Below are 144,179 nucleotides of genomic sequence, written 5' to 3'. Positions count from 1 at the left end.
AGTACAACCGTTAAAATATCAAGGGCTCAATCAAGTTTTTGCAAACAAAAAGTTACCTGTCGTCAAGGTTGCTAGGAGACAGGACAGCGGTTGGCACAAAGCAGGAATCCTCTGTGGGCCGGACTGTCTCATTTTGGTTCGGCCTCTGAATTGGGACACAGCTTTTGTCTGCCTGGTTTAAAGTGGGTAAATTTTCAGCACCAAGTAGGCAGGATTTTGTCATTAAGATCTGGCAGCCTTGGTGAAATGAAGCAGCCATGGCATCACCATGCGTCATGGAGTGAGGTAGCATATTGCATGTCTCTCCCGGCCCGACACAAAGGCCAGCAGAGAAACAGAATAAATAAATATATATATATTCAATATTAGAAAACACACACACACACACACACAAAAAAAAAACATATTTAAACAACCGCAAAGTCATTTGTTAGGCTAGAAAAAAAGAATAGCAGCTCCATTATTGAAGATTTTTGTTACTAATTGTCTCTTATTGGTGCTGGCAAACGAAGAAGAAAAGACATCAGATATAAAACTTGGAGACCAACAATAGCAAAAAACAATGGTGGGAACGTTTTGAGATGGAAGGCTTTCAAGCTGAACAAAGGACTTGGTAGTGATAGTTGCCCAGTCTCCACAGGAAGTACTTTCATATTTAGAAATTTCCTAAGGATACAATTCACGTCTAATGCCAGCAATCAGTGCCAATGAAGCAATGTGCCACGTTTTGTCATGTCGTGGTTGCAACAGTTACAGTATCTTTAACAAGTTTTTGGGTAACAGGTGTAATTTTATCACATTTTGATTCAATCAGAAAAAGTCAAGAGTTCATGACAGTTGTTGTTTCATTGCACTGTAAGAAACTGGAGAAAAGTCTAGAATAAATCATTCTTAAGCGTGATAGTGATAATGATAACCAAGCTTGTGTGCCAGCCTTTGACAGAACATGCGCACGCACGCACACACACACACAGACACACACACACACACACACACTCAGATACACACACACACACACACACACACACACACACACACAAACTCCTGATTGCATTTGAGAAGGTACACTTAAATATTGTGCGTTATGTTGTGTGATTGTGCTCCAGCTGTCAACATGACTGTGAGTGCAGGCAATTTTCGTGACAAGAATAATTACTGTCATAAAAGCATGGATACATTTGTCCTCCTAACTACGGTGGCTAATGTGTAAACAACAACCCCAGCACTATTGTGGATTCAATCAATGAGGATTTCTTTATTCAAACTGAGATATGAACTTCACACTCTCTTTTCTTCCTGCTGTATTACTGTATTTGCTCTGCTGCCGTTGGATGTTTTAAGAGTCGCCTTCAAAACATGCTTCAGATGAGAATGAGAAGAAGCAAATTTATCTTGACAACAGCCGTAGCGATGTGTATTACCACTGCATCCCACCACACGTACAACCTGTTACCTGCATTCATACGATGTCCATCTCAAACAGCAGGGATGTAATTAACATCCGAAAACAAATTGCACAGAGGGCGACGTGTGTAACTGAATGGATGTTGTGACATAAAACATTTTCATCCTGACTTTGTTGTCTCTGAACACTTCTGATATGATGCTTTTCAACCTTAATGCAGAAATACATCAAGTGAATATTGACACATTGCTGTTTTATTTCAGACGCACAAATTATCTCCAAAAGTTTTATCCTTTCAAATAAAATATATTCAAACCAATGCTTAACACATTTTACAGTCTTTAATAATCCAGTTTAAGAAATTTGAGCATCAAAGGGGACGCAACAAACAATACAGGACGACTAGTTTAGCTATAAAATATCACATTTTCTACAAAATTAAAAAAGCTACCAAAAAGCAGGATTTTGGTGTGCATTAACATTGCATACTGTAGGCTGCGTTTCAACAGTTTCACCCTTGAAAACACCATGGCAAAACAAGCTCAAGGTCCATTTAGTACCTGTTCTGGAGCTTTTGATGAAGTAAAATGATACTCATTGGCAGATGGATTTTGCCCAGATGTCACTGTATTATATATGTTTTTCAAATTTCCATTTTTCTAGTGAAAGTTAAAGACTTCTCAAGTAAACGAAATAGTTTCCAAGTCTAGGGTAGAGTTAGAAAGTTAGAAGTTTTAGAGTTTCTAAAGGTCAGGAATGATCTTTGCCACTGAATTTTCAAGCCAATGTGGACGAGAAGTACTCAGAATAAAAATATAGAAACTTGTATAAACAGCTGTACACCTCAAATCAGCTGCCACATTCAAAAACTGTATTAGAAATGATTTGATATTTAATGGGCACTGATATGAAAACCAATTTGATTCACAATGACAGCTCTGATACAGTTACATTAAGTTTTGTGTACATGCCATTAACCTACATGTTATAAATGTAATTACATCAAAACTGTTATGTAATTCAGTTGTATCAAAATTATATATTCTTCCTTTCATTTCCTTTTCATGCTAGTTTTGCTATTACACATACAATATTGAATATATGTTAATATATTTTCATATATAATGATTAGCAGGCCATATATATGGTATATACTGTCTTAATATACATACGTTATCTTAAATATACATTACAATCCTGACCTGTTTGTCAGGATTATTGTTACTGTGCACATGTAATACTGTTTTGTCTGCTCACTTTAAATCCTCTACAATATGGGCAAGCGGCACAGAAAACATACAATATTAAAAAACACCTTAAAGCTACAATTAGCATAGAGGAGTTCCTAATTACAAGTTTAAATGTAATTAGGAATGTCAGAGCATCCATTTTTCAGCCCTTTGCTGTGGTCCACCATGCCGGATATTACATGTTACACTTAAGACTTAAGTAGACTGCTTCTACTCAACAACAGCTAAGGCACATTCAGTGCTATAGGTGCTTATAAAAGACTGTAATGCTATTTTTATGGCTTGCACTTAAGCCTATATATAGGCATAAATTACATTAAATCTATTGCATCAAGCACAACGCACCTGCAGGGGTGAGTTGTGCTTGCAAGGCAATTGCATCTGCACAAATCCTTAGTCTTCCCACCCAATCAGTGGCAAATTAAGGATCCTCACAATATTAGAAACACCAGACCGAAGCACTGTGTGGTCAGCTGTGCAGCACCCAGATTATACAGCAGAGAGAAAGGTCATCTAGCAGTTATTAAGATGTCATCTACACTTTATCAGGATGGAGAACACTAAAGGCAGACGCAGGAGCTGTGTGAAAAACTGCACAATAGACACATTTTGTGAAAAGGGATGTTGATGGTCAAGGCTGCAGTGGATGAGGACAAGTTCCATTTGATGTGGGTAATAAAAAATGATGTGATAATGAAGGCTTGATTATATCATAATACTCACTCATTTGTGAGCTCTTTGATTCAGTTCACAGCCTCCGGATTATATAACACTTAAGTTTGTGTTGCCCATTAATTTTTCTATGACTGAACACGCTGAACTATTGCATCACTGTACCTTTCTCGTCTCGCTCAATCAAGGACAGTTGCCATTTCGAGATGTGAAGTTTCTCTACTGAAATGGTTCTGCTAAGAAGGATGGCAGCTGTTATTATTCTCTGTAAACCTGAGATGGTATAAAAGGAAACAGGTGCCAGAGAATTTGTCATCTGTAACATGAAGCCACGATAGAGAAGAGAGAGAGAACAATCTGCTCTGAAACTACAAAACAAAACAAAAAAAAAAAACAACACATTATTATAATAACTTCACATGAGCTCGATCTGAAATGTACACGCTTCAACACCTTAAGACACCATGAAAGCTGAATTATATTGTAGTGCGGAATGAATCCAAATCACTGCAGAGCTTCAAGCCTTTTGCCCTACAACAAGTGCTTATTGCTGCACTGTGGCTATTGCTTCCTTTTTATTGAGGAATGGCTCAAGCCCTTGAATTGACTGCAAACCCCATACAAGCTCCTGGTTAAAATGAGTTCAGAGCTCTGGGAAGTATATACAGAACATGCCATTTGCCTTTTTTTAAACTGTGGGTGTTTGTTGTTTAAGAAGGTACTAAGGAAGGAATAAGCACAGCGTTCATACTCCCTTTTAATCCTTGACATTTCCTCAAGAAGAAAAAAAAAATCTTGTTATATCAAGAACTTTTTCATGATAAAATGACATTTCCCTCTCATTATTGAGACAAACTAAAAGTAACTTTCCTTGTTAAAATGACATGCAAACTTTTTTGCAAGTTGACATAGCATAAAGTTTTCAAGACTCTTCCGATTAAAATCAAGTTTTTGAGCTTATTAACATGTCAATTTGTTGTTTCATTTGCATAATTTGAAGACTTTGTAAATGTAAAGAGGTGATAAAATGTAAATTGCAGCCATAGATTGTGATTACAAATACAGTCTAGAGGTGTTCTCATTCAAGCATGGATAGCTTGAAATACTGTAATTTTTCATTTTTATTCACCTGAACAAATTATATTTCAGTACTAACTAGTTTTTGTGAAATGTGGTGCATAAGATATAAGTGTAGGTACATTTAGACTGAGCTCAAAGCGAATGTTTGCCTCATGTTATGCGAACAAATTTGACAGCTGGATCATTTTTGAAGTCCAACTGTGTCTGCTAGAAATTACATTTATATGCTGCTTTTTTTCCCAATGATGTTGTGCTGACAAATGTAATTGCTGCTTAGACTGTTTTCACAGGCAACCTTTTTCAAGCGAATGGAGATCCACACTGACTGAGGTCTGCATCCAGACTCCTGTCTGTGCTTGGGTTTGGTTTAAGGAGTAAAAGTACTTTGATTAACGTTAAAACAAATCATGGTTTTGGTCAAATGTTGTTAATGATCTGTGTATCATTTGTTGCTGTTAATCATATTGTGTTCTGTGAATCAAGTCACTGTGGACTTTCTCTGTATTAAACAGAAACATAATGCTGTGAAATACTTTAGTAATCTGATGAAATGCATTGTCACTTAACATTTTTGGCATTATGTTTCCTTCAGAATGGATACAGTTGTATGAAATTAAGTTTGGGCACCTCTGTGCAAATAAATAAATAAATAAATCAATATTTTGCTGATGTTTGAAATGAAAAGAAATATACACCACCCCTGCAGCAAACACACACCACAAATCAGACTTTCTTTAAATGTTAATGCACCTTTACTTTTTATTGCATTAACTTAAAAAAAATGCAAGAAATTAAACAATAATTGTGCCATGTGTTAAAGTGCTGGTAATTCTCTGACTTCCCTCTGAATAGCCGATTGGGGATCTAAAAATCACTTCTGGCTTGAAATTTCCACTGTCTGAAATGTCATTATTATTACATTAAGGGCAACTGTGGAGGTTAAGACGAGACCTGGAAGACCAAGAAACTGTTCAGATAAAACTGCACATCTGGGCAGAAAAACCCCTGAATGACTGAGGGGAGCTGGAAGAGCGTTGAGCTGACACAGGAGTGGTGGTGCACCCTTCCACTGTGCAGTATGTTTGTTTATGTGACAGCTCAGTCTTGGACTCATCTGAAAACTTACTTGAAAGACCTTCAACTTGTACACATGTATTTTTACCCTATTTCCTGCCACCCAGAAGGCTGCTGCTGGCCTCCACTCAAATCTTCATATTGCAATCCCACAGCCTTTAAAATTATACATTTGCTTAGTGCTTCCACAATGCACACTTAAAGGTCCCACATTTGACATTTTTCCTGTGTTTTATTTGAAATGTTGATCCATAAAAAGATATATTTGTGGTTTAAGAACCAAAAACCATCTCAGTGTAGTTTTACATCTCCTCTCTCAGGCTTCTCTTTGGAGCTGTAGTAACAACCGGTCGGAGGGCCAATCAGAAGAGAGGAGGCTCTGAGCCTCTCTTCTGATTAGCTGACTGGTTTCTGAGTGGAAGATTTTATATATAGCAGATTTTAAGTAAACACTCAGAGAAACAAAACCCTGCAAGGTTTGATGGTGGGTCCAGTTGGGCGGGGCTTGGTGCATGGCTGAGAGCAGTGACTGCTTTGTTGTGACATCACAAAGTTACAGAAGTCCTGGTGGCTCATTGTAAGGCTCAGTTTCTGAATACTGTGCATTTCTCTGTGGACTGAGCTCTTTGAAGTCACTCCAGAAAGTTGCAATGACTCAATCGCAACAATTAACGCAAATTCTAATCACTGCAACTTTTTTGCAAAGTTGATCAAAAATCATCATAGTCTCCTGCAGGTTGAGCCAAATTCATTTCCTTGTTTCCAGTTTTGAAGCATGTTGTGGAGCTGCAGACATGTGTAACATGAACATCTCACATTTACAAACAAACATTACTGTTAAAGACCGTGTAAAGCAATTACCAGATGTTTTAATGTTTTACACAAAAGCAGGGTTAAATTGTGTTTTACCGCATGCAACAGTGTGTTGGAACCTGAGGCGTAGAGCTGCCGGAGTCACCGGAACGACACTCCACTACTTTTTTTCTTCCGGTTGATATTTATATATAGTTTAAGCGCTTAAAGATCCGGCCATTGCTTTGGCGTCTGTCATGCAGCTAATAATAAGAAATGTCATATTGACATTTAATGTATTTATTGATTTCCAAACGTCAATCACGTAACACTCAAGAAAACATTCCACCTTAAAAGATGCCAGTAGCTGCCGGTAGCATCTGAGCTGCTCAGTCAATTAAATTGTTAATTAGGAAAGATGAAAAGAAAGAAAACATCCTTTCATTCATCATTCACTTGTGATGAAAGTGTTTCATATACACACATAAAAAGCTTTACATTATAAATTCAAAAATCATGAGGTCATTATAAAGATTAGATCTACCTGTGATTAATACAGAGCAGAGGAGCTGCCACGAAATCAGGTATTTTAGCCCACAACAATCCTTAAAAAAGCCCGCACAATCTTGGAGGGACTGACTTTGATACTTTCACAGTATTAATATAGCACCTATACCTGCTTTATCATCACAAAAGACATGGAAAACTACCTTTATACTATATGGGATCATTAAGAAAATAAATGTTACCCCAATCAAAAATTGTGTATTGTTTGTCGTGTTTGTTTATAGGGTTTTTTCTTTTATTTCTTTTATTTATTTATTGGATGAAAAACATTTTCTTGTTATACTGAGGAAAAGGTATTGTGACATTTTTCATAAGTAATGAATTAGCCTTATGGACAATTCAATTGTATGTTCACAGTAAAAGCCGCAGCACAGGTGAGGTAAGTGGCAGCTAGTTGTAGCCGCTTCGCCTCTGCTAGCTTCTTGTGGAGCGAGGTGATGGTGTTTTAAGTGTCTGAGTAAGTTTATTGTTCCAAATGTTTGTAATGTATGTAACACACTGTACACACGTAATTAAAGGAAATATTATAATAGTTTTGCTATTGCTACATAACAAATGTTAGCATTAACAGCTGTTTACTTACTAGAGTCTAGAGGAAATGTTACGAGTTCAGCATCAAACTGAGGGTGAAAAGAGGTGGAAAGTAACACTAATGTTAATTCTCCTACTGAAATTAGCATGCAAACTACCCTTGGCCCATGTCGTCACTTTCCGATAGCGACTCACTGTAGCCTCCAATCTGCACTAAAGACGTAGCGCTGCTCAGAGGGCGTATTATAACCTGCAAACGCAACGACTGAAGCTCTTGTCAAGTAGCAATTGCCACCACCCACTCACAGGAAACCATGTTCAGCTGCAGAGAAAACTTAACAATAGCCCATTTAATTGTAAGAATGGCTAATATAGATAGGGGAGATCCTCTGTTTTTACTCAATGCTCTACCTCATATATTACGTGACACACTTCACACTTAAAATATGCAAGGTAGTACTCACAAGTGGGAGGTAATACAGCAAGCTGAGAATTCCCTTTATTTTACTACTTATCCATAATCTAGTGTAATACATATTAGTAGGTGACAAGAAAGCAGAGACCCAGAGGTTTTATTCAGTGTATAAAACTTGTAAGCCTAATTTAATGTGTAATTTGCATTAAATATGCAAGTTCTAATTCCGAATCATGATATAAACGGTAAGTAGCAGCTGCTGTGCTGGATCAGTAGATAGATAGATAATATATGTAGATAATATCTGTTGTAACTTGTACATGATTACAGCATACATTACCCATTAGAGCCTATTAACCTTTTTAACACCATGTTTTTGCAAATGTCCGCTGTATAGATGCTATTTAGTAACGGTGTGTGTGATGTGCATATTGTAGGCTGTAAATGAAAACACTGTGTGTGTGTTTATGTATTTAAGATCAGTTATTGAAGCACAAAGCCTCCGTGAGGTTTGTGTTCAAGCACAAAGCTCTTAAAGAGATGTGATCTGACCTCGTGGCTCAGGATTGATCTGCGGTAAAAGGATTTTTATAGTGATCTCAAATTTGACTGAGTCAGGCCTTGCCTCCGTCTGTATCATATTTTCAAAATGACATTGCTGTACTTCTCCACATTAATACATATTCTATTATTTCATTATTATTTCGACATTATATTGACCAGCTGATATTTAAAGCTTGTGAGTGGCTCAGCCATCGGCATATGCCAAGAAGGGACTCAATCACAGATTTCAGGGGGATATCAGGTTTGTCTTCAATCTTTTTCCTTCTCAGTTCACCAATAATGTCGTCAATCTGTCTGTCTGGAGATGCCCCCTCCTCTTCAGTTTCTATTTGATACTCAGCTCACAAAAGATGGAGTTAAATTTGCCTGGATGATCCCAAAAATGTATTGAAATATTCTTTAAATCCTACCTGAGTTCATTCATATCTAGTTTTGGTAAACCCAAAGCATGATTTAATATTCATCTTGTAATGTGAGGCCAGTAATACCACCAGAGTATATATGTGGGATGCTGCTGCTAAATTGCATCACATTCAGGCAGGTCTTGAGAGTATTTTATAACCATGACAGGGGAACGTAGCACTACAATAAATCAAATGTGTTGGCCAGTAATTATTGCCTATCCTCTCTCTCAGGGACCCAGGGATTTCACTCATGAACTTCCTCTCATTGGGCTCTGGAGCACTAGCCCTTGTGTGTTTTGAAAGACAAGTAAGCAGAAAGCTGAATGTCAGTTTAATTGGTGTGTTTGCAGTTCCCTTTGCACGCTCCTCACCAGCTGCAAATTAGTTCCAGGGTGCAAGTCAAGGACAAAGGGCTTGACACATTGATATGTGTGCACAACCATGATCAGTTGCTGTGTGAGCAAACATCTGAAAAACGTTGAATGCCGCTGCGAAGGAGAGCGGTTGTTTGGTGATACACTGTTAGGATAAAATACTTTTAATGATCCTGAGGTGCATGGTTTTGCATTGCATTGTGCACCCTGTTGTACAGTATGTACAGTTGTGTGCATTATGGAGCCTCTTTTAGCCTCAGGTTAGGAATAATAGATAGTAATGATGCTAATAATGGTATTTGCATCAATAGTAAATCATGAGACACAGGCCAAGGGCATCACAGGAAGCTGACATTGCTCCAGAGCAATATCTCTGCTTCAGTGTAGCATGTACAAGTCTCATACCTCAGTCTCTTTGTTCACTGCAGTGCAGAGCAATGATGTAGGTGTGCTTTCGCGCTCCAGACTTTGCCATTGAAAACCATAGCTGGAAAACCTTGTTCAAACGTTGATGTCTGCAGAAACCCCCATCTTTGTCTATTCTCTTTGTGTTTCCTGGACCTGTGAACCACAGCAAGGTGGAGGAGGCTGCCAATAGGACAGGGAGAGACTGTGAAACCAAGAGCACACAACCTATGGAAATGTGAGAAAAATCCTGCTCAACTGTGTTGAACTGGATCTGATAATATCATTATTATTTTCACCACAGACATAAACTAAGGGCCCTGTCTTACACCCGTCGCAAAGCAAAACGCAATCGTCTTTGCTAGTTTCAGACACATGCAGTTTTCATTTTCCCGTCCAGCACCCATGTTGTTTAAATAGTAAATACACCTGGGCGTGAATGAGGTGTGGTCAGGCGCATTGTTGGCGCATTGCTATCTTGAGACAGTGGAAAGTGACGCCATGATTGACCAACAAAAACCTGGTCTCAAGTCAATGGCGCAGTAATTCATTGTTATTATAGGGGCACATTGGTAATAGAGTGTAGCGTGTACACTTGCACAAGCAGTGTCCTGAAAATATGCTTCCGCTGTTTGGATAAGTCAGATGGAACATTACAGCCTCAGAAGGTCAGAGCATTGTTTGTGGCATATTTTGTGTGGCACAAATGCCATGCATTGTGGATGTCTGTTGGACGTAGAGGCTCTGCAGAAAAGCCTTCTCTCTTACTACCTGGTAAATCAACCCAGTGTTTCCCATTCATCACCACCGCAGTTTCATTATGAACCGGAAATGTATTTATACTTATCACAGTACAGGATAAAGGATGTTGTGATTTGTTGCTTCTTTGTAGAGCTGTGTGCAGAGCATTGATTCACCCAGCCCTTCGTTTCCCCTTGGGACGCACAGAGCTCCTGCATGCGTGTGTCACAACCGTGCTTACTGGTCAGTCACAATATTTTATCAACTCGCCAATAGACTCATTATATATGTGAAACACTGCAGCATTATAACAGCATTGCACTTAAGTGTAAGCACGCCTGGCTTATAAAGAGAATGGGAGCTGGCCATGCCCAAAACACTCCCTGCCTGTGCCTGGTGCAGCAATCATTTTGTTTTGCCATTAAAATTGCAAAAGTGGATATGATATGGGCACACCCAAAATGCACTGGCGCCATGCACTTGACTGGACTATGTGCTTTGGACTGTTAAAATAGAGCCCAAAGAGTCAAGTGGGATTTTTATGTTTTAGTTGATTCCAAATACTGATCTGTGATCTGTGATCTCTTGAAAAATTAACTAAATGCTAAGTAATGTGAAGGCGGACTGAAAAGTTAAATGATAATTCTCTGTGGGTTTGTTTCTATCAGTGACCTCTTTCATATTACCATCATTCCATCCATTGTAAACATACCAAAAAATTGAGTAGTGCAGCATTAAAGACAGTCGATGACAAATTTAACTAATTAAGCTTTGACACAGTAACACAAAGCCTCATAACTCAAAGTCAGTTACATCAAGCATTTTTATATTACTGCCACATGCGTATATGTATGAGGAACTTGATTTATATAAGCTATTTTCCCCTGATGCTGTTTCTCCTAAAGCTGCTTCGCGTTTTTACAGTGTCTTTAACATTATTTATTTTTATTAGTCCAGTTTATGTTCTTATGGGCAACAAAATGAAATTTATTAAGTAACAAAGTAAGGAGTGTATCTACAAGGTTTGTATTTATGCTTAATACTGATTGTATTTTCGGATGTAACATGCTTGTTCATGTTATTATACGAACTGGAGTTTTCCTGCACCTCTACATCACGGTGAGGATGTGGTGCTGTTCATGCAGTGGTGAGGCGGCTGTGGAGAAGAGTTTGCAGGAACTGCCACAGTGCCTCTGCATGTCGCCTCGCTCCAATAATTGCGCCTTGCATCGCAATCACTTTGGCCCCACATCCCATCGGCGAGTGACACAGGTTGTTTTTCAAGCTGCTTCTTGGGACAGAGCAGGGCTGTAAATAGTGTAATGTTTCTCTCTCCGGGGAGCGCTGAAGCATTGTTGTATTCACTCTTGCAATCTGGGAGCATCACAACACCATTTTTCACTTGGGGAAAAAAAAACAACGCCTGGCCCTTGTTGTTTTACAGTAGACTACTTTTATCCTGCAACAGGTTATTCATTCATTGGTGATGTTTGTTCTCCAAAGTGAAGCTGCATTCATTTGTTTTGCTGCAGTTAAACTGAGAATATGAGGTTGGCATGGCTGATTCCAACTCATTTTATTGAAGTCTGCAATAAATAAGTACCCAAGTGCCGCTTTCACCATCCCGTCTGCTCCTCTGGATATACCTCACTCCCATTGCAGCCATTTAGGGAGGGTAGAAATGTTATTGCTCTGTCAGTTTTATCTCACATTACCTGAGCTGCAGGATGTCAACAGTGGTGCAGAGTCTCAACCCAGTGGTATGATAATGGAGCCAGGCCAGTGTTGTGCAGTACAGCTGTTAATGTCTACTTTGTTCAGTCACATTCACTTTCCTTTAAGGGCTTGTCTCAATCTGCACTGCATCTCTGGTGAAGATACGGTCGCATTACACACTATAAACACATTCTGACATATATTAAATAAAATGCTGCAAACAGGGGATGTCTCGACAGGAGAAATAAGGAGGAGGAAATTCCCTAGATAGACAACGCTAAGAAAGCCTCAAAGCTGCAAAAACTGTTCCAAGAAACAGTTTAAAACTAACATCGGAAATTAAATACACCACTATAGAGGAAGTTCTCAATAGCTGACTACGAGCTCCAGCCTCCAGGAGGCGGTGGGAGGATAATTAATGTCAAAACAGTGCAGTGGTACAAACAGACTTCGGCTCTGCTCTCGGCCTGACATGGCTACAACGCACCAGCAGGCTTCAGAGCCCTTCCAGTGTTTCAGTGCAGACACATTCCAGCAGACTGCACTGCAACAAGCCGCCTCTGACTAGCCCTCTAATGAGGTTGGGGACTGTCAACAGCCTTCCTCGGTGCTTCTCCAGCCAGCCGGGGTGCTTGCTCCCTACTCACTGCCCTGCTCCCTCTGGGCCTGCCACACACTTTACACTGGCTGCACCGATTAATCAAATAAGACCTTCTGCTGCTCACTTTTACATTTTTTTTTTTTTTTTTTTTTTTTTTTTTAAGATTGCGAGACACAAGAAGTGGTCTTGACGGCTGTAATAATTGGGAACTTGTTAGCAGGGCTAAAATAGGGTGGCAAATGTGCTTCCATGCTGTAATTAAATATTTGCAGCAGCAGCAGCAGTGTTTGTCCGTGTGCAGATTATGGACACATGTTGTTATTGTATCAAGGCACATTTTTTACAAGGCTGACTGCACTGTCTTTCATAACAGACCGCGTCCTGCAGCACTCAGAGTCAGGCTACTGCATTTTTATTAAATTCCAGTACATTTGTTTCAGAATGAAGAGAGGGCCAAGAAGTTCTTACTGCACGCTAAAGGAACACATTTCTTTATAATAACCCTTATTATGTAGCTTTTCAGTTCACAAAAGGTCTCATACTGCTTTTTTAACACCTGGTGATTTTCCAAGAATCCATAAAATAATATTTTTTATGTATCCTGCAGTAGAAACAGTGGTTTGTCTGCAGCATCTCAAACTGCAGAAACAGAGAGAATCCAAAAAAAAAGACATACTGTAAGAGGGAATCACAATTGATGTTTAAGTGCAATGCAAAACAGCAGCATAAGAACAGCTCACTAAAAACAGTGTCACATAATAAATGGGGGTCTTGCAGTGCTCCCCTTTGAGTATATATATTACAAACCAAGGCATTCCCTTATTCAGAGGTACAGTAAGTCAGCACAGAAGCTCTAAAATTCCAAAATAAAATGTGAGTCTAGCTTTTAGTCTCTAATAACTGAATGAATAGTGAAAGTAATTTTCCATGGCATGTGAAAATCAAGTCTGACTACAGAAAACAAAGCAAAATTAATTGTATGAATGAATTTGAATGAATGTATTTCAGTTTTGTCCAGCAGAGGGCAAGGTAATAAGGAGTCTTTTCATCTGTTTAAATGTAGGTGCAGTGTTCGTGTCAACGTGATAACTGACACGGGCAGGAACTCAAATGCAGACTCTACACAGTGGGTTAAACAGTAGCAGTCCTTCAATCGATGCCAAAATAGTCAGTACACAGGAGATCAATCAACAAAGGCAAAAGTACAAAATACGCAGGTTCGAAGACAGGAAACAGTCAAAAACACTGAGGGCTCACTGGGAAAATACAAGAAGTGCTGGAACGCTGTCACGAAGGAACAAGACGAACTGGCACAGAAGGGAGAAAACAAACAGACTATATACTCAACAGGGAGGGAAGACAATGAGACACAGGTGCAGCACATTAGGGCGGGGCAGGTAATCACACAGGCGGGAAACACAAGGACAGGAAGTGAAGGACCTGAAATGAGACAAAAGGTGAGTATCAAAATAAAACAGGAAACATAAGACAAAAAATGCTCGGAAAAACAAAAGGTAAACAACAGACTGAGGCATGACAGTCGAAATGAAAAGCTATCAACTGTCCAATCACTGTCAAGCGGTGGAACCATGAGTGGGTCTGCAAGACCCCCATTTATTATATTACACACTGTATTATCGTAATTTGTGGCATCTGTGTTGAGCTGCTCTTATGCTGCAGCTGCGGACAAAAGATGATGGCAATCAGCCTTTTCCTGCGCTCATGGTTCAGCCCCCCAGGGTTGGGACATGAGTATTATTTCTTCGTTTGATTCATTTTGATGTTGGTATTTTAAATCTTTCATATATACTGTATGTAGGCTACATTCAGTATTTGAATTTTATACAACATTTCCGAGGAGCAAATTCAGTACTCAGTTACCTTTATTTTACAGTTGTTGTTAGCGGTTACTTTATAGCTTGTATAAAACTTGTAATCTACAGTTACATTCTATTTTTCATCCATCGATATAATGTGATGAAATGTTACAGATCGATACAAGATTAAACTACCAAACAGTTGTTGCAAAGTGCTTGAAGCTTTTCCTCCATCAAATGTTAAAGGGGGTTGTACACATGGTCTACTGGTTAAGACACATACTATACAACCACACTGTCCCCAGTTTGAGTCAACCAGGGACCTTCTTTGCTGCATGTTATACCCCCTCCCCCTCTCTGTCTCTCTCTCCAGGTCCTTATGTAAAAGTAGGCTATTAAAACCACAGCGTACAAATACTTAATAAGTCCTGAATTAATAATGTTATTTAAGTAAAAGTATATATGTATAATGAGGAAAGAACTCAGTGCAGAAAAATAGCTGTGACTGACTTACTCATACATGAATGCAGCTAATTTTGAACTATTACATATTGAGCTTCAAGTAATGATTATTCTCATTATGGATTGATCTGCTGATTATTTTCTCGATTAAAGGATTGATTGCTTGGTTCAGAGAGTACTGACAAATACCCATCACAGTTACAAAGAGCAAAAGTGACACATTCATGCTGCTTGTTTTGTCTGATCAACAACAAAAGAACTCTTTTAACTGTTACTTAAGACAAGGAAAAGCAGCAGGTCCTCACTTTTGAGAAGCTGGAACCTTGAAATACTGTATTTTGCAATTTGTATTGTGAAAATCCAAAATGGTTCATCACTTATCAATTAATCTATAACCTATAACAATGCATCATATTGTAGACTCTCTCCATGTTTTGTATGCAAAATCTAAATGCATAAATTAACTAGAAACTTTTGCTAGTAAAAAGTAGAATATTTCCCTCTAAATTGTAGAGTCTCACCAGCATAAAATAACAATACTCAAGTGAAAGTACGTGGCACAGTAGATGTAATGTAGATAAATAAATTAGGCAGTTTAATAATATTGAAGAAACTCTTGTGAGGTTAAACTCTAGATTTTAATCTATCCCTGTCACCCCAAGTGTACCAGGGCACCGGTGGCTGCTGGGTTCACAGGTGTAGGGGGGGGGGGGGGGGCCAAGGGAAGAATGGGGGGGGAATTGTTTGGTGAAGGAGGAAAGAGAGAGTGGGAAAAATACTTCTGGTGGTAGACAGGGGAGCTCTGAAAATTTTAGCTCTCTACAACAAAATTGGGAAGAGGCATTTATCCCCTTTTGTGGTTGAGCCTCGTTCACACAGAAGTCATGGGAATTCTGTGAGTGGAGGACTTTAACAATTGAAGCTGAGGACCAGAGATCAACTCTAGGCCAGAGTACTAAACCCCAGTGCTGCATCCACAACTTTTCTTTCTGTTGGCCATGAACAAATAACCTTGCAAACCATGCTAATAAACAGAAGCCATGCCATTATTTTGTCAGAAATGTGAATATTTGGAATATGTATATATTTTTATTTGTTTTGACACCATTTTTCCAAGCCACCTTTCAAGCCTACAGGCCACTTACACTGTATTCTTCCACTACTGGTTAGATTGAGAGTGTTAGTAAGGAACTAAGGAATAATTATTTTGGTTTACTGTCAAACATACTAATGGTTTAAAACAACTTGATACTAACACATATACATAAATAATGACATACAAGTAACTAAACGTGTGATAATACTTTTGGTTAGGTTAGAATGGCTATTTAAGCAAAATACTAAAATACCAGCAACATACAGTATAAGCATTAAGACTAACACTGAAAGAACAGAGTCAATAACTCCTCAAGCAAGTGCTGCATCGTTCATGAACACAGTGTGAGAGCGAGGACAGCACTGTCTCAAACCACTTTGGCAGCAAGGGGTGTAAAGAGCAACACAGTCTCTAAGGCTGATACTGGGGCTAGTGTTTTTTTTTTTTATAATTTTGAAGAGGCACAACTACACATAGAGAAAAAGAGCAACAGATCTGCAAAGGCTGCAGATAGCAATGTAGTTTCTATCATATACAGTCAGAATGAGCACACAGCGGGTTATACAGGCTTTACCAAAATAACATGAAACCGCTTAACTCATCAATTCACGACAAGCGGAAGAGCTTTCAATGTTATATTTTGGTACATTTATTGTAAGAAGAGCTGTCTGTGTCTTGGTTGATAACCTGCATGCTCCAGTCAGCATCAGTCAAAGTGGTCAATATGTGCAGAGGCGTGAATTGCATGTTTGGTCTCTCCCCGCAGAGCGACGGGTGCCAAATTAGGGGGCTGGCGGCAGATGGTGTGGGGTGTGAGATTAGACTGGCATTGACACATGGCAGGAGGCTGTGCTGGTGTGAAGTTGCTGTGGGTGAGAGTGGAGTTCAGAGATCTCTTCCATGGGAATTAGCACTAGCGCTGAGGAGGAGTAGATTTACATACGTGTCTGTATCACCAGCTCAGCTTCAGACAGTGTTTCTCCAGCACCTCAGGGGAAGAATGTGAAATGCAACATTTTTTTTTTCTCTTAAAAGAATCCAAACAGTCAGCACACAGTACTGTATGCTTTTTATGCTTCATTTCTCCCTCTGGACTGAACTGTGTGCCAGAAGTTTATATATAACAGGATGAATTACAAAGTAATCACTGACCAGCCCTACTTTGCATACGGCTGCACTGGGAAAAATAGACTTCTTTATGTTATTGCTACCATAAAGTAGAATGATACTGCTGTTCGAGTTCACTAATAACAATGCCAGCACATAACTCTCTAAGAAATATGATGTGTTTTATACATACAGGAGCACATTGGAACAACTGTATTTTTACTGGGGCAATTAAGGACAAGAACCTTGCTCAAGGGCATGAATACAAGTGGCTCTTTGGATTCATCTCCCCGGTGTTAAATCACTAGGCTATTGACCCTGTGTAATACCTCCTGCTGACAGAGTAGAAAAAAGGACTTTAATTATATATTCAACTGAAAATGGTGGGGGAAATAATGGGATACCCCAGTGGCAAGGGGAGCTCAAAGTCAAGAGCAGCTTGAAAAGAATATTAAATTAAAAAACATCAAATTTTTTTGATGGTGAGAGTCCCCTCTACTCCTCTACCCCTCTGCAGGCAGGTGTTAATAAATTATGATGCTTGATCATTTTCAGGCATTTGACCAGACAGACACAAAGTGATACATCAGGACATCTGGTTGTAAAAAATGAGAGAAAAAAAAAACATTTCAACACTGAGTGCCTATAATTATATCAGATGGGTTTTGAGGATGCTGGATTTGTACTTGAGGACTGGTTTCACGTGTGTAGGACCACATAAAGCCAGAGGAGGGCGACTGAGACAACAGAAATGAGAGGTATATACAGGATGGTTTGTTTAGAAAATGTAATTCTTGATTGTACCAACAGAGGGAAGCAGAGCACAACTTTTGCAAGCAGACATAGTTGGAGGGAAAGAGACTGCACTCTGAAATCTCTGATAGTTTCAATAGATAAGAGTCCATGAATCAATTTGTCAGTCACTAACCCCTGAAGAGACATCTGAGGTTATCTTTTCCTCCGAAATTCCCCTTCAAAATCACATTATGTTTTAAGGATTAAGATGATGTTTGACAAAGTAGCCTGCTAAACATTAATCCCTTAGCACATCACTGATCTTAGCAGTGATGCAAGGTCACACTGTGACACAAATTATTAGCACAGGGCAAATGTAAATCTACTTATCAAAGCCAGCCACTTGTTAGGGCAGCCATAAACTATTCAACAGACTAGAGCACAAGTCAAAGTAGAAAAGCACAAAAGATTTAAAAAGAGCAAGGGAAAGTCATTTTCACAAAGTGTTCAGTATTAAATGAATAAAAACAGACATTAAATAAATAATCATATGAATAAATTCAAATATCACTTTTATTTGATTGTAAACACTTTTTACATCTGTCTTTATTTTATAATGATGTTTATCACAATGATAATTTCATGTATTTCATGTGACGTTTCATGACTGTTCTGTCACTGCCCCTCATCTTTCAGTTAATTACTTCAAATTTAGCCTGTTAGCTCCTCTTAGCTACACCCAAAATGGCACCAAAGTGATTCTGAATTAACCAGCTAACGTCAGCTGCTGCTATGTACACAGTACACACAACATGGATATAATTAGAGAGCTGGATATGGTGCCATACGTGCTGCACAACACTAAAGAAAACTTGGAAGCAGAACTTTTTTTAGCTTGTGTTCCAGGTAAGAAATTTTTCATTCTGTAGAGTTGGCGCCATCTTTGAGGTCCAGTATCCAGTTCTTATGATACATCTATTGTATACAGGTACAGTAACTAAACCTCTCCCTCTATTTAGCTTAACAAGGCTGAATATACCTACGTAGCCAGCTAAACAGGTAGGTTGTTTTGTGAGCTTGGTTTATTACTCAGTATCAAAGCATATAGACAGTGTTAACAGCAGCAGCTTACGTTAGCAGGTTAACCCAGAGTTACTTCTGCCCTTCTGTCTGTCTGTGAAATACTCTGACAATCAGCACCTGTGCTGTGAGCGGTGCTTCAAAAAAAAAAAGAAAAAAGATCTTGTATGCCTTTCTCTATGCAATGAAAAAATAAGAAATGTTATGAAAACACTAACACATATCCAAAATGGGAGGACGTCTCCAGTTTGCTGTTGATGTGCAGTGACTAACTTACTCAATTTTGGCAAATTGTTTCCACTCATGTTTCCTCTTGCTCAGACCAACTGGATAACACAGATATACTCTCACACCTCTCCTCCTTGAGAGATCCTACCAAACTTAGATTTTGATGTTTTCAGGGGTCCTTTGGTGTTACTAGGTGGTCGGAGCACCCCGTGAGACCTGTATTTCGCACTCTGCTTCTGCCATATTTTGAGTCTAAAGAATATTCCTAACAAATCACACAACTATGTGAGAGGGCAAAAGACACACAATCTTTCTCTGTGGCTGTGATTGCTCTAACCAACAAGAGCCCTACTGCTAACGTTGACCCTTCATTTTGATGCTGAACAATAAACTAAGCTCACCACCCCTTCCTAGCGAGTTAGCCAAATAGGTAGTTAGCATGTGCAGCCATGTTAAGCTAAATAAGTTCAAGAAGATGCTAGTTTCTGTGTGTGTACTGTTTGTTTACGGCAGCTGCTGGATTTGATCTGGAGTTGATGATTTAGTATTACTTAAACATTGTTGTCATTTTAGCTAACAGATGCTAGCTTGCTATATCTGGTAGCAGCTCTTGAGCTTGCTAGCTTAAGAGGCATGCAGGGGGCGAGTGAAAGAGGGCAGATTGAATGATTAAAAAAACTTTTTTAAATAAGTTTAATTTCTTACATTATTTGACAAATTGTTTTGTTGGCATAGTTTATTCATATGATTATTTGTTTAATACTGAGCACTTTGAGACTCCATACACAGAATCTACACAATCTCAAACTCAAACTTGTACTTTTTTGTGGATAGAAACATTTAGGTCACCTAAATCCTTTTGTAAATGAAATAAACATGCTGTTATTTGATTATTCAAAATTTACATGATTTCATTGGAAAAGCCTGAATTGCAATACAAGGATTCTAACTGCTAAGTTAAGTAATAAATATTCATGATGTGTACTGAAGTGGAAAATAAGTAGACACAAACACAGGTAGGGGCTGGTATTCTATGTGGAGAAGGGCGGAAGAGCTTTTGTGAAGGGGGGACTTCATCAGAGCTTCATGTGAGCACAAAGAGGCGAGACAGAAACTCGATTACTTGGGAAATGGAAGTCTCCTGTCGTGTCACAGTGACAGTGTGTGGGGGCTGCGACTCCAAGATGATACCATCAAAGTCCCCCTTTATTTTGCTTGATGAGGAATAGATGCTGCATCCCCCGAGCTGCCGGAGGGCATGCTGATGTCATCTCCCTGTCAGACACAATGACGGGAAGCCTCACTGCTACCGCGAACCGCCAGTAAATGAATGACTGAATGGAATCGGCTGGTGGATTCATCAGGTCCTACAACGAAACTGGTCAAGGCGCAGATAATGGACAGAGAACACATTTGCATTTTTACCAGATACTGGGGACCTGATCTGTGCTATGATATATCCTGTGCTGATGATAAGCTCTGCATCGCCTTTGGTGAATGCATATTGCTTTTCATTAGTGCTGCTGTGATGCTGTTTGGAATTCACATTGCAATATCAGGAGCTGCTCTTCTGTGCATCTGGGGGTTGGTTCAGCGGTGGTGTTGCTCACTGCTCATGCTCCACCCTTGATCCTCTGAGACACAATAGAGCTGCAAGACAGAAAAGCAAGCAACTTCTTCAGAGTATTTTTGGAAGCTCATGCAAATCACGCCGGGCTAAGTGTGTATGCGTGTGTGTGTGTGTGTGTGTGTGTGTCTTTTGAGGACTTTGTTGCACAGACAGATTTATCAGCAGGGCCTTTTGTGACCATCCCCAGCCTCCAGCACCTTTGGCTCCAGCACAGGCAGCAGAGACAAACACATGTGGTATATCCAGATTATACCTCATTTGAGATCTACAATAGCTGCATTAGAGCATTTAAATGGAGCCCCAGAGTTATAAACCTTCACACTGCTGACAGGTCACAGATGCACGAATTGTTAACTGACCGCTGCTCATTGAAGCAAACCACGGGATAAGACATCCATGAATGCTTATAAGAGTAATTCTCCCTGATAAAAATAAATCCCAACCTCAACTACTCACCGCTGCCAGACAACATTTTAATGAGATGCAGCCAGATTGCTAATTGACTTCCTGAATTCCACGTAGCCTACATCTCCATGGCAACTAAAGCAGCCATCTCTTTTCAAACTCGCAGGAAAAGGAGAAAAGTTTTTTTTTTAAAAGCCTCCATTCACTCTTCTCCCCTTTCTTCTCTGAATAATACACTGATGATTTCATTTCAACTCTGTACTCTCTCCAAGCTATTAACTGCTAATGTTATTAGAGGAATAATGAGGTTTAATCAGCGCAACACACGATTACACAGATTATATCAGTTAGGAGCATGAGTATTAATGACTGAGATGTACAAGGCAGGACCATGGAAGGAGGAGACTGTGAGGTAAGGCCATTAAAAGAGAGGCTGTAGTGGAAGGAGAGGGAGGAAGAGCAGGGGCTTGTCTGAGTGTCTGGCTCCCCGCTGACATCAACATGGCCCTCTCTGTTCTCTGTCAAAGTGACATCAACCAGCCCTGAATCACTGCTGCCGGCCTCCCGGCGACGCCTCTGTGAATCCCTCTCCCTCACTGACACACTGACCCCCCATACATCAGATCATGTGTCCACATCAGACGGGTAACAAGATCCAGGATGTCTCGTCCTGCTAGAGCAACACAGGAAGCAACATGCTGTAAAGAGAACAAGCTGCAGACGCCAGCTCCTCCAAACAAACTCTTGATTTGGTTTTAGTTTTGCAGAACCGAGTTGTTTATAATGTTCACCCCATTTCCTCTGCTGATGTTGGATGTTGACATCAGTGTTAACTTGTCTTTTGAAAAAACATATAACATTTCGTACAGACATTCAGTGGATAGTTTCTCAGCCCTGGTGTCTAGACCCTATTTAGGATCAAAAGATTTCAAATGCTCATATTTATGGAATTTATATTAATGCGGCCCTTTAGCAATGTAGTATTGCACTCTCGCATAGTTGGTGGACTGACAAAAGACAGAAAAAAAGCAAGAGGAATCAAAATGAGAGGCCAAGTTATTATGGTTTTTAGTCCCAAGATGAGTCAAACTAAATTTAGCAGTGCAACCAATAGAATATTTTTGTAAAATGCTGAAGGGTGCAGAAACACTGATATGATGTCCTCTAATTACTAAAGTAATTTTGCCACTGCCTGATAATGTCACATGTCACACTTTAAAATGTCACGACAACACAGTGATCATTATGTCATATCATGCAATATCTGATGCAAGTGTCTGAATCTCAAGCAGACAGCCTGCCTGTGATTGCAGACAGAAAAGGAGGAAACCCTTGAGCAAATATAAAGTGCATCAATGTGTATTTATGCCTATACGTTTGGTATTTATGTTTTTTTTTTTTATTATTATTATTATTATCTCAGTCGATAATGAGAGATTGTGTGACTTTTCACTCTGACTAATGCTCCAGATATTAAAGGGAAAGTGTGAAGACACTGAAGCAAATGTGGAGGATTATTTCTATCGATTTCAATTGTTTCTTTTTAATTAGCCCCAGGGCTTAAGTCTTGATTAGATGGAGTTTTGGATCTAAAGTTATTGATTAGTTGGTAGACTCCTTTAAAGCCACTATGCTGGTTATTACCAATCCCTCTCACTCCCCTGTGGGGAGCGTTTGCCCCACTACCAAAGCTGTAGTCGCCCCCCTCAAAGGGCTCCCGAAGACATTTAATTGAAACAGACAAAATAACACCCCTGTTATCCCGTGGGCCCAATTCTATTACCTGCTTATGCACCTCCCCCGAGGGTTGTGTGCAGCCGCAAACCAAGTGTAACACCAGTGCATCACTCATACCTTCAAACCTCATCTTGGACTGATCATACAGCCTGCAGGGCCAGTCAGAGCAGCAGAGATGTGTTCCTGTTTGCAGAATAAAGCAGCTGCATGACATCTTCCTTATCGGAAAGCCGACGATGTTGTTTATCCATTCACACGATAATGAATTAACATACAAACATTGCTGTGAGCTCCCACTTATGTTCCTGGAGATCTGATATGGCCATGCCTGTCGACCTATCAGCCCGAGTACAAGCGGAAAGGCAATTATTTGCATGATCACACAGTCATTGTGTTGCATCCAACCACAGAGAAATTTAATTATCTAATGGAAAATTCTTTCACAGGAGAAGAGTGGTGACTTGGCCCCACGTTTTTCTTCTTGTAGTGGTTTGTGTCTTTCACTGCACAGCACGGTCAGTCGCCTTTTCAAGTCACAACTATGACAACAAGGTGTTCCACGTGTGAAATTCAGGCTGGGAAACTCCGCAGCTTTGCTTTCTGGGTAAATGGTATTAATGTTTAGTCCAGTTCTTCTCTTCTGATCTGTCTTTGATTTCTAATGCTAGATTAAGAGTATGGATGCTGCACTGCAGCTGAATCAATTGTCTCAGCCCAGTGGTTGGAAAATGCTAAGCTGCAACGGACAACATCTCTCATACATGCTCATAAAAACCACACATGCTCACATGTAATGATTACACTCCATCTTTATCAAGTGGTTCAACAGTTATATTAGTGTAGGAAGAGAGGGAAAGCTTATTCCCTGTTTCCTCTTTTGTTAAATGATTGACGGCCGTTTGGCACCAGTCTCCCACCTCAGCTCAAATTTCATAGCTGCAATATTTGGATTGCTATGGAAACAGCTTTCATAATGTGAGCTCCCCCGCCCACCCCCCTCTCCAGCTTTCATCCAGACACCACGGTATCTTCCAGCCTTTATTGGGTGAGAGGATGCTCCTTGTCGCTCTCATAAAGAGTAAATGATTCCACGAAGGCATATGATGAAGCTCTACTAGCAGAGCGATGTGTTCTCTGGGGAGAGAGCGCCTACGCACAGAGCAATCTGCCACAGGAAAACGCCCTCTCCCAACCTGCTGCTGATATTAATTACGAACCGAAAAGCTACGGCTGTGCCTCCAGCGCTTCCTGTGTGATGTTGGGAGTGGCTACGAGGAGCCACGGGGAAGCTACAGATGTCGCACGTACATTCTTATAGTAGAAAATGGGAGAGGCTCCTGCTTTATTCTGATCTCTTTGCTGCAGGTGTGCCAGTAAAAGCCGAGCCACTGGAAGCCTGAGCAGAAAGCCTTCATGCAATAAATCACAGCTGCCCTCAGTGATCATACAGCATGTGCTCGGCCAAGGATTCTTCTGTGTCGACTCCAAGGATGTATCCCTGTAATATAGCGTACAGTGTTGTACAGCATATTGTAAATAAAACATTTTTGCTCAGAACCTTCAATGGATGTATGACTGGTTCCTGAAGGATGATCTCTATGTGTGCAATTGTACTATTTCATTTATCAGCTGTGTTACTGAAAGGGTAAAAATTACACATTGATAAATAAACTATATTTTCAAGAGAATGTATCAAAACTATGTTGTCAGTATTTTGAAACTTCTGCTATCAAGGGACATATTGGATGATTGGATCCAGTATCTACCAATAACTAATAAAAGAATTTAAAATTTTGGGAAATACCCTTTTTTTTTACGTGCCTTCTTTCTGAGAGTGAGATGAGAAGACTAAGACAACTCTCATGTGTGCGTTAGTCATGGAGCTAGGATGTATTTAGCCTAGCTTAGCATAAAGACTGGAAGCAGGGGGAAACAGCTATCTACCCGAAGTTTAAAAATAGACAGCTTTTCTGGCTACAGCGTGACAGATATGTTCAGGAAGAACAGGTTCTCTGTTCAGTACGACAGTGCAAAACCTGCAACCTCACCTGCCAGGTTTGCACCCAAATGCAGCACAAACTCTATCCAATTTTCCAGTAAATTGGTGAAAGGAAATAATATAAATGAATGTGCATCTCCATCCACCGTAGTTATTGCGAGTATTAGGAGTTTGGTGCAGTTTGGTGTTGAGATAAACAGCTGGAGGTGTTAACTCTCTGGTCCAGTGCCTACATGATGGAAACATTGATGTTTGTTTGTTTCATGCATTCATTTGGGGAAAGTCACAGCCTCTTTATTGATCCACAGAGATCTGGTGTTTCTTCAGTGAAGAGGAAGCTCCATCGGACGGTTAAGTCACATGCTTCATGTACATCATGATTTATTCAGTGTGTTTCCATTGTACTTTGTTGAATTTTGGTTTTATTGATACACTAACCTTTCCACCTCCGCTTAGATTAAAAAACTTTTGTGATATTTTGAGTTTTGTATTAATTAATTAATTAACTAATTAATTAATTTCTATTTCTGGTGTTTCCAGTCTGAATTTTATGGGCAAACTGAAAAACAGGTGGCTAACGCACCTTGTGATGGCACCCAGCTGTTGTACGCCAACAAAACGGTTCCAGCATGTAACACCCATAAACGATACAAACTGAAATTTGTTACAGACAAAAAACAAAAACAATACAACACAGGCTTTGTAGTTGTTGTAGCTGCTGCCTCCTTTATGCTAAGCTAACATCACAGAGAGGCATTCTTGTCTCATTCCCAGAAAGAAAGAAAATAAGCGTATTTCGCTGCACGTTGAGCTTTTCCTTTAGCTGCTTGTGCATGTGTTAAAACGATAGGCTAGGAAGAGCACAGGTTTTATTGAGAACATTAACAATGGCTCTGTTCTATTCAAGTGTCCCAGTAAGTCATGACATTGTGACAGTGAGTCAGCAGGCAACAATAGCAGGGCCCTGAAACTGAAGCAGCTAAAAGGAATTCAGCTGTTGCCATTTTTACTATTTACACCTCCACTTTTCCTACAGTGACATGTCTTCTGTTTAAATTGTGTATAATTGTGCTGAGCATACTGTGTCATAATGGCTTCAACATGTTTTGTTGTGAAAAAAAAAAAAAAAAATTCATTGCCACCCCAATAAAACAGCCTGAAAATGAAGTCATAAACTACGTTTTAGAGACTTGTTACCCAGAAACCTAATTAAAATCACCTAATTAACATTTTGAAAACCTTATTCATGTGCAATTTCTCTTCGTATGCTCGTGTGATTGATCAAATAATATGTGCTGCATGTTCTCTTATCAGTGCAGACTATAACAGTGTATTAGTATTGGGCACCAGCAGCTGCGGGTGAGCAACTTGCAGCTCAGAGCACACAACATTTGATAACACACTCTCTCTCCCTCTCTCAGAAGGAGATTTTCTCTCCAGTGGCTCCAGAGCTGACAAGCGGCACTTTAATCCACCCTGACAACTTAGTGTTTGTTTACATCTGTGGTGTGTGTGAGTTTCAGCCTGAGCTCTGTTGTTCCGTTTTCATTTTTATAAAGAAAAGCGGAGAATTTATTTTGTGTATGGAGTTAGTCAGACTAACAGAGCGACTCCTCTAATGTCATAACTCTTTGCCTTGATGATATTCATGAATATTTTAGATGTGGGGGTCTTGTGTAACACTTACTGTGAATTTCCCTCTTCGCACAGAGAAACTGCTTAAGTGATGACTTAAAGAGCGCCTGTGTGGCCTGTAATACATATAATGAAACCACCAACTGAGCTACAAGAGGCTGAGTAGGGGGAGGACCAACTTGAAGGAGTTGGTGTTTCACATCAGTGGACCACCGCTGTAATGCAAGGTTCAATACCCTTCCCTCCATTGTGATGAAAAACATATGTTAACTGTTTATTTGTGTAAGTGCGAAATGTCACTGCAAATGCACTTCACCGCACTGGATCATCTCCACCGTGTTCACTTAAAATAAATATCAGCAACAAGGATAAAAGCATATAAACAGCACGTTCCAAATGGGAATGAATGCACATGTTAAACCCTTTGAAATGGCCTTTGAATTCCGCCTTAGATAAATAAAACACCGTGCAGCATTTTTATGGGCTTTTGGCAACACAATCCATCTTCATTTTTGATGAAAGCCTATGGGCTGACTGGTATAGGGTGGCAAACAGCACACAGCCTGCATATTTACTTCCAGCTCATTTATTCTCATTATGCAGCCCTGCAGACGTCAATGAGGGGATTTCTGCCCCACAGTGATATTCCATGATACAGAAGGAGAGAGAGAGAGATGGGGGGGGGGGCACACATCAGGGAAAAACAAGACGGAAGCGAGGCGATGGGGGGGGGGTTCATTCATTCATGCACTGCCCGTGAACTTTGACACCTTTGACAGGGGTACCCTCTGTTTTCAGACCCCACATTGACGGCCCCACCTCATTCTTCTCCCCTCGCTCAGTCTCCGTTGGAAATTTCACATTCACTGTCACGTAATGAGGCCCTGCCCTGTCTAGCTGGGGAGATGCCATCATTTCATATCTTGGGTTTTCTTCCCTGCTGTAATTATAGTTCATATGGCCAACAGCATGTCACCTGAATAATGATGCAATTTGAACATACATTATTTCTAAAGGAGAAAATATCTGAGAGAAAACCTGTCTTTACTGCATATTTTAGAACGTGCATGCGTCCAACCAGATTATATACATGCATAACGATTGACTGGCATAATGGAGATAATTATATTGCATGTACATATAATTGTGTAATGTGTGTACTATTTTGCTTTAGGAGAACTTTTTTTTCCAACAATATGGTAAAAGCTCACAACGTAGAATTCACTTTTTTTCCTTTTTTTTTTTTTTTTAATGTTTGCATTACAGCCCCTCACACTAAATCTTAATATTTCTATTTCTATTTTATAATAATCACTTCCCATGGTCATTACCAATGAAAGATTAAAGCCACGCCCTGGAGTTTTGGACCACTGGTAGCACCATGGAGCAGTGTTTTTATGTGAGGCTCCCTGTCTTGTACATGTTCCTGCATGTGCACAAGTACATGCGTGTGCAGGCTGGTGTGCAAACACATTCTTCCCAATGGTTTCACTATTAATTTGCACTGATCCATAGATGGTGGTAATACCCCTGTAAAATGTAGCAGTGCATCACCAAAGGCAGGGAAGTAGAGGACAGCTAGCTTGCAAACATGGATGTAAACAACGCAGCTTTCAAACATTTAAGAAAAATATTTGTTTTATAAGAATGGAAATGCGTTAATTTCAGACCTCAAGGATATGCTGAATGTAAACCAAAACTTTTTTTTTTACAACAAAAACGGCACATAGCACCTTTAAGTTTGGAAAAAAATATCATGAGGTTTTATTTAGCGAACCTGCATATTTAGGACCATGGCACCAATGTGTTTGATCAGATTTGATTAAAAATGACCAAACAACTTGTCAACAGTCAACAGGGACTCAGATTCAAAACTCAACTGAGCTGCATCCGCTTTAAACTTGTGATCTCAGATAAAAGATAAAAATCTAGACATCTCTCATATGAAACAACCAAAAGTAACTTAGACAGGAAGTTGCATGTTTCTGTACTACCCTGCCGCTCATAATAAGACGCTGATTGCGGCCTTTAAGAAATATTTTTAGGATGGTATTCAATCTGTAAAATACAAACAAAGTGAATCAGTTTACATCTAATTCCACTTCTTAACCCGGGCCTCTGCAAGGTCAGCTGAGAACTGGGCCCTAAGCTACTTCATCACATTTATCACGTATAGATGAGACAGTTCCTGCGGAGAAAAGGAAGCAGATGTCCCACCAAATCTAATTGTATTTGATAAGAGCACTCACTGTAACACGGAGCACCTCACAAAGGTATCTCGTTACATTTATTGCTCAGTCAAGCCATTGTGTAATCCATTCAGTGTGATTATGATACCCTAAATCAGGTTATTTGGATTCAAGTCAATCTGTTCATTTCCCTTCTCTGTGTAACAGAGAGGTCTTCGTCTTTCCTCTCTGGTGCCATTTGGCTGAGGATGAATCCACTGTAGACAGGCCAGGTAGACAACCTGATTCACAACTCTGTATTTTGTGACTTTTTTTTTTTTTTTTTTTTTTAAATATTGTGACCCCTCCTTGTTCAGGTGGCCTGGATATGGAAACCCCTTACCCACTTGAGAACCTTCTGCTCTTGATATTTGCAAGGAAAACTCTAGGTCAACAATATGAATAGATGGAGAAAGGATACAGTGTTTAAATGTTAAAAATGGTCTTTTTAGCAGTATGTGGAGAGGGCTGAAGAGACTTTCTTTCTGGTGGCAGTGGGAGGCTGAGGACACTGGATGTGACTCAAAATTTAAAAAATCCTGGCTACAACCCTGCACGGATTATGACAAAGTAGTAAGATTTCAACAAGTAGTAGTGGAGTAAAAACAGTAATGTACTAACCAATGATGGCCAAGTACGAGAATACACAAATGAAACAGTCAAATAAAGTACAGTTATTTACAGTGGCCCTGAGAGCTCTATGCGCTGCTACTTAAGAAAACACATACAAATACAGAAACGCACTGCAAATACTCACAACACGACTAAATACAGACAGGTGCTGCAAGAACTACAGGTGTCAAAGGAAGTGTTTCCAGGGCACACGAAAAAGTGATGGGACAGACTTGTCGTTCATTGCTTTGTGACTTTTGAAGTTGAAAGTATTGAACAAGTGCACATGCATGTATTATACTGCATCCATGTGAGTGCATCCCAGCTGGGTTCATCACTTTTTTGTTTTCCCCGGAAACACAAGTGCGTTTGTGTATTTGGTTGTGTTGTGAGTACATGCATCACGTGTTGTCAAATTGATGAAGGTGTTTTCTGAACTTGTTTGTTTCCTGTCTATTATGCGTTTTCTTACGCTGTAGTGCATTAAGCTGTCACGGCCACTGTAGTTATAGTTGCCATGTAATTTAATTACAATGACATGATAGCCTTGGGCAAAAAAACAAGGCTTGACAGGTTTCAGGTCCATACTGAAACTCATCACAGACCACAGCACAAGTGACAGGTCTGACACTGATATTCAGTCATGGGAGGAGGAGGCGGACGTGAGTAGGGAGAGGCAGACAGTAGACAATACATCTGAAGGACATGCTTGACTTGTGTATAATATTAAAAAAAAAAAAAAATCCAATTTAATTTCTGAGTTATATTTGGTCATTAAATACAAAATCTTTTGATCTTTTTTATCCTGAATCAAGTCACTTTTTACGTATGAAAACAAACCGCTGTATATCATGGACTGCAGTGACATTCAAAATGACCCAATGAGTCAGAGATGACAGAAAGTGAGCGTCTGAACATTACTGGCAGTGGTGAGAGGCCCTTTCCACCTCGTCATTTCCAGGTTGGAAATCCACTCCATTTCTGTCTGTGGCTCAGACTTATTGGATGAATTGATTTCTAGCCGACCTTTACTGCCCACTCCTCTGATGCAAAGAGTTCTTAATGATCCTGTGCTGTCAGAGGTGCTGAAATCACAGATCCCTACAGAGGCTATTAGTCTACAATACATGGGCTGCCATTATGATGAAAGGAGGGAACACTGTTGATATACAGCAAGTTGACACAACAATATGAACACCTGTTAATGTAATGCAATCCAATACAACAGCCATGCAGAGAATACAACATTAGTTAGGCTTCAAATGTTCACCTCAGAGGGGTGTGGATTAAACCGTATGGTGATTTTTGAGGCTGTGATTTTTTTTGTGTGGACATAACGTATGTGGATTACTTGCTCAGTGGATATCTTTGTCATTATAACAAATCAAGGGATCCTTATAAAATCCTCCTCAGACATGTTTTAAGTGAACTGTTGTTTGAAAATTCATCTCATTTGTTGTTGTTTTTATCACAAAAGTTCAATGACATTGTTTTAAAATTCTTAAAATGATTCTCCTTCATTGAAAAAAAATCGAGAAATATGAAACTATGAAATTACAAATATTGTTCTTTTTAAAAGTTAAAGTGGTGGATTAAAGATGTCTTTCACTTTCCTAAAAAGTGTTGCTATGTGCACTGGTTTCAAGTTTCAATATCAGGCTTGTCTAAGCTGCATACTGGACCACGATTTGCCTCCAAACCAGTTGTGATGTCACAAAATCCTGCGCTTACAGATTTAGTGTGAGTAACTTCCCCCTGCAGCAGATGAATGTGAATAATATATGTATATTATTCAGGTGCCCTTGAGCAAGACATTTAACATCTAACTGTGAGCCCTGCCTTGCTTGTTGTAAATGAATACTACTAAAATAGAAGGTAGAAATAAAAAAAATAGAAAAGTAATTGAAACCAAGACCAGTAAATGAAGGAATAAATAACAACATGCTCCAATTGGGATACTACATGGTACTATGCAGCCTAATACACTGTCGTGTAGAGGATAATGAACACGCCAATAATCTACTGGACTCACAGTAAATTTAAATGTTATTTGCTCTCATCCATAGTGCTCCCTCACCCGCCGCCTCCTCCCAGTTAAACCCGCTCACTCTGGAGCTTGGGAATAATGTCGCTGTCACTGTTTTGGGGGCTGGGGAGCGCTTTAACCCGGTCACAACGTGGGGAAGTTGCGCACAGTTTTTCTACGTTGCCATGGGATTTTGTAAAAACCTATTGACTGCGATAGGGTCCCTTCTTTTCTTTGAGTCTGTCTTTGTGGAGGAGGAGGAAGAAACCGCTATTACTTTTTTCTTACAGAGGCGGGGAGGTGGTGTGTGTGTGTGTGTGTGTGTGTGTGGAGGGGGGGATAGTAGCATCCAGCAGGGGAGGGGGAGGAGGAGAGGAGAGGAGAGGAGGTACTCCGGTTCAGAGCAACTGCGAGGCAAAGCGGCGTAACAGTCAGACCTCCCTCTCTGCCCTCTCTTCTTCCAGCGGAGGAAAAAAAAAAAATCAACTTTCAGAACGGCTGCCACGACATGAGTTGCACCTGAAGGTGAGTTCACACATTTTTTGGTGTTTTGTTTAATTGTTTTTAACACATCACAGACCACGTTTTCCTCCTGTTAAGTGTTGTCAGTTGTTGCACTTGTTATAAATTTTAGCTAGCTGTGAACACGGAGCTCTCAGTTGGTACCATGATTTGAGCGGGCACCTGTACAGACTGTATGCTGCTGCTGTTAATGGCAGGTGGTTGGAAATTTAAATTAAGAAAGGTGTGGTTGTGGGGAAATGTAGTCACGGCTGGTGTTGTGATATCCTCAGTTTTTCATGAGTGGAATAACAACTAGACTTTCAGTTTTGTCACAAGCAGAGATGAGAGGAGATGAACCAGTGGAGGGGCTAAGCTAGCTTAACCTGGTTTACCCACCTGCAGAGGCATAATAGTCACACTTTTTTATTATTTTTTTTATTTTAGCAGGAAATATTATATATTTTAGATTAACTACATGGTGCAAGGATGCAGTGGTTATTAGAGTTGATGAGTATGTATTAATGTCATTCTGAGATGAAAGTTAATTTTGACTTATTTATGAGTGCTGTGATGCCTGATAATAATCAGTGACTGGAGATCACACTGCCATCCCTCATCTTTACCACTACCACTCATCTCAGCACGGCTTATCACTGCCTCTCATGCTAAATTCTGAACCGCAGAGCTGAATCATACCTTGTCATCCAGTGTGGTTGAATAGCATATTTTTCATTCTGTATTTGTAACAGAGGCATTCCTTCTTATTATGTGTGGTGTGACAGGCACAGAGGGATAGTTGTGTATAGCAGGAAAAAAAAAAATATGAGCAGACATCTGTGTGGAAGCCCTGCTGATGGTTGAACTACAGCAACATTTTGCAGATTTTAACATAGAGGAACTGCATATGCCATTTCAGCAGATTTATTGTTGTACTGTGAAAAAGGTACCTGTTGTTGTGGCACCATAAAAAAACCTTGAAAGTCCTCAAAAGGTTGTTTTACTCTAGAGAATAAAAAAAGAGAAATTCTGATTCCCTTTTTCAGGACTTCCATTGTAGCTGGCGCCTCTGCAAGTAAGCACTAACTATTGGTTCTAGGGAGAGAATTAATTTTTTCGCAGTCAAAAGGTTTCTGGTTCCTGTAATCCCCTTCCACACTTAATGTAATTGCGCTTCATTACATGCATTGCAGTTGCACAAGTGTGAAGCAGGCATGGCACAAGATTAGAATGACTGATGAGACTTCAATGAGTGTGATTAAAATCACATTACACTGACATTTCAGAAGATTGGTGTTGTGGTTGTTACCTATAGCTTTGGTAATTGATGGGGATGTGGATGGAGCAGTTGTTGCTTGCATGTTTGATGTGTTGCATTTATAGATCAGATATACTCACGTGGTTAACACAGCGATTCCCTCAATATGAATATTTACAATGTATGCAAATTTATCACACACTGTGTGGAAGTGCTGCACATTCAAGTGTTGGTTTTCTCAGTTGTTGTTGTTGTGTGGTGTCTCATTACAGAGGATGCCTTTGAGGGAATCCCAGGAAACAGAAATGTTACAGAGTTTACCCATTATTTGATATTTGTATTCCTTTTGATGCCTTTCTTTCATTGTTCTCAACAAACTCAGCTTGCCCTATATCGTCTGTAACACAGTCTGTGGCACATTTTCCAAAAATGAAGAAATGTGCTTTTTTGTAGTAAACACAAGCCCACTAACGCTTTTGCTACTAGTTCTGTTAGTGCTAGTGGTGCTACTACTCCTGATACTGATCCTGCTGCTGCTTAATGTTAACACAACCTTCTGAAGGTCAGAGTGCCATTAGTGAATATAATCATCTCAAGCTGCTCTTCAAGAGGAGTAGATCCTATTTATGTTGTCCCCTGCTCATCCCAGCAGGCCGTGCCAAAAGCACATAGGTTCTCCAGTGCTGCCAGAATTATCACAGGTAAGTTGCCTGAATTTAATTTCTAGGCCAAAGACAAGAGCCTCTAATGGAACTTGTCATCACACGTGGTCCCCAGCCTCTCTGTATTCAGGGCAGTGGTGCTTTGTGTCCAGAAGTAGGTCGAATGCTTCTCACCAAACAATTTGAGCGAGAGCCAGTAATTGGACAAGCAAAGTGTCGACCATCTCCCAGCCGGTCCATGTCAGCCAGCCCTCCTCTCACCACTTAATATGCAGCTCCGACCTGGCGCATTTCATGGACCTTTTTCATCCTTTTAATCATTTAGATTACAAAATGCAGGAAACAGAACATCCTTTGTAGCTGCAGACAGACTCATTCTTCATATGTTAGTGGCTGGCATACTCAGCCGCGAACAAATGTCTGCTCAATATGTCGAGAAAACACCCAGTTATGGTAACTGTTTGGATCAAACTTCCTCCTGCATGCCACAGTATGGTATCTGTCTGTCTTTGCTGCACACAGATTGAAACTCAGTCACACAGACGAGTGATAAAAGCGCCTGATCTTACATCTCGCTGTGCTGTTTTCGTCTGTTTTTGCACGATCATCAAAACCTTGTTTGGAGGCAAGAAGTGCACTGAAGATGTGAAAGATAGAAGCCATACACAGTCATACAGGTGTGTGTTTGCAGTGCTGCAGACCTGTTTGTGCTCTTGACACAGTGCGTTGTCTGTGTGTATGAGAGAGGTAGAGGTTGAGAATGAAAAGGAGAAAGGGAGAGACACAGAGAGTCCTTTCTTTACTCCTGGGCTGTATACACCTGGCCTTTACCAGTGCAGGCTGAATCAATGTATGTGTCAACATTCAGTATAGCCTCGGTTGATACATGGTTGTAAGCTGAGCCGACCAAAACTGGAACCTGAATTTACCATATTTGATTCAGAAGGTTTAGTATCTGATAAATTCCACCTGCGAATTTGTGAATTTAAACCACTCTAAAATGTTGTGTTATCTGTGTAGTCAGGAGTAGATGCATCTCTTATCAGTGTCAGTGGTGTAATTTCAGGCTATAATTCAGTCTGTTGGATTGAATCAGGAGTATCAGATGGCTATTAGAGATTAGAGAGCAGGAGTGAATTGCTGTATCAGACTAATCGTCCATTTAAGCTGCCCTATCTAGAATGTGTCGCTGGTGGTGATGCCAAAAAAAAAAAAAAAGTGATCTCTAGGAGGAGTGTGTGTGTAGGTTGATTCGTGGACACAAAGTGTAAACCTAAACTGTGATAACGACAAACACTGCAGTGATACCTGGTGGTGTTGAGATGTTAAGAGTGTGTGTTAGAGTGGCTGGCGGATGTGGCGGGAAGGTGTGGAGCCTAGCAAGTACCCAGGCCCTAATTGAGGTTCAGCTCAGGCTCCAGCACTACAAGCAATTACAGTGACGATTTGTGCTCCCTGTGCTGCAGGCAGAGTTGAGAGTGCTGCAGCGCCGTCGTACCTGAGCCCCCCCCCCCACCCCCCTCTTTCATGTTTGTCACTGCTGACAGCTGGAAAAGGCACATTCTAGCCAGCATGCTCTGGAAATGTGTTTGGTTACATGAAATATTTATTTCCTTGCCTGCTCTCTGGCGATGTGCATATTTATCTACCAGATTCTTAATTATACCTGTGGCCGTTTCAGTAGAGAGAGTGTTGGTGATGATCCCCTCCTCGCAGCCTCTGACGGGGATGGAGGAGGATGTGAAGATAAGAGGCTGCTGATCATCAGAATCAAGGTTTATTTCTTATTTAACAGGCCACTGCATCACCGGAGCCACTGGGTGAACGTGATCAATGGCATCTCGCGCTGCACGGACAATTAATCAGTAAAGTTGATACTGAAGGACAAACCCGCAGCGAGGTCAATGTTATCTCATGTGTTCAGCGCTTTCTTTTCCCAGCAGGAGGGAATGAGAGGTCAGCAGCCAACACTGGCAATGTGTTACAGATACGTCCGTGCCTGAGGGTGGAGTTTAGCCCGTTGTTGTCCTCATAAATACAACATGTAGCCCAGACATTTTGTTGTTTGCTGCCAGCTGCGGGGATTGTGTGCTTTTTATGTCTTTCATAACGGCTTGTGTTTACATGTCATCATTCAGAAAAAAAATTAGGATATCTCTTTATTGTTATGTCCAAGCGACAACATCCACTTGTTGTGTTTTTATCCTTGCCTCCAGGCAATTTTTGAATGTGTCTTTCAAGAGAATTTTCCTTCCTCTAATGGATGCAGTACAAAGACAGTGATACTCATCCTCATATGGTTTTTAGAATTGTAATTTCTTATGTTTAATTATTCAATTGAGATTATGCTCACATGAAAACCATAACCAGTAAAGAGAACCAATAAGGGGATGTTTTATGAGAGCAATTCTAATCCCACTGTGCACTGCTGTCAGCTCCAAACTCATTTTCCAATTGTATTGTCCCGATTCTTGCCTGCCTGCTCAGATTTATAGTGCCACTGTTGAATTACAGGGTACATATCCTCTAAATTCAATGTTTATGTTAAAAAACCTTGGTGAAAAGGGCAGTGCAACCATAAGATTCACCCAGGAACAGCAAACATGACAGCTATGCCCCAAAGAGTAAGAAGTTATTGCTGTAAAGTCACCAGGTTCCAGGGATGATTTCCATTTCAATTGCGGGCTCAATTTGGGATAACTCATGCATACAGAGGTAAAAGGAACAAAGAGCATAGGAATAAAAGTGACAAATGTAGAGAATGGAACAGAGGAACGTGGTGTCATTGGCTTTGTGTCCCATGAAGGGTATTTTGTATGGCTGCATGGATAAGGTTAGAAAGAGACCCTTGGGACATGGAAGTGAAGGGCACCAAGGATGAGGGGAGGACAAATGTGACAGGCAGGGGACACAGAGGACGTACTGAGACAGAAGTGAAACATGCCTTATTCTATAATGCTACAGACGCTGGTATTGTTAGCCAGCACCAATTGCTCATGACAAATTCCCATACCTTAAAATCTTTGCTTTGTCCAACCAACAGTCCAAAACCCCCAAACCCCATTCAGCCCTTGCTGGAGTGTAACCTCAAGCAAGTCTAGTTTCCTTTGTGAAGCTCTAAGGTATTGTATCTCTTGGGGCTTTCGAAAAACTGAACTTCCAGTTGCCTTCATGAAGCTTTGCATTTTGATGAATTTACAGTCATTTAAAACAGAGCAGCAGGTTTCTCATATTTGCACCCTGCGATATCCTATAACGTGCTTATTTTGAGGCTAAGCTCAAGCAAGTCAAGTTGCCTTTATGAAACTCTAAGGTATTTAAAGTATGGTATCCTTTAGAGCTTTAGAGCTTGGAATTTTGACTTGATTAATGACTGAGATGTTAACCATTCTAAACTTCTTGGCTTTCATTTTTGTTGATTAATTGACTACTTGTTAATCCCTGGAACATTTTACAACTATGCAACTGCATGTGTATATAGTCATCTAATTACCTCCAGAAAGAACTGTTCCTTTCTTCATTTCCATGGTGCAATGATCATGGATACATAACACTGTTTAGGTATAGACCAAAATGTATCCATGGCCATCAGATATTTTTTGATATAGCTAATTATTTTGCCAGTTTTAGATTGCATTTTATCTGCGCAAACAGCTGCTTTATCTATTTTAACACATTTTTGTTTTGTTGACACCACAAATGTCTGTACATACTTCCAGGGCAGGCTTTCCAATAGTTGTTGAGATATTTCAGTCTGGACCAAAGTGATGGACCAACATCGTCTTCCAGACACCCACGCTGCTATTGTGGCTGAGAAATAAAGAATAAAAAATGGTATCTGTACTTAAAGGCTAATTAAGGTCAGACAGCTCACTCTGCTGCCTGGTTACTGAAACTTCAGAATATCACTGGCAAATATAGACCAGTAGAACCCAATTCTTTTTATATTCAGAAAAAATGTGATGCAGTACTTTACAAATCAAGTACTTGATCATTTGTATGAGATAATGTATTCGTTAAATGCTGTAATAGCCTGTGCAGAGGTAGGTGGGTAATGTGTGTCTGTGTGACAGGGTCTGCTGTGAGGGCAGCAGTGCTCTATGTCCAGAGGTGTCCTCTGGGACCTCATTACACTGTGCTGGGCTCCGTTGGGTACTGTAAGCGGACTGCTGGGAGCCTCAAGCCAGTGCAGCTACATGTATGTTGATTTGGTGCGAACATGTGAGCTGAGCGCCTGCTCTGCATAGTAAGAGGCTGTTTACTGGCCCAGTGAGGCCCGGAGTCAAGCACACCACTATCCTCCAAATGGAAGATTAGAGAGCAGATCAAGCATGATTAGAATGATGAAACAAAGAGGCTGAGCCGCTGAGTGGTCAATTAGCTAAGTGGGCTAACACATGAGAAAGTAGTATAATTCTTGTTTTGTTTTCTGTTGTAGTGTTTATATTGATTCATTCGTCCCAAATTGTCATTTATGTTCAATCATAGAGAATCTGCAGAGAACAAATGACCTAATATGGGAATACAAGATTTTATAGACCTTTATTCACAATATAAAACTGAATGGAGACAGCCTGGTCCTGCGGCCGTGTTCAGTTATTGACCATTAGGTACACCATTGCAGTATTTTGCTGCAGGTACGCAGCGATCTTTTTCATGTGTCAGAACTGAACTATTTTCCTCATAACTAACATTTTCAGCAGTTTTTGAAAGCTGTGATAGTTGTTGAAAGTCTTTGCACTTGTCCTGAAGGGTCTCCTTCCAAGAGTCAGAACTCAGCATGCCTCCTTCTTAATGTACTCACACCCAGACTGAGCAAATGTTGAGTGAAAGAACCTTGCCAAGCTGGTACGAATCCAAATTAATTCATCAGCTTGGGGGAGCGCTGCTCTCCATTTTTACAAGTGTGGCCCGCAGACCAGCAGTTATGAACTACACACCTTTTTGACCTCATTATTTTTACAGCTCCAGATTTTTGGGGTAGACAACAAGACTTCTTGCCAGATCACGTTTTTATGGCCTCATATCGGATTGCAAACGATCTCACCTTGTAACATTTTCTGCAGTTTACAGTGGAATGCTAATGACTATCGGGGGATGGTTATGCTGTTAAAATGAGACCAGTCACAAGGTCTTATTCTGGTTAGGTAGAGCTATTATTATTCTGAGGCTTAAAGAAAACAGCTTACTACTAAATTACTAAGCATTTTATTCACAAATTGACTCACTGGAACACACACGTGGGCAGTGGTAGGGGTAAATACTGTTTAATTGCATTAGCTAATCAGTGTAATGCAGGCTTTCCTAAACACAACTACGAGAGTAAAGCTAATTTCGAGTGTAGTGCTCATTATGAAATGCCAACCAGTGTAGCATCCTCTATAATTGGACTTATTTTCCTTTTAGATGGTTGCATGCAAACACTGTAATGGAACTGATTGGAACTCACAGTAGGTAGATTGCAGTATGGATTTGTGTAGGTCTCTTTTGTAGTATAGTAGAAAAAAATAAGGAAGATTATAATAGATATACATATAATATAGCTCATAATTTCCACAGAACACTCACCCAAACTCTTCCTACAACACTTTTTTCAAGGTTTTTCCTTGTAAAAAGCATCCACATCTTTGCTCTTAAACAGAAATACAGCTGCAGGGTCCTTCTCTTGGCCATGATCCCGAGAGTTTGAAAACAGTTTATTTTTGTACAATGAGTGTTGTGTGAACTTTGTGCTTCTTCAGTACAGAAAGAAAAATACAAAATATACTGTATGTAATAAGATAGTACCGTTAGCTTAACAACCTAAAAAGGAAATTGAAGATAACGTTTTTCTGTCATGGATGATTAACAGGGAAAAAAAGAGATGTTTGTTTCAGATTAATCCTGTTAATATTAAAAGAAGAATAAATAAATTAAATAAAAGTAGTGCTCTGCAGCCCTGATAATTAGTTCTTTTGGTTTGTCTGCGAACATTCATCAATGTAGAATATCTTATTCTGTAGAGTAGCTTATCTTGGGTTGCAATTGTGTTACGCTACCTAACAAATTGTTTTAGGTGGGCTTCACCCGTACTTTATGCTTAAAGGACACTGATAAAGTGAACCAACAAATTAAAATAAGACAGAGTGACTTTCTTTTCCCTCAGCACAGGAAATGAAATTACATCTGGTTCCCGTACAACAGCAGGCATCTGAAGGCCATGGTAAAAATCTGGGTTCAATCTGGTTTGGGTTCCAAGTGAACCAGTGGAGCCACAATTTTTGAGCTCAGTCAAAATTGTTGTTTGCCTGTATATGAGGAAACCCTACAGCATTTGAGTGTGAGTGCTTCGCCAATTTGAAATGGCTTAAAGGTTTGAGGCGATGGCTTCAAGAAACAAAAACAGATCAATAGAGGTGATCCTAGAGAGATCCTGCTTTGGTATCCTGAGCTTCAGCCTGGAAATGCTCCCATCAGTCTTCATGTGACATGTATCACAGATGTGTTGTTTTTTTTTCCTTGTCAGGATGGACGCTCACTTTCTCCATTCTCGGCTCTCTGCTGGCCCTCCCAGTCAGCAGGTGGTTTTAAGTCGTGTGATTCACCTTCTTCACTGGAACTCCTTGAGTTACAATACTGTAGGCAGTTTGTTGTCTTTTGCACTGACATTTGCATTTAAATTGACTTCATGCCGCCGTCATTTATTTTCTTGAGAGAGTGACACGTTCGTCGACGGCTTTGCCTTTAATTCTCTTGCATCTGCTGCAAGTATGATAACAGAAGAGGGATTATTATTCTGTGAAATGATGGTCTAACTTTGTTTCATAGTGCACCAGCCACTGACGGACCACTTGTGTCTCACAAATTCTTTCAAAACTGCAGATTAAATTCTAGCCAGTCATGCGTGATGGCTTTTCTCATGAATTAACTGTAGCTTAGAAAAAAATATTTCTTCACATTGGAGAGAAAATTGAACTCTGAATGGCATTCATTGGAATTTAGTCAAATTTTATTTCCATTTGTTGAGGACCACACTACGACAGAGCTGTGCATAAGGGACTCTTTTGCCACTACATATCACACTGACTTGTAATGCAGACTGACATATTCTGACACATTTTTTTTTTACACGTGCTCCAGTGTCAGCAAAAGGGGAATTACACCTGTTTAACTTGAAAAATAGATTTATTAATCTGAGGCTCTTTGAAGTCATGTTCATGTCACCTCTATGATTTATCCAGCTTATAAAAATAGTTGAACAAGAGCTCTGCCAGCTCTGCAGGGGTCATAATAATTTAGGAGACCACAGCGGGATGGGATGGGATCATGAGAGTGACAGTTTGACACAGGATGCTTGCACAGATCACCTCAGACAGTGACTATAATTGACACCATTAGCCTTGAGGTCTGTCAGTTTTCTGACAGCCGGGGAATTCACGTGCGCCCTCCCTCCACAATAGATAACAAATTCATACCTCCTGTTTTTAAACCATTTAACGCCTCAGTAATTCCTTTCTAACAGCCACTTGCTCCAGCTGAGCCACAGTTTGCACCCTGTGTCATGGATTTGTGATTATCCTTTTCAGAGTGTGAAGTAGGTGAAGCAATGGCCAACATGCCCTCATGAAATTCAGTCCGCAGGTCTGATTCCCCTCAGGGTGCTTGTCTTGTTGTTGAACTGGTGCTGTATGGGCCCCTTGGCTCTGCTGTGTGGCGTAACTCACCTGCTGTCGAAACATTTGGATCACATCCCTGAGCGCTGAGCAGTCCCCGGTACCCCATTTGCAGCCAAACCAAAGTTACAGATGGCTTTGCTTCTTCCTGTGGTTCACTGGTGGAAGAGGTGCAAAGGGTTTGAAGGTTACGAGCAGGTCTTCCTCTGCTCCGTGTCCAATGTCATTACCAACACACAGAGGCCTCTTTAATACTTGAGCCCCCCTTTTTCTTTACCACCTGCAGTGTGATGGGATTTTAGCTGGGGTTAAAAGTGTGCCAGAAGCGCTGCTATTAACCCTGTGTATTGTGCCTTTCTATGAAGAGCAGTCCACTGGCAGCCTCTTCCCCTGTTTATAATAGAACAGACTGCATTCCTTCCAGTGAGCACGGACATAGTTAGCTGGCTCTCAAAGAGCCTTCATGCAGATTTTGCAACAGTGGACACTGTTTTCACCCTCTTTACACAACCCTCATTTTTCAACCCTGTTTAGACCAAAGCTGCTCCTCCTTGGGTTTGGTTCAGCTATCTCAGTCATGAAGTAAACAACATCCTTCCTCTTATTCGCTACATGACCAGAGTGTAAAGACTCATTCAAACAGAGTGAAAAACAATGAGCCTTCTCCAGCGTGTGTGGGAGTTGTGTCTTAGCTTAACAAAGACGCACTGATGCCGTGTTTGTAAGTTGACAGAGTCACGTTAGCATCACAGTGAAGAGAGGAGGATTTTCCCAGCATTCACGGCAGACTTATTTTGATCTGCTGCATTAGGGAGATGTATATCACCCCGGCGACATTGTTCACACTTCATGTGTGGTGGTGTCACTCGAAATTTTAAACCTGCACTCATCTAATTTCAGAACAGCGTTTCTTGAACCTTTTTATTAAGTTATTTAATCACTTATTTCACACTATTAGTGTGAGTTTTACACATACAGGCTGGGGTTGTAACCATATTCTAAATTCTCTACATGCTTTTCTAACACAGATGGTAGAACAGCTGTGATTGAAAGAATTAGTCAAAAAAGCTCTCAGGCCTGGACCCTCCTACATCACTTTGTGACTGCATGCTTACTACCCTGGAGGGAAAGAAACACTGAATATGCGGCGTGAGTAATGGATATTCATCTACTGTTAGTGTGGTGATTCATTTTGTATGTAGCTAGAGGAGCATAATGTTACAAGGTGAATGTGTATTGCCAGTGGAGTCACGACTATCTGTTTATTTTTTTGTGAATTGTGAAACGGGGACCAATATTGATCAAGTCAACCGTAAGCATATAGCTCTAGGGTGGGGAGTCCGTTACAATGCTCAGCCTGAAGAGATCTTACACTGGCCCCAACAGGAACCAGAGGGGGATTTTTTTTTCTCAATAAAGCGGTGAAAATGGTATTAAAATGGTCCCCCCCCCCCACACGCAGCGGCTGATTTATAAGCCTGCATGTCTCCAGTTTCCTGCTGCTGTGTTAAAGCAGGATGCGGTGCCATTGAACTGATGGCGTAGCTTTCATCCTCTTCCACGGTCAGTAAACAGCACCCAGGTAGAAGGCTTGGGTTTGCAACTGGATTCCACCGCTTTGATTTAGTTAATTTTTAGATGCTTTTTCTTTGCTTTGGACTTCAGCAGCAGTGTAAAGCATTTAGAGAGAAAAACTGGTTTGATCAAAGCTATATGCATCTGATTGATGACTACATCAAAGGGATGTTGTTCTGAGCCATTTGGTTCCGGTCTTGACCCACTAAATACAACAAGGCTACTATCTACACAAGAGCATGCTGGGGGAATCCTTTCCCAGTCTGACCAGAGCCAGAAGCTCTGGTGCCCAGAATGCAGAGCACAGCAAGTCCACAGCCATCATCATTAGAGCTGCACCACTGTGGACACTAATGGCTGTCCCCCGTTCTGCTGCCTCGGCACATTCAGGGCTCATCTGAGACTTGGGGGTGTGAACACTTGAATTAATTCGAGAGAGATGAATTCACTGGTCCTTTTCTTTAAAGCAAGATGCAGGACGTGATAACCTACGTAGCGAGGAGCCACCTTGGGTGCATTAGTTGTGACGTCCTGTTTCAACCACCTTTGAATCATCAAAGGAGGCTAATTGAGGACTTGGTCCTTGTTTATCTTCATTTAAAGGCTGGGAAAAGATGGTGTTTTTTTCCCCTTTTTAATATTGAGCTGGGATGAGCGAGGAGGAGAGACGAACAGTGGCGGCAGTGTGTTAACTGGGGGGATGGTGCTGGTAAAATTGATGGGCGATGTGTTTGCTGTCCCTGGACTCCTAATTGTCTTTTAAGATTTTAAATAGCCTTATAAGTATTTTCAAATGGAAAATTCTCCAGCATCTAAAGGTGCATCCTTGTACATGTCTCTGTGCATATTTCAGCAGAATGAAGATTTATCACCTCTATTTCTCACGAAAGTGTTAAATGCAATATTTGAAAATCAATACAGGGTCATGACAAGGCACATTCATCAAGATTTTTTATTTCTTCAGTCATGGTGAAAAGCTTTAGACAGCCATCTTTTTCCAATTACATGCAAAGGCAGTCATAGTCCAACCCCGTTTCTGCTGTTTTTGTAGTGGCAGTATAGATTTTCAGCCATCCAAATGAACTCTTTACCGAAGAGCCTGCAGTCATCGTGCATGCCCTTTCCCTGGCTTTAGGCACAATCACTCCCTCCTCCAAACGCACACTTTACAAATCAATAAGCTTTCACAGTAATTTAACTCTTGTGTGCCCCTGAGAGCTTGCGGTAGATTCACTGTATATCATAGGTAGAATTAAATCAGTGAGGTTCCCTGTTGTCCTCGGCACTGAAAAGACTGGTTAATTGATGTCATGGCACAGACTATATGCTTTGTCACGGCCTAATATATTTATTTTACTCAGTGTAAGCCATTTAAAGGGTTACTCAAACAGGATGTAGAAAAATAGTACTTGGTTTTCTGCTTGGTTCAGCTGCATTCATCAGGATTTCGCCAGAGATGGCATTTGATTTATGTGTTGAATTCTGAATCCAATGTGATTCTGGCAAGTAGGGCGTCATTGATGATGATTAGTCCAGTGGCTGTGCTCTGTCCCTACCTGATGCCGATCAATACTCATATTGAGGGAGTTCAATCCCCCATATGGAGCAGAGGATGGGATCCCCAGTGCTGCTTTTTGGCTGGAGCCTGACCAAAGCTGGACTTCTGGGGCCAATGATTAATGATTTTTAGGAGCAAAACATTCTCAGCACAATATATCAGCTGATATTTCTTTATTTTTATATTTTTTATATTTCTCTAGTGCTAAAACAAAGTATTTTACAGCTAAAGGAACAAACTCGTTCTTTACATTCTCATCTGTAATATGCTGCTCTGCCAACTCACATGTGCTCTGATACATCTGTCTTTGTTAAGCCAGTTGCTGTCAATAATAGCAGCCCTCCAATATGTCGGCCTGGCTCTAATTTTTGGTTTTAATCATATTACCTTTGATTTCTGACCAGTAAGGGCAAACTCATTAGTCTTGTGGAAATGACAAAACCAAAAACACATAATTAAGCATGCTGGCGGCAGGCTGCTCTCACTTGTCCAATGTTGTTTAATCGTATAAACACTGTACTTTACAGTTTAAATGTCCTCTGACAAGCTTGTCTTGCCCCAAGATACAGATTATTCCAAACATAGCTAAACAACTCCAAAAACTAAATATGTTGACATGATTTTTACAGTTGCTTGTTGCAGAGTTATACTGTATCTAGTTCATTAGCATTTTGATCAATTCTGTTTTTCAATAACCTCATTCTGGATTAGCAGCGGAGTGGCCACGCACTGCATACAACTGGTGAGAGAAAATCAAAGCCGCCCTACTGACAAGTGCACGCATGTTGCTAAGATGCTGCGTACTGACCATTGTTCATCATTAGGTGCAGCTGAAGAATATGCATTATGGATGAGGTAGCCACTGCACATGTAACAGGTAAACTGTTAAAGGTTTGGAGATGAAAGCTGGGATGTCAGACAGTGAAGAGTCTGCCTCAGACTGACTACAGATTCGGCTGTGTCCACAGCATGAGATAGAATCAGAGATCAATCAAAGCCTTCGTTAATAGAGCCAACAGCAGAGAGGGATTCTGTTTGGTCTATTACAAGCCTCCTCAAAAGCAACGAGTTGGAATCCATTAAGCACTTCTCTCTTCATGACATGTTACATCTGTAGGTATGTGCAAAAAAAGAGTGCCAGTTGAGGATTAAATATTTAGGGCAAATGTATTTTCTTTTGGGTGTGGTCGATTTTGTCCTCTGTCATAGCTAGAGAAGGTCATAAATGAAGCACAGTCTGCTCTTATTGACTTGTTTTATTTGATGTAAACCCCCTTCACTCACTCAGTAACCTTCTAGTAGGGCAAACCATATTCCACATACAGTACAGTATTTGTATTCCATGTTTCAAACTTTGACAGGCCCTGGTATGAAAATTACATTTCATAAAAATTCATGAAATTTTAAAAGTTTAAAAGACAAGGAAAGGAGGCAGATTTTTACTATAAATTGTTTAGATTTGTTAAAATTTTCTATGTCTAAATACAAATACTAAAAAGAAAAGAAAAGTGCTGAAATTACTGAATGAAAAACAAAACATTTTCTAGGAAAATCTACTGTCAAATGTTCTCTCCATGCTCTCCCAACTTCAATATGTCCAAAACAGAGCAATTCCTAAACCCTTTAATAGAGTCTTTCAGGGAGGCACAGGAAGAGGAACAAATGCCTCTATTCAGCAGCGTCCAAAATGCTAATGCCTCCGGCTCTTAACACGTTTATAAGGGTTCCCATGTCACGACATGGCATACTCTACCCCTAATGGTGGCTGTGGCTGTGGACCACATGAAAAAGCCCAGACACATTACTGAACATAAGAAATATGACAACAATACTGCTGGTTTCCTGGGGAACAGGGCGCATCTGACACTCTATTTTCCCTCTGGAAGATGTACGTAGGCATGTTATGTCACACTGAATATTGAGATTTCTTTCTTCACAATGACTTTATTCACAGAAACCTCTGTTTGGATCAGCGCTTCAGCCGTGACATTTAAAATATCTATAAAAAGCTACTAGTGTTACGTGGTTTTGTTACTATAACAGCCCACACATCAGTGTAGTCATGAACTCTGTAGACCAGTTAAAGGGGAAACGAAGCATTAAAGTGACCAATAGCACAGGTGCTGGCATTGGAACTGTTGGCCAATCCAATGGGTTATATTGAATTCTAGTAATTATGTGCACCCATATGTAAATGATGGCAACACATGGTTCCGTATTGGACAAACTTTCAGCAGGAAAATAAATGAAGGGCAGGTGGGTTTAGTGATTGCTCGGGAAAGTAATTACTCCTTATCTATATGGGTGCTGGAAGGCAGTCTGCAGAGCCGCGCTCCAGGCCCTTTGGATTGATATTATGTCAACTTCTCAAAAGGTATTTCTCGAGTGACATTCTAGTCAACCTGTGGAACGGGTTCAATGTTGTATTGACCAGTCTGACTGATCAGTCAACAGAGTACATCAAACTTCTCTCTCAACTCTTAATTCCATTTTCAATATGTTATTTCATGATCCAAAGCATTGTGGTTGTTTCAAACAGCTGTTGGTCGACAAGACCAACACTGGATTGACATTATTGAACTATTCGGGTGATGTGTTGGAACCTCGCAAGACTACATTTCCAATAGTGCTATTGATGTTTTGATAGTAAGTACACAGTTGACATAAGTGTAAATGGACTGTGCAACACTAGAGCAACAGAATGACAAGCTGCCATCAATGCCACAGGAGTGAACTACTGTGTAGAAGTGCTTTTCCAGCAAGCAAAATCACTATTGGATCTTTTAAGCAGACCTTATAGCACATAATAGTTAATTGTGTACAGGTGTGTCCAATTCTGTTTTCACCATCAGTTATATTCACTTAGTCATGGCTGACTGCCCACAGTTTTTAGTGCAATCTGCTGTTTGCCATTCAATGTGTGTTTTGGTACAGAACATGCAATGGTTGGCATTCTTGGAGGAGCTGCATGGTCATCTACCCCCAGAACTCCGATCATTACTGATTACTGGTTGTTCAGTGTCATGTACAGTGTATTTACTCAGACATCATTTTTAGTATTCAAAATTGTCCCTTTATTTTTTTTTACAAATCCAAAAACTATGAGTTTTAAGTATTGAGTAAGTCAATGTCAATAAGTAATGTTTCCCAGCATGTCTAAAGGCTGCTGGTCAATGCAGTCTTTTAGAACAGTTTGGTCAGATGGGCATTGTGCCACGAACAAATGGGCCGCTGTTGTGCCATAAAAAAAAACTTGTACCTTTGCTTAGTGGTACATCCTTTTTGATGAACCAGCTTTGTTTTCATTGTTCCAGTTCTTTTCTCATGTAGTCCTGACTGTACACTGGATCTTCACCATGACATCATTGACACAGCTTTCAATCTATTTACATGTGCATCAAAAGAAATAATGAGGTTGAAGTCACTTGTGCCTTTTAGTCAAACAGAGCTCTTCACATGTGTGTTGTTTGACTTCAGACGGCCTGTTGTGGAGCTCACAATGTTGTGTGTTCAAACACCAGTTAACCTGATTATCCAGCCACCACGTGGAATCAGCTATGTGTCTGGATCGCTATTGGCCAACCTGTTACTTGGATCTATTACAAACCACGAAACAAATCTATATTGCCCTAGTGTTTGAAGTAGTGTGCATGCTTACAATACAACTCTTTTCTATGGGTGAGTCTAAAGATTGAGGTAGCATGCCACCATCAACGATTTTTTATCTCCATTTCCTTCCCTCACCCAGCCGTGTTGTAGGTTTGATTTTATGATCAAACAAATTAGATTTTATCCCACTCAGTGCAGAAGACAGACTGCAGCATAGCAGCTAAATGCTGTTGCTGAGTACTTGAATATATACTCAGAACCTGAGGACTCCAGTCTCCCTTTTACTCTAACCACTTGATACCTCTTGAGACCTAAATTATCTCCCTCTTTGCTCATTTTAAATGTAGAGCTTTTTGCTGCTATTACCTCTCAACCTCCCACAGCTGAAGCCTTTACACAGTATGTAGTGCATGTTTTCCTTTTCTTTTCTTTACCTGGGCAGTACAGCTTGAATGGAAGTTTGATCAATGGAGACTAAAGTCACCACTCATTAACCCATAATTTGGACACAAATTGTATCGATTGGTCTACAGGTGGTGCTATAATCTTCACCACCAAAGCTCGATATGCCTGTTCACGGACTGTTGCTGCATTCACGCAGTGTCGGTGTTAGATTCAAATCTAAGGGCTAGTAGGTGAAGGCGGGGGAGTGTGTGTGAGAGAGGCCCATAGATGTAATACTGCTGAGAGGAGACGACTGCTGTCTCAGGCTGTAGTTACAAGTTTATAAAAGTTTGTGTCAAATGAAGCTGCAGTCTACACACAGAAAACTTTCCTTTTAGCTTGTTCATAACAGATCACTATTAGCTTAACGTTAGCGCGCTGCACTTGTGTAAAACAAACACCAAAAAATGTGTCTTTTCTAATCACTAGACTTTATAGAGTGGGAATTATTGATGGAGAGGGTTAGGGTGCCTTCTTCTGTGGTGTGTGTGTGTGTGTGTGTGTGTGTGTGTGTGTGTGTGTTTTTTCCGGTTCATTTGGCTCAGGCACCGCGCCTTGATAACCTTTGTGACTACATGGGGAATGTAAATTTTCTAATTATCGCGCTTCAGTCAGTCTTTTGCCATGTGTTTATTGCACATACTCATATCATGATGATCGTGATGATTTGAGCTGGCTAGCAGCTTAGAAGGTTGAAATCAGTGTCTGAATCTTCTAAATCATCGTTTTGTTGTTTTCATCCAGGTAACAGCTGTAAACTGTCTCAGTATTGCTCCCTTCGCTCAGGTCGTTAGCCATTGTCGAACCGCAACTATAGAAACAAACAAAATACATTTCCCTTAATGGATTTTGCTTTCCTGACTTGAATTTCAGCGAATCATAATACAAATGCATTTCATCTGTCACATGTCTTATAAATGACAAGATCATGCACTACGTTTGTACAGTTTATCTCATCCAATCTTAAAAGGAGAAGCACGTAGATGTCGCACCCAGTCTTAAAGGGAGAAATAGCCAGAGGAAATGCACTTACAGGACGCATACAACATGGTCAAAAAGAAAGAACAAGAGGAAGGCAGTATATTAACATATATATATGTGCAGTATATATACAAAACGTCTCATCTTGGTGAAGTGGTTGCACCTAAGGGGGCGGTTCCTATTGAGGCAGGAGTGCTTCTGCTGTCCCCTCTGCCTCAGGTGAAATCATATGACTCCTGGATGGGGACTTCTTGACGGTTGGCAGGATGGGAAGAAAAGTAGAAACACCCATTATTCTGACTTGGGAGTGTTTGTACATTATCCCAGGGTGTTAGCCCGACTGCTAATTGTAGTCACACCAGTTAAATAGCCTAAATTAGCGATCCTTCTGTTGTGTTATGCATTTAAGCTGAAGTGTGTGATTGTTAATATTGGCTTTTATTTGAATGTGACTGCCACTGATGATGCATTTGCAGCCAACAGTTTGTTGATTTGTTTGTTGTTCTGTCTTGTCAGTGTCAGAAATTCCTGATATCTCAGAATTACAAGTCTGAGTCTGACTTGAATTGTTTCCGACTCAGCAACTCATAATTATGGTTTAAATGATACGATGTGAATGTGGCATAAGAAATGCAGCATTGATATCTTTTTTGCTAACAGGACACTGTTATTTGAATAAACGGTACTCAGTATTTTTACATTTCATTTTTTTGGAAAACAGTCAGGGATTAGTTAACGTGTATATATAGAATATGTAAACACAGGTGAAAATGATTGTATTGTTTTTGAAATGTCTGGAACAAAGAGAGCTCTCAACAAGAGTTGATTTTTTGCAATATCACTTTACAAATGCACATAGGGGCTCACTGCATACTGAGATCAGAGGTCCACAGCTAGAGAGCAAAGAGCTGCTCTCTGAGTCTGTTTTTTTATACAGAATAGTGAGAATATAAGGGAGGGGCTGTCCCACAAGGGTCACAAGTTTATTGCTAAAATGAGCAACTTACTGCTTGCCTTGTCTGGACTGAGGTGTCTGACTTCCAGTTCCTGTTTCAGTGGCAAAGATGCACAGGAAATAAGTCACACTTTTGACACGTAACAACAGAGTATAAGGGCACAAGGTCCAGGTTTTTAAATAGCTTTGGACTCTGGCATGTATAATGTGTGCAGTGATGCGTTCAGAGTGTTGCTACAACAGATGCCGGCTGTTGCAATTCACAAACTGTAACAGTAACGTTAATGCATATTTTTTTTTTTTTACCACAAGTTGCGGCAGACCTGTTGCCGCACCCGCACTTTCTGCCGCAATTCCACATGTTGTTGTTGTTGTTTACTGTGCCTGCCTTCTTCTTCTCTTTGAGTTTTAAGTCACTCTAGAACGCTTGTAGGGTTATTATACTCATCATCTGCGTTATCGTCTTTATACCATAATACTGGTTGAAAGAACTAGATTTTAAAAGGTAGTTGTGCAGCTAAGTCATAAATTGGCGTAACAATAAATTTTTGGGAAAAATATTGCAGTTAGTTCTCCTCTATGTGACTTCCAGTACAACAAACAGCAGACCCTCCACCCACACACACACAGAAAACACAAAGTGGTATACTGTCTTCAGGCAGAGCTTTTGATGTTAGCCTGACAAAGGCACCAACTCCAAAAGCCCCTTTCACTGGATTTTTTGTAATGCCCCATGTGTCCTTTCAAGTTGTGGAAAGATAACTTTCTGGGTGTGCCTCGTGTTTCAGTTTGAAGCAGGCATTTGTTTCATTTGTTCAAGCATCCTTTCAAGTGGCACCAGCTCTTAGAAACACCGAGAGCTTTAAGCTCTTGATTCGTGACACACTCCACATCTGTCACACTGGTTTGATGGTGGGTAGATATTTCATCATACCTACAGTACAATGTCCCGTGGTTACTTTTCCTGTTTTATGGTTTGCTTCAAAGTTCTGTCACTGCACTTTACCGCTGGTGCACGTGAACAGTAAAACAGTGATGGAAGCCAGTCATTTTTATGATTGGCTGTTCAGTATTGCATCTAATGAGGAAACTGTACCTGCTTTGCCCCAAGTCGGCAGGTGCTGCTTTATTCTCATCCATAAATTTCTCTGCTACCCTATTATTTATTAAGCTGTCCGTGTCGTGCACGAGGTTGTAGGCAAATGTCGGGTTCTTGCACTTCCTCAACAGACCCCTCCAGACACAGTGAATTATTTATGAAAGATTGATTTTAAGTTTTATAAACCGCTACTACCCCGAGTCCCAGGTATCCTGGAACATATGTAGCATAGAAAATATAACTAGACACTGATAAGCACATTCCATCAAGTGAAGCCAGAAGGGATATTTGCATGGAAGTACGGTTCCTGGTGTACTTAATAGAATTGTGCCTGTGGGCTACTATACCTGACATGGGCTAATTGGCTATCAAGAGAGGCTCTGAGAATAATAGGGCTACAGGGTTCCCACCAGTGCACGCTGCTTTTATCAAAAGTAAAGACAAGTAAGAATTATGTGGCGCTGTTGCATGGTAGTTTTTATCCTTTTTTAAATGGATAAATTTTAAGGTAAATATTGGAGAAACAAGGCTCTCCCATTGTTGCTAAGGCTGAGTAACATCGAGACAGTGTTGTCAGCCCACACACACACTGAATTGGATGTGCCAGTGTTCGTTTTATTTGCTCAGTGAGGATGAAGTTTGAAAAGTTGTGCAGCCAGCCTATTGACAAGCACGTCTGTGTAAAAACACACACACACACACACACACACACACACACAAAAACACACACAGAGACGAGGCCTCGCCCACACCACCCCCATCCCTCCCCACACACACACACACACACACACACACACACACACACACACACATCTTTAATTCGTCTTAAATATTGGTCTGCCTCCTCGCCTCTTGCTGTGCGTCCATGTGAGACCGATCCCGCCGACATTTTCCACCGCAGGATTAACTGTGTAGCGCGACGGGCTGCTCTGCCTCAGTGCTCCTGAAGGGCTGACCCCGAGATGTGTGTGTGAAAAGGTGGCCAGCAGGGCACTCCTTAAAAGGCTGTTAGATCCTTACTGCTTATTATGAGTGGGCGTGCAACTAAATTATCTGTCCTGCTTTCCCCTTGTCACAGGACTATAGGCGGAAAAAAAGTTATTTTCCGGAAATAATTAATCCTACTTGTTGGCATAATAATATTGAGGCGAACACATTGGTAGTGCCTTGAGTGTTTCCAGATGAACCTTTTCTCTGACAGGTGGGCTGCTGCTGATGAAGATGATCATCTTCTCATTTAGCTTCCTGCCTGCAGGATTTTCCATTAAATTACAACTGAGCCCCCCTCTCAGGAGAAGGGGATTTGATTCAGACTAGAGTGAACACTTGTGTGAGCAGATCTGCGCATATGTGAGTGTATGTATGTGTGTGTGTGTGTGTGTGTGTGTGTGTGTGTGTGTGTGTGTGTGTGTGTGTGTGTGTGCATGTTTGCACACACTGTCTGTGTGCCAATGTGTGTATGTTGATCCCTCCAACCATTTGGACGGCTGTGTGTCCAGGGTGTATCTCAAAGCAGAGCCAAGCCTGGTTACCATGCCTACACATTTTACTGAGCGACACCGCGTTTATCTTAATGAATTCATTATTCAGGCTTATATTTGCCTCTGTATTCTCTGTCAGCTGGGTACACACTCTAAATAGCTGTGGAGTAAAGGCCTTTCCCATTGCTAAAAGTGACCTGGGGGAAATAGCTTATTGATTCTTGGGGGAAACATGATTAAATTGAGTTCTAAGTGGACACTTCATCTGAACTTGTCTACAGAAGAGAAGATAAGAATCTATAGGAGCCAGTCTGCTTTTGTCCAGGTTCTGGTCCACTATTTCCTCTTTGATGTGCTTGAATGAATCCCTCCTGTCTGTTTTCTTTTTAATTGGCTGGCCATTTTTGTTAACTGTGGGTTTGAATTAAACATATAATCTTGGAACTCTTACTTTTACTGCACTTTTGACACCTTACAACATTTTAAACTCGAATCATGTCCAATTATAAGTACATGGTTTTACTGACAATGCAAACATGAATAGTTTTAATTAAATCAAGAATATTTTACACAATGGTTTGTGCTGTCTTGTAAGAGACAGCATTGACTTGTTTGGTTACCACTATAGGTGTTGCCTGAGAAGGAACAGACGTTGTTGTGCACATTGTGTTCAGTAGGTGTGCTAATCAGGAGACGAGATCCCCTGATCACTGCCATGATCGCTGAGAGCACCATCTGTGCTTCACTGAGGGCCGGCAGTCTGACTGAGAGAGCTGGAGAACAGTCTGGTGCAGTCTCTCTCCTGTCCTCACAGGGCTGCAGTCAGTTGTCTTCACTGTAAACTATTTTACAGGCTAGATTTGAAAGACCTGGAACCAATTAACACTTGCTTGCAGACACTTTTTAAACCACACCACTATTACAATATTAATCATTTTGTGTAGTAGAAACCACAGAATGTGTGCAGCCCCCCTCCTTGGATATATTTTGAGTTATCTGTTCTTATATATGTATTGTTTGATCAGTTTCTTTGTAGTGAGCCGCGTTGAATAAATCAGCTGTCAACACAGATCTGGAAATAATTGAAGGGACTATTAAAGTGCCATGGATAATGGAGAACTGCACATAAATGTGGGCAATTTCATTGCAGGAATTTTGTCTGTTTTTCATTTGCAGTCACAGGTCATAAACTGCACAAGTCCCAACAATAATGACAATAATGTGCATGTTCTTGCTGAGTTCAAACAGAGTTGCAACTTGTTTGTGATGGAATTCCTAAAGTGTGACCTGAAATGAATGTGTGACTACATCATCGTGTAGGTTGTTGCTGTGAACAGCTCCACAATGCATCAACCCAAGAAAACTTTTCATCAATGAATGCCTGAGTGATCAGTGTGAAGATTGGGGCACTTGTTACCATGGCAACACATAAGACAACCATACACAGAAATGCACCGGTGTTCATATTGATTCAGAGTGCAGAGAATAAAGCACATGGTATCAGCCAAAGGCAGGTTGCCTTCCTTCTATCTGCGGGTGCCAGGTTAGAGGCTTATTGACTGTTTTTGACAGACTGAGTAACAGACGACTTTTTGGTGAAATGGGCTTTGTGCCCAAAGTTCAATTAAAAGCCTCACACTGGGTGTAGCCAGCGTATGTGCCAAATGGTGAGAAACGTGTAGATCAGTCTTCCTGCTTTCTCAGCAATCTGCTTGTCCTCGAGGAATATTGATGACTTTACCTTAACTCATTTTTTAAATCTCCCTTTAATGCTTTAACATCCGTCTCCACCTGACAGCTCGAAGGAGGTGTTTGGGTATCACGTGAGCGCATGCTTTGGAAACACACAGCTACATTTTTGAGTGAGGCCATGAACTATGGGTGCGACCACCTCCATTTTTCTTTTCTATAGCTCTCAAAGCAGTCAGTGGGGGAGCAACACATCTTGAGTTTTGAATGGGCATGATGCGGTTTGTGCTTCCTTCTCATTTGGTCTGACTTGGCTCTGGGGGGCCAGTGGGTCAAGAGAGCGTTATTTTAATTCCAGTGACACAATATGGCGGCAGACCTCTATCTTGTAGTGGTCAGATAACACTTTGTGATAGCTGCTGGAGGGAGATTTACACGTTTTCTGTGAGGGTGCAGTAGATTACCTCATTTTGAATTGAATGAGTCCTATCCAAGTGAAGTCAAGAGTGAATGCTCAAAACTGTATCAGACAGGCAGATGTGACAAATGACACATCAGGTGCCAGTGAAGCATGGTGACAGCAGAAAATAAGCCGGTTGAATTTATTAGAGTTTATAGAGTTACTCGATCTGCTTACTCTTTCTCCCTGACTTCCTTTATTGCATTTTAACAGTTGGTTCAAAGTGTGAATAAATGTTTGCCTTCTTGCCCCTGTAAGTCATGTCCAAATCAGTGAATCAACTGGGCTGAAAGTGTGAATGAGCCAGAGTAGCAGAGAAAAAAGGGGAAGAGGCTTTCCCCGGGGCAGTGCCCAGGACAATGTCAGGTTTGTCTGGCCCGAGTGCATGAACACTAAGCCTTTCGGAACTGGCAGCCCGCCCCGGTACCTACCCATCTCCCCTAGCTTCCAGAGCTGTCCAGCCCCGGAGCACTAAGCATTTGTGCAAAGTTCATAAGGCTTCCCTCTGTTTGTGTGGCCATAATGGCAGCTCCATCCTGTTGTAGCTCAAAGAGTGCTTATGGGCTCTGAGGGCCTGGCGCTGACGCTGCAGAGGCGTGTGAGTGTTCTCAGTTACTGACTTTGGCTGACTGCTCTCATTATGAAAAGACCAGTGTAACCCCCCCACCCCCCCACCCCTCCTGCCACCACCCCCCAGTTCCAAATCTCAGCCTCGAATATCACTTTTTCCTTCATCATGTTCTCCGTCTGCCTTTTAAACCTAATTTGCTAAATGAAAACCTCAAGCTAGATTAAATGAAAAGCCGGTTGATTCACTTCAGTCTGTTTATTTGAGCGAAGAAGCTGCGTCTGTATTAAATCAAGATACTTCACAAAAAAATAATATAAAATAAATATATTTAAAGAAGTTGCAAAATAGCAAAATACATCTGTTCAGTACAATCTCACCTATACACCATTTCCCAACTGTCAGCATTTGTGAGGCCCGAGTGATAATAACCTTGTTATTCGTGGCTGCCAGTTCCGTCGACGCAGCCATGCCTTCGGTTGGTTTTTTCACCACGGTTACGACCCACATCAGCATAATTCAACCATGACCCTCCTCCCCTCTTTCATTTTCTGCCTTTCTCCCCGTTAAAACCCAGAGCCACAGACTAGGGTCCACACCATACATCATCCAGACTGGGGCCGCTTCCTCCCATCCCCCCACCCTCCTCCGAGTGTCGTGGGAGAGAAACTGCGGTCTTTTTTTTTTTTTTTTTTTTTTTTTGGGCTGGTGGAAGGCTCTTATCGACAGTCTCAGCACTCTCAGTGCACTGAGCTTTCCCCTTGACATGTCACCCAACCTCCACTCAAGTCCATCTGTATAGTCGTGGAGCCGGGTCCCTGTTCACCAGTGTGGAACAATCGAGTCCACTTGAATCCAGATGCATATAAAAAAAAAAAGCATTGGTTTTTCAACCACATATCCTCTTCCAAAAGGAAGATAAAGGGGAGGAGCATGCTTCAAAAGCTCCAACAGCACTGGACTAATGCTGGGCGACAATCTTCAGCAGTCTTAACAATTAAGGAGATTGTTACTGGCTGACAGAAGAAGATTTCAGCAGGAGCAAAACTCAACAGATTTACACACAGCAGGTGATCTGTGCTCCCACCCACTACACTGCTCATATTTCCTTTTTTCCCCTCAATTGATCATTGCAAATAAACACTTTACATTCAGCCTTCAGGTGCACCAAACATCTTTCATGGTGCCGAACGGGGGGCGAGATGGAACTTGCATTCCACCACTCTCCTTTGTACACACCCGGTGAATAGCCTTTAGATCGGGCTTTGTGGGAATGATTGTCAGTGGCTTAATGAGCGTCTTTGCCAAGCTAGAGGCTTTGGCAACATATGTGACTACAGTGGCTGCGCTCCTGTCCGTCTCCAGCCTGTATGACACGACACACAACGGGGCTCAGCACTCTCCATTTTTTGCAGAAATCTGATTTTACCCAACTCATGGTTTCCATTCTGTTCTGGATTTTATCACCTGGAAAGGAGCGGTGTCTCCTCCCATGGGGACCAGAGCTGAGAGCGAAGTAAAATCCTGTAAGTAGTTTGTAGTTTACGAGGATGTCTGTAAAGCTGCTGCAGCACATTTGGGTTAAGCATGTTTTGGTCTTTCCACATAGAGGACACACATTGGGAGATTTTCTTCCTCTAAAAGCAAAAGGAAAATCATTTGCTTATGATTTGCGTTTTAAAATAGTTGAAATGTTGTTTTCTTGCATAGTTTTTTGTATATGTAACATCTGACATTACAGTTGTTTTTTTAAATAAAACATTAATTTAAAAAAAATAATAATTTATTTTAAGTGAAAATGTCAGCATTTTGTGGTTGTTTCTATCAGGTTCACTTTTAAAGAGTTGCAGCCAAATCAGCTCTATCACTAAACAAAGTTCTCTTCTACGCTTTGCAACTCCAAATAATTGTCACAGAAAAATCAACAGTTTATAAGACTGAAAATGTTTGCTTCATGAGTCACCATCGTTCTTAGTTACTGTGATGTCTGATAAACATCTGAGGCTGAATGAAGCTTGAATCCATCTGAGTTATCTGGAGCTGTAAATGTGGGATTTTGATTTAATTGTAAGGAGTTTACAAAACATGTCCATGTAAGTTTAAATAATACATCTGAATTTAATGTATATTGATTAACAAACAAAGAAATGAGGTCAATGAGATTAAATGATCAGTCGATTTATGGACAAGTTGATTCATTGTAAGTACGTTCTTAAGTAAAATGTCCAGAATTCACTGGTTTCAGTTGAACAAATGTAGATATTTTGCTGCTTTACTTTTTCTTTTATGATACTCAAGTAAATAGTAAAATGGTTTTGGAGTGTTGATCTGAAAAATTCACGTTGGGCTGTGGGAAATAGTGATGGCATTATTTCACAATTTTCTAATATTTATGAGTAAAAACATTCGATCAATTAATTACAAAACAATCGTCAAATGAATCATTAATGAAAGTAATTGTTAGTTACAGCTCTAAGTCAGATTAGTCATACAGTTCAAAGTAAAAGAAAAAAAATAATAATACACCAATCGCTCAAACTAAGCGATTCAGACCAAAGCTCATCTTTTGTTCCACAGGATGAATCACGGTTTAATTACATTCTATGTAATCTAGGTGATTCTGTTGTCATGTTCTCAGGCTCCATAGTTTATTAATTCAACCTCAAGAAGCCTTAAGCTTAAATAACGGTCTGCTGTGATATAATACTGTGTCTGGATCATTTCCAGAGCTCTTGCGAAACAAATACAGACGGTATTCATTTGAGTTCATTCTACCTCTCGCTTCTTGCCAAAGCAAATTTACATGAAACTGAACAGCAGCAGTGATGATTTTCAAACTGACCCTGAGGTGCATCACTGTAGACCTCCAATTAGTTTTATTTAATAAGCCATTTACTGTGGATTGAATTCTTATAGTATGACATTTCTTGTTTCAGATTTGTGTGTGATTCTGTGTTCAACATCCATGTCACTCACAAGGGAAAAGAATACAGTATGCACATACAGAGTTGTACTGTAGCTACTACCCCTGTTTGTAAGTGAAAGCAAACCAATTAGGTTAATTTCTTAGTCTTGCAAGCATCTTGCTTTGTTTGCTTTTTTGTTATAAAAGAATACTAATGATCTTAATGTAAGTGCACAGAGAGAGAGCTGTATTTTTATTTTTTAGAGGAAGAGTCCGTGACGAAGATACTGAAAATATGAAAGTTCACATCCCTTTTCTCTCAAATGTGCCTTTGAATATCAAACCCAGTTTAGTTTCTTTTAAAATGTGGAAGATTTTAACTGTGGATGCAACATTGATCAGCATCTTTTCAAGAGGTTGCGAGTTGATGACAGTTTTGCTTTGAAAACTATTTAAATTATTGCTGGCTGTTGAAAGTTGAATCAACATTTAAAGGTTCAACATTAGATTGAATGACTTATTGGGAGCGTCTTGTTTTTGTGTCTACAGACCATGAGAATCCAGTGTAAATACTGAGATTCTGGCTTGTCATATTTGAAAATCTTAAATCTTAAGCGTCTGGTCCTGAGCTCACTCCATTCAATTGGTCTCAACACAGCCTCATCTCGACCTTATTAAGTGATGGAGAGGCACAGGAACTGGGCCACATATCCGACAGCTGTGTCAAACAGCTTACCCAGAGTAACACTGTCCAGATGCTCCGCTCTCGCACAGAACAGGAAATTCAAATTGCTGAATTAGAGTCAGCGCAGAACCTTTCATTTCACAGGCTGAAATTATGATTTTTTATTTTTTACTGTATGTATATTGGACACCTGAAGGGATTAAAAAAACGGATGAAGCAGCAGAGGTTTTTCTGTAAAAATGTGCTTTTTTTTCTGCAGCTGTGTGTGTGTGTGTTGTAGGACATAGGAAATTCTTGGTTGTTGGCAGAAATAAATTGCTTTGGGGTCTGATGGAGGTAAGGATTTGGGATATAAGAGCCATCGATCATGTCTCGCTGTGGCACAGTTTCGTCTGGGGAAATTGCCGGCATCAGTCAGACAAAGTGAACGAATGTGGAGAGAAGCACCATGTGGTAGTTCACGCTCAATAATATTCCAGTCCTCGCAGTCCCAACTTGTGAATTCATCTCTCTGCCGGCTACTCAGCGAGGATCACACACTAATGTGATTATTGTCCTGGGCAAGGGGGCACTCCTGTGGGACTTCAAAGAGAGCAGATCAGAGGGAAAATGAAGAAAAGCTGTATGCTGTGATACAGACAGGTGCACTGCATTTTATGAAACCTTTTCTTTTGCCTGAAACATATTAACAGGTTCAAAGTGAGGACTCTGAAAGGATCTGTTATGTAGTTTTAATATCATGTCATGTGACATGCTCTCATGGATACTGTTTCCATTCTGCATATATGTTATGCAACAGACTAGAGTTAAAAGTCATAATCCGAAGCAAAAACAATGGTCAACTCTGATATGGAGAGACTACTGCAGGTTTTATTTAGTGCAGTCTTCATTCCTGTTTTGCTGGAATATTCACTGCAGAATTTCATATTATATGGAGACAAACAGCTTTCAGACATGCAGAAGAGCAACATGTTAGAGGCTGGAGGAAGAATTCATGCTCTTTTGAAAAGATGCAAAGCTGTTGGAAAAATGCGCATTACTGACGAGATAAAAACCTCTAGAGGTTGAAAATGTATTTTTTAAATGAACTACATCTCCGGTCAGGAACACATTGCCCGCGTAGTGTGTGCATGGCGGCTGCGAAACGTCTTGGTTTTCATTTCAGCGCCCATGTTACAGTGGACAAACTGCCTACTCGCGTGTCTCACGCTTCCCGGCTGCGTCGCAGGATCTTGAAATTCGGCGTTTCCCAGCAAAAATAGACAGAGAAAAGACCTGTTAATAGTCTTATTGACATCATACCAGCAACATTACATAAAACTGACACTTTTCACTATAGTTTCAATGTCTAGGCTGAATCTGAATTTGTCACAGACATGACCAACCATTCTAGCAGCTGCATGTGGAGACAGTGACATTTTACTGACATTTTCTGTGAAAAAGAAATCAGGAAATAATTTATAATGAAAAGAAATCCAACATTCAAGTAGACAGGTAGAGCTGGCAGTTCAATGATGCAGCAGACACACACACAAAATGTGTGTTCCCGATGTTACATACACTTGCTCCAGGGCTGGTGACAGTATCATCCTACTATAGTACTTTGTGCAGTTACATAAAGCTGCTGGGTCACTGCGCAATAAACGTAGTGTAGCCCACTCTCTCCCGGGTGATGAGAGTTCATACGGGGTCATGAAGGTCGTTCTTCATTATTTTATAAAGAACACAGGGGTCAGACCCTGAACAGTTCATCAGTGCAGCCTCTCTATATCTGTCTGCAACTGAGCCCCATTCCTCCACAGCTGAGAGCCTCTCCTCCGTCCTCATCCTCCTCCTCTGTCACTCCTTCGCCCAGCTCCAGGTTCTGTCCTCGCAGCATGCTAAAGCCACAGACCTCTGAAATATTAATGTTGTGATAATGGAACTGTCATGCTTTCTGAAGTGCAGTAAAATCGAGCCAAATCTCAATTAGACAAGCATATTATCTAATATTGCTCCCACTTCCTAATCTCATTTAGTGTCTTGTTTCTGTTATGTCTCCCGCCCCTAATATTTTAATAATAGATGAATTGCATTGCCAGGCTTGTAGCAGAATACTGAACATCCTTATTATTGCCAAAGGTCAGAGCAGAATCTAGTTTGAATTCAGAAGAGCAGTGGAGGGTAAACAAAAATCTCTAAACAAAGGGAAATTCTACATAAAAAAAAGTTGTACCTTCTAGTTCTTCTAACTCTGTTTTTCACTGGGAGCCAGGCAGTGTGTCAGATGTGCGAGCTAAATGAGCAATTGATTGGACAAAAAAGAACAAAATGACGACCGAGAAAACTGCGCGCTCATTACACACATCAGAAGCTGCACAAGTCAATTGCCGCTTAGCGTTAATCAGCTCGGTCGTTGTTTTAATTGTTCTTGAATGATCAAATAGGAATCAGTGTGGAGGCATTATCAGGAGCGTGGGGGTGGGGGTGGGGTGTGGAGCCGCTGTCTTCCCGTTTCAGGTCTTTAACGAAGAGAATATTTTAATCCGGCCAGACAAGACGAGGATCTGCTTAATCCTATTACAGGCTTGCACATTAAACTACAGTAGACCCACACTTCTCTGCCTGTTGTCTTTGTGTGAGAAAGGAGCAGATGGTGCCAACTCAAGAGCCTACTGTAGTGAACTTGGAATGGTTGAGCCTGGACCCCACCCCAGCCCACCCCATCGCCAAACAACACATCCACAAGTGTGGAGAATGTTCTAGGAAAACAACTTGTTGTCGTTATGGTCATTTTGTTTGAGTCCTTGCTCTTACATTCCTCACAGTGTGCGATGCGGTTTATATATCTGTACATTTGTTTATGGGTCACAGTGAAAGTGTGACGCCAGACCAGATGGCTGAACTATAGGAGTCAACAGAAAGAGCTTGCCAGTTGTCTAGTGGTGTGCCAGGATCGTTCCCTTAAGAAAAGGAAGTGAAAGCTGCACAGTAATCACAGATGCAGAATTCAGTAGCCTGAGGAACAGCTGAAAGACTCTCTGAGACGCTAACAAAAGAGTAGAGATGAAGCAGGGCTGAGCAGTATACAGTCAGTGATAAAAAAAAACAGGTTGCCATAGAGAATTTCCTTGAAAGGTGATTAGAAATATATTGCTGCATTGCACATGACAGCACCAAACGGTATTCCATAACCAGTCATTTGACAGTTTTTGAGAGGTAGCAGCCCAATAGGTGATCAGTTAAGCTCACTACATGCTACTGTTTTGATATCAAAAGTCAATATGGGAGAGAGACGAGGACTCCCTCTGAGGAAACTGTTGCTTTTGGCAAAGAGCGTTACAGCTCAACAGTCACAACAGCCTCACATGTAAAGATCAGTCCTGGATATAAACAAGGTAACAGGACGTCTGGCTACTTAAAAGTCCAGCTTGCAGACTCAGTGGATAAGACAGTGGACAAGCTGACGGCTGATGTTTACTGTCAACAAAAACTAAAAACCTGTGTCAGCAAAGATTTAAAATACTACAAACTACATTTATCATCTGATGTGTCACCATCCCATAAAGTACGCAGACTGCAGGCACCTATACTCTCAAACAAATAGACACATCCCTGAGAATGAATAGATACATCACACTTGTGTTGTGATCATTTGCTGCTTTTCTGCTGTTTTACAGAATTGTAAACTGTATCTTTGGGGTTTTGGTTCTGTTGCGCAGACAAAATGAACAAATTGAAGATGTCATGGACTCTGAGAAATTGTATTGGGTGTTTTTTTTTTTTTTTTTTTCAGAATTATTTTACTTTTGTACATTAAACGATTACTAGAGAATATAATCAACAGATTGCTCAATTATGAAATGAATGAGTTGCAGTCTTGTATCGCACACGCTTTTGCTCTTTTGATGGCAAAAGACATGGTTCTTATTAGGGCTGCAACTAATTATCAGTTAATCTGCTGCTTCCACTTAATCATTTAGTGTATGAGATGTCCAAAAAAGAAAAAAAAGAAAAAATGCCCATCAGAGCATCTTTGTTTTGTCCAACAGTCCTAACTCCAGATATACTCTGTTTGCATTGAACTGTGACAATGAAAAACAGTAATTTCTCACATTTGAGAAGCTCAGACCAGAGAATTTTTGACAAACTTGTCTTCAAAAATGACTGATAAGATTAACCAAAGATAAAAATGGGTATTCTTCTATTGTAATTGATCGATAGGTACCATTGTAAATGAGGGATTGTAACTGATACAAAACAGAGCCAAGATACAGGTTACCTGACGTTTCAACTGACAGGATTTCAGGATTTATACAAACAAGACAAGACCGAATGTTCAGGTTTATTTTTTGAGATGATTTATTTATTCAAATAGATTCACTGTCTGCAGCTCATGTAATCAGTTGCTAACTCTACTACAAGGGAATTTTAAGCTGAAGAGAGTCTTCAAGCTCAACATAGTGGCTTAATTTATACTGTGATATATATAAATATTAATTGAAAAAGTTACAGTGTTGTGTTGCCAAAGCAATATGTAGCTCATAACAGGATTTATTAAATCTGGGAGTTAGAAAACTGTTTGAGCAGCTTTTCATTGTGGCAAACGCATTAAAGATGATGGGTGAAATTAGGTTACAATGCCTTTGCATCAAATTGGTCCACATTCGAAAGTGGTTTGGTCTTGTTTACAAGGGGAAAGTTTGTCAGAGAATGCTCTACATCTGTCACTCAGAGACAGCTTTAAAGTATGGAGGCAGATTTTTCTTGGCACACATCCCTTCATTTCCCTCTCTGTGCCCCCTCCTCGGTGGAGCTTCTGTCCCCTCTGAGTCTTGGCTAAGTAAGGTTAGGGTTCATATTGGCCTTCCCACAGTGAGCAGCTTTTAACCTCCTGCCAGCTTCATCAATCTCAGGCTGGTGCGATCGCTGCTGAAAGGGGCGGGGATTAAGAACAGCCCGCCGGTCTGTAAATCAGCCGAGCTGGAGGAGGCCTCTCTCGTGTACATCGTATAGGTCCAACACCCTCTGACTTCGGTGTAGACATTGTCAGCAGTTAAGCTCTGAGCGGACCTCCCTCAGCCAGATGGCCGAGTTGGTTCTCAATAAATGTTTAACGAGGGGAGAACAAATTAAATCAAAAGGCAAATGATCAAGCACAGTTTGAACAAAGTGTAATCCATCTAAGGTGTTGTTGGGTTGGTAAAGGATTTTGGCCAGCACAATAGGACAATGAGAACACATTGTCTTGTGGGAATTGTAACCCCCCTCCGCCTCCTTTTAACCAGGCCAATCTTACCAACAAAGCACAAGCCAATTAGCACAAAGCCCTTACCTTTTGATTTTAATCTGTGTTTAGTAGCATAAATCACTGTGTCTGGGAAAATGTGAAACAAAGGAAAGCCTCAGGCATTTCTGTAGATGACTTATAACCAGTAAGCCTGGATTGTGATTGAATTGGGCGGATTTACGTTATGTATAGCACACTCATAGTCCCGAACCTCATTGGCGATGCTGTTGGTGGGCGGGGCAGGGGTCACAAGTTGGTTCAAAAAGGTCAATATTGAGTCACAGACGGAGTTAATACCATTACCATGAGGCACGGTTGAAAAGTTCAGAGTGCGTGTTCATAGTTCACCCGATAAATGAAATCGACTCTTTTGTTCTCTGGTCAATTATTCAATTACATCTCTTGAACAGGAGTTTGACCTCCGTGTTTCCTGTTGAGTTTGTTAAAGGCAGTAAGAAGATTAGGAGAGAGCAGGCGTCAACGTGAACGGCAGGCTCTTCTTTCTAGACGTTACACAGCTGGGTGCAGATGCACTCGTTACTGTACAGTTCATATCTTGATTACAACTGCTTGACAACACACAGATGCTATCTTTGACATTAACTGGTTGCCCTATCGACACTAATACAATCAATGTGATTACTGGACTTCTATCCTCCTATCCTTTTCATTACTGTATTTACTCTCTCTAATTGCTTTTAGTTATATTGAAGTATTTATTCTCTTTATCTTCAACTCATTTCTGTCCTACCTCTGTCTGGCCTTACTGTAGGGCTTTCTGTTGTTATATTGTTGCTATATTGCCACCTGAGCCTCTTGCTCTGGTATTGCTTTGTAAACTTTGTTTTTAAAGGTGCTGTAAATGAAGTTATTATTATTAATATTATCCTGGTGATGCTCTGTGCATGTTAAAGGTCCCATATTTTATATATACATATATATCCATAAGAAGATATATTTGTGGTTTTAATAATGAAAATGAATGTAGTTTTATATCTCCTCTTTAAGGCTTCTCTCTAAGCTCTGGTAATAACAGTTTAATCAGCCAATCAGAAGCCTCTATAATATTCTGAATTTCTTGTATGTGATGATTTGGCACTATACAAATAAAATTGAATTGGATTGTGTTTTATGTCTAGCCCCTGCAACCCAAGAGCATTATTATGATTTAACATTTCTCTAAAACTCTCATGTTTTGCCATTATTTCTCTTTTTGTTACGACGGTGTATGTTAGCTGCTGAGCTAATTAGCACAGCGTGACCTACCGAGCTGGGTCACAGCCAACACAAGGAAGACTAATGAACTGACACCCCACAGGGTTTCACAGAGCACACACACTAAAATTCCCATACATCGCTCTTTTCTGGCCTCCTCCCTGCTTCATTTCTGCACTCCGGACCGATCATGTGCTCATTATGGTCCACACTCTGGTCTGTTAGCTGGAAAATGATCCAGAGCTCTGTGCTCTACTCAGACGGCTCACTCTGACTGTTAACTATATATGCCATTTATGCCTCATACCCCTCAGGCACCGATGTTTGCTGCAATAATAGATAAATGTGTCGCTGCATTGTTAATCTCTTTGAGTTATTGTTATCAGAATCATGCAGGCACTGATCAAAACAGCAGGATGATTAAATCGGCCAAATAGTGCCTCAGCTCTGACGGTGATTTTGATTTCAATCTTGGCTATGTTTTGGAATAAATGCCTTTTTTTCCGTCAGTAATGTTGAACATCTGCCATAAATTAATAAATCCACAGGCTTCTCCATTTGTTTATTTATTTATTTATGTCGTGGCATGGAAATTACACTTTCTGCTACACACTTCCACAGACATCAAACTACAAAACAATTTGAGTCCCGGGGGAGGGGGGATGATAGGAGGCTTTAATGTGAATATTCCTTTGTCACAGCAAAATTTGAACTAACGCAGAACAGAGTCCCTGTTGATGCAAATGAAAACGTGTGCTGTGCCTGGTTATGCCTGGTTATGCCTGGCTGAGCAGAGAGCAATCAGGCTCCCAGTCACGGGGGATTTGTTGTGCTTGGGGTTTGCCTCTCTGTCTGCCAAGCGCGTGGGTGGATTCATGGGGCCTTCTCCGTCTGTGCCGCTCCCGCAGGTACAGCATCTTCAGCGCGCCAGAGAAATGAACTGAAGACGTGAAGAGGAGAGCGCTCGTTTGTTGACGTTGACGTCCGAGATTTACAGCGGAAAACCATGAGGTCGCAGAGGAGGCCGGGAGCAGTCGCCGTGCTGGGCTTGATCGCCTGTATTTGTGCCTTTCATACGAACACCGCCATTGACATCCCACTTGAGGGTGAGTGCCGACTTGCTGACTAATTCACACATGTTCACAAAGGATGCAGGAGGGTACATGTTTGTCTCAGTGACTGCTGTAGTTAAAGGGGCAGTCAAATTTCATATTTTGTAAGTGCATATTTTCTTATTACACTTGCACTGTTAACAGTTTTCCCCTTTGTATCGAAGAAGTTCCTATTTAAAAATGATTTGTCTTTTAGATCCAGATAAACAAGGACAGGAGGAGTCTGAAAAGAGAAACGTTGTTGAATTTGCAAATTATAAGTAATGTCAGCACCACAAACAGCATTACATCCACAAGGTCTCTCAAAGACTGGGTCAATAAAACCAAAATTGTCTAGATAGATGGATAGATACAGTAGGGTGTGAGTGAGATCAGACACTACTGGAAGAACATGCCTAAAAACATGATTTTTCGTAATGTGGGTGAACTAACCCTTTAAATCATTACTCAAACACTGTAAAACATTGTAAACTGGCTAAAGACCTGAAGTCAACGTTGTGTTCACGACTTATTTTTCCTGCTCGAAGACGTAAACTAGTTCCCATCATATACATTTTCTTCAGGTTTTAACACTCTGCTAATATGCTAAGCATGTCTCTTTAGTTTAGGGAACACTTTACAGTTCAAATCATCATCTCAAGTCACAAGAAGAAGGAGAACTCTGTTCTGAAATGACTCTAATAATAAAAAGAAGATATTTTCACTTTAATTAACATAAAATGAATAAAACTTATATATTTACATCCCGTTAATGACCAAGGGTGAGTTGATTAGACTAAATTTCTGTGTGGTGTTTTACAATATCACAGTTAAATAATGAGATAATAGACACTTAATAAACTCACATTACAGGCAAATCGAAGAGCCAGGAAATGGTGCAATTTATAAACAAGGAGAGCTTGAGTGTGAGGAGTATCATTATTTTTCATGCTCATCCTCAGAGAACCTGTCCTTGGATTAACTTGAAGTGCATTCATCGAAGTGTTGAATAATTTAGAGACAAATATATCACACCACAGAGAACTGTTAAAATCATCAAGTATTCTGTGAATGGAATAGATAAATCTGCAGCTATTATGTTGTTTGAATCAGGTTACTTTTGTCTCTTGTGTTGGATCAGTGTGTGTCCCTATTTCATTGAGAACACATATCAAATCTCTCCCTCTAAATAATTCATATAAACATCTCTCAAAGGCTTGATAAAGAACAGTTCAAGCAGGTTTTCTGAAAAGGCAAAAGCGTTTTTGGGGCTTAGTGACGTCAGAATAGCTTTTTCATTCAGTCTTCTGTGGTGCAATACTAATGTGTGTGTTTAAAAGGGTTTGTGTACGGAAAATACTTGTGACAAGGCTATTTCTGTTTTGTTTATTTTCCCCCTGCTGCCGTGGATTGTGTAGTTTTAGGTCATGTAAACAGTAAGTTCACTCTGCCATACTGTCGCTGGTATTAGTGACGACCTCAGCCCTGTCACTTAATCTCCTGGCTCGCTGTTGAGCACAGCAGCAGCTTTGCTTGTAGCCATATGTATTGGATCTGATTCTCATGTGTCATCAGTCGTGTCTCCGTAACACTTGTATCTTAGCTTCTAAGACTCATGTCATTTGCTTTTCCTTTACACTAAATCGTCCTATAATCACACATACTCCATCTGTACCACATGTCACAGTTCTGTCATCATGAGACCAGATGAAGAGTTTTATGCCAAAATAAAAACAATCTAACAAAATGAATGAATCATTTAAACAGCAAACATTCAACTTTATCGACAAAATCTAAACAAAGTATATATAGATGTTTATGTAGTTATTTTAATTTAAATTATTGTCATATAATGTGTTTTGGGATAGAACTCTGCTTATAGCCAGTAATAAAACTCATAGTGCAGTGGTTTCCAATCCGCAGTCACAGGGTCCCAATATGTTTAAAGACATAAGAAAGGAAGAACATCAGTTTTTTGAATTCTTGTTTTTCTTATGAAATATTGGGCACTTTTACTACTTCAGGCTTCTTAACTTTCCAACAAGTGAAGTTACTTTTCAGTTGAACTGCTCACGCTTATGTCCTCACTGAGGCCTCATAACCTACGATCAGTAGTCACAAGAAGCCAGGGTTGGCAACCACTGCTGTAGTATCATCTTTAATACGATGTACTTTTGAATAGAGTTTCATTATTGAGGCCCGTGTTATATTTTGCGCATCTCCATGCTTGCTTGTCTGTTTGTTGCCCAGTTGAGCAGCTGCCCACCATCACAGCTCAGTCACCCAGCTCTCTCATCGCCTTCCCGTTTGATGAGAGCTTCCCCGTGACGTGCGAAGCCAAAGGGAATCCCGAGCCGGAGTGAGTACCAAGCCTTGCATCACTTCAGATGGGAGGGGGAGAGGATGAGAGAGCTTGTTAGCAGCCAAACAGACACTAATAATAAACAACAACAAAAACAACAGTTGGCCATTGAGATGATGTACTGTATTTTGTCGCTCTTGAGTTTCTGCACCGGCTTTGGAAAATGAGCATGCTGCAGTCTGAGTATGACTTGACATTTCAATACTGGCTTTCTTTATGTAGATTCAGATGGACAAAGAATGGCCAGGAATTTGACCCCTTTCTAGACCCCCGGCTGATGAAAGAGGAGAATTCTGGGACCTTTGTGATACCCAATAATGGGAACCTTACAGAGTACCAGGGAACCTATCGCTGTTACGCCTCAAACAAACTGGGGACCGCTATATCGAAGGAGATTGAGTTCATTGTGCCCCGTGAGTAACATACATGTATGAGTGTGTGTGTGTAGATCTGTGTCTGTGTGTGTGTGTGCAGGGTGCTCTGTTACAGTGCTTTCAAAGTGATTCAGGGCCAGCAGTCCTGTGTAATGACTGCACCTCTCCATTGTGAGCTTTTCATTGTATTGGACGTGGCAGAAAGTCGTTGAGGCTCCCGAGCGCTCCACCCCTCGCAGCATCTCATCTATAGCTCTGTATTTGAGAAAGCATCGAATGCGATCCGGCCTCTCCATCATTTCCTTTGCTACATTTTTCATTTTGTTCCCATGCACAATAAATCCTCAAAAGAAAATTCACCACACAGGGGGAGTTTGACTAAATTTGACTGGGCCTCAGCCAGGCTTCTCAGCAGTGGTGACAAGCCACACACAGTAGTCACAGTGATGTCTGTTTTGTTTCTGGAGGCCAATAACTGAAAGAAAAAAAAAAATTCCCATAGAATTCAATCTACTGAATGATGCAGAGCTCAGGAAACACATGCTCATCACAGAATTCAAGAATGATATTACTGCCATCTGCTGGAGCGGGAGAGAACTGCACAGCTGATTTTATTCATTCTTGTCCGACTTCATTGATTCACTGTTGGTTTTGTCTTTAATCTAGATGTTCCAAAATTTCCTAAAGAGACTCTGGATCCTGTCGTGGTGGAGGAGGGCCAGCCCTTCACTTTAAAGTGTGACCCACCTAAAGGCATACCACCTCTGCAGATCTACTGGATGACTATCAGTAAGTCATACATTTTCTTGATGATAAATGAATAATGGTGTATGTGCAAATTGTTTCAAAATGCAAATTTAAACACATTTTACATTGAGACAGCAAAGTATTTCAGCTTCTCAAAAAAATTATTTTTCTGATTAATCCCTTGAATCTCAAACTCATGCTTCGCAGACCAACATTGCTCTGACTCACAAATCTTTATTTTAAATTTTAAAATCACACACATAATAAATATGCCAGGCTCAAGTCTTAGTTTTCTTTAGTTTCAACCAAGAGCTGATACAGAATATATTGCATGTGTGATGGCGCCAGACAGTGTGGAATAAGATGATTTTTCCAAGCACTAGTTGCATTTACCTAATTAAAAGAATAAAACAACAATGTAAAAATAAAAGTAAAAGTACACACAAAGAATTTTAAGTAAAATGTACTTAAAGTATCAAAATAAAAGTCCTGGTTCTGCCTCTGTCCCCTATGACGGATACATTATTACATGTGACATGTTTAGACTTATACTGATGCATCAGTGTGTAACAGTTCACTGTTTCTACTTTATATACAGTTTGATAGTTAAGTCAGGTGATTCCCAACCTATGGGGTAAATCTTAGGGGATGTGTGATTATTAATGGGGCATGAAAGAAGAAAATGTTGCTACACAAAGTTGCTTTGAGAAATATTGGAAAATTTAACATCTTTGTGCCTCAAAAGAAAGAAACTCGTCCTTTGGTGTAATTTCTAACAACTCATGCATTTGTGACAAGAGGCCCAAAGTAGACACTGTCACGAGTCCTGATTGAATATATAAAAATACATAGTATTGTATAAAATGTAACTAGTTTTTACGCAAAATCTTAATCTGAAATGTAACTAGTAGCTATAGCCGTCAGGTAAATGTGGTGGAGTAAAAAGTACAGTATCTCCCTCTAAAATGTGGTGGAGTAGAAGTATAAAGTAACATAAAATGAAAATACTCATGTAAAGTACATCAAATTTGTACTTAAGTACAGTAACTAAGCAACAACCAGCGCAGGAAAGCTGTAGTATTCCTGACTGTTAAATGCTCTGGTTTTTATGACCAAAGTCACAGGATAAGATCTGTCCAAACCCCTCCTGTGTCTGTGTTCAGATCTCCAGCACATAGAGCAAGATGAGAGGGTCTCTATGGGTTTGAACGGAGACCTTTACTTCTCCCACGCGGTGGAGAAGGACAGCAGGAGAGACTACTGCTGCTTCGCCGCCTTCCCGAGCATACGCACCATTGTTCAGAAGACTGCCATGTCTGTCATCGTCAAGACGAGTAGGTGTCACTACGGCTCCTTTGTCTTTACTCGAGTGCTGTTTTCCTCTCAAACCAGCATGACGCAAACTTTGATTTGTTTTGAGAGCGTTGATCATTTCCAACATGTTCATTGATGTCCACGTTCATAGCAACACTTCAAAAGCCATCCAGGTGTCATGCTGTCTTGTTTGTGCATCTTCTCGGTTTTATGTTGTGATTTTGATCTCGGCGATGTTTGTCATGATGCACCCATGTTGTCCTCATGTTCATTGTATTTTTGTCTCATCCGCCTCCATTTCAGAAAAAAGTGACATGAGTCCTGAAACTGGTAAGTTTTCAGAATAAAACACCCCTGTGCTGTGAATCGTCTGTAAAGAGCTGTGTGCACAATGCAGGAGTGTCAGTATCAATCTATAACATATATTAAAGTGTAGCCTTTAGGAAACTGCATTACACCTCTGATTTGTATCACACGATCTAATTCTCTGCTGTACTTCCTTAGCTAATGCAATCCTGGAGAGAAAGCCCTCTCTTCTGACGCCCTCTGGTGACAAATCACAGACACAGCTGGTCAAAGGAGAGGACTTGAAACTGGAGTGTATTGCTGAGGGAGTGTAAGTAACACTACTTTTTTTCAATAACTTCATTCTCTTACAAAAACGAACCAAAACTGTTTTTGAACTGACATAAATGTAAAACAGATTTTAGGCCATTTTATGCTGTTAACCTTCACTGTATTGATTTTAAGACTTATCACCTGTCTGAATGTCATTTCCTGTCACCCATAGTTCATATCTAACCTGTGTGTCCCCTTTTCTGTTAGTCCAACTCCACAGGTGGAGTGGGCGAAGGTGGGCGATCGGCTTCCTGTTAAAGCAAAGCGGGAGAATCATGGGAAACTGCTGATTGTACCATCAGTGGAACAGGAAGACAGTGGGAAGTACATGTGCAAGGCAAAGAACGCGTTAGGAGAAGCCGTCCATTACTTCATAGTGACTGTGGAAGGTAGCTACTGCAGTTACTTTTTTGAAATGTTTTATATATGCCATTTGAAAATGAACGGACTGATCCTTCACTTCTCTTAAAAAAAACATCTAGAGCAGAATTATTGTGGGAGCTCTAATAATACAGTATTCAATGATGCTTTAAAAGGAGCAAGATCAAGTGGTGGAAGAAAAGTACGAATACAACAATGTAAAGTATACTCCATAAATTCAGACTGATATGTCATTATGTATGACATTATCAGATTGTTTTCATTTTTTTTTTCGTCTTTGTGCCTCAGACAGATATTTAAATTAAACTGTCTAAGAAAGTGTACATGGAGAAATGTCTCTAAAAATTCACCAGCATCTGAAACCCAAGCAGACATTGCTTTTTTGTCTAAAATGTTGGAAACCTTTGGTTTAATCTTTAACAGTCCATCCAATTCAATGGGTCTGTCATATGTTTTTTGTGTAAAATATTAATATGCAGCAACCATAACTGTCAAACAAATAAAATGGAGTAATAAGTACAATATCTCCTTCTGAAATATGTGTATGTATGTAAATGTATTCAACCCCTGGTTGACTATACAAAAATGCATTGCATTTTATAAACTTAGTTATTAATGTAACTAGTTTTTGTGCAAAAACTACATCAGTAATAACTATAGCTGTCAGGTGAATGTGGTGGAGTGGAAGTATAAAGTACCAAAATGAAAATTTCCAAGTAAAGTACATCAAAATTGTACTTCAGTACAGTAATTGAGAAACTTGTCAGTGTAAAACAGTGGTTCTCGCAGTGGGGTCCGGAGACCCTCAGGGGTCTGTGAGGGGGTTCAGAAAAAAGGGGAATTATTTTCACTATAATTCCATCTATAGGTAACACAATGACAAAATATGTGACTATTTTGGTCATGGGTTTCAAACACTTTCTGTATTAAAATATCTAAAAGCTAAAATCTTATCAGATGGGGGTCTGTGGCCTAATTAGGGTCTTGATGTGAAAAAGTTTCAGAACCACTGATGTAAAAAAACTGTATATTTTGGTGTTAAAACTGAGTCCATTTATATCAGACCTTTAAATGCTCTAGTTTTAGGACAAATGGCCAAAATGACAGGATAAGATCAAAGACAAATGCACCTTGCTACTTTCTACCACTGAACAGGTTTAGAGGACATTGTTCACCCACTGTAAATGGATAAGAGGATGTTCTGTAAATAAAGAGAAAGGAGCTACTGCAGTTACAGACACGTCACTATGATCACTCGTTGAAAAATAACTGCTATAACCCACCAACCTGAAGATGACTCAGCCAGGTGTGACACACTGTCACCAGGAGTCATTGTGCAGGTGTTGCCTTTTTCTCAGATATCCTATAAATAACCGTAATACATACTTGCTTGAATTGTTTCTATGGATCCCCCCTTGTCCTCTGTGCTGGACATAGTGTCATTTGTGTCAATCTGGAGGTGTATGTATAAATATATTCTAAACAGAATAATGTCTGGTAGAAACTTACACACAATGCCTGTGATGTGCCAACAATGATCCTGGTGAAACAATAGGCAGCTGAAGTGCCTCTGTGTGTCTCTAAGTGTCTGTCATGTGTAGACCTGTAAACGTAGCCGTTATTGTAACGGGGCTCTTCTATTGAATAACATCTATTGCGCAGCTGTTCCTATGATTGTGTCCTCTCTTTGTAAATGCTTATTGTGTTTCTTCAACTGCAATCTTCAGTGTGATAACATCAGGCTGACTGTGTGTTCCCAGAGCCTCCAGAGTGGGTGTCTGAGCCTGAGAGTCAGCTCAGCATGATCGGTTCAGACGTGTTCATCAAGTGCTCCGCCAGTGGGACTCCTCAGCCGACTATAATGTGGAGGGTGAACGGTGTGCCTCTGCAGGGTCAGTTAACTGTTTACAGCCTTTTTATATGTGAAATACTGTTGGAATAATCCTGAGCTGTCAGAAACTCTGGATTCCTTGCATTGAATACCATCCAGTGAGACACATGATATATGTAGGACAAAAACTATCTGTTCCCGTGTTCCCATGATGGGAATTGTGAAGGTGCAGGTTTTATGTCATACAGTCGGAGGGTAGAGGCCAAAATGTGGACACATAGATAGTCCAGTTGATTTTTTCTTTATTTGCTGCACAGTATGACTGCACCAGAGCAACCAATGAAAAACATGTTTTTTTAGGAAAGCTAAGCCAGTGGCTCACTGGATGAGTGCAATGGTTCCCAACACGTGGGTCGGGACCCCCAAACACGGCCACAAGACAATTCTGAAGGGTTGCAAAATAATTATGATAAAGGGAAAGCAGCAAATACAAAGTTTTGCTACACCAGATTACCATATTTATAACTTTTTTTTTATTTCCCTGTGAACAATTAGGCAATTTAAAAAAATTTAATTTTAAAATAGTATTTATATAACAAAAAGAATCACTCTTTGCTAAACTGGTTACAATTGTGAAAATAGGCCGATGATGTTTCAAGGACACATCTCTTAGAAGATTCTGTTCAGATTCTGAGCTGAGCTTTGCCATGTTTAATTAAACCTAGTGTATGGAGTATTCACCGCAGCAAGAAGGTTAAAAACTTGAATTTCTGCGATTATGACTGTGAGCAAAGATGAAATACTCCAGTGCAATGTTCATGGACTTGCACTTTACTTAACGATCCACATGATCCAGACCTTTCTATAGTATTAGTAAAGAAAAGTGAAGTGAGACACCCCGTTTCCACAGTCTGCAGCATAGCAACAACTCTTAGCTGGTGCCATGCTGTACAGTGACGCGTGTGACGGGGAGACATGCAGGACTGGGGAGAGGACTGGACATTGGGGAGTGCGGTAAAGAGGTAGGGCTCTAGCCTAAGAACGGGGAGAAACTCTGCAGTTCTCCGTGACGAGGGAAGACGATTCCACCACATGAGCATCAAGATGGAGAAATATGAATTTGTGGGACAGCGAAGATGAAGTGGGTTAGGCAAAGGGAGCGTCAGTCAAGCAGAAATAGCCAAGTGTACAGTACAATCTATGGAGCTGTCGTGCCACTTTTTAGTGGCATAAGACAGTGGGTAATGTGGGAGAATGTAGACAAATGTAAGTTACAGATTTAAGTCCAGTTACCTGTTGCTATTTTTCTTACCTGTATTTAAATATGAATGCAACATTGCAGCGTGAACGTTGTCTTTAACACCTGTGTTCTATTGAATGTTTATCTGATCGATCACAGAGGTCCCGGCAGCCAACAGGAAGACGACTGGCGACACCATAGTTTTGCATAACGCCAAAGTGTCTGACAGCGCAGTGTATCAGTGTGAGGCCTCCAACAGCCATGGAAAACTTCTGTCCAATGCGAACATCATGATTATGAGTAAGTACAACACCAGTTAGTTTAGTTCTGTTTCATTCTCATGATTTTATCAATTACATGGAAACACAATGCAAAGTTTTGCGATGAAAAGCGTTCGTTTCACATTTGTTATGAGTAAGTGCAGCGAGTCCTCGGGAGATGTGTGAAGCTAGAGAGCTGGCGCTGATGTAGGCATATGCCCATAAAGCAGTGAGGAGCCCGGGGAAGGAGGGCTGTCTACAAGCTGCACTCCTTCATTCAGACTGGCGGCTCTCCCTGTGGAGCAACAAGCACGGTTCCCTGACATTTATATGCTAACAAGTTCTCCCCTCAATTCCATACTGATTTCACTGCCACAAGACAAACATGTGCTGCTTTACAAGTGCAGATAAAAAAAAAAAAAAAAAACCCCAAAAAGACAGAATCCTGCTTTCCGTTGCTCGGCACAAAACGTGGGGAGTTTGTTCTTGGTGACACAGGAGTTAATAAAGCTGGACAGCCTCTGAATGCTAAGTCCCAGCTGCTGTCTTTGTAAACAATTAGGGGAGACAGACCATTTTAATGGGAGGCTGTGGCTACAACTGATAAGGTGCACACGCTCGGCTAACTCATTATTCCACTGTTTTTTTTTTTGTTTTTTGTTTTTTTCTTTGATTTCATTTTCACGTTTACACATTTCTGACAAGCTGACAGCTGAATCATTTTTTTTTTTTTGTACACGCAGGAGCCTACAGTTAACGCACAATAAAGGCAACAGTGTTGGCACCTCATTTAACCCTCGATTATCTGCCTCATTCCACTGCTGCAAACTGCAAACTTGATCGCGCTCATTGTTGTTTTAAATAAAATCTCCTGAAAGTACAGCATCAATGGTGTATCCCCTGCTTTCCTAACAACCTTTGATTGATGCCTTTATTCTGCTGCTGGTCGTTGCAGATCTGCCCCCCATGATTTTGACCGAAGAGGGTGAGGATTACTCTGCCGTAGAGGGGAAGCAAGTGATGATGCACTGCAAGGTCTTCAGCTCTCCTCCTTCCACTATCACATGGTAAGCGTACATGTTGTTCCTGACTCCCACCCACCAGCAGAGAGCAGTAGATCTCAACCGCTCGATGCACACAGTCCTCCTGTACCGTTTCTGTATCGATGACCTGCTGTTTCTTTAAAACAAGCCTGTTACTCAACACTTGTGTTCTATTCAGCAACTTTTATCTCATCTCTGCATTTAGACTGCTGCTCTGTTCATATTTAATTTGACCTGAGAGAACTTTGAGACCTTAATGGGTGTTTTTTGTGTGTTTCTTTCTGAATGTTTCGCAGGAGCAAAGACGACTCCTCTGAATCCGTTGAGGGGCCGAGGTTTAGCGTTCACGACAACGGATCGCTGGAGATCTACAGCGTAGAGAAAGACGACACGGGACAGTACACGTGTTTGGCTAAAAACACGGAGGGGTCGTCTGCCATCAACACCATGCTGTATGTGAAAGGTAAACAGTCTTACGTGTAGCAGTGTTTGCAGTTGCTCACAGTCCTTGAGTTGTAAGTAACACGCTCTCGCCTATGGAAGATCCCACTAGAATAGCGGTGGCCCCGGAGGACCAGCAGATCTTAATAGGTACCACGGCCCAGCTCTCATGCCTGGCAGAGTACGACAAGTCCTTCAGCAATGACTTTGAGCTCCTGTGGGAAAAAGATGATGTGGAGATAGCCCTCAACTACACTGAGAATTCAAGGTAGGATACTGGATTTTATTTTATTTTTTTCTTCTTCTTTTACAGCATTGCAGACACAATCCCAGATGGGAAGTTGTTTTACTTTTTCAGTTTCGTCAGTCAATATTGTGTCTCCTCCTTTTCTGTCTACAGATACTTACTGGAGGATGGTATTCTTCAGATTATCAATGTAAGCCACGGGGACCAGGGTGTGTACACATGTGTGGCAAGAACTCCTGTGGACCGAGACATGGCCTCAGCGCTGCTCATGGTGTTAGGTGAGCTAACATTTGAACAGTATTTCTGCTCCGGAGCCAGAGGATCAGAGACCCCTGGTGCTGTATTAATGCATAACACCTCCATGCGCAGATCAATATGTCAGGAAGCCAAAGCGGAGCATGAACATGCAGACCATAGCTTTATTAGTGTGGCGCTGTGTCTGACAATCGCCCTCATGAGACATCTTAAAGAAATAGTGGAAGCTCACGCAGCTTGTTCCACATCCCCGGACTCTCGGGATGATTTGATTGAACATTTGTTCCTTTAGCCTTTTTTTTTTTTTTTTTGCCCTGCCAGATTGATTGTCTGTGATTCCTATATCTCTGGTGTTGATGGCTTTCAGATGTCCCCGATGCACCTGAGAACTTGATGCTATCTGAGCACAAGAGCAAAAGTGTGAAACTGAAGTGGATCCCTGGGGACGATCACAACAGCTCGACCACAGGTAAAAGGAGAATCTGTGTGTGCTGATGTCAGTACATACAGTGCAGTACATGCTGAATGAGTGTAATTAATATGACACACACACGTTGGACATCATTGTACATTTAAATAGATTTGGTGGATACCATCTCTTGTGAATCTAACATTGATTCATCCGAGCATGAGTTCATGATGAGGATTAGTTCAGGAGTGTTCTGGTGAGATAAGCAAGAACCATAGTGGTGATGGACGGCTCTGATCGTCTTTCTACCTGTCCACAGAGTTCGTCATGGAGTACGAGGAAAGCCAGTGGGAGCCGGGAAACTGGAAGGAGCTGCTCCGGGTACCTGGGAACCACAACTCGGCCATCCTCAAACTCCACGGTCACGTCGACTATCGCTTCCGCGTGTCTGGAGTCAACACTGTGGGGAGGGGTCCTCCCAGCGAGCCCACAGAGAGATACAAAACCCCCCCAGCAGGTCTGAGGCGTCCTCCGTTCATTGTTTATTATGCTTTCTGATAAGGTCCTCCAGGCCACTTGAGCTGCCAACACTGCTGCTCTGTGAACTTTAAAACACTCAGACCTGCTACATAATTGATTCCACTCTTGTTGAAAATCTGCTCTCTTGTGTGTGTGCCTATTTCACTGGAGATTTCTTCCACTATGCCAACAAAATCTATATTCCTTCTTTTCTGCAGCCCCTGACAAGAACCCAGAAAATATCAAAATCGAAGGTCATTTGCCACATGAAATGGATATCAACTGGGAGGTAAGGAGGAGAGTTTGGTCTTTTATAATCCTCTTTCTGCAAATTGTGTAATGTGGGCCACCTTTACATATTGAATTATTCACATCTACCACAGTTTTTGCAAGTCAAAGAATTTCTCTAAGAGAACAGAGATGAAGTTTTATCAATGTTTCATAGGCAATTACCAATAGCAATTTAAGAAATAGGAATGTCCCACTTTTGATATTTCATTCCGCGGTTCAGATCTTTAGAAAAGCTATTTCCTGGGATCACTGTGAAAGAGCTCTCAATGAAAGCTGCTCCTTTCCTTTGATTTGAAAGAGAAAGGAGGGCTATGAAAAGGAGAATTTTCTTTTAATGTGTACAGTAATATATTCAGCTTTATTGTAGAAAGATGAATCTCTGCTTTACTTATTATCTGCTTGCCCTGTCATGGTAACGTAACCCCCGAATCCTGGATTCATGAGCCCTTCCACTGTTAATGATTTGCTTTTGTGGAAAATGGTATCTCATTCTATTTCTCACGGTCTGACTTCTGTGAGGCGATAAATCTTTTCATCTACGATGATGTACGAAGCCCTATATCAAAGCAAAGCCACGCTGCTAGACCAGGTCAATTGTTCCATTGTTTATTAGATAGCAGGATAAAACACTGCTAGTGTTCCAAGCACAGTTCGCTGGCCCGGCTTGTCATTTTAATCCCACAGAGGCAGTGACACTGAGCGGTGAAATACAAGAAGCGTCTTATGCAACTGTGAAAGTCTGCATGAAACCCTTCCCACCATTGTTGTTCCTTTTCATGCCTCCGCGCCGGCAGCAGCCGTGGCCGGAGCCGTTACGTTTTCGGGTCTCCTGTCTGCATGTACATATGTATGTCTGTCAGCCCTATTCTCGTGAGCGTGATATCTCAGTAAAGCTTTGAGGGAAATTCTTCAAATTTTGTACAAAAATCCACTTGGACTCAAAGATGAACAGATTTAGATTTTTGTGGGCAAAGGTCAACGTTTATGTTCTTGTGAATGCAATGAATCAGAAAGGCCCAGAGGGAATTTCATTACATCTGCTGCAAACATTCACTTGGACTCAAGGATGAACTAATTAGATTTCGCTCGGCAAAGGTCAAAGGTCAAGGTCACTGTAACCTCACACGTAACTTTTTTGGCTGTTCTTCAAGAATTCATAAGCTAATTATGACACAATTAAACACAAATGTCTAATAGGATAAAATATTGCAGTGATGACAGTTTGTATCCAGAAGGTCAAAGGTCAGCTTCACTGGGACATCATAACGTTGTGAGAAAACACTTCTGGCCATTATTCAGTGCTGTAACTCAGGAACAGAAGGGAAGATTTTGACCATATTTCTTGCAACTTGATTGGCTGGCAGAGGCGGTAATTCTAGTTTATTTTTCGCTTTCTTTTGCTTCCATCATTCAGCCCTTGTTACCCATTGAGCACAATGGCCCTGGTCTGGAGTATAAGGTGAGTTACAGAAGACAGGACGTGGAGGAGGACTGGAAGGAGCACATGGTGAAGAGACACTCATTTGTGGTGAAGAACACACCCACCTTTGTTCCCTATGAGATCAAGATCCAAGCCAAGAACCATCAGGGCTGGGGCCCCGAGCCCAAGATAGTGACCGGCTACTCAGGAGAGGACTGTGAGTAGATGACATATAATTTAATTTAAAGCTGCACTAGTTCATCATTTTTATATTAACAGTGAGTCAAATGAGAATGTGTAATGTGGTCAATGCAAAGAAATATCACCAAACTCTGTTTTAGTGTATTTTAACACATAGTTTTGGTTGTGCCATCCTCAGTTCTGCTCTCATCAGTGCAAAAGTTTAAATAAGTACTGTGTGCCACCTGTCCAGCACCAAACAGTAGACAAAGCAACTAGCTGGTGAACATGTGGAGCACTGAGCAGCTGACAAGTCAGATATTTCCCTCAGGGGTTGGTGGAGCATAAGACAGAACTCAAAGGAAAGTGAATATTGGACCTATATTCATCAAGTGCTAGGAGACACAACTTCAAATGAATATTAAAGAGAGACTATTCAACGTTTGAAAGAATAGATAACACACATAATTTTCTCCCTAAAATGAAAAGTTGAATTCAAAAAGTAACTTCACTCAAACAAAATTGACATTACTGAGTCAGTTCCCTTTTCTACCTCTGCACACTGTAGAGTTATATTAGCTTTCAGCTTGTCACAGACAAACATTTTATTATCCTGTAATTATGACTTGTGACCACAGTGGCAGCTGTTTACCGAAAGTTACATAGTTTCTCTTCAATGTTTCTCCCCATGTGCTTTATGCTAACATTTATAAGTAGTACTTTATTTGTCCCTGTGGGGAAATTGGTTTGCAGCATTATCACAGGCATTTAAAAAAAAAAAAAACATGTTAGCAATAACAACTTTGTAATATGTTACTCAGCTTGTTGTAGTATTCCTCTTACCCCAAACAACTATAATTCACTCAGTTACACGAATCTATAAAAAGATACTTGTAAAAACCTGTTAACAGAAACCTAATAGATTTTCTCTTAATTAATTTCTGATGCGAAAACGAGAAAGCCAGACCTATGAACTTTTGTTTTTTTCTTGTTGCTATTTTCAGTGGAAAGAGATTGCAGACACTCCTGATGGATAAAGCTGATGATATGTCTGGAGTTCACTGACATAAACTTAAATGGTTTCTGGGTATTAGAGAAAAGAATTGCATAAACTTCCCACTCACCTCTTGTTTCCATTTGTAGCTGCCAAAGTGCAAAGAGGCCAGTGTTGCTTTAGGATATGTGATTGTTATGGAGAAAGATGTAGTTTAATTAAAGTATGTTCTCCCCTCTCTGCTTAACTCTGTCATTTTCAGCTGCAGTATTCAGGTGGACTTTGTGAAATGATTTATTTATAAGCATTGTTTTGAAATTAATGAAATGTTTAGGACTTTGAGTTTGACTTTGAGTTTCAAGGTTGCGCACTGTGGCAGTTACAGATTCCCCGGAGACGCAGTCTTTACACAGGTTTACTCTATTCCCTGTATTTAGCTTTCTTCTGGACTTGTCCTCAGGAGGTCACCTCAGGTCATGAAACGCCTCACTGTTGTGTCCTTGCTCAAATGTGGTGTTAGAAATATTTAACCTTTAGCTTAGCTGGTTTTAGGCAGAATCTTGTATTGATTGACTGATCGATTAGTCCCCAATAGGTGTTCCTGTAAATAGGTGTTCTCTAGTGTTAGTGTGTCTTTTGTCGATTTCTGCTGTTATGAGTTATTTTCAGGATCATTGCCTCACTGCTCTGTGTTCCCTGACTTACTTTCAGTTTACTGTAGATTGTAATGTGTGTTTGCCTTTGCAGTTCCCTCTGCTGCGCCTGATGATGTAGCTGTGGATGTGATGAACAACTCAGTGGTCAAGGTTAGCTGGACGCGTGTACACAAGGACAAGCTACATGGACATCTGGGAGGCTACAGGGTAATACCTCAAAAACAGACCTTTGCTTTTAGACACAGTTTAAAAGGAATGGTCCTGACCTTGCTCCAAACATTTGCTCCTCTCACCCCACTCTGTCTCCTTTACTTGGCCGGCTCGATGTTTTCCTTCTCACACCACCAGGAAAAAACACAACAATAACTTATTCAGCATCCTCTCACACATAGTGTAGTCTGTGTTGTACAAAGTTTGATCTGTCCACTGAGGATGGCTCGGTGCTCCTCTCTCCCAATGTAGATAAACTGGTGGCGTCTGCGCCGTCTGGTGGATTCGAAGAAAAGCCACGGAGACAAACACACACTGACGTTCCCAGGGGACCGGAACCACGCAACGATACCACGACTGACGCCCTTCTCCGAGTACAGCCTCATTGTCATGACCTTCAATGGGCGGGGAAATGGCCCCGGCAGCCATCCCGTCAACTTCAAAACCCCAGAGGGAGGTAGGATTGTGGAAAAACAGCATGAAGTGTATTGATTCACAACTACTGAAGGGAAAATCTAATAATAGCCAAGGAAACTGGGTTGGAGAATTCAACTGCTTACTGTGTGTATTACCTTCTTTGCCCCCACAGTCCCTGAGAAAAATCCTGTTTTCAGGGTCACAGATGTACAGAAGCACACTGTCTCTCTGGTCTGGGCCCCGCCGCTGGAGCCTAATGGGATTCTCACTGGGTACCTCCTCGAGTATCAGCTCAGTACGTATCCCTTCGGCTCATGCTTATACTTAACTAACTCAGATATAATGACAATGCCCCCATCTTGCCACCAAGGGATATTGTTTTTTCCCTCGTGTTTAATTGTGCTTACATCCCTCTGTTTCTTTCCAGCTCTTGCCCTCATAAGAAAAAAGAAATTAAGTACACAGGAACGCAGGCTGCATATTTCAGTGTGGCTACACTGACTGCAATTTTAGAGACCTAAATAGCCTCACTGCTTTAAATGCACAGCCTCCACTTCCAAATAATATACAGACAAGTATGTGCAGTATCTCTGGAGTATATGGGTAAAAGAGAGGAGGTTTATCCTAGGTTCACTGGTGATTGTCTAACCCATGATCCTCAGCACAGACAGAAAAATCATTGTGTTGCTCTAATAGGGCCCAGGTCATAGTGAGGTCAGAGTATGTGTATAGGAAACATGTCAGGGTGATGTCTGCTGGCCTGTGTGTCACAGTCATGGCTCAGCTACTGCTGACCAAGGCCACTGTGTCACCGTCTGTTAAGGTCCAGTCATACTGACCCCATACTGTCCGCAGGGGACATCCTCACCATAGCTCACAGTCTCAGGGGATACCATCACCGAACACGTCCCATGTGTGCACACACTTTGCTTGTCCTTAAACAAAAGTCATATAATGAAGCTAATGACTAACTTCCAACAGCGTCTTAGTACCGCATTTCCCGGCTAATTGAGTTTGATTTGGCGGCTGCACAATAGGGCCAAGTGTCATACAGTATTTCAGGAGAGGACGTTTTCATTGTGCCACAGCTATAAAGCTGATGGAGTCTTTGAAGTGTGACTTTTTTTGAAGTCCCCTTGAAGGAAGTCATGTGCGAAATGTTGAGTATCAGTGTATCGTCAGCGACACAAGTGGAATCTCAAGCTGCGGCGCAGCTGTTTGAGGGTAACGCCCACCTTCACAGCAGCCTTTAATGACTTCACATTTCACAGGTTTCACTCTTGTAACAATGTGTAGCACACTGAGCATGCAGTGGTACCTGGGTGTTTAAATGGCTTTAACTAAACTGCTTTAATTGCACATTGTCTTTGTGAAACCTTTTGATTAGTGTGTCAAATTGTCACCGGAAAAGATCAGGGATTTTTATTAATAATATTAGCAATTGATTGAACTTATATGGTATTATTTTCTTTTCTTTTTTCTTTTTAAATCTCTGTTTATTGCATTTTTTAAATGATGAGTACACAAACACATAGAAAACAGGAGGAAAGTATTCTTCTCTAAATCACTGTATACATTTCTGTATGTAAATCCTGATTGTATCCTGAAGTTCCCCTGACCATCGGGTGGGTGTCGTGGTTACACGGCCCATAAGCTGCTGACCCAGAGTGGGCCAGTACATACTGAACAACTATATAGCCTTCCTTCCAGCATGCTAGTCATAGCATTTGACAAGGTAAAGGTAAATGTGTAAAGTGAAGATGAGGGCTAACACTGTTCATTCTCTCTTTTCAAAAACATTTTTCCTGTTAGATTAGAGCACTTAACACAAGCTATTTTTTGCTTTGTGGCATAGAAGAGGCCGTTTTCACCACTATTCCAACTGTATTTTATAATGGAAAGCTGAAGAATTGATGCCAAAATTCTTGCACTTTATGTGCTATTGTATATCCATGCAGACTAATCTTGCTGAACACTTTAGACCACTTCACTGTATATTTGAGCTACTGTAGAGTAACTGTACTGTAAAGTAAGTAGTGGCCCAGGTGAAGTTTGATCTGAAACATAAGTGGGAGTTCAAAGTGACCTTGGCTTCAGTTTATTCAGTTTTCTTCCCATTTGGGCTAAACTCACTCTCTATTTCAGTGCTGCTGAGCCTCGGTCTGTCTCACACTACACAAGGCCAACCATATTTGGCCCAGAAGGTTGAAGAATATTTGGAAATATTGTTGTCTGAAGTCAGTGGAAGAGCCAAAGTGTGCAGCCTTCAGCCAGTTCACTCTGTCAGATCATGTGCACCAGCTGTCAGGCCTGAGTGTTTGTGGATAAGTGAGAAAGTAGAAACATGATGATTTGCGGCCGCGATTGCATAATTCACCAAAGATGGATCGTTCTCTTCCCCAGAGACACAACAAAAAAAAAAAAAATCATGATGTCTGATACCAGTGGGTGGCGTCCAGGCAAAAAGAGAAGCAGCCCAATACATTCTTGTCATTGTTTACTACCCGAGAGACACGGCACCTTTTTCACAGCAAAGGTCACCTCAACACCTGGTGTGTTTGTTTTTGTTACAAATAACATAAATGCCACCCTCTGACCTCCTGGCCTGCTTTACGTAGTGAAGAATGAGCGATCCCATCACAATGTAGACTGAGTGCAGACAACAACAACATAAAGACATTCTGGTTGTAAATGTGCAGGACCTATGTGCAGGGGTACTTGCAGGGTATTTGCTGCAAAAAAAAAAAAAAAAAAGCAAATTATAAGTTGTCTTTTGCTAATGCCACAACATGTATAACAAATATGTAAGTCAAAATGACAAGTGACATTTGCTTTCTTTGGTTTTGCTGAAATGTCTTCAATAATAATTAATGTAATTATTACATAGCGGGTACCAATCCCAACACATCTAATGGAAGGAGACAACAGACGATGGGATAAAAATGGGAAATTACACAGTAACAAATACTTATTGCTTTACAGTGTTATTGTTAGTGGGGAAAAAAATCTGTGACAGGAACCTGACATAAAATTGTTATTTGGTTGGAAAGTGATGACAAAATTGAGGGGAAATAGCTGAGCGGCAGCCTGTTATATCATAAATCATCAAACAAGCAACCGAATACATGTTATCATAAACTTTTTTTAAAGCACATATGACTAATTACACCTGAGCTAATGGCTAATGACAGCTGTATAATAATGCAATCACCTGTTGACCTATTTTACTGTAATTACACACAGTAGGAGCTGTCAAAATGGTTTGAAAGCTAAAGTGGCAGGGAGTGTTGGGTGGAGAAGTGGGGTCGCAGGGTCAAGTCACACCTGTGAACGCACCTGAAGTAGCCGCGGGCGAAACGCGTTGTTCGCTCTCAATAAAAGTCACAGTGAAGTCATCTCAGTGTGCGCTGGTTAAGCCTAACTTTCATTCAAGTTGTTCCTGTGACCAACGAGCATCTGATCGCTAATATTAGCCAGGCGCGGGAAGTTTGGTTCAGTGTTATAAAGAATACTAAACAAAAATATAAATGCAACATTTTTCATGAGTTCTATTAACACAAAAGATACACACAAACACACACACACACACACACAATTCCACAGGCCACAATCAACACCCTGATCAACTCTGTACAAAGGAGATGTTGTTGCACTGCAGGTCACACCAGATATTGACTTGTTTTCTGTAGCCCATGTGAAATCCAAACTTCAGTGACTAATAAATGTCTTTTTTCAAAATAAAACTGCACATTTTAAAATGGCCTTTTATTGTGACCAGCCCACGGCACACCTGTGCAGTAATCACGCTGCGTAATCAGCATCTTGATGTGCCACACCTGTCAGGTGGATGAATGATCTTGGCAAAGGAGAAGTGCTTACTAACATGAATGTAAACACATATGTGAACACAACTTGAGAGAAGGATGCCTTTTGTGTGCTTAGAAAAAGTCTTAGATCTTTAATTTAAACTCAAAACAAAACAAAAGTGGTTGCGTTCATTTTTTTTGTTCGGTGTAGTGTGCTATATAAATGAAATGGATTTAGTGTCAAGTTACTTGTTCAGGACAAGGAGTTGAAAACATTGAAGAGTTTCCTCATTACAGTGTTAGCGGCTAGTTAATAGTAGAAACTTCTCTTATTACATGTTATTATGTGGTGTGTGAAACAAAACAGTACCAGTGGTGACAATACAGTCTCATCAGGAGAAAACGGTGTAAGCGCAGGGTTGTTTTCCCTCTTTTTGTTGTAAACGTGTTGCCCTGTTACTCCCTGTACTACTTTTACCTTCTGGTGAGTTCGCAGTATGATGACGTACTCGACTATAATTAACACTTTTTGTGTGTGTTTGTTTTTTTTATCTTTATGTCTAGTCAACGACACTGAGGAGGTGGGGGCGCTGCAGACAGTGGACATCAGCAACCCCGACATCACCCAGTGGATCCTGCGTGACTTGGAGCCCATGAGCAAATACAAGTTCTACCTGCGCTCCTGCACCACCGTGGGCTGCGGGCCTGTCGTCAGCGACGAGTGCACCACCACCCTAGAAACAAGTGAGTGATTGGAGGATCCAGAGAGCAAACGGCTGGGTGGTGTGTGTCTGGATTGGCTTGTGGGTGTCTGAATGGGTGAGTGAGCATGTCGAGAACACGGACGAGATCTGAGGCGCAGAATTGGATCGGCACGAATTCAGGCCAAGCGAACTAGGTGACAAAGCCATTTCACAATTTCAAAATGGCATTGAACTAGGAGAATATGATATATGCTTGGGCAGCCAAGCTTTTCATATCTCCATGTAAGTAATTTTTGTGGATAAACAATTTCATATGGGTGTAGTGGAGGTTTCCATTTGTCACTGTCATGAGAGAGCAAGTGCTTATTGATTGGAGGGAGAGCGCGAGCTATGAAACAATCAGCTAAGAAAGAAAATTGCTTTTAGCAGAAGGGAAACTGAAGGTTTTGATAGTGAATTGTGTAATCATGAAAGAGTTGCTGGGTAAGTAATCATAATAAGCCAGCTCGTAGCATGTAATTTTTTCCTTTCAATTACATATCTTTTGTTGAGGACTGCACACTATACTTCAGCTGGCCCCAAATCAAGCAAAAGCTCCTGTGAGATTGTGGGCAGCGGTACAAGCGACTGGACGGGATATGAAACAGGAAGCTGTACGTTTCGGATTCACCTGAGCGTCATTACAACGGACCACAGCAACAGATACCGTCAACATAAATAATAGGGTGGCACCCCCAAAGAAATTCAGTGTCTCGTTCAAGTTGTGTTATGCAAAAACAAAACTTAATGTTGAAAGGCACTGCAGTTGCTAAATATGCCAGTGATTACTTAGCGCTGTAGAAGAATCACAGAAAGAAACTTAATTGGCTCTTAGGGGTTGTTTATTTGCTGAAAAACCAGCAAAATGATTACAGGGAGAAAGACATATTTTTTATTTACAGAATTGCAGTTTTGTAGAGCTGTTACGTGTGTGTGTGTGTGTGTGTGTGTGTGTGTGTGTGGGAGACTCTTCTTAAGATTTGAACATTTAAGTTTATTTAGGTAACTCTATTGTCAACAGTACTTCTATCACTCTCATGCCACTAATGCTTTCAGCATTACCTTTGATCAAACAGTGTGTATTGTAAATGTGTGTGAATGTGTAAACGTCTGCTTAGCAATGCAATGTTTGTCTTTTTCTTTCTTTCTTTCTTTCTTTTTTCTTTCTTTTTTTTTTTTTCCTGCAGCTTCCACTCTGGCTTCCACTGTTGGCCTCAGTATGTAGATCTGTGTTTCCGTAGAAACTGTGGCGTGTCATACCTGCACACACAATTTCAAATTGCTTCCTTCTTGGAATGAAGGAATGAAGATTTATAATTGTGTGTGTGTTGGTGCAACGTGTTTCACAGTCGTAATAGTATTAGGTAGTAAGTGCATGGTTGGGTGTAGAAATGTGGACGGGTGTGGATGGTTTAAGCCTGAATAAATCATCAGCTTTTGAGTCTCGAGCAGTTGAACACATTTTATTTTTCCTGTACAAGAACTAAAAAGTGCCAAACACTGTGCTCCTCTGCAGATAATTGACCTTGTCTGCTGTTTGCCCTTGCCATCAGCAGAGAGCACTCTGATGCCTCCTTTCATTAGAAAAATGTCAACTTCTTCTTAGATAAAGTTTGTGGCTTCCTCGCTAATAGCAATGGTAATGAGTAACCTAATTATAAATTCATATTAATCTTGGCTCATTAGTGACTGTAAACGAATATTGACTTTTATCCTAGCAACAGCAGACTCAGTGCAACATGTCTACCAACTCAAGCTGAGGAAATAAATGATGCTTTAAGAGCCAAACCCAGGAAGAAGATCAGACACGCCACACATCCATCCTTCTTCCATTTAATGATGTATAAAAAGAAAATTGAGCCCTTTTAAAAGGCAAATTAAAAATCCCAATGTCTCACCTTGTGTATAAACAGATGTAAAATGATTTTTTGTTTTTCTAGATTGTTTCACAGTAGACACGTAGTTACTAATCTTAGAGTTTAGCTGAATATAGCATGCGTGCTAACAGTAGAACGTAGCGCCCCCTGGGGCTCGATCTCAGTCGATAACCACGACGTCTGTCTTTCTTTTCAGGCAAGTCAGCTTCCCCCTCACCTCCAAGCACTCCAAAGTCCCCAGTGACCAAACCCACACGTTCCACCATAGGTAGAGCCGCAGCACATTCTGACACAACAAGCATCAAACCACAGAGACAAACAAAAGCTGGGAAATAAACACGAAATAATTGAAACCGATTACATGTTTATGTTTTGTCCAGACATTTGTGCGGTGACATGACGGCCGGTAAAACTCCCCGGCTGTCCTCTCAAAGTAAACTGACATCACAAAAACAAAGATGCAGAGGTAGCTCTGTATTCCGCTAATTAGCTACTTCAGTTATTTTTCTTTTATAGTTTCAGTTGTTTCAGTTGTTGTCTGTTGTTTCCGGTGGCAACAAGAGCTGGGGTGTAAGGTAGTAGCTCTTTTTTATTGTTTGTTATATGACAAGTGCATGCTAATGAAAAAGCCGGTTTTAATTTCTCTGCTGCACCACAGGGAAATCTAAGATACTAGATCTGTCCCGATCCAACAGTGGAGCTGTAGAGTGCAGCCGCCTGAATGGGACAAATATGTCGAATTGTCAGTGATTGATTTGTTGGGCCCCAGTCCCCATGTACACGGCAGCGTATTGACCCAACAGTCACCTGACATTTCCATGAAATCTTCAAGTGGGTAAACAGCAACACAGCTCCGGGATGAGAATCTGTCCCAGGGCAGCGTCTGAGCTGTGAGCGAGGAGAAACGTCCTCCTGGGCCATGCCGGGGAGGTGTGAGCTCATACTGGGAGGGTGATATTTACAGGACACTGAGATAAGTGGATAAGTGGAGGCTGTTGAAAGCTCCTATATCAGAATATTTTCTGGTCTCTCCCCCCTTAAAAAAAAAAAAAAGAAGAAGCCTACTGACTTTGAAGGGGCATCTTCCAGGGCATCAGCATCCTGCTGGGTGAGCAGCTGCTTTCTGCAGCAGTTAATAGCAAGCTGAGGAGTGTGGTGACAAAACGCAGCAGCCTGCCTTGAGATATTTTTAGTTCAGGGGCCTCTGTCAGTTGAAGTCATCGCGCACTTCCAATAATTGGAATTACCATAGTTGCAGACTAATCCATCAACATTAGTCAGAGGGTGTCATTTGCAGTGGTTGGGACGGGCAGCGCAGACACAGGTGTCCTTGTGTGCTGAATTATCACCTGAGCAAATAATGCACCTGAGCTGGAGACACAACAGAAGATTTGCATGTTTGCCGTGGGGAAATGAAGTGGATTGTGCGTTGTTGACTAGCTTAGACAGCTGCTGTCAAATCATACTTTTCCCATACTAATGATGCACATCATTCACTACATTATTAGATTTTTTTTACTCTGTCAAGTATCAAAAGCCCACATTACATGTCTGAGTTAGATGACGCTTTGAATTTCCTTCAAAGAAAATAACAAAACATGGTTATTAGAGCCCATAACTAAAAATAAGCTGGACTATATCTATCATTGAGGACACTGAGTTCATGATCTCTGTGTAGTCTCCGGGAATTAAATAATGCAGACAGAAGCAATTTTGATAACTGAGTAATTGTTTATTCACCTTCTAATAATTAGTCATTAAACAAGCAAAAAATGCCTCTGGTTCCATTTTCCAATTAAATTGATGCTTTTTCTACTATTTTTAAATTCCTTGTAAATAAAATGTATTTTGGTTTTGGGGCAAAATGAGAAATTTATAGACATGACCTTTCATCAAAGAAAATAATTATTAGTTGCAGCCCAACTGACCATCTTTAAATTCAACTGTTTTCAAGGCAGAGAACGTTAAACTAAAGGTATTTGGTCAATGTGGAGAAGGCATTTATATCATTATGTGGGGAGATAAAAAAAAATCCAGGAAATGTAATTTAGCATAAATAGAAGGAGAAAATCTGAATGTTTTATAAGGTTTTTGAGGGAAGTAAAAAGTATCTGTAAATCCTGGCTCCAGACTTAAGTATAAGAAACTACTTCTTAACTAGTGTTGGACATCTTTCTGTTATATAACAGTACAGTTATATAAGAACACGGAGAAAGAGTTGATGAGTTTTGATTGTAAATCCTTTAAGATTTAAGTAGTTGTCCATTTAGCTCTGCAGGCTCCACCCATGACTCCATCTCCATATCCACATCCCTCTTGTCACGTCTGCTGTTGAGAGATTCAGCCAGTGTCCCGCTCTGTCAGGTGTAATTGATGCGTCCTTACACTAGCGTTAGGAAACAGAAGAGCATGCTGGGCCCTTTCACAGAAGGTGAAGAGCAGCATCCTTCATTGCATAATGACAACACTCCTAACCGCTCCATGCTTTGGCCTTGACCTTCTCTGTCCTTTACTAATCCTTCCTCGCTGTTTCTCTCCTTTCCTCATCTTGTCTCGTTTCTTCCATCAGTATCGGCCCTGTCGAACGTTAGCTCAGCTGTTAGCAACAGCTTCGCAAATATCAGCTGGATATCTGGAGGAGGGCATGCAGAGTTTTATATTGCATATATGAACAACCGTAAGCTCATATTACCTTTTTGTTTGTGTTAGTTTCTGGACTTTGTTAGAGATTCTGTAGGTGGAACATCTAATAACATTCGCTGTGTTGTGTCTGAAACGGTCCTCTACCAGATTACACTAGTTTTGTGTCCTCATGAGTACTAACCCACCCTGATCATTCACCCTCTGCACAGGTGAGGGTCACTGGAAGATTTCATAGGCTTTAAACACCTCTAAGACTTTCCACATCATTGACGGGCTTGAACCTGGGACTGAGTACACTGTGCGCCTTATTCCTAACAGAAGGGTTGAGAACTCTAGTATATTTGAAGATGTTATCACGTCAAAGGTTCAAAGGTGAGGAGAGAAACCCAAAAAGCTCAAGTTAAAAAAAAAAAAAAAAAAAAAAAAAAAAAGTCAGCAGAACTGATTGACCTCTCACTGAACGGAGTACAGGTGCGCCGGCGTGACTCAAGCCGCAGCGCATGGTCCTCTGTGGTGTCACTGGGATTTAGACTCGCTGAGAGGAATTACATTTGTACAGCGTCCTTTACTTGATTAATTAGACAAGCAGGATTAGCTGTTTAATATTAATATTGGACCGTTTCCATCAGCGGTGCGCCCTAACACCTCCTGCCTTTGCATCAGATAGGCTTTGTCGATGTAAACATTCAATCAGGTGTCCTGATGAAAAGGCCAAGGCGTGTCAAAGTCACTGGGTATTGTTCTCCTCAGGTCTGGCCAGCATCCACGGAGGAATATCCACCCAGGGCTGGTTTATCGGCCTGATGTGTGCCATCGCTCTCCTCACACTCATTGTGTTGATCGCCTGCTTTGTCAACAGAAATAAAGGAGGAAAGTATTCTGGTAGGTGCTCACTCCAAGCACACACACTTCACCTCGCTTGAATACTAATTGCCGCATCATTATATTTCCATTCTGCTCGTTTGTTGCTAGGAGAGAAATTATCAATCATCCTTGAAGCCACTGCAGGAATATGTAAGCTGATAGGTTGTTTTTTTTTCCCCCCAAACCTGAAAATTATTTTAATGCAAATTTATACATAAAATAGCCTTGTGTATTGATAGGAAAATGAGCATTTTGCACTGTATGTCCAGCATTTGAATGTTGCATTATTTAGACACGCAGCTTTTTCCAGCGGCAATCCAAACAAAGTGCAGCACACAGCGAGACAAAAATGCAAATGCTGCACATGGGGTGGCTGCGCGGGGAGCAATGACATAAGCGCTGTGGTGTCCCAGTGTTATCCCTCCTGTTGGGGACATGAGAGTCCTTATCAGCTTTATTATTCACAGCTAATGGCCATCAGGTTGTCGTCTGGGCAGCGATCGCTTCACTCGTCAGCAGAAAAAGAGCGAGGCGCAGCTCTGTCCTTTGTTTTCTCATTAAGTTCTCATTATCGCCCGTAGCTCCAACAACCTTTTCTTTCATTCGCCTGAGCCATGTGGTTTTTTTTTTCTGTCACACCACATGTAGGACTATGTGTTTCTTTATCATGAATGTAAGACTTATATAAAAGTAACAACCCAAAATATTTTACATGACAAAAGCTACATTGTTATATAGAAGTAGATCTATATTTAGAAAAAAAATGTGTAAAAATGTAGATTTCAGTAAATTTAAATTTTGTGATTTTTTTTCCATGGCTTGCATTGAACTTTCATCCAGTGAATAAGTGCAGGGAATAAGGGACTGAGAATCAAATAACGTTACCAGTCAGGGGACACAGTGATCTTCATTTGCAGGATTCTCCTGAGGAAATCACTGATATCTTCTCTACATTTTGTGAGCAGTAAAAGAGAAAGAAGACCTTCACCCAGACGTGGAGTCCCAGGGCATGAATGACGACACATTTTGCGAGTACAGGTAAGCGTAACCCTCAGAGCGCTATTTCACCACCTCACTGCAATTCATGCGCAACAGTGTATGAACTTCTTCTTCTTCTTCTTCTTCTTCTTCTTCTTCTCCTGGCGGTCGTTTCCATTTTCTCCTCTCAGTAATTCTCTATGCCTTTCTCCTCTTGCTGAAAAGACAACCCAGCATGCCGCAGGTTCACGTGGAGCCTCACACTTCTTCTGTTCAAGACATTTGATGGACTGAGTAACTGGAATGTATGTGATAAACAGCAGTAGCATCCCCGATCTGTTTACACATCAGTGTTGTTGGATTGTTAGCCTCCCTTTATAGGCCATTGTGATCTTAGATACGTCGTTGTGTTGGTCTTAGACGTGTTAGACATGTGCGACATAAAGGGAGCAGCAGTGCCGTTCAGATGCTGCCATTTTCTGTCCTTATGGAGTTAAAAGCAGCCTGCCCAGCCCACAGCAGGAGGCTAAAACCAATCAGTGTAATTGAAAGCAGCTCATCTCCAGGGCAGTAATATCTGGGCATGTTTCATTAATCCTGTAGTGGTCCAATTCATATCACTCCACTGCAGTAAGAGTCCTAGTCTAATTCCCCAATCACTGGGATCTGCACAACACAAATGCTGATATGATGAAGATAAAAGTGGCTCAGTGTGACAGGGTTTATATTTTGTCAGGTTGCTTCCAGGTGCTGATGTTAAATCTGTCACTTACTTTGAGTGTTAAGCACTTCCTGAGTTCGTAGTAACTAGTAATCAGGTCACACCATTAAAATGCCAAATGACATTAAAACACCTTAGCTAGTACTTGACATTTCATTATTCACAGCACTTTGAGGATATAACATGAACTAAAATACGGGACAAATTGATGTCATGATGTATTGATTCAATACAGGATGCAGCATTTTATTTTCAAATACGGGACGATCCCATATTATGCGGGACGGGGGGCAACCCTACTCCGAGCTAACCTCTCGCTAAGGCTCTAGTATAAAGACAACAGTCACAGGCACAGTTCACTATGTCACACAGCTAACAGTGTCTGAGCTAACATGTTTAGTGACGCCCTCACAGCGTTCATTCAGAATGAGTGGCTCACCTAACCAACATTTTTCTGGTAATTTTGTAATATGAAGTACAGAATTTCATCAGGTGTGGAGTCAGATGTGTCGACCGTATTCAGTATTTCTTTTACCTTGTTCGGGGTTATCCGTTAAAAGCTTGTTAGCTTTGTTAGCTATCAGTTACTGGCTGTAGATACTTAGTAACAACTAATTTGTAGAGGTAGTGTGTGTTGCAACCTGTTTAGATTTAGTTTGTTAGTTAATCCCTTGCCTGGCATCGTGGTGGTGCCGTGCCAGAGAGGACAGTCAGCGATCTCCACCGCTCTCTGTCCTCTGATGTTCGCAACAGCGTGGCGAGGGCTGGGCCGTGTTTAAATTTAGTGAGGTGCAAATCTGCACGTAGTAATCACTCATTATAATTAGACTCGGTTACAATTTAACAACAACTGGCACAGCCGACTCCTGACTGACAGGGAGCTTTAAGGCTGTATTGAGAAAGTTAGTTACTTATGAACCAAATCAAATAAAAGTACACACCATTTAATAGTCTCACAGTTAAAATGCAGTTAAATTACAGAGCCGCAGCATATGCAGCACCAGTTTAATGTCCCCTTCAGCATCTCCCTTCTCTTCTAGTCATCACTTTGTCAAATACATCGATGCGTGTATAGCGTAGCGATTAATATTGTCTCAACATGTGCATCTGTTTGATTATTTCCCATTGGTCAGCCAGAGGTAAACAGTAATGCTAGTCACACAGGCTCATCGTACAGGCAGTGATTGCTCAAGCCTGCACGCCCGTCCTCTCCAATAAGCCATTGAGTGAAGCCATGAGTGAAATGAGGTGATTCTAAATCCACTGTGCCTCTCTTGCAGCGACAACGACGAGAAGCCACTGAAGGGCAGCCAACACTCGCTGAGCAGAGAGATCAAAGCGGGGGACAGCGGGGACAGTCTGGTGGACTACGGCGACGAGGACGCTCAGTTCAACGAGGACGGCTCTTTTATCGGCGAGTATGCAGGGCGAAAGGAGAAGAGGGTGTCTGCCGAGATCAAAGCCACCGTTCAGACCCCGGCGTGAGGAGCGGAACCGCCATCCATCCTCCCCTGGACACCGTTTTCATTAAACCTGCTGTGAGGAACAAATGAAAGAGGAAACAGACATTATCCATACCGAGCACAAGTTTTGTGTCAAATGTAATGCGTCATTGCCAACTGCACACTGCCATTCTCATTTTATGAAGCTCTGTTTTGTCAAGTTGCAACAGAATGACCATTACTAAATACTGTGTATATATAGTGTATATTCTATGTGTGGAGTGTCTTTTTTTTTTATAATTATTACGCAAAACATGTAGAGGGCTTGGATTTTCTTTTTTTTTCTCTTTCCATTACTTCAGCTGCAGTACTGTTTGTACAAATGTTAGGAAAATTTCACTCCCCATTGCACATGGTTTACATGCTGCTTTGCCTCTGATGTCATCTTGTAGCAGACCACACAGACACAAGTGGGGATATCAAGCTGATATTTTTCAATTGGAGCAAATATTACTGACCTTTTATATCTGAAATTGATTCATTAAATATGATGTAAGATGTGTATAAAGGTTGCTTATTAACTTATTTTTCTCAGTGGTTTTATACCTGACAAAATAACAAGGAAATTTACATATCATTTCATATCATAAACATTGATTATTGAATCGCCCTGTGATGCTAGAAGAAAGTATAATTTAGTTGTTATGCCTTGTTTATGAACATTTAGATCCATTGGACAGTATAAATTACAAAACTCAGACTGTGCGTACTGCTGTGCCAGATGTAATCCATTACAGATTACACTATTCTCCTGATTATGAAGTTGTAAGAACTTGTAGTGTAAATGAGTAATCCACATTTTCATCAAAATCTTCAACATCTTGAATTAAAGCTACAACTACAATTACAATTTATTCCAGTTTACTGGTAAATAATTTTAAATTGCTACAAGCTGCCAATAGCTGGTGTTTTTCAAACAAATGACACAGGTGAAGTTTCTCTCAGTTTTACCCCCAAAAAAGGTTTTACTTTTACAAGGAGCCACATAAGCTATATAGGAAGAGTTCAACATTTTGGGAAATATACATATTTGAGAGAGTTAGATGAGAAGATTGATACCCGGTTCTGTAGCTCTTTTAGCTGTACAATAAATATGAAACCACACCCAGGAGTTGGTTGTCTTAGCTTGGCATAAATACTGGGAAATAGCTAGTTTGGCTCTGTCCTAAGGTAACAAAATACTCCTATCTGCAACCCTAAAGCTCACTGATTTACATGTTATGAGTCATCTGTTTAATCAGTAAAAAAAAAAAAAGAATGTACATGTATTAACAACATGTTAATCAGTGTGCTTTAAAGGTGGTTGGATTTTGATAATCCAAGACAGAACCAGATGAGCTGTATCCAGATAAGCTAAGCTAACCGGCTACGGCAGCATCACCTTTAAAGGGGATACTCCGAAGATTTAGTATTGCAAAAGACTTGTGCAGAGACACTTTAAAAGAAAAGAAAAAGATTGTAGCAGCAGAAGCCAGTATATCCTGACTTTTAGTCCCCAGCATGATTCAGACTCCAGAAAAACTGGATCCTACATTTCCCATAATGAGGCTCAGTAGCATCTTTCACCAGAAACTTTCTAACTCCACTTCCCTGGATTGTAAAGCAAACTTCCTGCTTATAAATTTGCAGTCTCCAAAACACTATGACCTCATCAGGGTTACTTCTCAGAGTTGAATCCAGAGCCACAGAGAATGTTGTATTTGTAGGCTGATTCATACTCTGCATGATCATTACACCGATTTTAATGTGTGAAGTTGGTGTAGTGTCCCTTTAAGAAGAAAATGCATCTGTATGCATACCTGTAATGCGTTATAGACTTTTTTTGTAATCAGATTACTTTGATCTGGTTGCATATTTGACATCCACCAATATTCTGCTGATACAATATTCTGTAGACATCAGTTTTAACAATCCTTACTCTGTTACTTCCAATATACTGCCATTCAAACCACAAACAGTATGCTGTTCAGGATTAACATTAGAAGAACCATGATCAGAACAATCACAATGTTTTGCAAAAGGTCAGCCATTGCATGGTAAGAATGTTAATTGGTGTTTTTTGATGTCATTAAATTGCTTTACTTTCCTACTTTCTGGTAATCTTTCTGGTAGTCTTGGCTCCCTGTTTGGTCACAACCATCAATGACGGAGTATTATTAATGTTCTCGATGCCTATAGTACTGTATGGAGTTTCCCCACAGATGAATACCTGACTGAAAGAATCTCTGCCTTTATCTCCACTCAGCAGTAAAAATCTGAGTGGAGAGAAAGCACTACCTGGAGAAACATCCTTGTTCACTCTGAATAAAATGGCAGATGTTTGACAGATTGTTTCCATTCGCAGTGTGACTTTAACAAATGTCACGCTAGGGTCAAGTCTCTGTCTGAGTTGAGCATCTTGTTTGATTACTTTGGCTGCAGGAGAGAATCATGAGAAATCAAAGCAGTGGGCTCAGACAGGCGCTGGATCAAGGAGCGGGAGCTGTAATCATGTCTGATGGTTGATAGTAGGGAGTGGAGAGTGTCATTGTGAGGGTTCTCACTGCGTGGTTTCGCATCTGCCTCAAATACCCTGTCATCACTCAGCCAGGTTTGCTTTAGCTGCTGCAGTTACAGGCTTCAGCTTCCACATGCATGACCTTCAGGTGTTAAAAGTGGACGCTCTGATAGCCTCACTGGAGGTTCTCAACAACGTGAAAAGCTGGATGTGTCTCGACAGTGTTGGGGAAACTTCTTACAGAGCATAATTCTCCAACATAAAAATCGCTCCACTCTGACAAGCTGCACACACAGCTACAAGCACAACTAAAAAACTAACAGCACGAAGTTAAAGGACCTGTCTGAATTACATTACATTATTATAAACAACACTTACAGGCCCATTGAAAGAGTTTTTGATCACTGCAATAATCAATTGTTTTCTGACTGTATATAAAGATGGATGACAGTATAGGTCATAAATCCTGCCCCCCTCCATGTTAATAGATGGGACATGATTCAAATAAAAAATCCATGTACAGATTGAATAATTTTTAGTTAGTTTCTGTCATTTGAGGTAGTTCGTACAATGCTGATGTATGATCAAGTGTTCATTTTCCTGGGAAGTTTGGTTTTAATTAGTTATTTGAAAGAAGTAACAAAAGGGGGTGTGACATCATGATTGATAACTGTGATTGACTTGCGATTGAGTCAGATGGGTGTATGGGTGACACCCTTAAAAGTGTGGCTCCACCCCCACTATCACTACTGCACTGAATCCAAATGACGTCACCAGTGCAAAATGGCAGCGCCCTTTTTTTCTTTTTTTGGCTTCTTTCTGGTAAAGTGGGAGGAAGTGGAGATGTGTTGTCCATTTTTATATACAATCATCTTTCTCCTCACTTCTAGCACAACTCTGTGTTGGGGAAAACATTCAAAGTCCTCAATCTTTGTGAAAATATTCAGTTGAAGCTCATTTGAGGCCTCAGCATCTGAATTAGACAAATTAAGTTCAATCAGGAGAGACTCATTTGCGTAAACAGATAAACTTTTATTGCCATGTGAAAAACGAGAGGAAAAGTGAGATATGTGAGAGTCTTTGTCGATTAGATCCCATCGTGATGTCATCATATGTGATAAGGGGGTGAGGCTGTGCGAAGTGTTTCCCCCCAGGAATATGAAGACTGCAAGTGGATGGAGTGGAGGAAGGTCGCAGCAAACGCACTGAAATGACAGCTGACAGTAGGAGAGAGGAGAACAACTTTTTTTTTAAGAATGACAGGGACAACGTGATTGGCTGGTTGAGATCGTGGCAATTGGATGCCGAGCACCTGAAGAAATTACAAATAGTGAGGTGAGAGACGGAGAAACGAGAGAATTGGGAATGGAAGCAGAATATACTGTAGATAATCTTCCTGATTGAACTTAGGCTAAGCCTCATTTGCTATCTTACCTTACGGCTTTAGAAAAGTGAGCATAAGTCTTTCAACATGGGCATGTACTGTGTTGTGACAGACTTGAAAAAATAAACTTTACAGCAGAAATAAACATGTTTACAGCCTGGTACAAAAAATGGTTTTGGTCTCTACGGCTAATTTCCTCCTTCATGACAATTGTAACTGGGTGAATTTTTATATAACTCATCCATTTACATTTTATTAAGGCTTAAAGTTTTGCATAATTGAAGGTGTGGCTGCTTTGAGTGACAGATGGCTGAGCGTATGCTTGCCACAAACCAGCGTTCACTGAAGTTGGGCTTCACATACACTCCACCTCTTTGCCCAGTTCTGGATTAGCCGGGAGTTAGGTGGAGTCAGGCACTGCCAAGATGGTGACGGCAGAGCGGCCCACTTCAAAACCGCTCTTCAGAAACCTAAGTGTGACATCACGGAGGCCACGTCCATCTTTATGTACAGTCTATGGTTCTGAATTCAGTCAGAAGCTGAGCTGAACACAAACACACAAGCACACTCCCAATGATACGGTGAGTGCACCCATTAGATTACACAGGTAACGTACAGGTGGTACATTGGCTGTTTCGGGCAAATAAACACAAATAGTCCAGCAGTCAAATATGTGCAGGTGATAAGAATTGAATTTTTTTTTTCTGTCAGAATATTCTGACACCTGCAAGTAATGATCAGCTTACATGCTGTGAATTATTCAGCCAAATAGAAACTACAGTTTCAAAGAGCTAGCATGCCTTGCAGCTAGCGTGTTAGCATTCCTGAAGTTCAGGTTCAACACCAAAATGAAAATGTAGATGTTCTGTTTTGCAAGTGGAATTCTCGGGATTGTTCCTCAGGAGATTTGAGTGGTTTTAGTCAAAGTTACAGTTACAGTCTGTGAATGGATGAAGCTTGGCAAGGACTGTAGAAAGTTGAACCACGTAAGTTTTCAGGCGTAGGGGCAAGAAAGTACATTTCAGGTGCCTGGCTTAAAATGATTTGTAAAAAAAAAAAAATCAACAAAAAAATTTTTGTCTGTTTTTTAGCATTCAGCATCCACCGCCCCATAGGTGTCATTTTAAAGGGTGGCAGTTAAATGTTGGATAGAAAACTGGCTGTGGCTACTTTGGATTCACCTCAGTTACAGTACAACAGATTCTTGCAGTGACAAGTTTTCACAATGAAGAAAAGAAGCAAAAATAACCAGAGACTTTTAGAACCATTGCTGCAGCATAATTCACTTCTCTGTCCATCTGTAGGCACAGCAGGTTTCAAAACACTGATATATTCAACCATGTATTGCTTCTGTTTATAGCATTAACTTTCATGATTGCGTGATTGAGTTCTCTCGTGAACACACTGTGCTATATAAATTAAGTTTACCTTTGTTTGTCAACAGTTAACACAAACCTTTCAACCCTTTGGAGGGTGGGTAAGATAGAGAATATATTTGGATTGGAACATCAGTGGTTGATTAATACATTTATATGAATTTTAAATGTATTTATCGTTATGCAGTTTTTTACTTGCGTGCTCCTTTTTTTTCATGTTATTAACTGACCTTGTTATTTTACACTTTGCATGTGTTTTATTTAATGCTTTGATAACAATAAGAAGATATATTTGTGGTTTCAAAGGGGCTATTTTTAAGTTTTCATGTCCATCACTGGAGAGAGCTCTTGGTGAGTAAAGGAATGAAGTTTGATGCTGAACTTGCAATGTTCTTCTAGACTAGTGAGTAAACAGCTGTTAATGCTAACGTTAGCTATGTAGCAATAGCAAAACTTACAAATAGCTCCTTTAAGTACAAAAAATTATCTCTGTGTAGTTTTACATCTCTCTCAGGCTTCTCTCTGGAGCTCCAGTCACAACAGGTCAGTGAGCCAATCAGAAGAAAATCTGAGTGACCCAATAAAAATATAGCAGATTTCAGGTAAACATTCAGAGAAACCAAGTCCTGCAAAGCTGGACTGTGGGTGTGTGTGGGCGGGGCTTGGGACATGGATGAGTGCAGTGACTGCTTTGTTGTGACATCACAAAGTAACAGAGGTCCTGACGGCTCATTTTAAGGCTCAGTTACTGAATGCAGGCTGTGTGCATTTCTCTTCACAATATTAATATAGAACTTAGACCTGCATTATAATAAAAAATCTCACTTTGTACAATATTAGACCTTTAATACAAGCACTTGAGTATCTCAAATGTCATAACCCTTAGCACTGTGATTAAAGAAAGCTTGACAGGTTGTTTACGGACATATTTAAAGGTTTTCTTTGTTATTTAACAAGCAATGAGCAATGATGGTAAAGCTGCTCTGAGCTGAGCCATGCAGAATCGAGGAGGCATCTACCCCTCTCACTTTGCTTCAGCATTAGCAGGACTTAATAATCCGTGTATTTAAAAAAAAAAAAAAAACTGATACAAAACAGTAACAGCCCCGGCGCAATAATGATTCTTTGATGCTCATAACTTCCCCTGCCCTTATTATCATAGCATTTAGCTTTATGTGTGCACCGACCCAGTAGATATGAAAGAGCTTGCTATTATACTGGAGTTGCACATGTTACATCAGGTGTTTTTCAAAAAAAGTTTCTTTTCTTTTCTTTAAATTTCAGGACTGAAGAATTGATGTTGCACATTACCAATGACTTTTTACATTAGACAATGAAATATCTCTGTGATAAGATAGTAAGAATACCCAGAATGAAGAAATGTGTTTGTAGGACTAAATATGTACAAGGGGACTTCGGGAAGAGGATTTTTTTCAGCACCTGCTCCACATCACGTGCTCCTAAATAATTACTGTTTGTACATAATCCTGGTTTTGGTATTTTACTGTCCTTGACTATGTCTAATCAAAGAACTGAAGCAAACTGAATTTTTAACTTTGCTGCAGGAATCACTCCAATCATCCATCTTGAATTTTACCAGTCAACATTTCAGCAGTGCCTGGCTACACATTCATTGGGAGTAGAGTGGTTAATTTAGTTTCTTTCCAAGAGTGAGATGAGAAGATTGAAATCAATCTCATGACAGCAACCTCCAACTGCAAATGTAATTAATGACATATATGTCCCTATATCAAGAGTGATGTTACAGTATGTCAGCTGTAAGGGCATATTGTTATGATCTGACTAAAAATGCAGTTCGAACCCCAGAGCAGATTCAGGCACTGAACAACCAGTAGTGTGTACACAAAAGTTATTTCATTGAGATCAGAGAGGAATGCTGGGGGTTGAATGGATGGCTGGTGTGGAGCAGGTGAATGGTCTGAGTGGGAGCAATAGGTTCAACAGGGGCAAGCAGCAGCACTGGAGTCGGCAGTAACTGAAAACGGAGATAGACGCTGGTGAGGGATATTCCAAGTCAACAGAAGTAATTAGTCACAACTTTTAGCTGAGCTCTGGTTGTAGCCTGAAGTGTTACCACATGGGCAGTGGAACAATCTGGCGATGAGTGAGGCAAGAGCTGGTGTTTTTATACAAAGCTTGATGATAGATGGAAAACAGGCGAGCCAGGTAGCCAGTGCTGCGCCATGCTCCTCTTGAGAAGCACACACAGAAAAAAGGGGAGGAGACACAGAGGAAGACAGACAGGGAAAAACACAGTCACAGAAGGGGCTGTGACAGATATATTATTATCACATACATCCTAAGGATATATGAAGATATACATTTATAACATGTATGAAATATCCATAGTAAAACTTATATATGTACATAAAAATAAATAATATTAAAAATAACTATATGATGAATTTTTGTATGGTATAACATGTTGCAACCATATATGTTAATGATATATTTAATTTATATACACAAGTTTATAAAAATAACATACATATAAAAATTCTATATACTTATATGTTTCTATCTTTTAATCTTGTCATTGTGGGAAAATGGCCTCAGACTTTTGGAACCCACTGTATATAATATGAACATACTGTATACTGCATTGAAACGTACATGGTACAAAGGAAAAAAATACACCAACACTGTGTATCCGCCCAGATGGACATAAGGTCTGCCAAGAACTAGCTCCACTGCAAACTAAAACTGCCATTTTTATGTTTGTGTTTATGTACGCTTTAAACAAAGATATACATATTAATAAGTGAGCTTTACAGGTGTTGGTAGGTCATTTTTTTCTACTTTAGATGGAGCAAGGCTGCTTCCCCTTGTTTCCAGTCTTTATACTAAGCTAGGCTAATGCCTAATTCCAGCTCCGTATTTAACACACCGAAATCATACTGATATTCATCTACTCATCTCACACTGGAAAAGAAAGTGCTTATTTATGTTTTCTGACTTGTGGCTAGTGGTGTGTCCTTTATTTGACTGCCACTGCGCGACATCATGATGGAGCAAATTTGGTTTTCAATTAAAGTCTCTGAGATAATGTTTCGTTAATCTACTTTGTGGTAAACAATAAAAATGAAATAAAACAAACTATCAAAAATAAATGAATAAAAATACAAGATGTCCTCTTTGATGTCCTTATAGCAGTAAAGACATTTGTCTAATCAAATGGCGCAGACTGTACCTGCTTATTGTTTTGGTATTTACAAGCCTTGCAGTACCAGGAGAACCTTGGCTATGATGACTTATATGAATGTCACACACACACACACACACACACACACAAACACACACACACACACACACACACATACAGGCTCATTGTGTTGTGTGTATTGAATCACCAGGGTCACATAATTAATTTGACAGTGATGTATTCAGGTAAACTATAATGTGACACCCCTGGAGCAGCGCTAAGGATAGAGGTGAAAAGATTTGCCTATAATGTGAAAGCCATATAGTAAATTCGCATGTATTCAACCAGTCTTTTCATGAATTATACTCAACATATCATCCCATGACCCCAGTCCATTACAACGGCAATGTCAAAGACTTAAAAAATGCTCCTATTGTGTGTCCGCACCTCTAATGGAATTCACAGCAGGCAATAGAAGAGAGCCTTTCTGCGGACATTGCCATTTGTTGGGCGATGAATAAAGAGGGAGGGAAGGTCAATGACTTAAAGCACAAGGTGGACTTTTAAGAGCTCAAGTGATGGGAGAGAGCCTTTTCTCAGACAAAGCACTCCAACAATATTTCATCTAAATCAGACTTTCTTATAATACAGAACAAATGAACGTCAGAATCCCCTCAAAGGTCCTGCAGTGAAAAAAAAAATAGATGCATTAAGAATAGAGGAGAAATGGGCCCCTTACCCTGCCATATAAATCTCTTCTTGTGTTGCCAAAAAAAAAATGCTGTGAGGCTGGCATTACAAAAGCAAAGGAAACCAGTGGATCCAATTATCATTTCACAGTGTAGGAGTGATAAAACGTCTGCATGCTGTTGCCTCATGCCAGATGACTTCATGTTCCTTGATAAAAGAGGAGATATTACAATCTGTTTCTTCAATAGACAAAAATGTAAAGCCACTCTCTTGGCCTACCGTAGTCTAGATCAGAAATAATAAGTGGAAATTAAAGAAGGGGATGTGTGATTCATACAGTCAGATGATGAGGAATCCTGCGTTGCTGTGGCGGTGAGGGCTCTACGCTCTGAAGCACTGATTCATTCGGAGCGCTGCAGAATTTCCGGTGCCGGCACAGGCCCTGTGACTCTTTCAAAGCGCTCAGGCATCTGGGACATCTGAGGGACTGATCTCAACATATCGCACTTGCGCTGCAAATGAATTGGTCCCCCAGGTCTCCAGAGCTGTCAGCAACTCACTTTGTATGAGAACTTCATTCATCAACACATTTTTTTCCCTGAGCAGCAACTTTTGAAAAAAAAAAAAAAAGGGCGAAAGAAATGAAGCGAGACTTTTTTTTTTCAAGTCTTGGCCTTCTTTGGTGTGCTGAATATACATGTGGCATTGAGGAACATCTGTGGAGCTAAATCATGGACTGGTGCCTGTCGGGCTACTACATTTCTCAGGTGAGGCGTAGTACCAAAGGATACTGTATATTTGGGTATGAATACTGGGTAGCACCTCATTTATAAGTGTCCTTAATTTTTTAGGATGTTACCTGGCCAGACAAAATATAAAACTAAATTCTTCATATTATTATCTTACAGTTCTTGTCCGGAAACGTCTTGGCAGGGACTAGGGTTGTCAAAAAAAAATCCATACTAAGATACTAATCGATACTAAAGATTATATCGGATTAGAAACTCATTTGCAACAGTATCGATACCAAGAGTAACGTCTTTATCTCCTCCAGTTGACACACAACTTCATACAGCACCACTGCAGACAGGCAGGCACACACACAGCCCCTCCCCTCACGAACAGCTCAACACATGAACGCCAGTTAATGTTCACAACACTGAGCTGGTGTCGCCAGCATAAAACTAAATTAACAAGTGCTGCTGCTGAAGGACCTTTGTGACCTGTTTTAGTAGAAAATGTAAAAAGCAAAAGTGCCGTTTGGAATTATTTTGCATTATTATTTTACCTGGCCGGCATGTCATATATACAGTATATATATATATATATATATATATACACCTTACAGTAAGGTTAGGTTTTTAGTTGTTTTTTTTTTCCCCTACCTCAGACAACCTTAAAGTAGTGTTGTCATTGATGTTATTGTTTGTATTGTTCTAATATTTATTTGAATTTGTATTATTTTTATTGCATCTTAACACTTTGTCATTTTTTCTCCCTGTGGTATCGCAAATAGTTTTGAGTATCAAGCATTTTCCATGGGCATTTCAACAATGTAGAGTGGCCCTCCAGTGTAATACGTCAGGAGGAGACAGAAGCGCTGCTTGCAAGGCCCAACCAGCTGCATAGAAACACTAGAATTACCGCCTTGTGGTTGTCTGCCTCCGCCAACCAGACAAGCTGCAGGAAATATGGGCACAATCTGTTCCTCAGTTACAGTGTTGAATAATGGCCAGAGGTATTTTTGCTGAACATTCTGATCACAGTGAAGTTGACCTTTGACCTTTTGGATGTAAAATGTTATCACTTCATTACTTTATTTATCCAAAATCATGTTTTGTGAGTTCACAGTGACCTTTGATCTTTACCCACCAAATTCTAATCAGCTCGTCCTTGAGTCCAAGTGGATGTTTGTACCGAATTTGAAGAATTCCCTCAAGTTGTTTGTGAGATATTGTGTTCATGAGAATTTGACATACGTACGGACATCCCAAAAACATCTAGCCCTGGCTGTCGTCGACACAGAGGCAGTACTAGCCAAGGGGCTGCTACAAAAACTTTTTTGGTTTAATTCATTTTCTTTCAATTTTACATACTGTAAATATTTATTCCAAATCTATGCAGTAATACCAGATTTTTCTGTTGGAGAAAGGACCGGGCTGTGACAACCACAAACAGCTAAACAATCCTGTATTTGACACTTCTCCAGCCAAAAAATATGCCTTTAACTGACAACTGAAAACCAAATGAAATTTCTTTTTTATTTATAATCATTTAACACCATTTTTTCTCCCCATCATCAACACAGTGTGTTGAATACTGCTGAACCTGACCAGGACAGACTCTGCAGAATGTGTTTGGTTGAGTAAACCCACATTTGCCTGAACTCGTACTGAACCTGCAGACCGTCACTCTGCCACTGGAAATTATTAATGTAAGATTATAAATTATTTGTGTAAAATAACTTACATTAAAAAAATGCCCATGAACTGACCCCATGAAGTCTTAATTTCTTCAAACAAGTGGAAAGAAAAATTGCCAGTGAAGTAAGCTCACTTCCCACACAACTTAAGAGTCTGTTTCTTGAAAAGCTATTGAATAGTACAAATTGCTACATAAAGAAAAATTACTTTTGATTGTAGGAAATGACTGAAATGATTGGAAGCAAGTTCGTTTATCTCATCGCATTTTGTATCTCGTCTTTTTTAAGAAAAGAAGATTAAGACTCAACAGTTCTGAAAACTGACCAGATAAGATGCAGATTTCTGTAGTGCAGGGTAAAAGTCTATGCAACAGGATATATAATAGTCATGTTATCCTGTGGCAGACAAAATACACAATTTCACGATGAAAAGAAATTTAATCATATGCTGTATATTTTCTTAAGGGATCACCTTAGAAATTTTTCAATGTTGCAGTCAGTCTGTTTTTGTTATGTCACTTTCTCCAAATCTTCAGAGCTCATCTAAACAGGCGCATAAACATACACTTCTTCAGAGAAGGAGCAGTTTTAACATCCAAGTATTTACACAGAATCTATTGTATGATACTTGAGCGCTGACTTCCTTGTGACCCTATTTGAGAGGCAGTTGCGAGGGTAATGATGATTACACAGCAATGTCAACTGTCTGGGCACAGCCCTTGATGTTGTGTCATCCAAACTCTCTCGCAACGCAACACTTTCTTTCTGGGGAGGTGATAATTTACTGGCGAAGTGTGGGAAGCCTGGAGTGCAAGAATATCCTCTCAGTATTTGTGAGAGAGCCAGCGCAAACTGACGTATCTAGCACAGACAGATGCTGAATGTGGGCTCAGCTGCCACCGATTTGGGAATGTAGGCTGTGGGGGAACACATTGCGGGGCAAAGGTAGCAGGAGACCCAGGGGAGGCAGGCAGATGGGCCTATATTAGACAACTCAGAGAGCTCCTCTTCTCTCTGGACGACGCCCAACACAGAGTGAAGCATCGGCCTCTTCAGATCCAGGTGGCTCCATGTTTAACCTCATCTGCGGCCACGTGCTCACGCCTTGTTCTGTGCTGCTCTGCTACGTTCACAGTTATCTTTTCTGTCGATAGTTACGCCGTCTCACTTTAAAGCTGCATTGACACAACACTGACATATTAACAGCTTTTGAGAGCTGATCTAGTGATACGTAACAGTTGCCTATGTACTGTATAAATTCATCTAATAGACAGCAATATTAGCATTAGCATTGCCTTTCTTGCCAACTGATGTAAGTCTAATACTTATCCTCCTATTAGGTCAGTTTTGGTTTAAACCGGCTGCTAAATGTTCCACTGTGTTCACCAGCCGTCGCTGATGTTGCCTGTCTGCTGTTTGGTGCTGGGCAGGGAGTGCACTAGGATCATCAGAAACCAAAACTATGAGCTAAAAGAAGCTAAAAGGCTCTGAGCCGCACAGTCAGCACCACCTTTATATTAAATTCATATACGTCATTTTATGACTTCATGTGACTCCACAACATTTCCTCGCAGGTTAATGATTTAAGTGGTGATGCTTAATACTGAAAGTGTAATTATTATTATTCTATTTTTTTGTCAACATGCTAACACTTTTTTAACACTTTTCAGTCAGTGATGGCTCGCACTGCAAAAAGTGTTGGCTATTGCTGGCTATTGGCTGTTTTATTGCATCAAAACAATTAAGTGCATCACTCTTTGTTATATATTTAGAGAATATAGATGACTTATAGTGTGTGTGTGTGTTGTTAATGTAAAAGCACTGGTTGGTGCAAATTTTTCATAATTTCAAATAAACCTAATAACTGTTATGTCCCTCCCTGCTTCTGCACTCACTTTAATGTTTAATGCAATATAAGACAAACTGGGTACTTCCTTTTAGCAGTGTTAGCTTGACTGACAGTGTGTTAGTGTTAGCATGTTGACAAAATAATAATAATAACAATTATCATACATATAGTGTTAAGTATCAACACTTAAATGATTAACCTGGCATGAAATGTGGTGGAGTCACGTGAAATCATAAAAACACTGTCACAGCACTTATTACATATAATGGGCAGATCAGTGGATAATTACAGAAAGTCAAAAGTTCAAATGATGATTAAATCCCATAAAGCTCCTCCACAGTAAATACTCCCCATCTGTGTGTAACGTGAACTGAGGGGTAAAAGGGTAATCCAGGAATTGCCCCGAGCTTGTATTCAATAACAATGCAATTTCAGAGCTGCTTGTATTATTTATTGAAGTGCTGTTGAGGGCACTGAACAAATTTTCTTTATTGTCCAAATGGCTCCTTGCAAATCCTGCTTCACTGTATTTGGGTTTGACAATTATTACCCCGGATACAACGTCCTCTGCAAAGGACAAATAGACTTTCAATGTAAGTGTGCAGCGATACATATGTTAATATACCAAATCTGTTGTCATAAGCTTTTCAGGGCATTAGCTGTTCAATTTGCAGGACATCTGGGGAGGGTGTATTGCAGATAGCCTGATTAGAATATATGGGGTTCTGATGCGAACGTTAGCGGCTCTCCTTCAAATAAAGTTTTATACCAGTGCTACAAGGAATACTGGGGGAAAAAAAATCATGGTATAATGATATTGCACCTGTGCTAGATTTTATTTTCAAAGCTGTGCAAGAAGAGGAGGAAAAATCACTCTATGCAAAAAAGATGCAGGCAAAGCAGGGTGAAATACTTATGTGCAAATAAATAGAAAACAGTCTTTGGTTAATTGAACAAGAAATCAGCCCAGCTTCTTCTTCAGTGCATGTGGTCAGCATACCTATTGTGTGGCCAAATTTGTTATAGTTTTAATTTTACTAATGTGTGTTATCCTGCAAAAACCGCTGTAGTGTAATCAATCAGACAAAGCCTCTTTCTGACACTCTGCTTGGTATGAGGCAAGGTGTGTCCCCTGGGCCCCAGTCCTAGCCTAGGGTAAGACTAATGACTCTCTGGCTTGAGTGGGCTCAGCCTCAGTGTGGCTCCCTCCCCACTGGCTCCCAGCTGCTGCAGTGTCGACCCAAAGGCTCCTCCGCTCTGATCCAATCAGGTGAGGACTTGTGTTATCTGCCGCTAGTTCAACTGCACGGCCAGCCTCACCGGGAGAGGGGGAGCTTCAGAGACAGGAACAGGTATTTCAAAGATTTGGTCCACATTTTTCACACCAGTTACTGCAGGATAAGCTCTGAGCCGATCCTCTCAAAGTTGGAGGGCACTTTGAAATACCCTCCAACTCTGAGAGGATCAGCCTTGGTGCACTACAGTCATAGCAATTTTGACTCTGATGACTCTGACCTTCAGGAGGAAAAGAGAGTGGATAAAAGAGTAAGCGTAAAAATAATAAACAAGATTTTACTTTGAAACAAAACGAAACATACCTCAAACCAGCTGTAGTGAACCTGCGGAGAACTGAAGCGGGTTATTGATCAATAGCTGACAAATTCACTTCAGGTTACATCTTTGGTCGTCAAAACTCACTTCCTGTCCTTTACCCTGTCTGTTTGAGAGTCCTCTCAAACTACAATGTCCTCAGGCAGTGGCACCTTTTACACCTGACATTAGCATGCCGCTCGGGCTCCATACGTCATGTCTGGCATACATATTAAAATCCTATTTCTTTCTCCCTCTCTGAAAATTTGTCATGCATGGATCTCCTCCAATATCTTGTACCATTCTGCCAGAGCCAACGGCACGTCCGTCATCACAAATGCACGCTGAGCATATAAGCATTGTTCAAACTCACATAACTTAATTTAAAATTCTATACAAGATGACAAGGTTTATATATTTTACTCTTTACTATGAGGGGAAATGTCCAATAAGACATCTAGGACATTTCCATGTGATGTAATAAGGTATTTTGGGTTTTAATATTAATTCAAAATCATCATCATCATCTTCACTTACATGCAGGAAGCTGTAGGAAGCTCCTGCTGCGCACTGAGGTTGTGTCCTCACCTGCACCGGATTGATATGTTGGTGATTGGCCCTGAGCCTCAGTGGGAGGATCTGCTCCATCTGTAGCCTCTAACAGGAGGGATGTTGTCACTGTCAAGCCACAATTAGCCACTGGTTAAATTTTGTGTTACCAGCATCAGACTGCTGCAGAATCCTCTGTGTTTATGTGCACATCAAATGTATTATTCTACAGTTTTTACTGCAAATCAACAGGGTCTGGATCGCTTAAAATCTCATTCTCCTTTATCCCCCCCCCCCCCCCCGGTGTCTTCATCCAAGACGCCAGGTAACTGGCAGCTGCGCCCTGCATCTTCTTTTAACAAGTCTGGTCAAAGTAACACCTAGAGCTCTCTCATATTTAATTAACAATAAAGGTGGACATGTGACTGCGATCACAAACATTATGTGACAGAGACTGTTCTTCTTCTTCTGTTTCATAGCAGTGTTTCCAAAAACGAAACAGTGTTATCTTAAAAATCCTTCTTTGTTTTTGGATGGTGTTGATATGAAGATGGTCATGTGTCATTCTCACATGTAAAACAGGCAAATCTAGACTGAATTAAACATTAGAATTTTTTTACAAACAAGGAAATACAACATAATAGCTTGTGAACCCTTTAAATTGTTCAGTGACATAAAACATGACTCGTCTAAGTCTGAAAACGACATGAAGAGAATCCAACTGAACAAGTAACACACACACACACACACACAAAAAACACGTTTTCATTTATATATTTATTGAGCAAAATGATCAAACATCACAGGTAGGTAAAAAAAAATGCCCCACAGACAACACATTCTTCACAGCTGCCTAATGTTTAATTAATCTGCATGTACCTCAACACACAGCGTTTCCTTTGTGTGGCCTGGAGATCAGTTGTATTGCATTTATTTTTGTTCAGCAACAACACATGGAGTTGATTTTCATACAGATTTGCTGTACCATTGTCCTCTCCTACAATCACTTAAGCATGAATGAATGAACTTAAAAATCAGCCCATAGGTGACCTGTGCAGCAGGTTATTATCACCCATAGTAACGTTTTGTTGCTAGGCAACATCTAGTGGTCATTGTGATTATGACAGGAGCAAAGGGAAAAGTGCGGCAACATAATAGAGGTACAAAGTCCACACAAAGTCAAGGTTAGAGTTGATAGATGAGTCAACAAAACACAGGAACCTGACACTGGAGAGTGGTGTTCGATTCCCATGTGAAAGTAGCAGTTTGTGTTGTTTCTATCATCCATGACTGTTCGACAAAGTTAACCACTCAAATCACAATCTTTTCCTAAACCTTACCAAGCCATGACCATTATTATAATAACCATGGCGTCAAAGGTACAGTCGGTACAGTCAGTGTGTTTATTATTGTAACTTTGACAACCGAGGTCTGGTCTGGTATGCCTGCTGCAGTGGCAAACCGTGACTATGAGAGCTGGGACTTCAGCTCAGCCAAAACACCAAAAAAGCAACAGGGCAAAGGACTTTGCTAGGGATCAGCGGCATGCTGCCAGGTAACTCTATTGTGTGTAGTTATAGATGTTGATTTTAAAAGTAACAAAGTAGATTACACAGTGAAACGAATACTTAAGTATGAGTAAAAAATACAAAAAAAAAATCAAAGTACAAGTACCCAAAAGAATTACTCAATTACAATAATTTGAGTAGTTGTAATTAGTTACTTCCACCCCTGGGAAATATAAAACTAGACTGCACTGAATGTGGAGAGTAGAAAGCAGAACTCAAAGCTGGTCAGCAGTGCAATGTATCCATCTGTGCTGTGAACTGCATCTTCAGCAAAATAATCACGGTGGTCCACAATATATTCAAAGTGCTCCAGGAGTTCCTCTCGCTGCTCATACACAGTGCAAACCAAATGTGATGAAAAGTTCCACCGTGTTGGGGCCAGTCTGGGGAGTCTCCGCTGGCAGATCTCATCCGGCAGTTTTGTGCATTTTGCTGATTTTGTGAAAAAGGCCACTGAGGTGAGAGAAAAATACCTTGCACTCCTTGATTTTAGCAGCACCTTGCAACATGACGAGGTTCATGGAGTGTGCATAACAGTGGATGAAAAGAGCTTGTGGTATCTCTTCTTTAATTTTTGGCTTGTACTCCATTCAGACCTGAGGCCAAGACTGCGGCTCCATCATAACATTGGGCTACCATTTTGGCGGTGCACTCATCATGACCTCTGAATGCAAGCTCTTGCTTCCCCAGAAATACAGCGGTGTTAATGAGCCTCTTCAGTATCTCTCTGTTCTGCCTGAACTTCTTGTTGTGGGCAAGAATTTGGTTGCGGCGCTGCTCGTCCAGCTGGAGGTCTACTCTGGTGTCCCCAAAAGTTTTTAAGCTCACTGTAGCTGATGCGTAGAGATGTGTAGCTAGAGAATAATTATAATGAAATAATGAAAGAAATTAAAGAATGAAAGAAATTAAATATAACATTTGAAACAGTGATATGTTTGGGCCTTCTCTGAAGGCCTAGAACGCCCTGAGGGTTCCCCTCTGGCCTGCTGCTGTAGGGGCGCTATTTCAGGAGACACTCCTATGGGTCGTATCAGAGTGTTGAAAAAAGGCGGGAGGACTGCTGACCCAGAATGTGTTGTAGTGTTACTGTGAGTCCACAGTGAGTGTGACTTTTTGCACATCCAAAAAACTTCACAACACTTCACAAAGGAGTCATAATACACCTGTGGTGCCATAGGAGAGATTATTTTCAGGGATGACGACTACCTCGACATTGATCTCGTCTACATGGGAGGAGATGAAAGAAGCGAACAGGTGACGCTTATCTGATGTTGGAGCAAATTATCTGATTTCAATGTCTAACTGACCGGAATCCTGCTGCTGCTCTTTTTCTCCTGCACAGCTCACATATCTTAACCTGATCTCAGTCCATAAATCAATCTGAGGCTTTGTGTTTATTTTTGTGTCCTGACAATGTTCAAGCAAAATGTAAAAGGTTAATCCATAGAAATGTGGCCCAAACTTTACTGATGACAGAGGAGATATGATCAGAGCGATATTACATTACTAATATGATGGGAATAGCGATATTAGGGATATTAAAAATGAATTGTATTTGTATGCATGCCACAAGACAAAATAATATCACAGTGAGTGTTTTTTTTTTTATGAAAATCAAACAAAACACTTTTCTCCAAGAAGGATGAAGTTCCATCTCATTGATAAGGTAATGATGTATGCCGTGGGTCAGGCAGGGAGAGGCAATAATAATGATAGTCATTTAACATATTTACTGGCGTACACTGGATTACCATCTGCAATTTTATGGTTGATTTAGAATCACTTTATCCTCTACTTTATAGCCGAGATTTCACAATCAAACGTGCATCAGCCGTCCTTTTATCATCTCATGTTTGCTGAGCCAGCAAAGACTGGTTTATAGCCTCGGAGCATTTCATTAGGTCGCAATACAAATGCTTTTTTTTTTTAAATGTAAGTCTGTTTTCTGAGGGGAGGCCTCCACCTGCTGCTGGACTCTTGACCTGTTCTCATCATCACCGAGCCTCCGCCTGCACACGGCACAGTCTGGACAACAGTCAGTTACTGGTTAGTGTTGTGGCTGTGATGTGATGATGATGATCATGATGATGATGATGATGATGAGGTCACGTGTCAATGTTATGAGCAGACTATAAAAGCCAAGGACAGTGTGTGATTGGACAATAAAAGGAGTAATGTATACTAGATCAAGGATGAGAGGGGCCAGAGAAGTGGGATGAACTTTACTTTTAAACTCAAGCAGACACGTACGGAAGAAAAAGATGCTGTTACACTGGAGATGTTGTGGAATAAGGGAAGTAACATTTAGCCGATGTCATTAGGCGAGTTCTGCCTTTTATTGTTTAGTGACCAAAACAGTTTACAAATTGAACACAAAGGGATCGCATGAGACGAAGAACAAAGGGGAAAGGGCAGTGGGTGGCGCAAAATCATAAAACAAACTAAACAAACCCCGCTTCCTAACCCGACCAATCCCCACTACTACAGAAGAAAACAAACGAAAATAAAAACCTTACCTCCAATCTTACCTGTCAACACAAAATACAATCTAGCAGCCACCCATAAATCCTAATGTTGCCGGACTGAAAATAAAATAGACAGGAAAATAACCCATGAGCCCATGATCCCGCAACTACCCAACTAGTGCCACAAGTCAACATCACTTAATAATCACAAATACCGAAGTTAACTCCTGAAGAGATAACTATCAAACATGTCGACACTGCTCAGATCAAATCACAGCCGCTCCTGACATTTTCACGAGGCAGCTTTTATACGGTCGAGGACAGGACCAGGCAGGCTTGTGATAGGCGGCTGGGACCAGCTTTGCAACAGGGGATGGACCAGCTGAAAACGAGGAACACCGGGGCACAGACACAGAGGAGCTCTGCGGAGGCGTTGACGAGGAGGGGAATCCACTTCCGGAGCAGGGGATGACAGGTTGTCTCCGCCTTACTTCAAAAAGAAAAGACTGCACCATACAACATAACAACAACAAGAGCTGTTCCTGGAGCCCATAACACCCCTCCCACACACACACATAAATACAAACCTACAGGTTTTATTATCATAATCATCAAAATCTACACGTGTCGGCTACGACATTTTCCGAACCCTTTTTTTGCTTAATCACAAGGTTACATTCCTGTACCAACAGAGCCCAGCGCATGAGCTGTTGGTTATGGTTATACATGCACGACAGGAACACTAGGGGGTTATGGTCGGTATAGATAACCAGGGGCAGACTGCAGGAGCCAATGTATACCTCAAAGTGTTGTAGGGACCACAGTAAAGCTAACGTTTCCTTCTTGATAGTGGAATACTTTAGCTGGTGCTTGATAAACTTGCGGGAGAAGTAACTGACAAGATGCTCTACATCCCTCCGCATCCTGATGCATTAGTACAGCCCCAGCCCCTGCTGCGCTTGCGTCAATCTCTAACTTAAATGACCGGGGGTGAGCGAGGACAGGGGCATGACAGAGGAGAGTTTTTACACTCTCAAAAGCATGTTGACACTCTGGGATCCATTTATAGTCTACTTTAGGACTGGTGAGATTAGTCCTGGAGAGTTCCTGCAGAAACCTCTGTAGTAGCCTGTCATGCCGGGGAAACGCTGCAATGCACGCCTAGTGGTCGGAATAGGAAATTCATTCATAGCGCTAACTTTGGCCTCAAGAGGACGGACCTGACCCTGACCAACCTGCCTGCCTAAGTATATGACGGTGCCCTTCCCAAACTCACATTTGGCCAAATTCAGGATAAGAGATGCTTTCGCAAGTCGGCTGAACTCTTTGGTTAAAGTTTGCAGGTGTTTGGCCCAGGTAGCGGAGTACACGATCAGATCGTTCACATAAGCGTTGCAGTTGGTCACGCCAGCCAGAACAGTATTTACTAACCGTTGGAAAGTAGCGGGGGCGTTGAAAGCCATGACGGTGTAATGAAGAAAATAGTTTGGAGTTACAAGGGTAGAGATTTCTGACGTGAACTCTGTCAGAGGCACCTGCCAATAACCTTTTAATAAATTGAATTTACTTATGAATTTGGCAGAGCGCAAGTTATCCACGCAATCTTCCATTTGTGGCAATGGATATGAATTGGACACGGTGACTGCGTTGACCTTCCTGAAATCAGTAACAAATCTAGGTGAACCAATCCATGTTCTAACAGGTACTGTGTCTTTTTCATCAGATCTCTTTTTATCTGATTCACACGATAGTGATGCTGTTTAATTGGCCTGGCATCCTTCACGTCTATGTCATGCTTTAGCACAGTAGTCCAAGTGGGGATATCGCCAAAAAGACATGGAAACTCTGCAACTAGAGCTGTAATATCACGCTGTTGTTTGATCTCTAGGTGGCTGAGCTGACGTGGCAACACTTCCAGCATCTCTGAATTTGGCAACCGCGCACTCGGTGTGGAGGAAGGGCGCACAGGTAAACCATCCTCATCATCAGGACAAGCCTTGGAGTTTTTCGCTTTCCGGTCCGGTCCGGAAAAGCGAGCAGAGAGAGAGGAGCCGGGGATGGGTAAAAGAGCCAACACTCTAGCGCCAACTTCAAAGTGTCAAAGTACAGCGGAACGGTTGAACTGAATTTTCATCTCCATCTGGGAGCTAGCCAGCGCTTTCTGTGCAAAGGAACGGGCGTTTACAGAATCTGCTCATATAGTCCAGCACATTCTTCTCCGAGGATGACTCTGCCGAGAGGAATTCTTCCTTCAGCGCTTTCAGAGAGCCGCGAACAGTATGGCCGAAGACAGCTTTTGTCCATCTCCAAACAATACTGACACAGCCGGCGGAATGATCTGATTTGGTTTGCCTGCCAACTGAAAAATGTTACAAGTGTGACAATGTTTAGTAACATCACACTTTAAACCTGGACAGAAAAAGTGTCTCAAAATGTGATTGTAGGTTTTGTTAACACTTAAATGCCCAGTCCATGGGCTTTCGTGTGCCAGAGTAAACACCTGCTCACGCTAGCTGGTGGGCACGACAATTTGGTTTATTACAATCCAATCCATTCCCTCAGCTGTTGGTCGGTGACCATTTACACATGAGCACGTCCTTGTCAACAAAATATCTTAGGGCTTCATCCCCACTCTGAACATTACTCACCACAGCAGCGAAGCGTTTATGTCAGGTTTGGTCCGTTTTCTGAGCAGCAATGAGTCGTTCCCAAGTTACCGGCAGCCGGAGCCGGTCAGTGTGTGTTTTGTTGGGACAATCAACGCTATTAACATCATGTGCCAACAAGAGCCTATGCCAGCGGTTCCCAACCTGTTCCAACTTTTTTTTCCTGTGCCTCAGTGATCCTGTTGAGCCAGAACCAAAACTCCAAACCACACTGCCTCCCCATATCTGTCAGACTACACCTCAGACCTCAGGCTTCAACCGGACGCCATCTCACCTCCTTCCCCAAACAGCCAGTTAGTCTCCACCCTCTCCCTTCTTCAACCTTCAACCTCATTAAACTCTTTTCCCAAGAAATACCTTGCCAACTCTCAAAAAAGTCCTGTGCCTGCATCTGGGTCCAAATATAATCTGAACCGTCACATATATATATATATATATATATATAATTAAATCTTTTCACCAAAATTGTACTGTTTTGTAAATGATTTGTCAACACACTTGCACTAACCTTGTGGAACCACTTGTCTGTGTAGTGCACAAACAACAACACCAAAAATGTGTGAGTTTGAAGATCATCATTAAATGAGTATTTGTGACATTTTCATAGATTTTCTTCCTCAGAAAGTCAGAAAGTCTAACAAGCTTCATCCTTTAAGATTCAGTTGGGATTTCATTTTTTATTTATTTTACACTTTAAAACCTCACCGTGCCCCAATCTGACATGTTATTATCAAATTACTCATGTAGTTGCCTTTGACAACAATCGTGTTGATTATCATTAATGTCCGATACCTGCCATCTACAGTAACATACTGTAGAGTATCACACAAAGAGGAATCTGACCGGCTGGCTGTGATGTTGTGGCTCGCTGCCAACCTCACACCTTTCCCACCTGTCAAGTTGTGAGCTAAGCAGTGTGCACTGTGGTTGTCTTTAAAATTAACAAAAAATAAATCAGAGGCAGCAGATGGGCAGCAGGACCTGTGTTTACCCAGATGGCATTTGAACTGACAAAAGGGCAAAAGACTTAAGCAGTGACTAATACTATGTTTGCTGTGAGATAAACAATTTGTACTTGAGGAAATTAATGTTTTCTTTATCCTTGGGTTTACGCAGGAGCGTTCTGCAGTCATTCAAAATTACGCATTATAATTAAGAAGCAAAATATTGTTAAAGGCTTACTAACATCTAAAAATGTGGTGCCAGTGCAGTTGTACCAACACAACAGCAACAAATACTCAGTATATCCACAATATCACACTCTGCAATTCAGTGTCCCTGCTGCGAGAAGCTGTCATTCTCCAATATAACTCTGATGTTGAAGAATCTGGCTTCTGTTATAAGCTCAACATGCCAGTAGTATTCCTACATGTATTAGTGTCTCTGCAGCAATCATATCAGTCTTAGACAGGAGAAGCAACTAAGTATTTAAAACAATGCTGGTCTCAGGACAATAGAAATTCAAGTTCCCTTCCATCAATACCAGAGTGGATCAACTGCACAGAAATACAACTTTAATATTAAAGTTGTAATCTGAAATATTTCTAACTTTCTGACGGGGTGTAGAGAGAGAGAACATTAAACATAAACCTACGACCAGAGGTGCATCATCAGGAGTGGCTAACCAGGCAAATGTTTTGGGCCCCACAAGGAGTAAAATAGGCCCCCGATGGCCCCTCATATTGGCACATTTTGCAGTGACAACTATAACCCCCGTTGAACCTCAGATATAGACACTATCCAGTGCACTGCTGCTGTGGTGGGGCCCCTGATGATGTGTGCTGTAGTTAGCCTCCACCAATAGTCTGCATGTGAGGTGTTCAGGGAACATCTGTTAATTTTAGTGTCTGCTGATAGTTTGCATATGAGGCTTTTGGGGGATGTTTAGATTTTAGCATTGACCAATAGTCTACATGTGAGCTGTTTAGGGGACATCTCTAAATTGTAATGTCTCCCAAACCTCAGCATGGGGGTTAAGGAGGGGGGAGCCCAGAGCGTAGGATCCCCACTGCCTATGATATAAATCAAAAGAGATAAAAAACATTATCGCTGTATCCCATGCTGAATTGTTTCCTGTGAAATCCTAATGTGTGTTGTAGCAGCGGGGGAATGGTGGACACGGCCACTAACAACAACAACTCTATACAGAGAGGTGATTACATAATGTAAATATATTGAATTTTTACAGCTGAAAAAACTGTTGGCCAAAAACAGGATTTGATATCTTCAAGTCTTGTAGTTTTAGCAGTGTCCTGTCAAAGAAGAGAAAGGGGCTGGCTGATGTAGATTCAGGCTGTCCTTCATCTCAGTGCTAGGAAATCCAAGTCTAATAAATATGCTCAGATTGTCGTTGCTACCTATTTTATGTGTCCACGGGCAGAATTTCCCTGTGGAGATCTCCATCTGTAGTATTCTGATTGGATTTTAGCCACAATATTATATCCTGAAAATGATGCTGTCCCACCCTCGCCTGGCTAACATTAGAGGAGTTAGTGAAAATGAGGAACATATGATTCAAAGTCTGATCCGGAGGCTAAACAGCAGGATCCACTGTTAGAAAGTCCTCTCTGAGATGTGCAGGAAGTCTGCCTATTAACTGCTACCAAGTCATGAATGTGACAAAATATAATAATGAGTATAACAGTGCAGCGGAGGATAATGCCATGGTCTGTTCCAGGCCTGAGTTCCTGGGAGATGTGTTTCCCACATTTACACTATTCCCTTTGCTGCTGTTTCGGATTCAGTTTGCGCTTTTGGCAGGTGGAAAAGCTTCTACGCATGAGACATGAGAAATTCACAAGGATAAACAGGGTAAACAGTATATACCTTTGATCTTAAAGAGGATAATTGCTGTTGATTATATGCCTACCTGTGCCTGTTTAAAGCTCTTTTATTTTATTATTATTTTTATTAGTTATTTTATTATTTTATTTTTATTTTTTATTAGTGCCCCATCCTTGTATACTGTACCTTAACGTAAGTATCGGCCCTTCTGATATTATTAAGGTGTGCTGCCCCATCCCTGCCCTGTCCTCCACAGTGATTCAGGCTAGTAGGATGAGGTGTAAAAGAACAAGGCAATAAAGTTTTGTAATTTTGTAACAGTAATTTTTAATGCTGGTGGTCAAATGGAGAGTTTGAATGTTACGTTTGTTTAGTTCATTGTGCAGTAAGTTGTTCTTTCCTTTTTTCTTGTGCTCCCTGCAACCTTGTGTCACACGTGTACCCTGGTGAGCAGAAGAATGAAAGATTCTTGAAAAATCCCTGAAACAATTGAAATTGTTCTTTGTTATTCACCTTGTTAGATCAAAGTACAGTTTGTATGTAAGGACCCATTCTTCTGTGCATCAGCAGGAGATAATGGCGCTGAGATATTGCACACCTCACAATGAAAACACAACGCATCGGCTTGGAGGAGGCAAGAGCTAACATTTGTATTACCCCAGACAGAACTGGGCCTGGAATATTTGGAAATTTAAAGCTGCATTAATCGATGTGTCCTCATGAACAGTGATTATTGATGCATCCACAGACAGGAGATGAATAATATTCCTGAAAAAACTTTACTCCAAACAGGTTGTATGGGCTACAGCTTTAACTTTTACATTGTGATTTTTAAAGCTGCACCATATATTTTTGTACTGAAAATGGATCAGATAATTTTATATAATGTAAAGAGGAGGAAGTGAAGGGAGTTGCTTGTAGTCCAACCAACAGAAAATCACAGGTCCCTCTCCTTTTTAGCGCCTTTCAGCTACTTGTTTTGGTTTTAAGCCTCTGAAGTTTACTGTTTATTGTTCCCTCAAGAGTTGTCTTAGACCAATGCAGAGCTAAGTGTTTGATTACAAGTTAGACATATCAAGTAGCCAAAAAATAAATAAAAAATAACAAATAAATAAAACAAAATGACTTATGCAGCTTTAAAATTCCCTACATGTAAAGAGAAACTAAGCCTAAAATTAATTAGCCATTACACTGTGGCACATATTATAGCCTCTTATCAAATCACATATTATATGTATTAACATTATTTCGTTGTTTATTCATTTCGCTTTCATATGATATTTTCTGTTTTTATTGAATTTGCTTAAAAAAAAAAAAAAAGGAAGTGTAATTTTAAAATAGCTCCAGGACTCAAAAACTGTCTGTATTGAATACAATATTAGTCACATTAATGAAGCTCTTATCTCTGGGCAGTGAATGCAATGCCTCGATTTCTTATGTTGTTGAATAACTTACAACAACATAGAGACCAGGGTTAAAAAAAGAAAATTTCTATTTCTATTTCTGTCCCTTAAATTGTGCAACGCTGCAGGGATCCATTTGATGGTATTCTCTGTAATGTCACCCGCAGATATTAAAAAATAAATAAATAAAAAATACAGTAATTTAACCACTGGTACTTTTAAACATAGATCAAATGGCAGGCGGGACATACAATGTGTAACCACAATTTAATAGGGGAGAGCTTTTGTCTGTTAGGAAGTAATAAGTGAAACTTCCTGTTAGTCTCCAACACATGTATATTTGTGCTTGCTTGTTCCTGCTGGTTTTGTTCTTCACGTTGCAACATATTTTTTCAAGTAAGTCAGGCAAACTCCAGCCTCGTCTCAAACTGAACCATATCAGTGTCATGCTACATTGTTTAAATTATAATTTGAGGGAAACTCATCATTCCGCAAGTATATGTCTGGTATATTTGAAGATAGTGATATTGTGACAAATAACATAATTACGTCTCATTTAAATGATAATTTAGTGTCATTGTGTGTTTTTCTGTGCATGCAGAGAGCCGGGATACAAATGTGGGTCATTTGAAACTAAGCGTTAAAATGACAAAGGACGCTCACGCCGGGACAACGCAACAGCTATATTCAGTTTTGTCTAATTGAAGTCAAAAGTCTTTCATCAGCTTTCGATTTGATGAATGAGAGAGCAGCTTGGGCTGGGCGCTCTACTGTATGCCGATGCGCCAATAGTGTGACAAATGGCTGTGGGCCTGGTGACTACAAAGCACAGTAAACAGAGCCGGAGCTGCCACCGCTTCACACAGCCCAGCTTTCCACAGGGCTTCCTCACACATCATTCATCTTCTTCATGGCTTGATGAAACTGTAGAGAACGCACAATAAGGATGGTGTAATAGTTCATACTGTATACGCTGGGAGACACAGTTGGCTTTTTTTTTTGCCTCCTCTCTGAAATACAACCCTTGTGCAGTTTCCTGCCTTGGATCAATATGGAGGGGTTCATATTATGTAATATTGTAGGTTTTAAGCAAATAAATAGTTATGAGGAGTCATTAAAGGTCCATATTGTATAATGGTAGATCGCCATATCTTTTTAATGTAGGTCTAGGTTCTAGATTAATATTATGAAAATATTAAAGTGCTCAGTCCACAGAGAAATCCACATAGCCTGTATTCAGAAACTGAGCCTAAAAACGAGCCATCAGGACTTCCTTATCTTAGTGATGTCACAACAAAGCAGTCACCTCTTTCAGCCATGCCCCAAGCAGGCCCATACTTTTGATATGTAAAGGAGATTTAGTAAAATGACATATATGTAAATAGTATTTTGGTGATGATATTGTTAACTACAAATTCAATATAATGCCATCCCACAGTGTATTCTATATGGTGCCGTAATGAACTGTGGGACGGCATTATCAACTTTCCTCTCGTAAAGGAAGGTCCAGTGTTTCCTATGCTAAAGGAGATAAGATAGGAAGCATTGAGGCTCCTCTCCTCAGCATTTAGAGAGTTATACTGGTTTAAATCATGGCTGCCACTTGGATGCTTCTGGGTCATTTCACTCAGTTAGGAACCTTCCTAAGCAAGAAAGACTTTTCCACTGCAGCCCATTATACTGAAGGGCTGTTGCATCCTGAGGAAGCATGTGTGCAGTTTACTCTCCTGTAATGAGCTTAAAAGGTTTGGGAGTGTATTGTTACACATATGGCTGGTGCTGCCAGAAGTTATGTGAAAGTGGGAAATAACAAGCGGTCAGTAACAGAACGACAAAATTCCTAAATGGCTCAGAAAATGACTGAGAGGTGGACGCCAACATCTTTGCCCTCTAAAGTGTTCTCTCTCTTGTACCTGTTTTTTCATGTTTATTCTAGAAAGCAGTCTGACAAACTTGGACACACACTTATAAACCACACCATGAATAAATCTGACTTGACCGCAGCTTTTGTTGCTAAGCAACAGGTTTTCCTGAAGACCTCCGCATTGCATGTCTCGTCAAGAGGAGACAAACAGGCAGGCAGAAGTTTGACTGAAGCAAACCATGTAATACAAAAACAAACACGGAAATATGGGAAGTGTTGTTTTTCCCCCACCACAGCCGCTCTCCAAATGAAACACTCACCAGGAGGCTTAAGTCAACTCAGTTAGTAACACAGATGCTGTCCATTCCCTTCAACACAGTCGCCAGCGCGGGGAGCACCAAACCCAATGTGAAGCCAATTTCAAAATGGAGAGCTATGATTCCAGCTCAGGCTCCCGCCCAATGGGTGAGATGCCCTGATTGTTGCTCTTCACACACTCAACACAAGCCAGGTGTTAGAGGCGAGGGTTTTTACCTTTTTGATTTCGCAACTCTCATTTTAGGTTCTCTTTACTTTTACAGTGGACTCAGCTGCGTTGTGTTTGACAAACAAAACACAACTCATCCAATCAATAATGACATATGGCATATCTCAGCGAGAATAAAACATAATTATTACCATAATTGCATCGTTGCTTCAAGATGAGGCATAAAACAAAATAATACTTCTATAAAATGCCTTTTAAACGGGTGTGTTCGCCAGATAATCACTGCCTGCAGGTTGAATGAAATGAGGTTAATTACAAGGCCACTGGAGAGTTGGGAATAGAATAAAATAACTGAACTTGAGAGAAGTCATGATGTGTTGTGTGAGCTGACTAACTCTACGTAAGTATTGAGTTCATAAATTTGGTGTATGGTTTTGATTTTTTGTTAGAATTTGGAGCTTCAAAGGGAATGACAAAGCAGCTAACCTGACTGCCTCTGAGAGGCCGCTCTCTCCTTTTCTTTCAACAGGTCCTTGTACCTGAAGGACAAACTCAGTTGTTAGTCCTTCTAACACTGATATGACTGATGGAGACTAAGACACACTAACTTAATCTTTGTTAAGGTTAAGTTGCCTTTATGCTTCATCAGAGAACTTGTCGGGTGAACGGATGGATTCGGAAACCCCTCACCCTACACCTTTCTAACATCGGATTAGGGTAGGGGGGGCTGCGTCCAACAATTTATGTGATCTTCCAAAACTAACAATCCAACATTAATACTGACTTCATGCCTTGATGGATCAGCTGCTGAGGTGAGAAGAAAATCAGTGTTTGAACACCTCTCTCAAGCTCTCCTTTTTTCCATGTACGATGAATGAGAGCTGCAATGATTAGTCGATTAATCAATTGGTCAATCAAATAAAATTAAAGCAGCAATGTCAAATTTTTCTATAGTTTCAACTTCTCAAACTATTTTCAAGTTTCCTTAGTCCTCTGATAAAGTACACTCAATATTTTTGGGCTGTTGGTCGAACAAAACAAGACATTTGCTTGTCACCTTGGACTGTGGGGATTTGTGACAGACATTTCCTTCATTTTGTGACAAACTGATCAAGAAAATAACTGTTAGATTAATGGATAACTTAAAAAATCATTAGTTGCAGTTAGCTACCATGAATGTCTTCCAGGAAAAAATGTAAATGTGCATGTGCAATTATGGTAAATGGACTGCACATATGTAGCGTTTTTCTAGTCTTATCACCCACTTAAAGAGCTTTACCATGGAAGCCACGTTCATCCATTCACACACACATTCATACGGCGCTTCTCTCCCATACATGCACATTCAAATGCACACTCGTGCACTGATGATACATCAGGGGCCATTTGGAGTTCAGTATCTTGCCCAAGGACACTTTGAAATGTGGACAGGAGGAGCTGGGATTCGAACCACAGCCTTCCAATTAGTGGACGAGCCACTGTAACCCCTGAGCCACGGCCGCCCCTGTATTTTCTACAAAATCACATCTTCCCCTCTCTATGACACTTTTCAGTCTAGTGTGACTCTTCAGAAGAGCTATAGAAACATTTGATTTCCGACATACTTGGACAACACAACGACGTCTTTTCTAGCACAGGCTCATAAAGAAAGGTTTTGGGTAAATGTTGAAAATGTCAACACCTCACTCCTCGTGGTACAGGACAGCGTGGACTTCTTTCTCAATCATTACTGCAATCTATTCTTACCCTTAATGAAGTGGAGCCTAAATTCTACCAACACTACCTCCTTTTAACCATGACAACAAACTTTTTCCAATCTTAACCCTGTGGTTTTAGTTTCTTAAACTGAGAAGACCTTAAATTTAATGTAATTTTCCCTCACTTAAGTGGTTTAGCCTAAACCTAACAACGTGTGGGGTGAAAACCCAAGTGTCCAGTGTTATAATCCTGTCCTTTGTATGTCCAGCTGTCCACCACTACCTTCTTTGCATGAGTTGTGTGTAGTTGGTGTATAGGTATGTAGCACATTAGACTTTCATGCAGGACCAGGGTTTACATCCTGTCACATAACAATCAAAATTCATCTTTTTAACCATTTAAGCAACACTCTGTAGGCCGTACACATACAATATTTGCCTGACCTTTGCCTTTACTGATACTGTTCCTAAATAGTTTTAAAGATGTTGGCATTGGATGTACATAAGTGGGGTTATTGAATGTAAGGATTATCCAATGTTGATGCTCTTTTCTGGTGATAGGGTTGAAATGAACAGTTAATTCAAGTCAACCGACTTGTACCACCACAAATAATTCAAAACATGCCGTTTCTCTTTCCCAGAACAGTCTCAGAAAAACAGGGTTATCTAAAAGGGAATGTAGCAATACAGCTAATGCAATAGCATCCTTCATGTTGGCTTCTGCAGGTCTCAGTTCCCTCAAATGTCGGCACTGTCAAGTGAGACATTTGAAATCTTCAACAGAAATCCTTTTAAATATATAAATAGGACATACAAAGAGGAACATAAATTCACTGTGGATAGCTTTGTGAGCTAAAGTCAAGAGTATAAAAGACACCATTCCTGAGGACAAAACGTCTGAATAAACAATGCTTTAGAGTGAACAAGTCTACTTTTTTTCAGAACTAGAGTGCTCGGCTTCCCCACAGTGTCATTTTTCATTTTTCTTATCTTCTGCACCTTGAAGGCTGCCACAGAGGAGAAGTCTGCAGCGCGGCGCTCCAGGAAGGCTTCAGTGGTCTCCTGAGAAAAAGTCTTTCGTTTAGTATTGAACAGTCCAGTAACCATGTCTTTGAGCTGTGTCTGAGGCCTTTCCCTCCTCTCTGAAAATTCCAATTGTGAGTTTAAAGTTGATGGGGAAACGTTAGAACATTTTCTCAGAATCTCTGCGGATATCGGCCTTTTTTTCTCTCGACAGAGTCTGGGCTTCAAATTGCTCGCCCACAAATGTCATGAAATTGAAATTCTCCAGGATCTGTTGACAGTCGATTTGAAGAAAAGAGAAAAAAAAATGAGGAAGAGAAACATTCGTCAGGGCTGTTCACTGTTTTTTATGCAACTGACACTGGAGAAATGGGAAACGCCTTATTTGCTGTGGGGTGGGATTTTGCTTTTGCTGACAATTTTCACACTTTTGAGCTCTGCACATTTAAGTGAGCCTGAACCACTTGATAAAAGCAGAAAAAGCTATTGCCACTGTCATCTGTAAAATGGGATTTGTGATATATAGGCAGCTATTTCTTATCCACTGTCTCTTAACTTACAGTACATGTAACAACACAGCCTGTGTCATCGCCGTGTGAACTCCATATACCCACATGGTTTTAACCCGTGAAAGCTATATGTTTTTCCAGATCATCTCTGACAGTTTCTATTACGAGTTTATGTATAATGCAACTTTTATATTTTTGTGTCTGCTGAAAAGCCCCAGTGGCTTCCTGCATTTGAATGTGTCATCTGACCCTCTTTCAGATGGCAGAGGGTAAAGGACAGTCGAGGATCAAAGACAGTTACACACCCTGAGCCCATTCTTCGTGCACTCTTTGTAGAGGAAATGTATTTTTAACTCGTCACATGTCCTTTCATAAGAAAGGACATGTAAAGGGTGCAGCTCATTATCAGATCTTTTGATGAACCCATTTCTTAGAAGGAGAGTGGGCAGCTTGTGCACCTTGAGTGGAAATAATCACACGTTTCACAAAAGACCCTGATAAAAGAACCTACTTTGTTTTCTTTTCTTTTTTAGTACAAAAGCTACAATGCTAAATCCAACAGTGCATGGCCCCTGGGTGGACGTGTCAGACCTTTCCATTCAGCACTCACGAAACCCGAACGTCACTGACCTTGACCCCGTTCGGCAAAATGCTCCTCATCGCTCATGTCAGCCAGAAATGCTTTGTGATGGAGTCCCCGGTGGTTGGTGGGGGTCTCTGCTGCTGTGTCACTCACACGCATCCATTCACTCCCTGCAGATTCTCAAGTATCTTGAACATAATCTTACAATCCTTGTAGCAGCAGGGTTGTCAATAGGATTATTTTCAACTAGGCCATATCACATACATACATAATGTGAAATGGGTCACTCATAGTGAAGCACGTACATGCGAATTACCACCCAACTTTAGAGTTCTCCTCGGCTTTACAGAGCACGTTAGCTGCTCTCAGTTCATTGGTTTGGTTTTATGGTCCTGAATCTTAATGTTTTGGTTCACTCTCATAAACCTGATGTGCAGCTAAAGCAGACAGTAGTTTTCAGGAAGAAGTTTAATTATTGCTTTGTGGTTATCCATTTGTGGTTAATTACTGAGTGAATTCTGGAGTTACGGTCAAACATGTTTTGTGTGGTCGCAGTGATCTCAACCTTTGACCTTGGACCACCAAAATCTAATTGGTTTATCCTTGAGTCCAAGTAAATGTTTTTAGCAAAATTTAAGAAATTGCCTTAAGGTATAACTGAGTATATTAGTGTTTACAAGGCCAAAAACAAGTTTTATTACATCACAGTGACCTTGACCTTTGACCTTTGACCACCAAAATCTAATCAGTTCCTTTGAGCATCCAAGCAAATGTATCAAATTTGAAGAAATTCCTTCAAGGCGTTACTGACATATTACACTCACTTGAATGGGACGGACGGACGGACAAAAAAACCCAAAAGAAAACACGATGCCTTCGGCCATCACTGTTGCTGTGACAGACCCATTGTATGCTGCAGCACCAAACAGCTGACAAAGTTAGTGTGTAGCTGGTGGAGCATTTAGCAGCTAAAGAAACAGATACACTATGCAAGTCATTGGTGGAGACCAAAACAGAGCTAAAAGAAGTGTGAATATTGAACTTACATTAATCAGGTGGAAAGAAACACAACTCTGAATCAGTGCTAAAGTGTCAGTAAGCATCTGTTTGCTAACATGATTGCCATAACTTTTATAAGCTGATTATACGTGAGTGTTACATTAATAGCTTGTTCTGCCAATGTCAAGCAACCAAACAAAATAACTATGCAGGTTTAAAGACTTCTATATGGGGCAGGACTCAGTTGTTTTGGTTATATAGTTTGCAATATTCATTTTTAGTCACAAAAAAGCATCATTGGTCATACAATTTCAGATCAAAATAATGTGTTCAGCTACAAGAAAGGTGCATTTTGTCGGCGGTGAACTTTAGACAATGTTAAATGTTACATTTTTAACAAAACTTGATGTTTAGCATCGACTCCTGTCCTCCATCAGCCCAAGATTTGTAATTTGTAGTTGTATTTATTCAGTGCACTGATGTTCAGAGATGGTTGACTTTAAAGCAGCCTAATCTCTCTAAATCGTGGCCAATGGTATAGAACGTCAGGCAGGTGAAAGTACTGACCACAGACCCAATCCTCAGAGTCCTGTGTGGCATAGTTATCAGTGTTGACTATAATCCAGCAAAGTCATTTAAGTATCAACATGTGCATTACCAGAGATTGTTTATGGTCACACAGATCATAAGCACAGATAACTATACATGAGCTGCATGATTATATCTGTTCCCTACAATAAGCAGAGCCAGAGACAAACCCTGTTGAGTCTTGACATTAAGTGAGTGTCTGTAATACATAAACTATTACTTATGTGTCATTTTCCTGAAACTATTCATTAGTTTGGTAGCTTTTCTTCGTTTTTACAGCTTTTCATTGTGTTTCAAGTAACTGTCAGCTCACTGTGACACAGTCTGGCAATAATTACCTTAAATTACTGAACTTTCTTTTTTGGATTGTATGTTACTCTTGCCTTTTCAGCTAGCCTGAAAATGTATATATAAAATGAATGTATAAAATGTAATCATATTCAGCTGGATTGATTGGGGGTATAAGATGCCATTACAAGACTCTAGGTCTCCAAAGATGATCTAAATTACCAAATTTATGCGTCAAGAAATAAATGACACCTATGACTTTGTTCAACAGTTGTCATCAAAGTATCACCCTAAATGTCAAATACATTCGATACATTTGACGAGTCAGTTGTGTTTTCTTTTCTGTTTCAGTTGTGTTACTGAATGTGTCAAATCCACACTTTCACTGGTGGTGGCAACACTTAAAGCCGCCTGGGACATGGTTTTGGAATTGCTCAAGGAACAGTTTTTAGCTTTTGTAAGCATGTACAGGGACTGACTGTCAAAACATAGCACTCACACTCAATCACATCACGTGGACTGAACTTTTGCACATGGCATGACAAACTCATGTAGTCGTATGATTTGCTCATACAGAAAAGGCACTAGAGGAGGTGTGTATGGAAATTCTGTGGTAAAGGTTTTGAATGTATTTCCATTGCATCATGAAAGTGATGAAAATGCTGGAATGAGGTCTTGAAAAAACACACAAGACACCGTCCTGATTTGATGTCAGAAAATGCCTGAGGTTTTGCTCAGACTGATGCTGCTGCTGTTCTCCAGTTTTTCTGTTGGCAAGTTCCAGGTTTGGAAATTTTGGTTAACTTATTTTTGTAGTTTTGCCCATTGTTTCTATTGGTTCTGACAACATTGTACCCATTACAGTAATTGCTGGGATCTGGGAACATGTCACAACTAGGAAGTCTGAACGAACACGATTGTCAGAGTCAGGTTGTAAACAAGATGACAGTTTATATAAACCACTTTATTTGGAGGAAAAACCGAAATGGAGCACAACAGAAAATGTTGGTAATAATCCCTCACAGCACAGGAAACTGTGCAAGAACAACTAAGTTAATATGACATTTAATAATTAGAAAATTATATTGTAAAAAAAATAAAAAACACCATTAATGGCAATCATCCAAATCAAATCCAATATCAACACAACAACAGATCTACTTCACTAAAAAAGTGCTGTACTGTATGTGGTTTCTGTGAACTGCAACACATAAGTGACATTATGCAACCAGTCAGCTTAGACTATTTATCTGGTGGGACTACAAGATACAGTTGTGGCTAACAATCTTGGACTAAAAAAGTGAAGGCCCCAGTGTCAGAACAACAGGTTTTCCTGTGCTTGCTGTTGTACTGACAGAATGCATCTTCACCAGTCAGTCAAAGTTGAACCGGGAAATCTGTTTACGTTTGCAATGACAGCGTGGGTAATAGTTTTATGTTTCACTGTTGTTTTCGCTTTCAAATAACTCGGTGTTTGTTTAAACCCATAATAATCTACACAATCATGCAAAATGAAAAACAGCAGCTTTCATCCTTCCTATGCAATTTTCCACTGTGAAGAGTCACTGAGACATTTTATCTGTTTAACTATTTATATTAGGATTGTGTCAAAGTGATAGTTATTTGACATGGGGTTGTACTTATACACAGTCAGTGTGTTACCTGCAGTAGATTCAGATCAGCGCGCTACCGGTTCAGAGAAGCAGCCAGGAGCACCGGCGCAGAAGCTGAGTGATGTGCCGCTGTGGACGGGGCCATCCACAAAAACGTGTTTTTGCCATTTTAAAAAATGCCCACAGAAAAAAAAAAATCAGTTGAATTCTACACTATATCTTGAATATTTCCACCGCTTTATCTTGCCATCAAACAGCCCTTTCCTTTGGAACTACATTTTCTCAACCGTCTCCTACCGTATTCCTACGCAGAAGCGCACCTACGCTTGGCTCAGTCTTAAACAGTTGATCTGTGGTGTAATACAGTGCGCACCATTGCTGTCCTTGTCTACCCCTCCAAACGGAGAGGTTGCCGATCCGAATCTACTGCAGTTTATACATTGAATATTTATAAGTACACAACCCAAAGTTAAATAACCTTAACTATCACTTTAACGTGTGTGCAGCTATAATGCACCAACAAGGAATAGCACTTTTAATGTTGTTGTATTTTGCACAGTACAATGACAATAAAGGGTGTCCATTCTATTTCTATTCTATTCTAAACCTGCAATAAGTGATTTTTTGCAGCAGAAACAAGCTGTTACCCCAACACCAACATAGAAGTTTATACGGTGAACTTGACATTTACACATCCAGCTCTCACACAGCAACACTATCATTCTTTTGGAGTTGTATTTCTGGCCACCTGGCTCCAACTCTTGAAGAACCAGCTGGTGACTAGCTAGTACAACAGTACTATATATAGTACTATAGTACTTCGTCACTGAAAACAGCTCTGTATAGACATGGAAAGAGTCAGCCGAAACAATGACGTTTTGGCTCAGACAGCTACACAATTAGATCAAACTCATTATAAAGCTCTGTCAAGTGAGGGCAGCTACAGACTCAGATGACATTTCTCTTTAGGATGTGTGAAACTGTTTTGCTGTTGACTGTTTTCACTTTGTCATATGATACATTGTTATACAAATATTGATCAGCTGGTTTAACCTGTGTGATCATCTTTCTGCTTGTATTTCCTTTGGCACTGCCAAATCTCAGCCATGAACTTGAATATCAGCATTGTTGTCATAATCAAGACGGATGAATGCTAAAACTGTGAAAAAGAAAAAAAAATACAGAAGAAGAGAGGAGGCTCTGAGCATCTCTTCTGATTGGCTGACACGTTTGTGAGTGATCTGATAAAAATATAGCAGATTTCAGGTAAACCAAATCCTGCAAGGTTGGATGGTGGGTCCAGGTGGGCGGGGCTTGATGATGGATGAGAGCGGTGACTGCTTTGTTGTGATGTCACAAAGTTACAGAGGTCCTGACCGCTGGTTTTAAGGCTCAGTTTCTGAATACAGGCTGTGTGCATTTCTCTGTGGACTGAGCGCTTTGATACTTTCACAGTATTAATATACCTGCTTTATAATCAAAGAAGACATGGACATCTACCTTTTTACATTATGGGACCATGATTATGTAGGATAGGTCATTTTTGTTATGGAGAAGAAGAAAGCAACCTCATCCTCTCTATAGGGCATGTGTGTTTCTCTTTGCAAAGCAGTTGATTGACTTCAGCCTTCACAATGACAAATGTTGTCATTTGAAAATATTGAAGTTGGTCATGAAGCCATTTAATACAGAGTGAACAGGGCACTAAGCGGCAAGCATTTCAATAAACACTTTAAAAGCATCATTAGCACCCTCATTACACAACACATAACATGGTCAAGCCACAGCTCCGTCTAGTTTAATTAGTATGATGGACCTCGTCGTGTCAGTGTCAGCTGTGCATGTACACTATAGTGCAGCAAGTGAACTCAAAATCCATTGGATGTGCCACTCATTGAGCAAATATGACGTGTGAGCCTGCAGGTGTTTAAAACAATCGTTATCACGGCCAAACAATGCTGCAATCTCCTTTTATTTCTATTTTCTATACTGCACTTCATCCATCAGAGAGAACAGCAGTGTTCATTTATGAGAGAAGCCAAGAAGCCAAGCCCAAGGTGAGTTCTCACAGTTTAAGGCAGTCTGACCCTAATCAATGATTCGTCGCTGCTACATGGGCCACCATCTTCCCTCCTCACCCCCTTGCTCAGTTTAGAGGCCTTGGGTTGGTGAGCAGTGGCTGGAGATGGTGACAGCAGGAAGTGTGGGCCAGTTGGCCATGACAGGAATTAATGAGACTTCCATGGGTAATGAGATTACAAAGCTGTATAGCAGGGAGAGAAAGCCAGAAAGGAGGATTACCGGGTATTCGCTGTGATGCCTCACTTCCGCAGAACGGAGCAGGGACACACCTGTGCTGCAACCCGGCAGCTGACATTCACAACAGCACCGGCGCGGACGGAAGCATGGCAGCTGGGCGATCTCATTTGTGGTGTCTGGGACTCCCACTACTCCCAGTGGCGTAAGGTTCATGGCAAGAAAAGACATCTGGCCGGCTGTCTGTTCATCTCCTGCGGGGTTTCACTGAAGAGATGAGTACAGTCTGCAGGAAAAAAAAAAAATAATATTGTTACAGATAATCAATTACCAACAGAGATTTTGAGAGTGAAATTGTTCATCTTTAGTAACGCATGCATTTATACCATCATTCTGAATACCAGCATCTGCTAAACATCTAAAATGCAAAATTGACGCCAATATTATATATCATTACAGATGGAGACACATTGTATGATGAATGAGTGTGTGCTGAAACAATGGCCATGACCTTTACATATTGCATCATCATCGTATTAATAATGCATTCGGCAGCACTTTGCACGGTGCCATTACTATGTTTCATATTGTGAGTCGAGAAACAGCAACAGTTCGTTCTCCTGCTCTTGCTCGCCAGCTTTGTCTGTCAACCAGGCCTTAAGGGCCTGTTTAAAAATTAATGAGCAGTGCTTACACTGTAAATAACTGCTGGTAATGCACCGTGGGTTATTTGAAATGTAAAACCTACTGTCATGCTTTGATTATCTATGTATCTGCCCTGAGCATGGATCCGAGCGCGGAAGCAGTGTTCCGTGCAGTCTGGTTGCTGGCTGACTTATTAAGGCTCGCTGTCACTTGTGCACATGTTGAACGAGTTCCCTTGAGTTGAGAAGCAATGGGGTTATTGCAGCAGCATTTTGAGGGCACTTCATGTATATACATAATGCAATGTAGTTCTGAAGAGGTAATTATTTTTCAAACTCCAAGGATTTACTTGAGACGCACTGCACTGCAGAAAGTATGTCATAGAGGTAGATTGTTTCTAAAGAAGCTCAAACAGACATTCTTTAATTTCACAGAAAACATTATGGCTACATTCAGTCATTAGTCTTGGATTACTAATACAGGAGAAGCTTTATCCAGACTCCTTTTTCAGCTAAGAACTACATGCGGAGGGCAGACAAATAGCTCCAAGACTCTGCCATCAATCAGTGTGTCAGTCCTCATTAGTTTTCTTCTGGATGTACCCTCCGACAAACCCAACCTTGTGTCTTTGTAATTGTGTGTCTAGCTACTGATACCAGGCTCCTGCCCAGTGAATAATTAATTTGGGTAAATTGTGCTGTTGTAATTTGGATTCCTACTGTACTAGTCTCATGGTCACCCTTACTCTATATCGGACTGGAAGTCTATTTTCTGCCCCATATCAATTTTTCATACACAGCCATTTGTCCTTAGGGGACGAATGTCATCTCAACACTGGATACTGAGTTTTCACCTGTCCCCGCGGCATTCCACTGACATTTCCTGGACAGTGAACGACGTGAGGGAAAAAGACTTGGTTATACTTACACTATTCTTACTTAAAAACCTGCCCTACTTCTATCAGACACAGTCCTGTCGCTATGAACAATTGGGCTGCTTTGAGTTCACAATAATATTTCACCCACGCTGCATAACAATCATCTCAGAGTTTTTTTTTTTTCTTTGTTGTTTTCATTACTTTCCATCCAGATGATAAATTTCACCAGCGGCAACAATTGACCCTATCCATAGCAACATGAATGAATTTCGGTGGCACCTGATTATCAACCTGCTTGATGAGTCTGGGCTCTGCCTCCCACCCAGTTTAGAAAAAATCGAGTGAGGTTTGCTCCAGATGGTCATGCCCTTTAGAAGTCTCTCTCTTCCCTGCAATAGAGCGAGTTGGCTCCAACTCCCCAGACTGAGCGCTGGGATCAGTCCAGGCGGCTGCTGTTAATGAGCCTCGGTGTTCCCTCCTCTGTCATGCTGGGGTTTCTGGCTCATCTTATACCTCGCTTCTGTTTTATCTGCCCATGTTTCTGCATGGGATCAGACAGGGGGAATTGAGAAACAGGTTGGCCCCATGAAACCAGCAGCCTTAGTCTGTCTCATGCATGGTACAGCAGCGGCTGACATCCTAACCCAGTTGTGTCTGCAGACAGCACCATTTGAAAGTTCCTATAGTTAATCTAAAGAGCAGCCAGTCTGCAAATTATGCTTAAAATATTCATGCTGACGCATGTACATACCATCGTTAATGTGTAATTCATAGACATTCAGATAATGATTACTGTTGATCCGCTCCAAACTAAACGGAATATATTTTATTTTCTACCTATTACACAAGGTTTTTCTTCTTGCTTTTATTTTAGATTAGCTGATAATAAATTCATATAATCTGAATAAAGACTGCAGAGGTTCATATGAAAATGTTTTAAAATGAAGTAGAACTGGCACACACAACAGTCCAACTACTGTAAAACAATGCTACCTCTTCAGCAATTACCACTAATAGTTATATAGTAATGTTGATGTAATTATCATCAATTAAGTCGTTATGATTAAGAATTATTTATAAATATATTATTCTGATGGAATATATTTTTGTTTGTTGATAAATGAGACATTCCTTGTGAACATTTTTCAATGACTTCATAAAATAATTCTGTTAAATAATTTTGATATATGGTTTGATGAAATGGCTAACATGTTAGCAGTCAATTGCCAATTTACCCAATCAGCAGACATTCAGTATTACCCAATACCCAATATTCACTCTTCTTTTAGCTCTAGTTTGTTGGTTTGTTGGTTTTATTCTTCACTGAAAAGAGCTGCCTGCTGCTGCTGGAAGCAAAGTTGATGTGAGCAGTGAGACCGAACCAAAACAGTAGAAATTGCGGATTGTAAAATGCCTCTAAATGCTTTGAAGACTTGAGGGAAATGATCTCTCTCTTTACCTTTAACTATACAAATAGTCATTTGAGCTGTGGTTAATGTAAAAATATTGATTAGTGCAGCTTTAAAGTTCAACACTTCTATTAACACCCCCATCAGTATTCAATCAAAGCTGTAGACTCGCCTATACAAGGAGGATGTGTTTTTAAGCTTCATCACAAACTGCCTCCGCATGTTTGTGTCTGCTGCTTCATTAACAGGTTGGGTTGGATGGGACACTTTTGCCTCTCTCTGGGTTCTGCAGAGTAGCCTGATATCACCTTGCTGATCAATGACCATGTTGGGCTACTGTATTAGCTGTTCCCCTAGGATGGTGATGAATACTGAGGATCAATTAGGCGCCTTTGTTCATGTGTGTGTAAGGATTACTACCTTTTTCTGTGGCCATCTATTGCTGTTAAATGATATCATTGTGGGGGGCTCTAGGATCTGACTTTGCTCTTCTCAGGCTCTGACTGTCCAAGAAAGTACATGGGAATTTCAGTGTCTGTATTGGAGAATGGTTATGTCTATAGACTCATTTGCTTTCACTGAGAGTAAAGGCAGGATCATGGTCAGTAATTGTCTCTAGACTACCTACCTACAGCCTATTTACCTAGGTAGTCCATGCCAAAGTAGTTGTTAGTCTTAAAACACTGATCTATAATTTGTTTATGACATTGGCTTTAGGACAATTAATACTGTTAATTTTATCATTTAGGGTAAATGCTTTGTAGTAAATCAATAATTGAATAAAAATCTGAAACTATGAAATTTAAAAGCAGAATTGTCTTTGTGGTTGGGAGGTTCAAAGAATATAGTTAATATGGAACATGAGGTTAATATTAAAACAGGACTAAATGTTACATTTTAGCAATTAATGTTACCCTTGAGATGAATTGCAGTAACTTTGATGATCCCTTAACTCTCCATATAGCGCCACCATAAGGTCAAAATTTGGCAAATACTTTATGACATTCCCATCAGCCCTGCTGCTAATTAGCAAATATCAGCATGCTAACACACAAAGCTAAGATGGTGAACAACATTAACATTGTCATTGTGAGCATATTAGCATGCTGGTGTTAGCATTTAGTATTTCTTTTCAATTTTTTTGTGGCAACAGAACAGTTAAAAAATTCTATGTATCACAAAATGACCATAAACATCAACACAGCATAATCAATGTAAACAACATAAACAACAGTATATAATAAATTCTTTATTAGGAATAACCCCTTGAGACGTACCATCTCATTTCAAATAATACAATATAAACTCAATTAGACAGAATATTTCACAAAAACTCAAATAATAAGACAGTTAAAGATACCAAATGTGAAAAAAACAATAAATATTGATCATTCAAACATACTTTATAGAGAAGTATTGAAGAATGAAAGTGATAGCATTTAGTAATGTTATAATACATAATTACAGAGGCATTCTTATTATGGACATAAGAAAATAGTGGAAAGTGGAAAGCAAATATGGACTGAATGTTTGCAGGTAAATTATTCCAGTCAGAGATAGCTGTAAACATAAAGGCTTTTTTCACTATTAACTTAGAGACTTCACAGGAAAAGAAAAAGAAAGAGATGCATTGAGTGTCTCAGTTAGGAGAACGATACAATAAACAGCTTTAAATAGACAGGGTAATTGAAATGTATGCATTTAAAAACTGCATTTAAACTGCAGCCAGTGTCGCTGTCTTCTTATGAAGGGAGAGGGCAAATTAAGAGTTTCATACATTGTACAATAGAGAGTTGTGAAAGGACAGTGAAGAACAAATCTGCATAGTCTATTATAAACTACATTGAGAAGAGGAGGATTAGGTTTGGATGCACCCTGACATACAAAATCAGCACTATCCAATATTGGTGGGATGAGTTATAAAGCATGTAAAGCTTCTTTTTAACAGTGAATGAAAAACAGTTTCTGGAACGATAAAGAACACAGATACTGAGGTTCAATTTTTTCACAATATAATAATTATGGCATTTAAGTGAGAGTGCAGAGTGGAGCCATAGGCCAAGGTATTCAGTGTGTTCAACTCTTCACAGTAGTGTATCATCAATACAGGCAATAACGTATGAATAAACATTAGAATTCGATTGAATGCTTTGGCGATTGCCAAAATATTGCAAGATTTTGTTTCAGTGAGTCGTGATTTATTAACTGAGAGCCAGTGCCGTGGAGTATTAAAATCAGATTGCAAAGCTGATTCAGTGTGTATTAAATTAATTTTAGATATGTGATCTGCGTAAAGCTGAATACCGTATTCTGAACAAACCGAGGAAAGGTCATTAATTAAAATGGAGAAAAGAAATTGAGGCATTTGCTTCCTTGTTTGACAACACATTGTTTCCTGTTAGGAAGATAGGAGTTGTACCAAAATAAGGCATCACGTGACGAACGAACCGAGTGAGGTTTATCTAAAAGAAGGTAGTAGTTGACCAGATCAAAAGCCTTGGTCATGTCAATGAAAATAGCAGCTGTAAGTTTATTGTTGTTCGATGCAGAGAAAATATCAGAAGGTGTGTAATGATTTGATTGAACGCCAGACTGATAAGGTGATAAGATGTTGTACTTGATCATAAAATAGTTTTTCAAATACTTTTGCTAGAGAAAAGAGGATTGAAATAGGTCTGCACTTATTAGGTTAAAGTGTGGCGCCCCATTTGTGCAAAGGAGTGACACGGAAACATTTCCATATGGCAGGTATTTCATTAACAGATCAAGACATGTTAAAAAGGTCACAAGAGGGCGCATGAGAATGTGGGGTGATAATCTGAGAAATTTAGTGTCACTGCCATCTAACCCAGGACCACTACTCAGGTTTAGATCAGTAAAGGCATCGTGTACCTCGACAGTTGTTATTCTCCTGAAAGAGAAGCTGTGACAAGGCAGTAAAATCATCACCAGTAGAAGGATCAGGCATTATGGCAGAACAAACTGAGAGGAAATGCTGATTAAATGCTCTAAAATGTACAGGTAATGTACCAGATACATTATTTATAGTTTTGAGTTTAATCAAACCTTGTTTTTGGATTTTTAGATTCATGAGCAAGAGGTTCTTTATAATAATTGGATTTGGTATTTCTGGTGATAGTTTTGCTCGTATTTATCAACTGTCTGTACTTTCACAGTCAGCAGGATCCTTGGACTTTGGAAATGTGGCCCATGCATTATCTCTCTGCCTGGAAATACTTACAAGGTCATAAGTTATCCAGGGAAGATGCCTCCCCTTGACTCTGGTTCTTTTAAAAGGAGCCTGCTCATCTATAACTTCACTTAACTTAACTTCCAATAACTTCCACTTCCATGAACATTTTGGTATCAGTTGATACCTGTCCCAATTAATAAATTGCTCGATATTCATATTACATTGCCTGATTCTAATTAATTTTGGTGGCAATTTAATATAATTAATTGTATGCTGACTGAGACAGTCAGACAATGACTCCTGCTTTTAAAATCTATTTGAGTGTGAGACCAGTATCCAGTCAAGCAGAGATTGACTTGTAGATGTAACATGAGTGGGCTCACTAATTAACTGAGGTAGGTTCAGGTTTCCAAACATGTTTTTCTCTTTGCCAGAAGATTTACTGGAGTCACCTAATATAATAATTTCATTTCTGCAAGTAAAACAATTTGTTGTAGAAATCATCCAGTTAAAGGGTTCAGAAAGTGCAGAGGGAGATCTATATAAATGTTTCCAATACTTATGTACTTATTCTCATTCAGAGTTACCTTTGGTAATAATCACTCAAAGTGTCGATGTTCAACAACAGGCATAATTAACTCAGATTAAATGACACTTGTGGCTACACCGCCACCCCTGGTGCCTCTGTCGACTCTGTCTGAGACATCATTTCTAAGTTTGAATCCGTTTTTATATAATCTGTTGGTGAGCCATGTTTCTGATAAAATAAAAATATTAGGTTTTTACTGGTCAACCCGAACTCGAAATAAATCAGATTTTGGTAGAAGGCTCCTGATATGAACTGTCTTGGGTCCTTTAACACTGTTCAGTTTGACACTTAATGTTTAAAAGGATATTATCACTGAGCAAATACAGAGAAGCAGATACAGAGAAATAAGTTGTAAGGCAAAAAGGTACCAAATACACAATTATGTTGGTTTTAAGAAACACCACTCAAAGGAAAGAAATCAACAATTGATGTAGTCTGTGCTCTTAATATATATAAAGAAAAGATTTGTAATATAGAGCTGAGAATGCAAATTTGTGTTATCTTACAGCAGGATGCCAAACAGTATGTTGCCAACAGTAATATAACATTTTCATCAATATGGCTGTTGATAGAAACACAAAGGTTATTGCAAAAAAGACTCACAAAGGAGCCTGTAGAGAAAATAAATGAACAGCAGTTTCAGGGGAACTACAACAGTTTATATCAAAGTCTTTTCCTTTTCTTTGTCTTAACTGAGTAATATCTCTGTATGAGCTTGAAAGAAAGGTCCTTAATTTTATGTTAGCATCAATGTAACTGGGTCCAGTCTCACAGCTGTTGGTGTGGCTGCAGATGTGTTCAGACGTGGTGGTTACATATAGCAGCGTGCATGTTGAGGACGGTGGCAGATTCTTCCACAGAGCTTTTATCTGAAAGCTTTTGACTGTGCTCAGTGGGGGCTTAAATGTGTGACCTCTGCATCCATCATGAAAACCTTCTTTTCCCAATCTGGCATTAGACTTATTAGCTATATTATTATTATAACTATGTATAAATAAACCTATTACAGGTTTAAAGTCAAATCAATGGTTCTCAGGAGTGATTGCTAAGGACACCCTGTGATGCAAAGCAAAAGGACAACTGATACTGCTGGCAAGTAACAGGCCACTTGGTAAAAATTTGAATCCATTAAAAAAATCAGCATAACAGTTATTGCACATTTAGAGCGATAACATGCCATGTGAGTTCAAGGTTACATGAAAATTGTTTCGAGTTGTTACTAATTGTTTTTCTCCTGAGGCCGATTGTCTCAGTGCCTGATCACAGCAGCTCAGTCACCTGTTGTGTTTAATGGAGGTGCAGGAGGGGGGAGGTCTGGAGGGGGGCTCAGTCCAGAGATCTGCTGATGTGCTTCAGGAGGAACACTTAGAGGAAATCTCTCTCTCCCAGTTTGCTTTTTCGCCTGCCTACAGATGCCTCACTGATACTCCGGGGGTGGCCAGTCAGATGAGATAGCAGAGACACTGTCACAAGGCTAGCTTTTATATATATATGTACAGTATATATATATGTATATACTGTATATATATGATGCATTATCCATCACCTTTGAATCTGGTACAACACATATTGCACACTCCCACAAATGTGGGGACTGCATATTGTGTCCCACTTGACACTGCCTCTACTGGCGTGGTTCACATACAACATGATTTGAATATAAATGTACAGTATATAAGTATGTAGCATTCACTGTATGTAGCACTAGAAATTAAAGCATATTTCAAGTTTATTCTTTGCTTAATGTTCCAGTAAACAGATCTTTTCTGCAAAAGTTGAATTATGTATGCAATTTTTTCTCCAACTAAGCTTACAATAGAATCGAGTTTAGACATTTAGACAACGCAAGCAGGTCTGTCTGAACAGAGTAAACTAACTGATTTTTGATCCAGAAACCAGAGCCAAATTCATCAGAAAAACAGAATTTCTACTATTAGTCACCACGTCTTCTGTGGTCGAGATAAAAGTGGGTCAAAAATCCTTGTTTGCTCCCTTCCTTCACACATGAAGACCCCTCTCCCTGAAGAGACAGTTAGAGAGAGAAACCTGTGTTGCCTCAGCAAGCAAATAAAAAAATAGGAGATATAATAAGACAGAAGTGTGACTTAAGGCAATAGCAGAAGCCGCCACAGACACATTACCCAGAGGTCTGCTGATTAAAGCTGCAACAGCCATAACAATATGTGAAATGGTGGTGTGGTTTCATACAATCAGAGTCATTATGTTCCTTTGCAGTTGCACATCTGTTTGTTGAAAAAAAAGTATTCATGTGATCATTTTGAAATGTAGCTTTTATTTGTGGGGGAGGTGGAGTAAAGGCTGGGAACATCTTGAAGTTTAAGTATGAGAAGGCTCAGTCTCCATGGGTTTCATCTACCAGAAAAGGAAAGGCTCTCCTCTGGTCCCCTGTGAAGCAATTTGTTGAGGCAGCACATAAATTACACAGCCAGGCTTGGGTGCCACTTATTATGGACAGATCAGATCCTGATTGAAAGTTCTGGATATGAAAAAGCATCTCTGATTTGTCTGATCTTTCCACTGAAACATTACTGGACCTATGAATCATTATTAACAACCACTGTGTACAGCGTGCAGGACGCTTTGGCTGGCTGTAAGAACCTCATCAGTGACTTCGGAGGCGATGAGTTGAGTAATATCATATACAGGGTCTGCAACATCTTGAACAGTCACACGCAAATACTTATTGACTGTGTTACCCAACAAGTCCTCCGACCTGAACAACCATGTAGGTCGTTTAGTAGTGT

General features: G+C 40.5%; 1 protein-coding gene across 5 annotated transcripts; it reads left to right on the top strand.

Annotated features, from left to right (window-relative positions):
* Window positions 1-31,798: 31,798 nt before the first annotated feature.
* On the top strand, window positions 31,799-98,477 carry LOC111221529 (neural cell adhesion molecule L1-like protein). 5 transcript variants are annotated; one of them, XM_022744961.1, is made up of 27 exons: window positions 31,799-31,913; window positions 66,863-67,060; window positions 68,464-68,481; window positions 69,296-69,404; window positions 69,630-69,820; window positions 70,448-70,570; window positions 71,692-71,862; window positions 72,146-72,172; window positions 72,347-72,458; window positions 72,668-72,849; window positions 74,602-74,733; window positions 76,072-76,212; window positions 77,128-77,239; window positions 77,512-77,678; window positions 77,759-77,924; window positions 78,057-78,181; window positions 78,526-78,627; window positions 78,887-79,084; window positions 79,305-79,375; window positions 80,792-81,014; window positions 82,719-82,834; window positions 83,090-83,294; window positions 83,427-83,549; window positions 87,625-87,804; window positions 93,074-93,205; window positions 94,153-94,225; window positions 96,167-98,477. In XM_022744961.1, the coding sequence occupies exons 2-27, from the start codon at window positions 66,961-66,963 to the stop codon at window positions 96,369-96,371; spliced, it is 3,504 nt and encodes a 1,167-aa protein (XP_022600682.1). In that variant the 5' UTR covers window positions 31,799-31,913; window positions 66,863-66,960; the 3' UTR covers window positions 96,372-98,477. The 5 variants fall into 5 exon arrangements, with proteins under 5 accessions (XP_022600682.1, XP_022600681.1, XP_022600683.1 ...); XM_022744960.1 differs by lacking the exon at window positions 31,799-31,913 and adding an exon at window positions 57,122-57,406; XM_022744962.1 differs by lacking the exons at window positions 31,799-31,913; window positions 68,464-68,481 and adding an exon at window positions 57,122-57,406.
* Window positions 98,478-144,179: the final 45,702 nt, after the last annotated feature.

This window comes from Seriola dumerili, unplaced genomic scaffold (genome assembly GCF_002260705.1).
Source record: "Seriola dumerili isolate Sdu_G_001 unplaced genomic scaffold, Sdu_1.0 BDQW01000088.1, whole genome shotgun sequence".
Lineage (NCBI taxonomy): Eukaryota > Metazoa > Chordata > Actinopteri > Carangiformes > Carangidae > Seriola > Seriola dumerili.
The sequence above is the reverse complement of the archived record's forward strand: the minus strand, read 5'-3'. Positions and strand labels throughout refer to the sequence as shown.

Coding starts and splice junctions, on each gene's coding strand:
- LOC111221529 (XM_022744961.1), top strand. CDS start 66,961: ATGAGGTCGCAGAGGAGGCCGGGAGCAGTCGCCGTGCTGGGCTTGATC. Junction 78,628..78,886: donor TCACAACAGCTCGACCACAG/GTAAAAGGAGAA, acceptor ACCTGTCCACAG/AGTTCGTCATGGAGTACGAG. Junction 83,550..87,624: donor CCTCCTCGAGTATCAGCTCA/GTACGTATCCCT, acceptor CTTTATGTCTAG/TCAACGACACTGAGGAGGTG.